Raw genomic sequence first — 121,896 nt, 5'->3', positions numbered from 1 at the left:
GTTTACAGGGCTGGTCCTGGGAGGATAGAACAGTTACATGGTAGTACAGTATTGGACAGTTTCGTCCTGTTGCAACTATTTACAGAGGGTATAGGAAAAAAACAAAATGTTCTTTGAACAGTCCATCTTTGTTTTACATCGACGCCACGAGTCGGTCGGGCGGTCTGGTCGTCCGTGTCGATCGCCTCGGCCCCGGCGGTGGTGGTGGTGCTTCTACCAGTGTTGTCGCCTCCAGGAGCCGTACGGTTTCAGCTGTCGGTGCAAAGGGGAGGGGGACTGATCCTCCTGGGAAGGGGGCGGTCGCGGGGTGCGGCGGTGGCAGGAAGGGGGGCGGTTGGGTTGATGGTGTCGGGGGGGTGTGCGTGGTGCCGGCGGGCGCCAGATCCCGCAGGGAGACCGTGTCCTGTCGGCCGTCGGGGTACTCCACGTAGGCGTACTGGGGGTTTGCGTGGAGGAGGTGAACCCTTTCGACCAACGGGTCCACCTTATGTGCCCGCACATGCTTTCGGAGCAGGATGGGTCCTGGGGCCGCCAGCCAGGTCAGCAGCGATGTTCCAGAGGAGGACCTCCTAGGGAAGACAAGGAGACGCTCGTGGGGCGTTTGATTAGTGCTTGTACATAATAACGACCGGATGGAATGGAGAGCATCCGGGAGGACCTCCTGCCACCGTGAAACTGGGAGATCCCTGGACCGGAGGGCCAGTAGGATGGCCTTCCAGACCGTGCCGTTTTCCCTTTCTACTTGCCCGTTCCCCCGGGGGTTGTAGCTTGTCGTCCTGCTTGAGGCTATGCCCTTGCTGAGCAGGAACTGGCGCAGCTCGTCACTCATGAAAGAGGACCCGCTGTCGCTGTGGATGTATGCGGGGTAACCGAACAGTGTGAAGATGCTGTTCAGGGCTTTAATGACTGTGGGTGCGGTCATGTCGGAGCAGGGAATGGCAAAAGGGAAGCGGGAGTATTCGTCCACTACATTAAGAAAATATGCGTTGCGGTCGGTGGAGGGGAGGGGCCCTTTGAAATCGAGACTGAGGCGTTCAAAGGGGCGGGAAGCCTTAATCAGGTGCGCTCCGTCTGGCCTGAAAAAATGCGGCTTGCATTCCGCGCAGATGTGGCAGTCCCTTGTGACTGTACGGACCTCTTCTGAAGAGTATGGGAGATTGCGGGACTTGATGAAGTGGTAAAACCGAGTGACCCCCGGGTGGCAGAGGTCCTCGTGGAGGGTTTGGAGGCGGTCAATTTGTGCGTTGGCACATGTGCCGCGGGATAGGGCATCGGACGGCTCGTTCAGCTTTCCGGGCCGGTACAAGATCTCATAGTTGAAGGTGAAGAGCTCGATCCTCCACCTTAAGATCTTGTCTTTTTTAATTTTGCCCCGCTGTGCATTATCGAACATGAAAGCTACCGACCGTTGGTCAGTGAGGAGAGTGAATCTCCTGCCGGCCAGGTAATGCCTCCAATGTCGCACAGCTTCCACTATGGCTTGGGCTTCCTTTTCCACTGAGGAGTGGCGGATTTCTGAGGCGTGGAGGGTTCGGGAGAAAAAGGCCACGGGTCTGCCCGCTTGGTTAAGGGTGGCCGCTAGAGCTACGTCGGAGGCGTCGCTCTCGACCTGGAAGGGGAGGGACTCGTCGATGGCGCGCATCGTGGCCTTTGCGATGTCCGCTTTGATGCGGCTGAAGGCCTGGCAAGCCTCTGTCGACAGAGGGAAGGTCGTGGTCTGTATTAGGGGGCGGGCCTTGTCTGCGTACTGGGGGACCCACTGGGCGTAGTACGAAAAGAACCCCAGGCAGCGTTTCAGGGCTTTTGGGCAGTGCGGGAGGGAAAATTCCATGAGTGCGCGCATACGTTCGGGGTCGGGGCCTATTATCCCATTGCGTACTATGTAGCCCAGAATGGCTAGCCGGTCGGTGCTAAAAACGCACTTGTCCTCGTTGTACGTGAGGTTCAAGGCTTTGGCGGTCTGGAAGAATTTTTGGAGGTTGGCGTCGTGGTCCTGCTGATCGTGGCCGCAGATGGTTACATTGTCGAGATACGGGAACGTGGCCCGTAACCCATGTTGATCAACCATCCGGTCCATCTCCCGTTGGAAGACCGAGACCCCGTTTGTGACGCCAAAAGGGACCCGTAGGAAATGGTATAATCGCCCGTCTGCCTCGAAGGCTGTGTACTTGCGGTCACTTGGGCGGATGGGGAGCTGATGGTAGGCGGACTTGAGGTCCACGGTGGAGAAGACTTTATACTGGGCAATCCGATTGACCATGTCGGATATGCGGGGGAGAGGGTACGCGTCTAGTTGTGTGTACCTGTTGATGGTCTGGCTATAGTCAATGACCATCCTTTGTTTCTCCCCTGTCTTCACTACTACCACCTGCGCTCTCCAGGGACTATTGCTGGCCTGGATTATGCCCTCCTTTAGTAGCCGCTGGACTTCGGACCGAATGAAGGTCCGGTCCTGGGCGCTGTACCGTCTGCTCCTAGTGGCGACGGGTTTGCAATCCGGGGTGAGGTTCGCAAACAAGGACGGGGGTTGCACCTTGAGGGTAGCGAGGCCGCAGATAGTGAGTGGGGGTATGGGGCTGCCGAATTTAAACGTAAGGCTCTGTAGATTACATTGGAAATCTAATCCCAGCAAGGTGGGGGCACAGAGTTGGGGAAGGACGTTAAGTTTGTAGTTTTTGAACTCCCTCCCCTGCACCGTTAGGGTAACTATGCAGAATCCCTGGATCTGTACGGAGTGGGATCCTGCAGCTAGGCAAATCTTTTGTGCGCTGGGATAGGTGGTCAAGGAACAGCGTCTTACCGTGTCGGGGTGTATAAAGCTTTCCGTGCTCCCGGAGTCGACTAGGCATGGCGTCTCGTGGCCGTTAATTAGGACCGTTGTCGTCGTCGTCTGGAGTGTCCGGGGCCGAGCCTGATCGAGCGTAACCGAAGCGAGCCGTGGTTGTAGTAGTGGGGTGGGGTCCGTTGTTGCCGTCCAAGATGGCGGCGGGGGTGGACAAAATGGCCGCCCCCATGCGTCGTACAGGTCGGGGGCGGTCCAAGATGGGGGCGCCCCTCCTCCCCTCGTGGTGGTCGGGACCCAAAATGGCGGCGCCTGCGGGTCGCACAACGGCGCCCCTCCTCCCCTCGTGGTGGTTGGGACCCAAAATGGCGGCGTCTGCAGGTCGCACATGGTGTGCTGGGGGTCTGGGGAGCGCTAGGACCGCGAGCGGTAGGACCGCGCGGAGCTCCCTCACCGCGAGCGCTAGGACCGCGAGCGCTAGGACCGCGCGGAGCTCCCTCACCGGGGACAGCGGTGGTCGGGGCCCAAGTCGGTGGCGCCGGCGGGTCAGGCGTGGGGCGCGGGACGGGGGTGAGGGTGGCGTTAGGGACGCGAAAAACCCCCTCCTCTCCGTGGAGAGTGTTGGCCGGGACCCAAAGCGGTAGCGCCGGCGTACATGGGCTGCGGGGAGGGGGGTTGGGGAGCGTAGGTGGCGTGCAGGGCTCCCAGTTCTCCCGGGACCGCGGTGGTCGGGACCCAGAGCGGCTGCGCCTGCGGGTCGCACATGGACTGCGGGGAGGGGGGTTGGGGAGCGTAGGCGGCGTGCAGGGCTCCCAGTTCTCCCGGGACCGCGGTGGTCGGGACCCAGAGCGGCTGCGCCTGCGGGTCGCACATGGCGTGCTGGGGGGGTTGGGACGCATAGACTGCTTGTAGGGCTCCCTGTGGCCCCGGGACGGCGGCGACCTCGCGGGATCGGCACACCACCGCATAATGGCCCTTTTTCCCGCAGCTTTTGCAGATAGCTGCGCGGGCCGGACAGCGCTGTCGGGGGTGTTTCGCCTGGCCGCAGAAATAACAGCGGGCGCCCCCAGTGCGACTCGGCGTTTGGACTGCGCAAGCCCGTGGGGTGTCCGGGGGGGGGGGGGGGTAGGGGGTTTGCCGCGACGGGTACGTACGGGGCCCAATGGCCTGCCGTGCGGTCGGGGCCGTAGGCGCGGGTATTACGCGCGGCTACGTCCAGCGAGGCTGCCAGGGCCCGTGCCTCTGAGAGTCCTAGTGACTCTTTTTCTTGAAGTCTTTGGCGGATTTGGGAGGATTGCATACCTGCAACAAAAGTGTCGCGCATTAACATGTCTGTGTGTTCGTTTGCATTCACCGACGGGCAGCTGCAGGCTCGTCCCAAAATCAGCAGCGCGGCGTAGAACTCGTCCATCGATTCTCCGGGAGCTTGCCGTCTTGTCGCGAGCTGGTAGCGAGCGTAGATTTGGTTAACTGGGCAAACGTAGAGACTTCTGAGTGCTGCGAACGCCGTCTGGAAATCGTGGGTGTCTTCAATGAGGGTGAAAATCTCCGTGCTCACCCTCGAGTGCAGGACCTGCAGTTTTTGTTCATCTGAGACTCGGCCTGTGGTCGTCCTGATGTAGGCCTCGAAGCAAGTCTGCCAGTGTTTGAAGGCTGCTGCCGCATTCACTGCGTGGGGGCTGATCCTCAGGCATTCTGGAATGATCCTGAGCTCCATAGTCCTTTTTAGGCACGCTTAATAAATTGTAGCGCACAAAGACTCCATGAGACGAATATAGTGAAGTCGATGTTGCTTTATTAAGCGTGTCTGTTCCCCAGCAGCCCGATAGTAAACTGGCCTGCGGGGGAAGGCACCGGCTTCTTATACTTCGCCTTCAGGGCGGAGCTTGAGGTCAACGGCCAACCAGGACCCGGGATCTGTCAGCCAATGACATTAGGGCTTCCAGTCCCACATGACCCCCAATACATACTACCACAGTCTGGTGCAGACCTGATGTAAGCTTCGAAACAGGATAGCCAATGTTCAAAGTCCTTTTTGGCGTTGTCTGATTGCGGATCCAGCTGCAGGCGATCCGGCTTGATGCGGAGGTCCATCTTCTGAAAGCTTCAGTGCAATAGATTGATGCACGATCAATTACACAAAGACGAGAGTTGAATGCAACTGAGGCTTTATTACACTGAGATGTGTGGCCTCCGAGAGCAGCTGGTGAAATGGCTGCTGTATGCTGAGCACACATATTTATACTATGCCTACTGTTCCAGCAGGCAGGGACTACCCCCGTACCTGTAGTACAGGGCCTTACCGTAAAGCACCTAATATATACATCAGTGGTGACTACCACAGAGAGACCGAGAAGAAGAGTGAGAGTGAGGAGAGAGAGAGAGGAAGAAAGAGAGAGAGATAGCGAGCGAGAGGGAGAGAGAGAGGGAGATAGAGAGAGGGAGAGAGAGAGTGAAAAAGTGGAGAGGAAGAGAGGAGAGGGGGAGAGTGAGTGAGGCGGAGAGAGAAAGTGAGCGAGAGGGAGAGAGAGAGGAGAGGGAGAAGAGAGAGAGAGAGGGGGAGAAGTGGGGAGGAGAAAGAGAGAGATAGAGAGTAAGGGGAAGAAAGAGAGAGTGCGAGGGGGAGAAAGAGAGAGAGAGAGAGCAAGAAGGAGGGAGTCGGAGGAAGAAAGAGAGAGAGAGTGAGAGGAAGAGAAAGTGAGAGGAAGAAAGAGAGCAAGATGGAGAAAGAGGGAGCAAGAGGGAGAGTGAACGAGAGCAAGAGGGAGAGAGAGAAAAATGGATAGTGGGAGAGAGAGCGCGAGAGAGAGAGACCAAAACGGAGAGAAGGGGATAAAGGGAATGAGATGGAGAGAGAGTGAGAGGGAGAGAGAGAAAGTGAGAGGGAGAGAGAAAGAGAGGGAGAAAGAGAGAGCGAGAGGGAGAGGGAGAGAGGGAGAGAGAGATAAAGAGAGAGAGATAAAGAGAGAGAGAGAGGGAGAGAGAAAGCGAGGGAGAGAGCGATAGAGAGTGAGAGAGGGAGAAAGAGAGACCGAGAGGAAGAAAAAGGGAGAGGTAAAGAGAGGGAGAGAGAGAGCGGGATGAACCAGGAGAGAAAGCGTGAAGGGGAGAGAGAGAAATAGGGAGAGGGAGTCAGAGGAAGAAAGAGAGAGAGGGGAAGAGAGAGAGAGAATGAAAGGGAGAGAGAGCAAGAGGGACAAAGAGAGAGCAAGAGGGAGAAAGAGAGAGAGAGTTAAACAGAGGGAGACAGAACGAGAGATCAAGAGAGGGAGAGAGAAAAGGATAGAGAGGGAGAAAGAGAGAGAGAGCGAGAGAGATAAACAGAGAGAGAATGAGAGAGAGAAAGAGAGGGAGGGAGAGAATGAGAGGGAGAAAAAGAGAGAGAGGGCGGGGGAAAGAGAGAGAGAAAGAGAGAGAGGGACTGACAGGAAGAAAGGGGGAGAGAGAAAACGAGAGGGAGAAAGAGAGAGAGAGAGAGGGACAGCGAAAGAGAGGGAGGGAGATCAAGAGAAAGGGGGAGAGAGATTGGGAGAGTGGAGATAGAGTGAGAGAGGAAGACAGACAAAGAGGGAAAGAGACAGGGAGGGAGAGAGAGAGAGATGGAAGGAGCTAGGGTGAGAGGGAGAGGGGTGAGAGAGAGAGGGAGAGAGTAAGAGAGAAGGAGAAAGAGGGAGAGATGGAGCCAGGGAGAGAGGGATAGAGGGGAGAGAGTGAGGAGTGGGAGGGGGAGAGAGAGGGATAGAGAGAGGGGAGAGGGTGAGTGAGAGAGCGTGATAGAAAGAGAAAGGGGAGAGGAAGATAGAGGGAGAGAGAGGGTGTGAGAGAGGGAGGGAGGAAGTGAGAGAGGAAGGGAGTGAGAGAGGGAGGGAATGAGAGAGGGAGGGAGAGAGAAAGGGAGGGAGGGAGTGAGAGAGGGTGGGAATGAGATAGGGGAATGAGATAGGGAGGGAGTGAGAGAGGGACGGAGTGAGAGGGGGAGGGAGCGAGAGACGGAGGGAGAGGGGGAGTGAGAGAGAAAGGGAGGGAGTGAAAGAGGGAGTAAGAGAGGGAGTGAGTGAGAGATGGAGTGAGTGAGAGAGGGAAGGTGTGAGAGGGAGTGAGTGAGAGAGGGAGGGAGTAAGAAAGGGAGGGAGTGTGAGGAAGAAAGGGGGAGAGAGAAAATGAGTGAGAATGAGAGAGAAAGAGAGAGAGAGGGGTAGAGTGCAAGAGAGGGAGGGAAAGGGGGAAAGAGAGAGATAGGGAGAGTGGAGATTGTCGTGTTAAGCACACTGAGATAACACGGGCTACAACTGGATGCAGCTATAACTGAAAGATATCCAGACCTTGAAATTAGTTCAATTTGATTTATTGAACCTGTCACACAATTAGCTCAGTTCTCTGTGAGTTCGACTCTCTGCTAACCTAAGTGTGGTTACTCTGACTGAACCAGACTAGCTCTTAGCCACGTGCTGTAGGTGTTATGTAATATGTACACCCGACTCACTCTGTAGATGTCCCCAGTGGAAAGAGGCAGAGTGTGAGTGCCTCGTGCCTTTTATAGTGGGAAACCACCCCCAAGTGTTCTACCTGCTGATTGGTTATGTCCTGTTCTCTGTGTTCATTAGCTGTCTGTCTGTATCTCATTATGTGCATGTCTGCATATCATGACATCTCCCCTTTTGAAATGTTTTTCTGCAGCATATGTGAAAGTATTTACATGTGTAGGCCGAAAAACTAACTTATTTACATACAATGGCAGATGGGAACATATGTACATGTTCGAAAATAGAACAAACCAAACAAAACAAATGTTCATAAGTCCAGTCTCTGGGGTTTGCGTCTGATCCTGGTCGACCGCCGGAGAGGTGGTGGTGGGGACGACAGCGCCTTGATGGGCGGGATTGAATCCGGACTGGTGGCCTCGTGGTTTGAGGTATCAGGAGGTGGCACAATAACAGATGGAAACAACTAAGAATGTGGTTGCGGGCGGGCAACTGTGCGCAGTGCCCGTCTGTTTCGCCGCACAACAGAGCCATCAGCCATACGCACAACATACGATCGAGGAGCAGCCTGTCGAACAAGCTGGAGCTGACCAGCCTTCATCAGGTAGCTTGATCCGAACAGCATCCACCAGGGATAGCACAGGCAAATCGGTGGCATGAGCATCATAGCCCTGCCGGTCCCTGAGTTTCTGCACCTTCTGCAGCACCGGGAGGTGATCCAGGTTAGGCTAGTGTATGGCTGGAAGAATCATCTGCAGGTCCCTATTCATCAGGAGCTGAGCCGGTGACATGCCAGTGGACAGAGGGGTTGCCCTGTATGCGAGCAGCTCAAGGTTGACGTCAGAAGGTGAATCCGTAGCCTTGCAGATGAGCTGCTTCACTATATGCAACCCTTTCTCAACCTTCCCGTTGGACTGCGGGTAATGTGGGCTGGAAGTGACGTGATGAAACTGATATAGCTGGGCAAATCTTGACCACTCTTGGCTGCTGAAGTAAGGACCGTTGTCACTCATGACAGTGAGTGGAATACCAAGCCTGGAGGACGTCTCCTTACAGGCCTTGATGACGGTCTTGGATGTGAGGTCCGAGAGCTTCACGACTTCTGGGTAGTTGGAAAAATAATCAATGATTAACACATAATCACGACCATTGGCGTGAAAGAGGTTGATGCCCACCTTGGACCATGGGGAGGTCACAATTTTGTGCCTCCTTGCTCTGTGCTGGCTGGAAGTGCTGACAGGTCGGACAGTTGAGGACTATATTTGAGATGTCCTGATTAATCCCAGGCTAGTGGACAGCTTGCCTGGCTCTGCGCCTGCACTTCTCAACACCCAGATGCCCCTCGTGGATTTGCCGGAGCACCAAGCTCTGGAGACTGAGGGGAATGACAATGCGGTCCAGCTTGAGGAGGATACCATCAACCACTGTCAGGTCATCCTTCACATTGAAGAATTGGGGGCATTGCCCTTTTTGCCAGCCATTGGCGAGGTGGCGCGTGACACGCTGCAGAAGAGGGTCTTTGGCTGTCTCGTCGCGAATACAAATCACCTTTTCATCCGACGCGGGGAGGTTGCTGGCCCACAGCTGCACCTGTGATTCGATATGTTGGATGAATGTCGGCGGGTCAGCAGGCAAGGTTATGGAGCGGGACAAGGCATCCGCAATAATGAGCTCCTTGCCAGGTGTGTACACGAGTTCAAAGTCATATCTTCTGACCTGAGGAGGATGTGCTGCAGCCGGGGCGTCATGTCGTTCAGGTCCTTGTGGATAATGTGGACCAGAGGCCTGTGGTCCGTCTCGATGGTGAACATCGGCAGGCCGTAGACATAATCGTGGAACTTGGGAATTCCAGTGAGAAGGCCCAGGCATTCCTTTTCAATTTGGGTGTACCGCTGCTCGGTGGGTATCATTGCCCGTGATGCGTAGGCAACCGGTGCCCAGGATGAGGTGTCATCGCGCTGGAGCAACACCGCGCCGATTCCGCCCTGACTCGCATCTGTTGAGATTTTCGTTTCCCTGTCAGGGTCAAAAAATGCCAATACAGGTGCAGTGGTGAGCTTGGCTTTCAGCTCCAACCACTCTGCTTGATGAGCTGCCTGCCACTCAAAGGCAGTAGACTTTCTCACCAGGTGTCGGAGGGCCGTGGTGTGTGAGGCCAGGTTTGGGATAAACTTGCCCAAAACTTTTGCCATTCCTAGGAAGCGCAGCACCGCCTTCTTGTCTTCAGGGGTCTTCATGGCTTCGATGGCCTTGACCTTGTCTGTGTCCGGGCGCACGCCCTGCTGAGATATCTGGTCACCTAAGAACTTAAGTGTCGACATGCCAAAGCAACACTTGGTCCTGTTCAGCTTGAGGCCATTGGCATAGACACGGCGGAATACCTGCTGGACTCATCCAGCTGGATTTGCCAGAATCCATGTGACGCATCTAACTTTGTGAAAAACCGGGCGTGTGCCATCTCACTTGTGAGTTCCTCCCACTTCGGAATGGATTAGTGTTCCCGCATTATATTCTGGATGTGATCCTTGGGATCAATGCAGATGCGCAGCTCCCCCAAAGGCTTTTTTGCACATAACCATCAAGCTGACCCAGTCAGTCGGTTCTATAACTTTGGAGATGATGCCCTGGTCCTGAAGATCCTTTAGCTGCACCTTCAGGCGCTCCTTCAGTGGAGCCGGCACCCGGCGTGCTGCGTGGACCACAGGCATGGCATCGGGCTGCAGCAGGATCTTGTACCGATATGGCAGAGTGCCCATCCCGTCAAACACATCCGGATACTGAGCGAGGATGTCGTCAATGCCGGCTTGAAGAGCCACGTTGGGGGAGGTGATTGTGTAGACCCGCTGCATAAGGTTTAGCTGCTTGCATGCCTATGCACCGAGCAGGGAGGCCCTATCTGGCTTGACGATTTCAAACCAAAGCCTTGCGTGAATGCTCCTGTTGGAGACGAGCAGATGGCAGGATCCCAGTGCTGTGATGGCATTGCCGTTATAGTCCAGGAGCTGGCAGGCTGCTGGAAGGAGCTTGGGTGGCTTCTTGATGCGGCTGAAATCTGCCTGTGAAGGAGATTGGCAGAAGCACCTGTGTCCAGCTTGAACTGGATAGAGCATTGATTTATTTGCATCACCACACGCCATTCGTCCGCAGAATCCACAGTGAGGATGGGCAGGCTCCGTGATGATGTCGGTGAGGCATGTTCACGTGTGGTAATAATGCCCACATGATCGGGGGACTCCAGGCAATCGTCCTCCGGATCCGTTATACTGCCAGGATCAGGATCCTGTAACCGTTCTGCACACTCTGAACATGCCTGGAATTGGGAGCGCTGGCCCTTGACTGGTGGTGCAGACCTGCACAAGGCTGCATAGTGTCCAGGCATTCCGCAATTTAAACATCGCCTGCCTCTTGCAGGGCAGTGTTTCTTGAAGTGGGCGGTGCCGCAGTTCAGGCACGTCATGACGTCGTTACGCTCCGTGCGTCATCGCACATGCGCATGCGGTCGGCAGACGTTCGCACCTGCGCAGTGTGGTGATCGGCCGCTTCGTTATCCCATTCGCATCGTGCATGTGTGGGGCTCCGGGAAGAGCGCGCAAAATGGCCGCTTTCATCAATGCTGAAGCGCTGCGTCCGGGAGATGGTCTGCACACTCTCTGCCTCGTGGGAGGCAAGTTTCTCATTTTCAGCCGATTTGTATTGGGAATACTGATTTTTGGCGTGCTCATGCACTGTACACGTTTCAATCGCGACTGACAGGGTCATATGCTTGATTTTTAAAAGCTGCTCTCTCAGAGGATCAGAGCGAACTCCAAAATCGATTTGGTCTCTGATCATGGAATCAGCAATATCAGCAAAGTTGCAGGACAGCGCTAGTAGATGAAGATTAGTTAAGAAGGAGTTGAAAGATTCATCTTTACCTTGTAGGCGTTGTTTAAATATATAGCGATCGAGGATTTCATTGGTGTCCACTTCACAATGACTATCAAACTTGTCCAGGATGGTCTGAAACTTTGTCTTGTCCTGGCCTTCGGTGAAGTTAAACGAGTTGAAGAGTTTGATGGCTTGATCCCCCGCGGTTGAGAGGAGAAGCGCAATCTTTCTTGTATCAGACGCACCCTCGAGGTCTGAGGCTTCGATGTACAGCAGAAACCTTTGCTTGAAAGTCCGCCAGTTGGCACTGAGATTGCCGGAGGTCCTGAGCTGGTGAGGAGCCAGAATCTTCTCCAGGGTGCCGGGATACATTCACTGGTCATCACGGAACAGATTGAGGTAAACCACCTAGGGATAGCAGTCTTCTGGTACCATGTTGTGTTAAGCACACTGAGATAACACGGGCTGCAACTGGATGCAGCTATAACTGAAAGATACTCCAGACCTTGAAGTTAGTTCAATTTGATTTAATGAACCTGTCACACAGTTAGCTCAGTTCTCTGTGAGTTCGACTCTCTGCTAACTTAAGTGTGGTTACTCTGTCAGACTGAACCAGACTAGCTCTTAGCCACGTGCTGTAGGTGTTATGTGATATATACACCTGACTCACTCTGTCGATGTCCCCAGTGGAAAGAGGTGGTAGTGTGAGTGCCTCGTGCCTTTTAGAGTGGGAAACCACCCCCAAGTGTTCTGCCTGCTGATTGGTTATGTCCTGTTCTCTGTGTTCATTAGCTGCCTGTCTGTATGTCATTATGTGCATGAGAGAGAGGTTCGGGGGAAGGAGGGAGAGGGGGAGGGAGGGAGGGAGAGGGGGAGGGAGGGAGGGAGAGAGGGAGGGAGGGAGAGGGAGGGATCGAGGGAGGGGGAGGGAGGGGGAGAGGGAGGGAATGAGAGAAGCAGAGAGAGAGTGAGAGAGGGAGGTAGGGAGTGAAAGAGGGAGGGAGTGAGAGGGAGGGAGGGAGTGAGAGGGAGGGAGAGAGTGGGAGGGAGGGAGTGAGAGGGAGAGAGGGAGGGAGAGGGAGGAAGCGGGAGGGAGGGAGGAAGAGAGAGGGAGGGAGGGAAAGAGAGGGATGGAGGGAGAGGGAGAGAGAGGGAGGGAGAGATAAAGGGAGGGAGGGAGGGAGATAGGGGGGTGAGGGAGTGATAGAAAGGGAAGCAGTGAGAGAGGGAGTAAGAGAGGGAGTGAGAGAGGGAATGAGTGAGAGAAGGAATGAGAGAGGGAGTGAGAAAGGCAGGGAGTGTGTGAGAGAGAGAGAGGGAGGGAGGGAGTGAATGGGAGAGGGACTGAGTGAGGAAGGGAATGAGTGAGCAAGAGGATGAGTGAGGGAGAGGCTTTGGATGATGTCCAGTCGAGGGAGGGTACAATGGTGAAGACCAGCGGACAAGGCTTTGCAATGGGTGTGTGGAGGTCAGGTGGGCGGGGCTGTGGGTGAGCTGGCGGCCAAGCCGGGCAACGCTGGCGGTGGGAGCGCCCGCGCTCCGAGTGATAGTTGGAGCAAGGCTCAGAGGCGCGTGGACTCCGAGGTTATGAACAGTCCGATCCGGGAGGAGAGAGAGGAGCCGTTTGGCAGTGATTGTCTGGCTGCCATCTGATATAGAGGAATGGAACCAGAGCAGGGCTGTCGCACCCTGTCGGAGGAGAGTGCAGAGGACGGAGCAGGTCAGACCGTGTCAAAGACCACCAACAAGGTCGAGGAGGACCAGATGGGAAAGCCTCCCTTCCTCACGGCCACACAGAGTGTCAGCCGAGGGCGGAGGATGGACTTTCTTTCTGATGGATGGGTTGAGGAGAGGACACCTGAAGGACGTCATGGATGAGAGCAGGAAGGAGGAGGCCAGTCAGCCTCTTGAGCCTGCTACTACATATCCCCCAGCCTCACTTCTCCACCGTCTCCCTCAGAGCCGCCAACCATCCGTCAATCCCCCCCAGTCTGGAATATACTCGAGAACGGGGAGACACCAGGTTCTCTGGGCAGGATAATTCCAAAGGTTCACCACCCTCCGAGAGAAGACTTTCCTCTAACCCTAGTCCTGTTATGACACCGTGGACTAGGATGCGGTCAATTCCAGCCCCACAGCCCCTGGAGTCACAACACAAATGAATTTTCCGATAATTCTGAGAAAAATACCCAATGTCTTTGTTCCTTGGCTGCCCAATAATTACAGTCACCAGGTTTGTAAGTTTAAACAGTTTTTATAAATTAATAACAACAACTATAATGAAATAATCAGCAATTATAACTGGCTAGCTATTAGCTAATTCCAAATCCCCACTTTATCCTGCCCCTACCTGGTACACTTACACACAAAACAGACAAACACAGAGGGGTGGAATCGGGTAAAAATCATAAGTGAAAGGCAATAGAGTCTCTGTTTCAGATGATGGTTTACAGCACACCTTCCTTCACAGCATGCTTGCAGGTTAAAGTTTCTGTTTGTAGCCTGTAATGGCCTTCTCTAAATAATTCCTCATTCAGGTCTCTGGAGTTTCAAAAGTACAGCAGTCACAACTTTTCTGGAAAGAGGTAGCAGGTTGTAGTCTTTGCTTGCACAGCCTGTAATGCAAGTTCAGAAATACACCTGCTCACGGCAGCTTTTTTCGAGAGAGATGTAGCATGTTCTTGCCTCTGTGCTGCCAGAATCAAAACTTTAAAACTCCTTGGGACTCTGAAAAGCATCCTCTGGGATAGGATCCAATCACTGCCCGTTACCCGGATGATTGCAGCCTTTTGGGCCAATTCATTGGCCAACAGCCAATCAATCAAACCAAGTTTCACCCTCTCCATCTCTCTCTGGTGCCGATGAGTCCGCAGTCTCCTGTTCAAACCAGCTCAGACCAGCAGAGACATCTCTTCTGTAACTTAAGGATTCTGCTGCTTTCCTTAAAGCCACATGTCCATTAATCATCCATGGATCGAAAGTAGAATCATAGAATTTACAGTGCAGAAGGAGACCATTCGGCCCATTGAGTCTGCACCGGCTCTTGGAAAGAGCACCCTACCCAAGCCCACACCTCCACCCAATCTCCGTAACCCAGCAACCCCATCTAACCTAAGGGCAATTTAGCATGGCCAATCCACCTAATCTGCACATTTTTGGACTGTGGGAGGAAACCGGAGCACCCGGAGGAAACCCAAAATATTAACGACAAAATAAAAGAAAAGGGAAAATAAGGAAATAAACGGGGAGGCCAATTACAGTCCAAAATGGCTGATCCCCCATCCTGTGCCTTCCCCCTCAAGTACAGGGTAAACCTGAAACATCACTTACGAACTTTCTCTAAAGCTGTGTTATATCGTAGAAGATTCGCCCCAGTTGCTGGAATTTCTAACGACTCAAAGAGGATGAGATTTATTTCCACCCCACATCCCCATCAGAAATGCTGACCATTCAACGATAGTCTCTGAAAGGCCCATCATTCCGGATCTCATTGGACCCCAAGAGTGGTCTTGGGAGCAGGAGATTTGTTGTATATTAAACTGTTAGGCAGCCCAGTGGCATAGCGCTTAACACTGCTGCCTCACAGCGCCAAGGACCCGGGTTCAATCCTGGCCCCAGGTCACTGCCCATGTGGAGTTTGCACTTTCTCCCTGTGTCTGCCTGGGTCTCAGCCCCGCAACCCAAAAAGATGTGCAGGGTCGGTGGATTGGCTACTCTTTTAAGGTCCACCCAAAATAGAAGAAGGGAAATAAACTGAGGGACAAAGCAAAATAGGGCCGCACCTGTTAGGGGCACTACCCGAACGCAACAAAGATCAACGGAAACTTAAAACGCCAAATAAGAGTGCAATCAAAGGGGCCGCAACCGCGGCCGTGCCCACCGGGCACGGAAGGACTCGATAGTGCCCGTGGACACTGCACGCTCCTTTTCTAGGGAAACCTGGCCGCGAATGTAGCTGCTGTGGTTTGCATTGGTGGTTCAGTGGTAGAATTCTCGCATGCCACGCGGGAGGCCTGGGTTTGATCCCCCCCCCCCCCCCCCCCCCAACCCCAAACCCCGCCCAGGTGCAAGGCAACTCTTTTCATTCATATCGAGAGGGCTAGAATACAAGACCAGGGATGTACTTCTGAGACCATATTATGCTCTGGTCAGACCCCATTTGGAGTATGGTGAGCAGTTTTGGGCCCCGTATCTTAGGAAGGATGTGCTGGCCTTGGAAAGGGTCCAGAGGAGGTTCACAGGAATGATCCCTGGAATGAAGAACTTGTCATGTGAGGAACGATTGAGGACTCCGGGTCTGTTTAGAAGAATATGGGGGGATCTTATTGAAACTTGCAGGATACTGCGAGGCCTGGATAGAGTGGACTTGGAGAGGATGTTTCCACTTGTAGGAAAAGCCAGAAGCAGTGGGCACATTCTCAGACTAAAAGGATGATACTTTAAAACAAAGATGAGGAGAAATTTCTTCAGCCAGAGGGTGGTGAATCTGTGGAACTCTTTGCCGCAGAAGGCTGTAGAGGCCAAATCACTGAGTGTCTTTAAGGCAGAGATAGATAGGTTCTTGATTAATAAGGGGATCAGGGGTTATGGGGAGAAGGCAGGAGAATGGGGATGAGAAAAATGTCAGCCATGATTGAATGGCGGAGCAGACTCGATGGGCCGAGTGGCCTAATTCTGCTCCTATGTCTGATGGTCTTATGGAAGAGGGGCAGACAGTCTGGCTGGACGCCCCCCTCGGTCGCCCACTTCCTGGACCTATAAATTGCGCGCTTTACCAGGCCCGGAGCAGGTTCACAAGGAGGTTCTCCGCCTTCCCCGCCCCTCTCCACACCGGGTGCAAACAAAACTCCAGCAAAGGTTTGGTTAGAAAACTAAAAAGGGAGTGCAGCCTCTAATACGTAACATAGACATGGCCCACGGACTCCGCAAGGCCTCAAAAATGGCAGGCTTCTTGGGTGCCCGTGAACTGGTTAAATTGGTGATTGTACGGCACTGCTGCATGCAACACCCTCCACCCCAGATCCCCAAGATTGAGGGGGAGGACTCCTTCATAGAGGGACCTCCAGTGGGGACCTCCGCCGCCGGACGGCAACAATGCGTGTCCGGACGACGGGCGAGGGTGAGGAGGTGAAGGGTGTGCAGCAGCAGCCCGTATAGGGAATCCCTCCGCGCAGTGCGAAAAGGCACGGGGGGCATGTCTGCAAGGCGGCTAGCCCCCGAGGGAGATTTCAGGGCCTGGGGGCCAATGTGGAATTCCGTCCGGGCACGGGTTCGCCCAGCCACTGGAAATAGTATTGGTGGAGGTGTGTCAGTGGCCCCCAGGCTGGAGTTCTGGGGTGCAGGGTTCTCTAGGCTGACGGGGTCGGGGTTACCTGGATGCCAATCCCCGGCTTGCCTTCTTTCGGGCCTTGTGGCCCGTGGATGCTCTCCCTCCTCCATGCTGGTAGCCAATTGGCGGCTAGGCGCTGGCGCGGTGTCTCCTGTGGGGTCAGCATGGTAACGTCAATGGAGGGAGAGGGGGCTCACCGCAGCTGCCTAGGTGTCTGGGTGACTTTGGAGGTGGGGCAGTTCTTCCTTACATGCCCCACCTTCTTGCAGGCATGGCACCGCACACAATCCGCAGACCAGAACATGCAAAATGTCTCCCCTAGATGGGAGACCTCGAATCCCCTCTCTATTACATCCTCATGGGCCAGGCGGATCAAAGCCTGGCTCTGGAAGGGGTAGATGTGCCTCACGGGGCGTCCTTCAGGCCGAGAGGGAGCGGCGCCACCTCGGAGCGAACCTCCCCAAGTAGTTGGAGGTGGGGGAGGAGGAGCTCCGAAGGGTGGCCTCAAGAGGGTCCACCGCCATGTAAGTCCTGCCCACCGCGAGCCCTTTTTCAAGGGCGAGGTGGATCGCCCTCTCGGCCCTCAGGAAAAACATGACCTTCTTGTACAGACGAGAGGTGGCCACAAAGGCCTAGGGGCCGACGACCCTGGCCATCGCACAAACGCATGCGCCCGGTGACGATTGGCTGAGCGTAGCACTTTACGCCTGGCTTTCGGGTCAGTAACCGGAAAGGTGACGAGGCTGCGGGAGTAGTGGAGGCTGAAGAGGCCACCACCCCCGCATAGGTGGCTCTAGACGGGCCCGCCACTGGCGTAGGGGGAGCGGCCATCAGGGCAAGTGGCAGGCCCACACCAATGTGGGTTTTGCCGTGTTGCCATTGATGGAGAAATAGACAGGGGGGGCGGGGCGGGTGTTAAGGGAAGAGCGAGGTGGAACAATGTACCCTTCCCCCTGGGAAGGTGTATAGAGGACCGAGGCAAGGAAGGGAAGTGAGAACAAGGGACACAGTGCGAAGAGACTAGCAACACAGGAGGGTAGGGCACCGTAGATTGAAGGATGCCTGAGGTGGGAGACTCCTGGTGAAGCTGGAGGGTGGGAGGATTGGGAAGTCTAGGCAGATCTTCAGCCCAGGAGGAGACCCAGCAACACTCTGTCCTCTCGATCTCCCTATCCTCGAACAAGCACACCGGATTACAGAAGGAAGGCTTTGTCCTTGCTGAATGAGGCACGATCAATTGGACAAAGACGATAGTTGAATCCAACTGAGGCTTTATTGCTATCAGATGTATGGCTTCCCACAGCAGCTGGCGAAATGGCTGCTAGCTGGAGGACATGCATATTTATACAGGCAGGGACTACCGGCGAACCTGTAGTACAGGTCCTACCGTACATCACATAATACAGGTGCAACAGCGGTTTACCACACTGAAGGCAGTTGTTGACAGTTGGGAGAACTAGGCCGGGCAGGGACGGGCCCTCAGCCCGGGAGGGGCCCAGCAAACAAGCGGTCCAAACGGCTCTACTCCCTTTTGATGTCGCAGTCGCCTTCTTGTTGTGCTTCGCACCACTCTCCTTCCTTCCCTCACCTCTTCTTCCTCCAGGCAGCTTAAGAGCAACCAGCACTGGAAACAGGCAGCCAACTGAGCAACACCAACAGCAGCAGCAACAGAGACAGAGAGAGCAGCAACAGCAGCAGCCACACTCCACCACAGCAACAACCTCACAACTCCAAAGTCGACACTGGGAGTTCCGGCTTTGCATTCACCATGCTAAATTGTCCCTCAATTGGAAAAACAGAATTGGTATTCTAAACTTATTTTTAAAAAACTTTCACATATCCAGCGAAGTTGAAGAAGAATCTTCCGCAGAAACGTTTCAAGGGCCGATTGAGGGTATGGTCCCATGCGAGGTCGGAATTCCCTGTTTGAAAATACAATGAGAAATTGTAGCGTAAATAACAAAGGCAGCTGTACCCTACATATTCAAACCCGAGGAGATAGTGTAGAGGGAGCTTTACTCTGTATCTAGCGCCGTGCTGTACCTGTCCTGGGAGTGTTTGATGGGGGCAGTATAGAGGAAGCTTTACTCTGTATCTAACCCTGTGCTGTACCTGTCCTGGGAGTGTTTGGTGGGGGCAGTGTAAAGGGAGCTTTACTCTGTATCTAACCCCATGTTGTACCTGTCCTGGGAGTGTTTGATGGGGACAGTGTAGAGGGAGCTTTACTCTGTATCTAACCCCATGTTGTACCTGTCCTGGGAGTGTTTGATGGGGACAGTGTAGAGGGAACTTCATTCAGTATCTTATCCTAGGCTGTACCTGTCCTGAGAGTGTGTGATGGCAACAGTGCAGAGAGAGCTTTACTCTGTCTCTAACCCCGTGATGCACCTGCCCTGGGAGTGTTTGATATAGACAGTGTAGAGGGAACTTTACTCTGTATCTAAACGCATGCTGTACGTGTCCTGGGGGTGTGATGGGGACAGTTCAGAGGAAACTTTACTCAGTATCTAACCCCATGCTGTACCTGTCCTGGGAGTGTTTGATGGGGACAGTGTAGAGGGAGCTTTACTCAGTATCTAACCCCGTGCTGTATCTGTCCTGGGAGTGTTTGATAGGGACAGTGTAGAGGGAGTTTTACTCTGTATCTAACCCCGTGCTGTACCTGTCCTGGGAGTGTTTGATGGGGACAGTGTCGAGGGAGCTTTACTCTGTATCTAACCCCGTGCTGTACCTGTCCTGGGAGTGTTTGATGGGGACAGTGTAGAGGGAGTTTTACTCTGTATCTAACCCCGTGCTGTACCTGTCCTGGGAGTGTTTGATGGGGACAGTGTAGAGGGAGCTTTACTCAGTATCTAACCCCATGCTGTCCCTGTCCTGGGAGTGTTTGATGGGGACAGTGTAGAGGGAGCTTTACTCTGTATCTAACCCCGTGCTGTACCTGTCCTGGGAATGTTTGATGGGGACAGTGTAGAGGGAGCTTTACCCTGTATCTAAACCGTGCTGTATCTGATGCTCAATCAATAACTCCTGAGTCGAGATTGGAGACAATTGAAGGCTTTATTGGACTAGATGTTTCCCCCAGCAGCGCAGGTACAGAAGGCAGCTGCTGGGGAGACACAGACTCTTATACTCCGCCTTACTGGGCGGAACCCGCAGGCAGGCTTCACCAATGATCTTCCTGTCTCAGGTACGTCCCACACCAATGATCTTACAGCCTCAACCTAGGTACCGTAATACCCCTAATACCGACTTCCACATTCACTCCGTGTTAAAAAAAAGAGTCCGGCGGGGGTGGTGGTCTCGCGTCATACAGTGGTAGAGATTATGGTGATACCCGTCGGTGGTACTGTGTTTTGCCTGATTACATGTCACAACTATTTACAGTATTCATTTTACATATACATATCAGAATGAAGCAATTAGTCTATCGGGGGCCCTGGTCGTCCTCTGTGATCGTCGCAGTTTCGGCGGTGATGCAGGCGCCGGCTTGGGCATCCGTGACTCCGGGAGTGTGACTTTGGCTTCTTCGGTAGCTTCATCACCCCTGGGTGGGACCAGTGGAAGAACCGATCCACCTGGGAAGGGGGCAGCCGTGGGGTGCGCCGGTGGGAGGGAGGGTGGGGTTGGTAGAGGGGGGTGTGGGTGGGGATCCAGCGGGCGCCAGGTCCCGTAGGGAGACCGTATCCTGCCGGCTGTCGGGGTACGCCACGTAGGCGACTGAGGGTTAGCGTGAAGGAGGTGAACCCTCTCTACCAATGGGTCCAACTTGTGCGCCCGCACGTGTTTGCGTGCAGAATGGGTCCAGGAGTTGCCAGCCAGGTTGGGAGCGAGGTCCCGGAGGAGGACTTCCTGGGGAAGACAAGGAGACGTTCATGAGATGTTTCGTTTGTCGTGGTACACAGCAGTGATCGGATGGAGTGGAGTGCATCGGGAAGGACCTCCTGCCAGCGGGAGACTGGGAGATTCCTGGACCGTAGGGTCAGTAGGACAGTCTTCCAGACTGTTCCGTTCTCCCTCTCTACCTGTCCGTTTCCTCGGGGGTTGTAACTGGTCATCCTGCTCGAGGCGATGCCCCTGCTGAGCAGGAATTGACGCAGTTTGTCACTCATAAAGGAGGACCCCCTATTGCTGTGTATGTAGGCGGGGAAACTGAACAGCGTAAAGATACTGTGGAGGGCTTTTATGACGGTGGCTGCGGTCATGTCGGGGCAAGGGATGGCGAATGGGAACCGGGAGTACTCGTCAATCACGTTCAGGAAGTACGTGTTGTGGTCGGTGGTGGGGAGGGGCCCTTTGAAGTCCATACTGAGGCGTTCAAAGAGATGGGAAGCCTTTATCAGGTGCGCTTTCTCTGGCCTGTAGAAGTGCGGCTTGCACTCCGCGCAGATTTGTCAGTTCCTGGTGTTGGTCCTGACCTCCTCGAGGGAGTAGGGCAGGTTGCGGGTCTTGATAAAATGGAAGAATCGAGTGACCCCGGGGTGGCAGAGGTCCTCATGGAGGGCCCGGAGTCGGTCCACTTGTGCGTTGGCACATGTGCCGCGGGATAGGGCATCTGGAGGCTCGTTTAGCTACCTGGGACGATACAAGATCTCATAGTTGTAGGTGGAGAGCTCGATCCTTCACCGTAAGATCTTATCGTTCTATATCTTGCCCCGCTGTGCATTATCGAACGTGAAAGCTACCGACCGTTGGTCAGTGAGGAGCGTGAATCTCCTGCCGGCCAGGTAATGGCTCCAGTGCCGCACAGCTTCTACTATGGCCTGGGCCTCCTTTTCAACGAAGGAATGACGGATTTCTGAAGCATGGAGGGTGCGTGAGAAGGCCACGGGCCTGCCTGCTTGGTTGAGGGTGACTGCCAGAGCTACGTCGGACGCGTCGCTCTCGACTTGGAAGGGAAGTGATTCATCGATTGCGTGCATCATGGCCTTTGCGATGTCCGCCTTTATGCGGCTGAAGGCCTGGCGGGCCTCTGCCGACAGGGGGAAAACCGAAGATTGGATTAGTGGGCGGGCCTTGTCCGCATAATTAGGGACCCACTGGGCGTAATATGAAAAAATCCCAGGCAGGGTTTCAGGACCTTGGAGCAGTGGGGGAGGGGAGACTCCATGAGGGGGCGCATGCGTTCAGGATCTGGGCCTCTGACTCTATCATGCACTACGTAGCCGAGGATGGCTAGACGTTCGGTGCTGAACACGCATTTGTTGTAGGTCAAGTTAAGGGTTTTTGCGGTATGGAGGAATTTGCGGAGGTTGGTGTCGTGGTCCTGCTGGTTGTGGCCGCAGATGGTGACGTTGTCGAGGTCCGGAAACGTGGCCCGAAAACCGTACCGGTCAACCATTCGGTCCATCTCCCATTGGAAGACCGAGACTCCATTTGTGACACCGAAGGGAACCCTTAGCAAGTGGTAGAGCCGCCCATCTGCTTTGAATGCAGTGTACTTGCGGTCGCCCGGGCGGATGGGGAGCTGGTGGTAGGCGGATTTGAGGTCCACCGTGGAAAAGACCTTGTATTGTGCAATCTGATTGACCAGATCAGATATGCGGGGGAGAGGGTACGCATCGAGCTGCGTACACCTGTTGATGGTCTGACTATAATCGATGACCATCCTATGCTTCTCCCCGGTCTTTACAACCACTACTTGAGCTCTCCAGGGGCTGTTGCTAGCCTCAATAATACCTTCCTTCAGTAACCGCTGGACTTCCGACCAAATAAAGGTCACCTGGGCACTGTACCGTCTGCTCCTGGTGGCGATGGGTTTGCAATCCGGGGTAAGGTTCGCAAAAAGGGAAGGTGGGTCGACCTTGAGGGTCGCGAGGCTGCAGACAGTGATGGGGGTATAGGGCCGCCGAATTTAAAGGTTAAGCTCTGGAGGTTGCATTGGAAGTCCAATCCCAGGAGCGTGGCAGCGCAGAGGTGAGGGAGGACGTAGAGTAGGAAATGTTTTAATTCTCTTCCCTGGACCGTGAGGTTCGCGACGCAGAACCCCTTTATCTCTACAGTGTGAGACCCGGAGGCCAGCGAGATTCTTTGGTAAACTGGGTGTATGGGAAGAGAACAGCGCCTTACCGTGTTGGGGTGTATGAAGCTCTCTGTGCTCCCGGGGTCGATCAGGCAGGATGTTTTGCGCCCGTTGATGAGCACGGTCGTCGTCGCGGTCGAGAGCGTTCGGGGCCGAGACTGGTCCAGGGTCACCGAGGCGAGTCGTGGTAAAAGTTGAAGATTTTCCTCGGGCGGTGTGTGGTCAACCGAATCGGGGTCCTGAGACTCCAGCCAAGGTGGCGGCGCCCACGCATCACACGTGGTCCCTGGGGAACAAGATGGCAGTGCCCCGGGCCCACACGTGGCTCGGGTAAATGAAGATGGCGGCGCCCACAGCATGCACGTGGCTCGTGGATAGAGTTGTGGTGGCGGCCCCGGTTCGCCCCCGGAGACAGCGGTGACTGCCTGGGCCTGGCATACCGCCACGAAATGGCCCTTTTTGCCACAACCTTTGCAGGTGGAGGAGCGGGCCGGGCAGCGCTGCCGGGGGTGCTTGGCTTGCCAGCAAAAATAACACCAGGACCCCCCGGGGTTGCCTGGTAGCCACGCGGCACAAGCTTGTGGGGGGGATGCATCGGGGTCGGCCGCGGGTGGGTTCCATGCTGCCCAAGGGGCTGCCGCGCGGTCGGGGAAGTCCGCACGGCGTTTCAGGAGGCCACATCCAGAGAGCTAGCAAGGGCCCGTACCTGCTTGAGGCCTCGTGTCTCTTTCTCCAGCAGCCACTGACGGATTTGGGAGGACAGCATACCTGCAACAAATGCGTCCCGGATTAAACGTTCTGTGTGGTCTCTGGCTGAAACTTGCGGGCAGTTACAGTTCCTACCTAGTACCAGGAGCGCGCGGTAGAATTCATCCAGCAATTCCCCTTGGTTTTGTCGCCTTGTCGCCAGCAAATGTTGGGCGTAAACCTGGTTTACTGGGCGAATGTAGTGTCCATTGCGGCGTCGAAATTGTCCGCATCCTCGATGAGGGTGTAGATCTCTGGGCTCACCCTCGAGTGGAGAACTTGCATCTTCTGGTCCTCCGTGGGTGCAGTCGTGGCCGTCCCGAGGTACCCGTTGAAGCACGCCAGCCAGTGTTTGAAGGTTGCCACGTGGGGGCTGAGTTGCAGACACTCCGGCTTGATTCGGAGCTCCATTCTTTAAAATGTAGTCCAATAAATTGATGCTCGATCAATGACTCCCGAGACGAGATTGGAGACAATTGAAGGCTTTATTGGACTAGATGTTTCCCCCAGCAGCGCAGGTACAGAATGCAGCTGCTAGGGAGACACAGACTCTTATACTCCGCCTTACTGGGCGGAACCCGCAGGCAGGCTTCACCAATGATCTTCCTGTCTCAGGTACGTCCCACACCAATGATCTTACAGCCTCAACCTAGGTACCGTAATACCCCTAATACCGACTTCCACATTCACTCCGTGTTAAAAAAAAGAGTCTGGTGGGGGTGGTGGTCTTGCGTCATATAGTGGTAGAGATTATTGTGATACCCGTCGGTGGTACTGTGTTTTGCCTTATTACATGTCACAACTATTTACAGTATTCATTTTACATATACATATCAGAATGAAGCAATTAGTCTATCGGGGGCCCTGTTCGTCCTCTGTGATCGTCACAGTTTCGGCGGTGATGCAGGCGCCGGCTTGGGCATCCGTGACTCAACTTAGGTACCGTAATACCCCTAATACCGACTACCACACTGTCCTGGAAGTGTTTGATGGGGACAGTGTAGAGGGAGTTTCACTCTATATCTTACCCCATGCTGTACCTGTCCTGGGAGTGTTTGATGGGGACAGTGTAGAGGGAGCTTTACTCTGTATCTAACCCCGTGCTGTGCGTGTCCTGGGAGTGTTTGATGGAGACAGTGTAGAGGGAGCATTACTCTGTATCTAACCCCGTGCTGTGCGTGTCCTGGGAGTGTTTGATGGGGACAGTGTAGAGGGAGCATTACTCTAGATCTAACCCCGTGCTGTACCTGTCCTGGGAGTGTTTGATGGGGACAGTGTAGCGAGAGCTTTACTCTGTATCTAACCTCGTGCTGTACTTGTCCTGTGTGTGTGTGATGGAGACAGTGTAGAGGGAGCTTTACTCTGTATCTTACCCCATGCTGTACCTGTCCTGCGAATATGTGATGGCTGTCATGATATTGAAACACACACATCATGATAGACACACCAACAGACAAATCAGAACACACAACACCACAACCAATCACAGAAAGATATAAAAGCACAAACACGACACCGTGTGGTCAGTATTAGCTGGAGAGGAGGACCAGGACAGACCTGCTATACGACACACTCAGGGAGACAGCACGTGCAGAGTATCCAGAACAAACTATTATAAGAGTTAAAATAAAATAGAGTTGTACCACATACAACTGTGTTGGCTCATCTGTGCACCAGAGCACCCAACACCACATGGTACAGGAGTGGATCGATACCTGCCGGCATACCTCAGTGTACACAGACAACCAGCAGTGCCCAGGCAAAATGATAGAGCTCCCGGTTCCGCAGCCGCTCCAGTGCCACGGCGATCTCCGCGAAAACTGGCGGCGATTCCGGCAAGTGTTCGAATTGTTCCTGGTGGCAGCTGAACTCCAAGACCTGGATGATAGCGAAAAAATTGAATTTCTCCTCACCATCGCCGGTGCAAGGGCAAGAGAAATATTCGCAAGGTTTAGGTTCTTCAGGAGGCAGCAAAGGTACGATTACCAGGCAGTCCTGGACAAATTCTCCAAGTACTGTGAAGAAAACGCAATCCAATCGGCAAGTAAAGGTAAGAAAAGCGGCAGTACTCACCTCGTGGCCGGGATCCCGGAGCCCGAATTCCCAGAGGCCGAAATCCCGGGCCTGAGAGAGGGCTGGGTCGAGGTCGGCGGCCATCTTGCTAAAGGTATCACGCTAGCACAGTTGCGCGAGCAGTGCGCAGAACCGGAAGTTTCGTTTGCGCATGCGCGAGATGCTGCGCATGCGCAGTCAAGAAAACGGCCATCGGTAAAGGAACAGCGATTTGAGCATGCGCAGTCGCTTCCTACGTGCTACATACCGAGCGTCAGGATGTCAGAGGCCCCAGACTGCACCAATTTAAAGGGGAAACGTCCCAAATCCAATTTAAAAGGGAAACGTCCCAAATCAAAAAAACAAAAATCTGTTAAAGCTGTAAAACAACCTTTCCTCACCTGGAATGACAGCACATTGCTGCAAATTGACCCAGGAGATGAATTTGACCTCCGAAGAACCCTCCGACAAGCAGTTACCTACGCACAAGCCGATGATTCCGACCTTGAATACTTCGATGACGATCTTTACAGTGTTTCCGGACCTCGCGAGCCCAATGATAGCTCCGTGGTCCTATACGACTATGACTCGGACGAACCTTTCGTGTTGCACATTGGCGGCCCCCACATTGAATCCGACGCAGATGCGGATTCATTTTTCGGATTTGAAGATCTTCAATCCAGCAGATATGACGTTCCAACTTATCAGTGCCGGATGATGCTGCAGCCTGACATTACCAGACAGGGAGCGGTGCAAGCCCACGGAGAGCGGCCTGCTGCCACACAGAGCATGGTCCACGTCCCGCTCAGCGTTCCCGACTCTATGAAAGAAGACATGCAAGACTCCAGAGTGCAGTCCTCGCATGAACAAGAAGTGACTCCAGTGTCACAAGCTTCCACAGCAAGCTCGTGGACAGACTCCACAATTGCAGAAACGCAAGACTCCAGAGCGCAGTCCTTGCACGAACAAGAAGTGACTCCAGTGTCACAAGCCTCCACAGAGAGCTCGTGGACAGCCTCCACGATAGAAGAAACGCTTGACTCCGATGCGCAGTCCTTGCAGGAACAAGACCATGAGGGTCTAGCAACCTCTCCTGACCAACTAGCGGCAGACGATGCAAGTCTGCCATGCTCACGTAAACAGCAAGAAGGCTATCACAGTCTACCATGCTCCACTGCACAGCAGCATGACCATGACGGTCTCTCATGCTACAATGAAGGGCACAGCGCTGATGAGTGTTCAAGCCCAACTGAAGACAAGCTAAAGGAATCTCCTCTTCCAAGCCTGAAGGAAAAAGGTTCATGTGCTGACCTTCAGAATCATTGTAGCCGAACAGAGATTAATAATGCTGCACGGTCACAGAAGGATACTGAGGATTTGCTAAAGAAATTACCTGTATGTTTAACCACACTAACCCCAGTGATTAAGCAGTTATGTATGGGGAGTATAATGTGGGCAATTGAGAACAGTAAAAGAGAGACTGTGACCATGCCAGTCCCAGCAAAATCAGACCCAGAGACCATGAAGGCATGTACATTAGACAAAGATACATATGAGGTACCTGAGAAGAAAAGTGAAACGGAATGTTCTTTGGAAAATAGTACAATGTCGACAGAAACATTGGATCCTATATTCAAGACCATACATATGGGAGAATTTGGGGGTAATAAACAAGGTTCTGCAATGTCTGGGGGAAGATTTAAAATTCCAAAGAAGAAAAGCCCAAATGAAGGACAATGGCAAGACAATGACAGTCCACCGACATGGTGTGCACCACCAGATGAAAACTCTGACAATTTACCCAACCCTAGTGAACAGCAAGCTGCTAATGAGGATCTATCCACCGGATGTGAGACGAGTGACGACAGCATCCCACGCGAAAGGTGCAAGGTGACAGACCTCACCTAGTGCGTACCGAGGCACTCGACGATCACGGTGGGACCACTGACGACTGCGGTGGCGGCGCACCGCTTCCACCCTCGATGGCTCGACCCTCTCCACTGGTCGGTGCATTTCTGCATGTTCCGACTCCAGAAGTGCAGCTTCAGGGAATCTCGGCTGCCTCCAGTGAACCTGTTGGGACTCCGGACGGGGAGCATCGACGGAAGACAGACCGGACTCCAGATGGGGAGCAGCCAAGCGCCGACTCTGATTCGCGCACGCCAGACCTTGCTCCGGACGGGCGGTGTCGCGGCCTCGGTGATGGCACGCTCAGGGTGACGGCGGATGCCACGGCGACAGGGAATGGATCGCGTGGCAGTCCCACTGGGTCGGCAGTGGCGACCAGCACCGGCGGTCCAAGATGGACACACTAATTCGCGCCATCGCCAGACGTTGATGCGAGCAACAATTCTCTCTCCAAGGCGACATGCTACGACGTTTCTCTGCGGAGTCGCCCTTCCGGCACAGCAGGTGGCCAGAACCAGCGTGCACGGTCTCGGCCAACTTCCACATCTGGCACAGTCATCGCCTTGCATGATATTAGTGATGGTGCTTCTTCGATGGCAACGACCCATCGGCTACAAGATGCCGTCCACCACAAACATAAAAAGAAAAAAGACTCCACCTTGTTCCTGGCATGCAGGGCGGATGGATTGGGGCGTAGGCGCAATCAGCGAGCTTTGCGCCGCCTTCCACGCTCGCAACTGAACCGTACGCACACACCGGATCCTCCACTGGTTCCCAAGGATAACTTCGTGGAGATGCCACGGATCATGCCCCTTCCATCGCCACCCGTGACCAGGCCACAGCAGCTAAAATCCTCCCCATGCAGAAGCTAAGGCTGTTTCTGGGACCTTGCCGCCTGTCAAATCCAGGGCAAACTTTATTGAAGCAGACAAGTATTTTCTTCCTTTTGAGTTGGCATGCCAGTCGAAATGTCCCCGCATAGTCAGCACATCATCTGACTGTTTACAGAAATTAATTGATAGAATTATAGAGACAATATGTGGTTGTTCTCAAGGACCACAAACCGACGAAGGTGTTCAGTTGCAGATAATTAAGGCCTTACTAACTACAGTAACATCTCAGCACATAGAAATACACAAAGGAACTGTGTTACAGGCTGTTAGAACGCGCTACAATATTCACCTGGCCAGCAAAAAAAAAACTTAGTAAACCAAACCACAGCCAAGGCAACACCAACAAAGATGTTGAATGTTATATTTGCACGAATGAAAAACCAAGCACTGCACGAAGTACAACAAATGGAAAAGTAGAGACTTCGGCAACAGCATCACCTCCAACAGTCCAAGGTGAACCAGTGTGAACCCAGATCTCCACAGCTGAACCGGCTTGAGGACCAGCCTATTCTTGAGGCGGTCACCCATTAGACTGGACTTATAACGCTGTTCATACGTTCAAAAAGTCAAACACTTCTGTATTATAACCTGTTGTTGTTTATCGTTCCAGATATTGTCTGACCGGACCACTGTTCAAGTTTTTTTTTTTTCTCGCATTCATGTTTTGTTATGGTACAACCTTGTTAGTGTGACGCACCCGACATCACCCCATGTAAATAGTTATGTCATATACACACGCTGTACACAACACACACACACACACTCTTAGATGCACTCACGACACGATCATATTTATAACCACGTAGGCACATATCTTTGTAAAAAGGGGGGATGTCATGATATTCAAACACACACATCATGATAGACACACCAACAGACAAATCAGAACACACAACACCACAACCAATCACAGAAAGATATAAAAGCACAAACACGACACCGTGTGGTCAGTATTAGCTGGAGAGGAGGACCAGGACAGACCTGCTATACGACACACTCAGGGAGACAGCACGTGCAGAGTATCCAGAACAAACTATTATAAGAGTTAAAATAAAATAGAGTTGTACCACATACAACTGTGTTGGCTCATCTGTGCACCAGAGCACCCAACACCACAATGGCAACAGTGCAGAGGGAGCTTTACTCTGTGAGGTACCCTCAATAATGACGCTTAGAGTGTAAACTGTAAAGAAGGCTTTAATAGACTAAGAACTATGCTAGAGCTGAGACATGTGCTAACTGCTGCACAGCCCACAAGCCCCTTATATATGGCTCACAGATGGGCGGAGCCAGAGGCGGAGTCCCCAGGGTTCCAAGCCCGGTCTTAAAGGGGACATCACCTCACATGATGACAAGGCAGTAACCGTTCATCACATTCACCCCCTGTTTAAAAAAGAGTCCGGCGGGGGTGAAGTGCTATCATAGGTGGCCGGATCGTCCTCATCGACCTCCTCAGTTCGGGCGGTGGTGCGGCGAGCACGGACGTCCCGGTTGAGGGTACATCCGGGTGCACAGCGGTCGGAGTTTCGGTCCGGGTCGGGGCAGGGGGACTAGGCAGGGTCGGGGTAGCGGTACCGGCGCCGGCGGGGTGTGTAAAGGGGGGATGCAAGGGGGGGGCGTGCGGTAGGTGCTCACCAACGTAGGGCCGGAAGGGGGGGTGTTATGGGGGGCGCCGGGTCCTGCAGGGGAGTGGAGCGGGAAGGGGCGTCTGTAGTGGGAGATCCAGCGGGTGCCAGATCCCGGAGGGCGTAACTGGGGTTGGCGTGGAGCAGTCAGATCTTTTCCACCATGTGGTCCGTTTAATGGCTCCTCGTGTGCCTCCGGAGAAGAACAGGTCCCGGAGCCATCAGCCAAGGTGGAAGCGAGACCCCGGAGGTAGACTTCCTGGGGAAGGCAAACAATCGGTTGTGAGGGGTCTCATTAGTGGCCGTGCAGAGGAGTGACCTAATGTAGTGTAGGGCATCGGGTAGAACCTCCTGCCAGCGGGTAGTTGGGAGACTTCTCGACCGTAGGGCCAGAAGGACAGCCTTCCACACTGTCGCGTTCTCCCTCTCCACTTGCCCGTTTCCCCGCGGGTTATAACTGGTCGTTCTGCTCGAGGCGATGCCTTTGCGGAGCAGATACTGACGCAGTTCATCGCTCATGAACAATGTACCCCGGTCGCTGTGGATATAAGCGGGGAAACCGAACAGAGTGAAGATGCTGTGCAGTGCCTTAATCACGGTGGCTGAGGTCATGTCGGGGCAGGGAATGGCGAATGGGAAACGGGAGAACTCATCGATAACGGTGAGGAAATAGGCATAACGATTGGTGGATGGGAGGGGCCCCTTGAAGTCCACGCTCAGTCGCTCAAAGGGACCTGAGACCTTCACGAGCCGAACCTTGTCTGGCCGGTAGAAGTGCGGTTTGCACTCCGCACAGACCTGGCAGGCCCTGACCATGGCCTTGACCTCCTTGGTTGAGTAAGGTAGGTTGCGGGACTTGATAAAGTGGACGAGCCGGGTAACCCCCGGGTGGCAGAGGTCATTGTGGATGGCTTGCAGGCGGTCGTCCTGCGCGTTGGCGCATGTGCCGCGTGACAGGGCATCTGGGGGTTCATTGAGCTCCCCTGGATGATACTTGATATCGTACGAGTAGGTGGAGAGTTCAATCCTCCACCTCAAAATTTTATCGTTTTTTTATTTTGCCCCGTTGCGTGTTATCGAACATATAGGCGACTGACCGTTGGTCGGTGACGAGGGTAAACCTCCTACCGGCTAGGTAGTGTCTCCAGCGCCGCACAGCCTCCACAATGGCTTGTGCCTCCTTTTCAACTGCAGAGTGTCGAATCTCGGAGGCGGTGAGGCTTCGGGAGAAGAACGCTACTGGTCTGCCTCCTTGATTGAGGGTAGCAGCCAGGGCGATGTCTGATGCATCGCTCTCTACCTGGAAAGGGATGGTTTCGTCCACCGCGTGCATAGCGGCCTTGATGATGTCGGCCTTGATGCAGTTGAAGGCCAATTGAGCCTCAGCCGAGAGGGGAAAAGTGGTGGTCTTTAGGAGTGGGCGGGCTTTGTCCGCATACTTGGGGACCCACTGGGCGTAATATGAGAAAAGCCCCAAGCACCGTTTGAGGGCCTTGAGGCTGCGGGGGAGAGGGAGTTCCTTAAGGGGGCGCATGCGGTCGGGGTCGGGACCTAGGACTCCGTCTTCCACGACATAGCCGAGGATGGCTAGCCGGGTGGTGTGGAAAATGCATTTTTCCTCGTTATAGGTCAGGTTAAGGGCTTGGGCGGTCTGGAGGAACTTTTTGAGGTTAGCGTCATGGTCCTGCTGGTCATGGCCGCAGATGGTGACATTGTCCAAGTACGGGTATGTAGCCCGCAAACCGTACTGGTCCACCATTTGGTCCATCGCCCTTTGAAAGACGGAGACCCCATTTGTGACACCAAAGGGGACCCTGAGGAAGTGGAAGAGCCGGCCGGCTGCTTCGAAGGCAGTATAGGGGCGGTCTTTTGGTCGGATGGGGAGCTGGTGGTAGGCAGATTTGAGGTCGACCGTGGAAAAGACTCGGTATTGGGCGATCCGATTTACCATTTCCGCGATGCGAGGAAGGGGATACGCATCAAGCTGCATGAATCGGTTTATGGTCTGGCTATAATCCACGACCATCCGTTTCTTCTCCCCGGACCGGACTACCACCTCTTGCATTCTCCAAGGGCTGTTGCTAGCCTCGATGACCCCCTCTCCCAGTAAACGCTGGACCTCTGACTTGATAAAAGTCATATCTTGGGCACTGTAGCGCTGGCTCCTGGTGGCGACTGGCTTACAGGCGGGAGTGAGGTTCGCGAACAGCGAGGGGGGTGCGACTTTCAGTGTCGCAAGGCAGCATACCGTGAGGGGGGGGCAAGGGTCCGCCGAATTTCAGTGTCAGGCTTCGGTGGCTGCACTGGAAATCCAGTCCGAGCAGCAGGGGGGCACAGAGTTGAGGGAGGATATAAAATTTGAAACGGATGTATTTGTCGCCCTGGATCGAGACATCCGCAATACAGTACCCCTTGATTTGTACCGAGTGGGACCCAGATGCGAGGGCTATGGTTTGGGATGCGGGATGGGTGCGTAGGGAGCAGCGCCTTACCATTTCAGGATGGATAAAGCTCTCCGTGCTCCCGGAGTCGAAGAGGCATGCAGTGTCGCGCCCGTTGACCTGGACCTGCATCATAGAGTTCTGCAGGTGTTTTGGCCGAGTTTGGTCGAGGGTGATCGCTCCCAGTCGTGGGTAGTCCGAGTCCTCAGCTGAGTCGGACTCGTAAAATGGCCGCCGCCGTCGGTCGCACGTGTCGGGTCGAGAAGATGGCCGCCGCCAAGATGGCCGCGCCCATGATTCGCACGAGGCTGATGACGCGTCAGAAGGGGGCGTGTCGGGTCGGTGCGCAGCAGCATTGCGAGGCCTGTGGGCCTGAGAGCCTGATTTTCGGGCCGGCTGTTCTTTGTTTTTCTGGCCAGGCAGACCCTCGCAAAATGCCCCTTCTTCCCGCAGTCGCTGCAGATCGCAGAGCGGGCTGGGCAGCGTGGGCGTGACTGCTGGCCCTGTCCGCAGAAGTAGCACGGTGTGCCCCCATGGTGAGCGGGTCGCCGCGTGGCGCAGGCGTGTAATACGGGCGAGTCTGAGGAAGTCCGGGGGGGGCTGGCAGAGTCCGCGGGGTACGTACCCAAGTTATGTCGGGCCACCTTCAGCGAGGAGGCGGGCGTTAGCGTGTCCTGGAGGTCGTTTGCCTCGTTTTCGAGCAGCAGCTGACGGATGTAGGTCAAGCGGATGCCGGACCCGAAAGCGTCTCTGATGTGCAGGTTCATATGGACTTCCCCTGTCACATCCTGATGGTCACAGTCCCTAGCAAGCGCGGTGCATTTCTCGACGAATTTGTCTAGCGATTGCCCCGAGCGCTGCCAGCAGGTAGAGAGCAGATGCCTGGCGTATACCTCGTTGATGGGTTTGACAAACCGCTTGCGGAGTAACTCGACCGCCTCTTCATAAGTCGTCGCCTTTTCGAGCGTGGCGGAGATTCTGTGACTCACCCGGGCGTGGAGTAGGCTCAGCTTGCGTGGCCCCAGGATGGGAATCTCTGCGGAGTCCAGGTAGGTCTCGAAGCACCTCAGCCAGTATTTAAAAATGTCCTTTGTCACCGGTGTCCGTGCTTCCAGATTGAGCTTCTCTGGTTTTACGCCTGCGTCCATCCTGATCTAGTTTAGTCTATTAAATTGAGGTTCCACTCAATAATGAGAGATTAAACTGTAAAGAAGGCTTTAATAGACTAAGAATTATGCTAGAGCTGAGACATGTGCTAACTGCTGCACAGCCCACAAGGCAGCCCCTTATATATGGCTCACAGATGGGCGGAGCCAGAGGCGGATTCCCCAGGGTTTCAAGCCGGTCTTAAAGGGGACATCACCTTACATGATGACAAGGCAGTAACCGTTCATCACACTCTGTCTCTAACCCGTGCTGTACCTATCCTGGGAGTGTTTGATGGGGTCAGTGTAGAGGGAGCTTTCCTCTGTATCTAAACCTAAATGTATCTGTCCTGAGAGTGTATAATGGGGACAGTGTAATGGGTGCTTTCCTCTGTATCTAAACCGTGCTGTACCTGTCCAGGGAGTGTTTGATGGGGACAGTGTAGAGGGAGCTTTACTCTGTATCTAACCCCGTGCTGTACCTGTCCTGGGAGTGTTTGATGGGGACAGTGTAGAGGGAGCTTTACTCTGTATCTAACCCTGTGCTGTACCTGCCCTGGGAGTGTTTGATGGGGACAATGTAGAGGGAGCTTTACTCTGTATCTAACCCCGTGCTGTACCTGTCCTGGGAGTGTTTGATGGGGACAGTGTAGAGGGAGCTTTACTCTGTATCTAAACTGTGCTGTACCTGTCCTGGGAGTGTTTGATGGAGACAGTGTAGAGGGAGCTTTATTCTGTATCTAAACTGTGCTGTACCTGTCCTGGGAGTGTTTGATGGGGACAGTGTAGAGGGAGCTTTACTCTGTATCTAACCCCGTGCTGTACCTGTCCTGGGAGTGTTTGATGGGGACAGTGTAGAGGGAGCTTTACTCTGTATCTAACCCTGTGCTGTACCTGCCCTGGGAGTGTTTGATGGGGACAATGTAGAGGGAGCTTTACTCTGTATCTAACCCCGTGCTGTACCTGTCCTGGGAGTGTTTGATGGGGACAGTGTAGAGGGAGCTTTACTCTGTATATAAACCGTGCTGTACCTGTCCTGGGAGTGTTTATTCGAGATAGTGGAGAGGGAGCTTTACTCTGTATCTAACCCCGTGCTGTACCTGTCCTGGGAGTGTTTGATGGGGACAGTGTAGAGGGAGCTTTACTCTGTATCTAAACCGTGCTGTACCTGTCCTGGGAGTGTTTATTGGAGACAGTGGAGAGGGAGCTTTACTCTGTATCTAACCCCGTGCTGTACCTGTCCTGTAAGTGTTTGATGGGGACAGTGTAGAGGGAGCTTTACTCTGTATCTAACCCCGTGCGATACCTGTCCTGGGAGTGTTTGATGGGGACAGTGCAGAGGGAGCTTTACTCTGTATCTAACCCCGTGCTATACCTGTCCTGGGAGTATTTGATGGGGACAGTGCAGAGGGAGCTTTACTCTGTATCTAACCTCGTGCTATACCTGTCCTGGGAGTGTTTGATGGGGACAGTGTAGAGGGAGCTTTACTCTATATCTAACCCCGTGCTGTACCTGTCCTGGGAGTGTTTGATGGGGACAGTGTAGAGGGAGTTTTACTCTGTATCTAAACCGTGCTGTACCTGTCCTGGGAGTGTTTGATGGGGACAGTGGAGAGGGAGCTTTACTCTGTATCTAACCCCGTGCTGTACCTGTCCTGGGAGTGTTTGATGGGGACAGTGTAGAGGGAGCTTTACTCTGTATCTAAACCGTGCTGTACCTGTCCTGGGAGTGTTTATTGGAGACAGTGGAGAGGGAGCTTTACTCTGTATCTAACCCCGTGCTGTACCTGTCCTGTAAGTGTTTGATGGGGACAGTGTAGAGGGAGCTTTACTCTGTATCTAACCCCGTGCTATACCTGTCCTGGGAGTGTTTGATGGGGACAGTGCAGAGGGAGCTTTACTCTGTATCTAACCCCGTGCTATACCTGTCCTGGGAGTATTTGATGGGGACAGTGCAGAGGGAGCTTTACTCTGTATCTAACCCCGTGCTATACCTGTCCTGGGAGTGTTTGATGGGGACAGTGTAGAGGGAGCTTTACTCTATATCTAACCCCGTGCTGTACCTGTCATGGGAGTATTTGATTGGGGACAGTGTAGAGGGAGCTTCACTCTGTATCTAACCCCGTGTTGTACCTGCCCTGGGAGTGTTTGATGGGGACAGTGCAGAGGGAGCTTTACTCTGTATCTAACCCCGTGCTGTACCTGTCCTGTAAGTGTTTGATGGGGACAGTGTAGAGGGAGCTTTACTCTGTATCTAACCCCGTGCTATACCTGTCCTGGGAGTGTTTGATGGGGACAGTGCAGAGGGAGCTTTACTCTGTATCTAACCCCGTGCTATACCTGTCCTGGGAGTATTTGATGGGGACAGTGCAGAGGGAGCTTTACTCTGTATCTAACCCCGTGCTATACCTGTCCTGGGAGTGTTTGATGGGGACAGTGTAGAGGGAGCTTTACTCTATATCTAACCCCGTGCTGTACCTGTCCTGGGAGTGTTTGATGGGGACAGTGTAGAGGGAGTTTTACTCTGTATCTAAACCGTGCTGTACCTGTCCTGGGAGTGTTTGATGGGGACAGTGGAGAGGGAGCTTTACTCTGTATCTAACGCCGTGCTGTACCTGTCCTGGGAGTGTTTGATGGGGACAGTGTAGAGGGAGCTTTACTCTGTATCTAAACCGTGCTGTACCTGTCCTGGGAATGTTTATTGGAGACAGTGGAGAGGGAGCTTTACTCTGTATCTAACCCCGTGCTGTACCTGTCCTGTAAGTGTTTGATGGGGACAGTGTAGAGGGAGCTTTACTCTGTATCTAACCCCGTGCTATACCTGTCCTGGGAGTGTTTGATGGGGACAGTGCAGAGGGAGCTTTACTCTGTATCTAACCCCGTGCTATACCTGTCCTGGGAGTATTTGATGGGGACAGTGCAGAGGGAGCTTTACTCTGTATCTAACCCCGTGCTATACCTGTCCTGGGAGTGTTTGATGGGGACAGTGTAGAGGGAGCTTTACTCTATATCTAACCCCGTGCTGTACCTGTCATGGGAGTATTTGATTGGGGACAGTGTAGAGGGAGCTTCACTCTGTATCTAACCCCGTGTTGTACCTGCCCTGGGAGTGTTTGATGGGGACAGTGCAGAGGGAGCTTTACTCTGTATCTAACCCTGTGCTGTACCTGTCCTGGGAGTGTTTGATGGGGACAGTGTAGAGGGAACTTTACTTTGTATCTAACCCCGTGCTGTACCTGTCCTGGGAGTGTTTGATGGGGACAGTGTAGAGGGAGCTTTACTCTGTATCTAACCCCGTGTTGTACCTGTCCTGGGAGTGTTTGATGGGGACAGTGTAGAGGGAGCTTTACTCTGTATCTAACCCTGTGCTGTACCTGTCCTGGGAGTGTTTGATGGGGACAGTGTAGAGGGAGCTTTACTCTGTATCTAACCCTGTGCTGTACCTGTCCTGGGAGTGTTTGATGGAGAAAGTGTAGAGGGAGCTTTACTCTGTATCTAACCCCGTGCTGTACCTGTCCTGGGAGTGTTTGATGGAGAAAGTGTAGAGGGAGCTTTACTCTGTATCTAACCCCGTGCTGTACCTGTCCTGGGAGTGTTTGATGGAGAAAGTGTAGAGGGAGCTTTACTCTGTATCTAACCCCGTGCTGTACCTGTCCTGGGAGTGTTTGATGGAGAAAGTGTAGAGGGAGCTTTACTCTGTATCTAACCCCGTGCTGTACCTGTCCTGGGAGTGTTTGATGGAGAAAGTGAAGAGGGAGCTTTACTCTGTATCTAACCCCGTGCTGTACCTGTCCTGGGAGTGTTTGTTGGAGAAAGTGTAGAGGGAGCTTTACTCAGTATCTAACCCCATGCTGTCCCTGTCCTGGGAGTGTTTGATGGGGACAGTGTAGAGGGAGCTTTACTCTGTATCTAAGCCCGTGCTGTACCTGTCCTGGGAGTGTTTGTTGGAGAAAGTGTAGAGGGAGCTTTACTCGGTATCTAACCCCGTGCTGTACCTGCCCTGGGAGTGTTTATTGGAGGCAGTGGAGAAGGAGCTTTTCTCAGTGTCATAACCCCGTGCTCTTGGGGATGATGCTGTCTATGCTACTGCTGAGTATACTCACACTGCTGATTTCATTCGCTGTCCGTCCTGACCTGAAAGAGTTATTCATACAACATTTTGCCACAATTAGTGCTGATACCAGGAGCAGGCTCAGTCCGGCTATAACGGTCACTGTCGTCGGTCCACTGCTTTTTCCAGATTCTCCTTCACCAATATCTAACAGACAAGGAGAAAGAACAGGGTAAGGTCGGGCTCTGGTCCCTCAGGTAATATGAACCCTTTTCATCAAACTGCCAAATCCTGTCGAGCCCTCTGAAAAAAGCATTCGCTCCCATACCTCGGAGTAACGTATATAACGTATGAAAACCCGTGGTGATGGAAATATAAAATTGGTTTCTCTTAATGATGCTCTATTGCAGGATATCAATAAATACGTTATTTATTATTACATTAATTCAGCAAAGTTCATGATCAGACCATTACTGCTCCAGGATTTACTGCCTGGTGACTGGTTTTGCTTTGACTAAGTCTGACCGTCAGCAGCTAAACAGGAAGCCTCAGTCACTGCTTTGCTGTGAACAGTGACGCTGTCTGCTCCTTCATGGGAAGTGTGAAGATGAATTGGACCTTCTGAATTCTCCCTCTGTGTACACGAACAGGTGCCGGAATGTGGCGACTCGGGGCTTTTCACAATATCTTCATTACAGTGTCAATGTAAGCCTGCTTGTGACAATAAAGATTATTGATATTATAATTATCAGGGGGTGTGGGCCTCGCTGGGTCTGTGGGAGGAAACCGGAGCACCCGGAGGAAAGCCACGCAGAAAGTGAAATCTCCACACAGGCAGTGACCCAAGGCCGGAATTGAGGCAGCAGTGCTAACCACTGTGCTGAGTGTCACCCCCACCCCCCCCAAGGGGGCACAGGTTCCAATGTTCCAGCAATTTGCAGTTCTGATGAAGGCCAGCTTGGCGGCAGACAGCACAGGCTGGTACCTGGAGCTACAGCTACTCTTTACAGGTCAAACGGCAACTGATATATGTGACCCAAACGCTGTATAATTAAAGGGGTTCAGTCTTGTTAAACTGGTTTTGGGTTGTGAAACAAGTCCCCCCTGTAGCGCACAAAGTACCACACCCCCACCTTTGCTCCCCAATACCTCAAAAGGTTGAAAACAAAGTGTGTTGGCACAGATAATGCTCAGGTGACTCGCAACCAACTAGAGACTGGGATTTGGAAGCAGCTGCCTCTGTTCATAGTTGGCTGGGTCAGACATCCAGTCTGTTATGCTCCAGGGCCTTTCTTTGGTTTTGAATTGCACAGAAACCTCCAGAAGTGAAGCATGCAACCAGCTGGAGCCACCTTGTCAGCCCAGCTAATTGTCCATCTTGAATAACAGTGAATAAAACAATTCCCTGAAGTAGCCCGGCTGACAAAGACATATATGGAGTTTTTCTTCCCGTCTGGGTGAGGACAACACCCAGATGGGTGTGGGCGACTTGTTTTGTTTACCCCATTTTAGACAACACATCGGCCATGTGGTGCGATATTCTGTCAACGGCCTTCTCCTGGTCTAGGCTGACGAGATGGATGTCCACCCCGCTACCTCAACTGTCCCGCTCGTAGGCGATCGTATCCCTGAGTAGCGCGATGCTATCGGAGATCTTCCTGCTGGGTACGCCGCGGGTCTGGTCAAGGTGCATCACTGACTTTGGGACAGGCTTGACCAATCTGTTGGACGGAATTCTGCTGCCCACGTTATGGGGTGAGGTTGGTCACTATCTCACTCGTGTCTGTGACTCTATCGACAGTGACACGCGCACACAGGGTTGTAAGGGCTGGGGGAGGTTACAAGATAGGGAGCGTCGTAGGGGCTGGAGGAGGTTATTTTTATAGGGAGGGGTGTAGGGGCTGGAGGAGATTACAGAGATAGGGAAGATTGGAGGAGGCTGGAGGAGGTTGCAGGGATAGGGAGAGTTGTAGGTGGTTGGAGGACGTTATAGAAATACGGAGGGTTGTAGGGGCTGGAGGAGGTAACAGAGATAGGAATGGTTGTATGGGCTTTTTAACCATTAATTTACGGCATGTGGACATCGCTGGTTAGGCCAGCAAGTTTTGCCCATCCCTAATTGTCTTTCAGAATGTGCTGGTGAGTTTTCTTCTTGAACCACTGCAGTCCTTGAGCTGTAGATAAACCCACTGTGCTGTTTGGGAGAGAATGCCAGGATTTTGCCCCAGTGACAGTGAAGGAACAATGATATATTTTGAAGTCAGGATGGTGAGTGACTTAGACGGGAACCTCCAGGTGGTGGGGTTCTCAGGTATTTGCTGCGCCTATCCTTCTAGATGGCAGTGGTCGTGGGTTTGGAAGGTGCTGTCTGAGGAACCTTTGTAAGTTACTGCTATGCATCTTGTCGATGGTACACATGGCTGCTACTACTTGTCTGGAGGGTGTAAGGTTTTCGGGCAATTCGGCCCTTTTTGGACTGCCCAAGAATAAAACCCAGAGACTGTAAACTGGACATTTGTCAGCCAAAAGAACGTAACCAGATTTCCCAGCAGGCTTGGTCCGCTGAGCTGAGTAGGGGCATAGGTATTTACAAACCCCCCCCAGGAGCTACAAGGAAGAAGGAGCCAGACAACTAGATAAGATTAAACACAGAGACAAAGGGGCATGGTAATGCTGTAAGGGGCCTGCCTGCAAGCAGGACAATGGGATGGTCATAGCCCCATGCAGATGTAAATGACTTGGCCTCCACCAGAGCAGAATCCAATCAACACCCCATCAACATAGCAGCGATCTCCAGAGCAGATGGAAGACTTTGAAAATCTTCACAAGGGAGCTCAACCTCGTTATCTCAAAAAGCAGACTGGAGGCGGACCTAGGGGAGGCACCCCTATCTTGACAGGTCTGACCGGCTCAAAGGGGGCAGGACCAGCGGGAACTTTAAACCTTATGGATTCAATGCAAAAGGGGCTGGCCGAACACAGGAAAAAGCCAGGTAAAACGGATATAAAAGGGGCTGTGTTTCGATTGAGGGGCTCTTGGCTTGACCTCTCCACCTTTGACTTGACCTCCAGCAGCCTGTGACTGTAAGTACCCTGCAGCAGCTTGCGAAACTCCCTTGACCTTGATAGTGGTTGAGGCTTTGGGGAAGGGGACTTGATTTGTGTTCTGTGTTATTGCTAAAACTGTGTAACAATAAGATTTTACGTTGTGTCCGTTATAGTACTTTCTGAATAGACTTAGTTTGTGTTAGAGTTTAAGATTTTATTATAATTTCTTCTGTTTGATGATTTTGACCTGGGTTTTGCAATAAACCTTGATTTGCTGATAATTGGAGTCGTTTAAATTCTTCAATCTCTCACCAGCGATCTCTGACCAAGTCATTGTTAAGATATTCCTCACCTTAATTCCGGGTTCGAGAATCTAGGGTCATCTTGAACGATTCACTCAGGACAGGCTGCTGGTTAGGTAATAAACAGCAGTGTCCTATTCTCTCTCTTGGGAAAGCTACTCCAGCGAAGTAGATACCGGGTGGGTGTTGCACCACCGGCAAGAGAGAGAATCACCTGGGCATTGGTGGGGGTCTGGATATCTGTGTGATATAAGCCTCAGGCTTCCGGTTAGGGATAAACGGCAGGCTTGATTCAGTGCTCTCTTCCGTGGAGGTGTCCCAGTGCGGCATCCCCTGGCCTCTGAAGTTTCAGTGCCAGCTGGAGAGAGACACACACAGATACTCAGACCCCAGATATCGGCCCAGTAGTGGAGTAGCAGAGATGGAACCCTCTACAAGGGTTTGAATATTTGTGGAAGGGGGAGCAATCAAGCGGGCTTCTTTGGCCTGGCTGGTGTCGAGCTTTTTGAGTGTTGTTGGAGCTGTATCTGATGAGTACCCAGGCAAGTTGAGAGTATTCCATTACACTCCTGACTTGTGCCATGTAGATGTTTGACAGGCCTTGGGGGCGTCAAGAGTTCCTCACTGCAGGATTCCTAGCCTCTGACCTGCCTTGGTAGTCTCAGGATTAAAATGGTGAGTGCAATTCAGTTTCTGATCAATGGTAACCCCAAGGTTGTTGATGATGTGGAGGATTCAGCGATGATAATGCCTTTGAATGTCAAGGGGTGATGGTTAGACCCTCTCTTGTAGGAGATGGTCATAACCTGGCCACCTGACGTGAATGTAACTTGCCACTTGTCAGCGCAAGCCTGGATATTGTCCAGGTGTTGCTGCATTTGGACATAGACTGCTTCAGTGTCTGAGGAGTCGCAAATGGTGCTGAACATTGTGCAGTCATCTGCAAACATCCCCACTTCTGACCTTATGATGGAATGGAGGTCATTGATGAAGCAGCTGAAGATGGTTGGGCCTCAGGCACTGCCCTGAGGAACTCCTGCAGTGATGTCCTGAGATGATTGATCTCCATCTACCACAACCATCTTCCTTTGTGCCAGGTATGGCTCCAGCAAGTGAAGAGTTTTCCCTCTGATTCCCATTGACTCCTATTTTGCTAGGGCTCCTTGATGCCATTGTTATGGGCCAGGGTTTAGAGAACTCCAAAGTATATAAAGGAGATCACCTGCCCCACAACTTTTACTAGATTGTGGGATGGGGAGCACATGGCCCACTCTACAGGTGTGGTGCAGCAGAAATCTAAAAGTATTTTTTAAAGCAAATCAATGTTTCTTCTATGAACTCAGTTAAACTTTTTAAAACATACAGTGAATATCTTAGCAACGATCAATTCAAATACAACCCCCAAAGAACACAACACTCTAAGTAATCCTTAAACTTTCCTTTTAACATCCATAAGACAAAAACCCTTTTTACAGAAGCAGATCAGGTTTAGATTTTCTACTGAGAGCAGTTATCACTTTGAATTCACCCAAATGATCTAAAGAGTCTTTAGATGGCAGAGAGATCAAATTACACCTTCTTTCACTGGCTGCAGCTCCAACACTAAAACGAAACTAAAAAAACATAAACACACCCAAGCTTTTCCTCAAAGCGAAACTAAAAAGCAGAGCCAGAGCTCAGCTCCACCCACACTCTGACATCACTGCAGCCACTTGAGCAGACAAACATTTCTTAAAGTGATATTCCCATGACACCTCCCCCCAAGAAAAAAAAATAAACCATCAACTTCAAGATGGTTTCATTTTTCACCTTTTCACTATCCTTTAAGAAATGTAGACAGTAAGTATACCTCTCTGTTTCAAAAAACAACACATGCAAACAGGTATTATAACATCGTCCATTTTAGTTCTTCTTCCTCCAACTGGAATCCAGTCTCTTTGGACGAGAAGGCCTCTGCACGATCCATCCATTTCTCTATGCATCGGCATTTCTCTTTAAGGTCAGATACATTAGTTCAATCTGATCACAGAGTCCCTTGTAATTCTCCAACACAGGAGCATTGGTTATCACAGCTTTCAGGCAGTCCGCTGAAATTTTCGACGTTTCTTGAGCAAGTCCGTCAGTGGAGCAACCCCGCTCCAAACATTTGGCACAAATGTTCGACCAAAACCACTCATGCCAAGCAATCGCATTATTTCCCTTCATGTCGAGGGTATTGGAAACTCCTCAATAACTTTTGTTTTTACATCCTGTATGACCATTCGACCCTGTCCGATTGTATGGCCAAGGAAAGTGACATGGGCTTTTCCAAATTCACTTTTGGCTAGGTTTACCACCAAACCCGCCTCCTGAAGTCGATCGAATAACTCCATCAGATGCTTTAAATGTTCTTTCCATGTCTGGCTGAAAATTACCAGATCGTCGATGTATACCGCACAATTGGGTAATCCTGAAACAACTTTGTTAGTTAACCATTGAAATGTGGCTGGGGCGTTTTTCATGCCAAATGGCATAACTTTGAACTGGTATATACCATCTGGAGTTACAGAAGCTGAAATCTTCTTCGCTCTTTTGGATAAAGGTACCTGCCAGTAACCTTTAAGTAAATCCAATTTGGAAATAAAAGCGGATTGTCCCACCTACTCAATGCAATCCTCCAAGCGTGGGATAGAATAAGAGTCCGTTCTTGTAACTGCATTAACCTTTCTATAGACCACACACAATCGTTGGGTACCATCCGGCTTTGGTACCATCATGATGGGTGAGCTCCATTGGCTGCAACCTACTTCAATTATGCCATTTTTAAGCATAGTTTCAATCTCTTTGTTAACCTGCGCCAATTTTAAAGGGTTAAGTCTGTATGGATGTTGTTTAATTGGAACGCCATTTCCCACATCTACATCATGTATAGCCATTTTAGTACTTCCCAATTTATCTCCACAAACCTGCCCATGTGATATCAATAATTCTTTCAGGTCAGTCCGTTTTTCCTCTGGAATGTAACTCAACAATTTATCCCAATTTTTAAGAACATCCTCGTTTTCCAATTTATTTCGAAGTATGTCAAATTCACAGTCATCTGGATTTGGTTTGTTACTTTGAGTTAAAATCATTAAAACCTCCTCCTTTTGCTCTCCTTCCCTTTCAAAGTACCTTTTAAACATATTCACATGACACACGCGGTGAATTTTCCTTCTATCCGGCGTTCTTACACATAATGCACCTCACTTAATTTCCTTTCAATCTGATAAGATCCACAAAACCTAGCTTTTAAAGGTTCACCTACCACTGGTAACAACACTAAAACTTTATCCCCACTGGCAAAACTACGAACTTTGAATTTCTTGTCCGCTACCCATTTCATCACATTTTGTGCACCTTTTAAATGCTGTCTAGCCAATTCACCTGCTCTATTTAATCGTTCCCTAAAATTTGACATGTAATCCAATAATGTAAGTTCTGACTGCTCACTCACCAATTTTTCCTTAATCAATTCAAGTGATCCTCTTACCTCATGACCAAAAATTAGTTCAAAAGGGCTGAATTTGGTTGACTCATTAGGTGCATCCCTAATTGCAAACAGTACGAATGGAATTCCTTTATCCCAATCCTCTGGATAATCTTGATAATAAGCCCTCAACATTGTCTTTAATGTCTGATGCCACCTTTCTAACGCTCCCTGCGATTCTGGATGGTGCGTAGTTGATTTAAATTGTTTTATTCCTAAGCTATCCATAACTATGGATGTCTATCTACAGACGCTGAAAGATGCCCTCGTACAACCGGGATATGGCGCTCGACTCATCAATCGACAGTTCCAACGTGCCACAGCAAAAAGACGCACCGACCTCCTCAGAAGACAAACATGGGACATAACCGACAGAGTAACCTTCATCATCCAGTACTTCCCCGGAGAAGAGAAAATACAACATCTTCTTCGCTGCCTTCAACACGTCATCGATGAAGAGGAACATCGTGCCAAGGTCATCCCCACACCTCCACTACTTGCCTTCAAACAACCGCACAACCTCAAACAAACCATTGTTTGCAGCAAACTACCCAGCCTTTAGAACAGCGTCCACGACACCACACAACCCTGTCATGGCAATCTCTGCGAGACGTGTCAGATCATTGACATGGGTACCACCATTACCCGTGAGAACACCACCCACCAGGTATACGGGGAACCAGAGAGCAGTCAACATGTGAGAAGTTAGAGGTTAATAGGATGGACAGGCAGGGCCAGTCTAATGACTGCGGAGGGATAAGAAAACATGAATAAAATGTGAGGTGACTGGAGGAGGGAAAGCTGGGTATGAGGCTGTGTTATCAGAGATTAATGAAGAAGGTCAGAATGTGTGCAAAGCGTAGTGCACAAGAAAACCCTGCAAGGGAAAGACAAATCAGTAGGACATATTTTTAAAACTTGTACCTAAATGCACGTAGTATTCTGAATGAGGTCAATGAGCTGACGGCACAAATAGAGACAAATGGATATAAATTGGTGGGGATTACTGAAGCACGGTTTGCAGGAGGACTGTGACTGGGAGTTAAACGTCCAAGGCTACTCAGTATTCTGCAAGGATAGACAGGGTGGAACAGGAGGAGGAGTTGCTTTATTTGTTAAAGATGACATCACGGCTGTATTAAGAGGTGATATTGGTGCTGAGGGCCAAAATGTTGAATCGATATGGGTGGAAATAAAAAAACAAGGGAAAAACTCCTTGGTAGGAGTAATTTACAGGCCCCCGAGCAATATGTCCAAAGTGGGGCATAGTATAAACCAAGAAATAATGAGGGCTTGTGAGAAGGGCACACCGGTAATCATGGATGATTTTAATATGCATATTCTCTGGATTAATAAAATTTGCAAGGGTAGCCTTGAGGGAGATTTCATACAGTGCGTGAGGGGTTGTTTCCCAGAGCAATATGTTATGGAGACTACCAGGGAGCACGCTATTTTAGATCTAGTATTATGTAACAAAGGAGGGTTGATCAATAGTCTTGTCGTTAATGATCCTCTTGGAAGGAGTGATCACAGCATGCTAGAATTTCAAATTCAGATTGAGTGAGAGAGGACAGCGTGCCATATTAGAGGTTTAGCATGGGGCCGAGGTAATTATACAGGCCTGGGGAAAGAATTGGCCCAAATAATTGAGGTAGGACAGTTGAGGGACAATGGCGGATGTTCAGGGAGATATTAAACTCCTCTCAATTAAAATATATTCCTGAGAGGAAGAGGAATTGCAAAAGGGAGAAAAACATTCCATGGCTAAACAAGGAAGTCAAGGAGGACATAAAGGCAAAAATTAGAGCATACCATATTGTAAAAATGAGTGGTAAGCTGGAGGGTTGGGAGGTCTTTAGGGGTCAGCAAAAAGCTATAAAAATGGAATCAAAAAAGTTAAGATGAACTACGAAAGTAAACTAGTAGAAAACATCAACAATGATACAAGAGCTTCTATTAAAGAGGAAGAGAATAGTTAAAGTAAATGTGGCCCTTTAGAGGGTGATACTGGTGAGGTAATAATGGGGAACACAGAGTTTTGGAGGCACGGAACCAAAATGTTGCCTGCCTTCACGGTAGAGTACAATAAAAACGTTCCAAGAACTGCGGTTAATGCAGAGGAACGTGGTGCAATAACCATCACTAGGGAGATGGTATTGAATAAACTAATGGGACTAAAGGCAGATAAGCCTCCAGGACCTGATGGCCTGCACCCTAGGATATGAAAGGAGGTGGTAGTGAAGATAGTGGATGCATTGGTTCTGATATTTCAAAATCTCTGGATTCTGGAAAGGTCCTGGTGGATTGGAAACACATTAATGTAACTCTCCTATTGAAAAGGGAGAGAGGCAAAGCATAGGAAACTATAGACCTGTTAGCTTGACCTCTGTGCTGTGGAAGCTGCAGGAACCAAACATTAAGGAGAAGATAACTGAACATTTGGAAAGACAAAGCACAATCAAACATTGTCAGCATGGTTTCATGAAGGGTACAGATGGATATGGATAGGCTAGAAGATGGGGACAAAATTTAGCAGATGGAGTTTAATGTGGATAAGTGTGAGGTCACCCATTTTAGCCCACAAAATAGTAAAGCAAATTATTATCTAAATGGAAAGCAGGTTCAAAGTGCATCTAGACAGAGGTATCTGTGTTTCTTTGTTCATGAATCGCAGAAAGTCAGAATGCAGGTACAAAATGTAATAAGAAAGGCAAATGGAATGTTACCATTTATTGCAAAAGGACTGGAGTATAAAAGTAGAGAAGTATTGTTGCAATTGTCTTGGGTGTCGGTGAGACCACATCTGGAGTATTGCATCCAGTTTTGGTCTCCTTATTTGAGGAAGGATGTGGTGGCATTGGAAGCAGTTCAGAGGAGGTTCACCAGATCGATTCTGGGGATGAAGGGTTGACGTACAGGAGAGATTCAACAGTTTGGATTCAACTTCTAAACACGCTGCAGTTTAGAAGGATAAGAGGGAATTTGATCGAGGTATATAAAATACTAAAAGGAATTGATAAAGTAAATGTAGATCAAATGTTCCCCCCTGTGGGGTAAACTAGAACAAGAGGTCACAGATATAGGTTGAGAGGCGGTAGATTTAAAACTGAGATGAGGAGGCACTACTTCTCGCAAAGGATGGTGAATTTGTGGAACTCGCTGCCCCATAGTGCAGTGGAGTGCGAAACATTAAATGTTTTCAAGAGGGAGATAGATATATATCTGATTTTAAAAACAGGTTAAAGGGATATGGGGAACAGATAAGGAGGTGGCTTTGAAACTAGGAAGAGATCAGCCATGGTCTGATTGAATGGTGGAGCAGCTCAAACCATAATTCCTATGTTCCTATGTAATGCCATTGAATGTTGTGGGTGATGGTTAGATTCTTGCTTTTTGGAGATGGTCAGTGCCTGGCACTTGTGTAGCGCGAATATTACTTGCCACTTGTCAGCCTATGCCTGGATATAGTCCAAGACTTGCTGCATTTGTACACGGACTGCTTCAGTGTCTGAGGAGTTGTGAATGGTGCTGAACATTGTGCGATCATCAGCAAGTACAGAGACTCTGTGCCTGGGTATAGGTTTCCCTTATTGGTTGCCTATGAAGCTTTTGTTCTTCCTTACTAATGTCTGCCCGATAATTCCTCGAGCTGCCACGGTGAGTGAGAGCGAATGGAGTGTTTCTTACCCGGTAGGGTGGTGTTGCGATCAATCATGGTCACGGTGCTGGGATGGGTGGCTTTAGTCATGGTGCCAGTCACGTTCACCAGCCCAGACATTCCGCTGGTTGTTGAACCTGAAAATGGAGAGAGAGAAGCAATTAGACCAAGGCGACTTCATCTCCGCAGAGGAACACTTCAACAGGAGGAGGACATTCTGCCCCTCAAGCACTGCTGCCCCATCCAACACCATCCTGAATTCAACTCCTCTCTCGAACGATTTCTCCACAAAATCTGCCTCTCTAAATCTTTTCAAAATGTCTCTCTGAGCTCCTTGGCTCCACTCAACAATTACCTCATCGCCCCAAGTTGAAAATCAAACCATCTCTGTGGGTTGCAAAGCACATTAACTTCTCAGGGACTTTCCCAGTCAAATCACTGTCCATGAGCCCAGACTTACAAACACATTCTTTTGTCAATTTCACCTTCTGGCTGCTAAAAGCACCCAGGCCCAGCAGAATAGAATTCTTTTTTAAAAACATGACCGGTGCATTGGAACACACTCAAACTCCAGGCTTTTAACCCTTACATTGCCCAATACTTGGAATCCAATATTCCAAAACTCTTTCAGTCATCTCAGTCCCACTTCTTTCCGTTATTGCCTCCTGGGCACCAGCCTCGTCACAGATTGGGAGGAACAGCGAAATGTGGCATTGACATTGCCGAGGGTGGATGACGTCAATGACTGACTACCCCAAAGTCGTTGCTGTAAGCGAGGCTCACCAGGTGCACACAGCTCTTACATAACTGGGATACAGACCATTCTAATTACCCTCTGGTGGGGCGATTGATATGGAGGAGTCTTGGGGTGGTTTGCTGTGGTGCTGCTGGGGCTGGGGGTTTGGTGGGGTGAGCGTGATTTTGGGCAGTTTATCTTTCAATGAACAATGCTGAGATGCGAATGATCGCAAACCTTTTCCCTGCCATGGGTCGACGGCAAACCCCACCCACATCTAACCCTCTCTCATCAAAGTCGGGAGAAGGAATTTCCAAACTAAATGCCTGCCGGTGGGAGAGTGACCTATTGCCATCCGCTCGTCACAATTTCTACCGCTGGCAGGAGCGGTTAATTAGGCCCTGTGAGGTGCCCCTCCGGAGATTGAAGTCCAGAGCGCGAGGGGCGGTTTGGTTTTGTGGGAAATATCCCACTGGGAATGATAACTCTGATAGCTGCACGCAATGAGAATGCAGGCGGTAGGAGTTCTGATGTTCCCCCTTGCGGTGCCCCCCCTTCCCATCAAACACCTCTGGCACCGGACTGGGGGGGTTGAATGTGGCTCTCGTTTTGCCTGTGACTGACTTGACGCCCTTTCGTTGTGGAGCATTCAAACACCGACCAATGGGGAGAAACCGCGTAGCCAAGGGAATGGGGCCTCTGGTCAGGGTGAGCCAGAGTGTGAAAACCTGCACTTTTGAGGTTTTTAAAAATGGGATATGGGCTTCGATGGCTGGGCCAGCAATTGTTGCCCATCCCTATTTGCATCTTGAGAAAGGGGTGGTGAGCTGCCTTCTTGAAACTTTGCAGTCCCGTGTAGTATAGGTACACCCACAGTGCTGTTCGGGAGGGATTACCAGGATTTTGTCCCAGCGATACTGAAGAAAAGACAAAATATTTCCAAGTTGTGATGGTGAGTGATTTGGAGGTGAACCTCCAGGTGGTGGGGTTCCCAGGTATCTGCTGCTCTTGTTCTTTTAGATGGTAGTGGTCGTGGGTTTGGAAGGCGCTGCCTAAGGAGCCTCGGTGAGTTGCTGCAGTGCATCTTGTAGATCAGTGTTTTTCAAGCTTTTTTTCCAGGGACCCACTTTTACCAACCGGCCAACCTTCGGGACCCAACCGTGCCGACCTTCACGACCCACGCCAGCAGACCTTCACGACCCACGCCGGCCGACCTGCGCGACCCACCATTTTTTCTTCCCTTGTTTTCTGCTGACAGAAATGGAGGAAATGGTTTTGGGTCCCTTTGGCCCTCGTACACGCTCCTCCAACAGAACCTGTTGGATGAAGGTGAAGCCTTCCGGTGTCGGAAAGTATGGAGTCTCCATCTGTCCAAAGTAAAGCTTCACAGCACAAGTGTAGCACAGAAGATGCGGAAACAGTCTGTCAGCGAGACTGTCTTTCCCAATCTTAAATGCGACACCCAGGTCATGACCATTCTTGGAATAAGAGACTTCCACTTCATCAGCAACAAAGTTCAGAAAGCAACCAATCACATCATTCGCCCCAAACTTTTTGCAGCCGGCTTTTAACAATGCCGGCTGATGCGGCCTTCAAAAAGGCTGGGAGCATATTAAAAAAAAACAGGCCACACTGCGCATGTGTGCCTGCTCATCGGTGCGCATGCGCAAAACATTGTGCACAAAACATTATATGCTCCCAGCCTTTTTGAAGGCCGCAGCAGCTGGCATTGTTCAAAGCCGGCTGCTGCGGCTGTTGCACGCGAATTTGCGCAATCAGGAGTGCCGCGACCCTCCCGACACGCACCCGCAAACCCACCCGCGGGTCACGCCCCCGACTTTGAAAATGCCTGTTGTAGATGGTACAAACGGCTGCCACTGTGCGTCGGTGGTGGAGGGTATGATGTTTGTGGAAGGTGTGGCAATCAAGAGGGGCTGCTTTGTCTTGGATGGTGTTGAACTTCTTGAGTGTTGTTGGAGCTGCACAAATCCAGGCAAATGGGGAGTATTCCATCACATTCCTTGTTTGTGCCTTGTAGATGGTGGACAGGCTTTGGAGGGTCAGGAGGTGAGTTACACAATGCAGGATTCTTAGCCCCTGACCTGCTCCTGTAGCCACAATATTTTGGTGGCTGCGACCAGTTCAGCTTCTGGCCAATGCTAACCCCCAGAATGATGATTGTTGTGGTGTTGGGTGCTCTGAGGTACCGATGAACCAACACCATAGGGCATCAAATGTTGGATCCAATGTTTCTTTCGTCATTGTACTAGTTTCCAAAGAACAGTCCGTTTCAATTTTCTTCTCAGTTACTTCATATGTATCCTTTTCTAATGTACATGCCTTCATAGTCTCTGGGTCTGATTTTGCTGGGACTGGCATAGTCACAGTCTCTCTTTTACTGTTCTCAATTGCCCACATTCTACTCCCCAGACATAAATGCTTAATCTCTGGAGTTAATGTGGTACAATGGATAATCGGATCGATCTTATCTGCATCTTCACCATCACTGGAAAGCACAATTGGTTCACTTGAAACTGCTGCGGGTTTTAAATTCGTTATCTGGCTACTCGATGTCGGTATCCTCAGGATTCTTGCTCCAATGTTCTGCTCATTTATCAGTGGAGTGTGCATAGGTTCAATGCGATTAATATTCCCATCAGGGTTTGAAGAGTCATTACTGACTAACTGCTGGTCTCTGAAGTTGGGACTTTGCGGTTTCGTGTTGAAGGGAGACAGTTGTCCCTGCTGTAGCTATGATTCAGGTTGTGTTATTTCCATTAAATGAGGATCAATGGCTTGTCCATTTTTTTGATCCGTACTAAAGCAATGGCAATTTTCGGTCTGCTCCTTACAAGTTAGACATACAAGTAATTTCTTTAGTAATTTCTTTCCTCAGCATCCTTCTGTGACTGTGCAGCATTATTAATATCTCTTCGGCTATAATGATCCTGAAGGTCAGCGCATAATCCTTTTTTCTTCAGGCTTGGAAGAGGCGATTCCTTTGGCTTGTCTTCATTTGGGCTTGAACAGTCATCAGCGCTGTGCCCTTCATTGTCGCATGATAGACCGTCATGGTCGTCCTGCTGTGCACTGGAGCGTGGTGGACTGTTATAGCCTTCTTGCTGTTTACGTGAGCATGGCAGACTTGCATCATCTGCCGCTAATTGGTCAGAGGAGGTTGCTAGACTCTCATTGTCTTGTTCCTGCAAGGACTGCGCATTGGAGTCTTGCGTTGCTTCCCTCGTGGGGTCGGGAACCCTGAGCGGGGCGTGGACCACGCTCTGTGTGGCAGCAGGCCGCTCTCTGTGGGCTTGTACCGCTTTCTGTCTCTTAATTTCAGGCTGCAGCATCATCCTGCACTGATGAGTTGGGACGTCGTATCTGCTGGGTTGAAGATCCTCAGATCCGAAAAGTGAATCCGCATCTGCGTCGGATTCAATGCAGGGGTCGCCAATGTGCAACCTGAAAGGTTCGTCCCGGTCGTAGCCGTCTAGGACCATGGAGCTGTTATTGGGCTCGCGAGGTCCGGAAAAAATGTAAAGATCGGTATCGAAGTATTCGAGTTCGGAATCATCGGTTTGTGCGTATGTAACTGCTTGTTGCAGGGTTCTTCGGAGGTTAAATTCATTTCCTGGTTCAATTTGAGGCATTGTGCTGTCATTCCAGGTGAAGGAAGGTTGTTTTACAGCTTTAAAAGATTTTTTCTTTGATTTGGGACGTTTCCCCTTTAAATTGGATTTGGGACGTTTCCCTTTTAAATTGGCGCGGTCTGGGGCCTCTGACGTCATGACGCGCGTGACGTAGCACGTAGGAAGCAATTGCGCATGCGCAGATCGCTGTTCCTTTACCGATGGCCGTTTTCTTGATTGCGCATGCACGTAGTCTCGCGCATGCGCAAACGAACCTTCCGGTTCTGCGCACTTCTCGCGCAACTGCGCTAGTGTAGTCCCTTTAGCAAGATGGCCGCCGACCTCGACCCAACAAATCGCTCTCAGGCCCGGGATTTCGGCCTCGAGGTGAGTACTGCCGCATTTCTTACCTTTCCTTGCCGATTGGAGTGTGTTTTCCTCACAGTATTTGCCGAATTTGACCAGGACTGCCTGGAAGTTGTACCTGTTTTGCCCCTTGGAGAACTTGAATTTTTAAAAGATTTCTTCTGCTCTTGCACCGGCGATGGTGAGGAGAAACTCTATTTTTTCATCATCGGCCAGATCTTTAAGTTCGGCTGTCACCATGAAGAGTTCAAACGTTTGCCGGAATCGCTGCCAGTTCTCGCGGAGATCGCCGTGGCACTGGATCGGCTGCGGAATCGGGAGCCCGTACATCTTGCCTGGGTATTGCTGGTTGTCTCTGTACGCTGAGGTATGGCGGCAGGTATCGATCCACTCACTGGTATAATGTGGTGTTGGGTGCTCTGAGGTACAGATGAACCAACACGGTTGCGATTGGTACAACGCAGTTTTATTCCAACTTGTTATTTACAGATCTGTCTTGGTACTCAGCACGTGGTGATACTCTGAGTGTCTTGTTAATCAGGTCATAGAATCATAGAATCATAGAAGTTTACAGCATGGAAACAGGCCCTTCGGCCCAACCAGTCCATGCCGCCCAGTTTTTACCATTAAGCTAGTCCCAGTTGCCCGCACTTGGCCCATAGCCCTCTGTACCCATCTTACCCATGTAACTATCTAAATGCTTTTTAAAAGACACAATTGTACCCGCCTCTACTACTACCTCTGGCAGCACATTCCAGACACTCACTACCCTCTGAGTGAAGAAATTGCCCCTCTGGGCCCTTCTGAATCTCTCCCCTCTCATCTTAAACCTATGCCCTCTAGTTTTAGACTCCCCTACCTTTGGGAAAAGATGTTGACTATCTACCTTATCTATGCCCCTCATTATTTTATAGACCTCTATAAGATCACCCCTAAGCCTCCAACGCTCCAGGGAAAAAAGTCCCAGTCTATCCAGCCTCTCCTTATAACTCAAACCATCAAGTCCCGGCAACATCCTAGTAAATCTTTTCTGCACTCTTTCTAGTTTAATAATATCCTTTCTATAATAGGGTGACCTGAACTGCACACAGTATTCCAAGTGTGGCCGTACCAATGTCTTGTACAACTTCAACTTCGTCCTGTCCTTGTACTTGTCTCCAGACGGACTGTCCACCAGAAGTCGTGTTTCTTGTCTTATACTGTGTCTGCCCTTGTCTGTGATTGGCTGTCGTGTTATGTGTGCTAATTGGTCTGTTGGTCTGTCTATCATGATGTGTGTGTTTGAATATCATGACAATTGTGAGGTTCTAGGCGATGGTATTGCCATTGAATATGAAGGAGTGATGGTTTAAATTTCTCTTACTGGAGATGGTAAGTGCTTGGCATTTGAGTGGCTCGCATGTTACTTGCCACTTGTCAGCCCAAGCCTGGGTATAGGCCGGTCTTGTTGCATTTGGACCCGGGCTGCTTCAGTATCTGAGGAGTCGCGAATGGTGCTGAACATTGTGCAATCATCAAGTATGGAGTATGGAGACTCTGTGCTTGGGTATGAGTTTCCCTTGTTAGTTTCCAATGAAGCTTTTGTTCTTCCTTACTAATGTCTGCCCAGTATTGCCTTGAGCCACCTCAGTGTGTGAGAACGAATGGGGTGTTCCTTACCCGGCAGGATGGTGTTGTGATCAGTTGTGGTCACGGTGCTGAAATGGGTGGCATTAGCCATGGTGCCAGTCAGGTTCATTGACCCAGACATTCCGCTGGTTGGTGAATCTGAAAATAGAGAGAGAGAAGCAATTAGACCAAAGTGACTTCACCTCCGCATAAGAACGCTTCAACAGGAGGAGAGCATTCTGCCCCTCAAGCACTGCTGCCCTATCAAACACCATCCTGAATTCAGCTCCTCTCTCTGAGGTTTCTCCCAAAACTGCCTCCCTGCTCCTTTGAAAATGTGTCCTATCAAAATCGGGAGAAGCAATTTCCTGGTCTTTGACCTGCTCTGGTAGCCAGAGGATTTGTATGGCGAGTCCAGTTCAGTCTCTGGCCAATGCTAACCCCCGTGATTTTGATATTGGGAGATTAAGCATTGGTCATGCCATTGAATATGAAGATGTGATGGTTTGACTCTCTCTTATTGGAAATGGTTAGTGCCTGGCACTTGTGTGGCACAAATGGTACTTGCCACTTGTCATCCTAAGACTGGGCATTGTCCAGGTCTCACTACATTTGGACACAGACATGTTTCTGTGTCTGAGGAGTCGGAAATGGTGCTGAATATTGTGTAATCTTAATGTGGAGATTCGCATTCAAAGTATCGAATTGCATTTTGACTTTCTCTGTATATCTGCTTCTGGAACCCAACTCTTCATTCACCCGAGGAAGGAGCAGTGCTCCGAAAGCTAGTGATTCGAAATAAACCTGTTAGACTTTAACCTGGTGTTGTAAGACTTCTTACTATTGTGTAATCATCAGAGATATAGAGACTCTGTGCCTGGGTTCACGTTTCCCTTGTTAGTTTCCAATGAAGTTTTTGTTCTTCCTTACCCCGTAGTGCCTCGTTCCGCCACGTGTGTAATAATGAATGCGCCGTTCCTTACCCGGCAGTGTGGTGTGATCAATTGTGGGCATGGTGCTGGGATGGATGGCATTAGCCATGGTGCCAGTCAGGTTCACTGAACGAGACATTCCGCTGGTTGTTGAACCTGAAAATAGAGAGCGAGAAGCAATTAGACCAAGGCGACTTCACCTCTGCATAGAAACGCTTCAACAGGAGGAGGACATTCTGCCCATCAAGCACTGCTGCCTTATCCAAAACCACCCGGAATTCAACTCCTCTCTCGAACGATTTCTCCTCAAAATCTGCCTCTCTAAATCTTTTCAAAATGTCTCTCTGAGCTCCTTGGCTCCACTCAACAATGACCTCAACTCCCAACGTTGAAAATCAAACCATCTCTGTGGGTTGCAAAGCACATTAACTTCTCAGGACCTTTCCCAGTCAAATCACTGTCCCTGAGCCCAGATATACTTATCACAAGGCTAAATCGCTGCCTTTGAAAGCAGACCAATGCAGGCCAGCAGCACGGTTCAATTCCCGTAACAGCCTCCCTGAACAGGTACCGGAATGTGGCGACTAGGGGCTTTTCACAGAAACTTCATTGAAGCCTACTTGTGACAATAAGCGATTTTCATTTCATTTCATTTTATTTTGTCAATTTCACCTTCTGGCTGCTGAAAGCACACAGGCCCAGCAAAATAGAATTATTTTGAAAACAAACATGGCCACTGCAGTCAAACACACTATAACCCCAGGCCTTTAACCCTTACATTGCTCAATGCTTAGAATCCAGTATTCCTAATGTCTTCCAGTTGTCACCCTTCCCTTCCCTCCGCTGTTGCCTTTCGGTCACCAGCCTCAGCACAGATTCAGAGGAACAGGGAAATATGGCAGCGGCAGTGCCGACAGCAATGATTGCCTACTGCAAAGTCGTTGATGTAAGCGAGGTTTGCCAGGCGCACACAGCTCTTACATATCCGAGACACAGACCGTTCTAATTGCCTTCTGGTGGGCAATTGGTTTGCGGGAGCCTGGGGAGAGTTGATGTGTGCAGGGGCGCAGGGGGGAGGGGTTTGGTGGGGATGGGGGTGGTTGGGGCTGAGCGTGCTCCTGGCCAGTTTGCCTTTCATTGAACAAAGGTGAGATGTGAATGATCGCAAACGTTTTCCTGTCACGGATCAGCGGAAACCCCATCGCCATTAATCCCCTTCCATCAACGTCGGGAGAAGGAATTTTTGAACTGATTTCCTGCCAGGGGGACAGTGACCTTTTGCCATCCGGTCGCCATGACTCCCACTGCTGGCAGGAGCGGATAACTTGCCATGTGTAGCGGCCCCTTGGAAATTGAAGTCCAGGTGGCGAATGATGGTTTGGTTTTGTGGGAAATATCCAACTGGGACGGATAACGCTGCGAGCTGCACGCAATGGGATGGCAGGCACAGGAAGTTAAATCAAGCCCCCTCCTCCTGCGCACCCCCCACCCACCCCGCCCCACCCCAAACCCCTTCTGGCACCGGACTGGGGGGTGAGTGTGATGACCCTCATTGTCCATGCGACTGACTTGGTGCCCATCGTGCTAGAGCGGTGAGCACCGACCAATGGAGAGAAACCGGAGGGCCCGGGAGTGGTGCCCCTGGTCAGCCGGGAGCCAGAGTGCTAAGACCTGTATTTTTTTGTTATTTAATTTGAAGGTGGGCGTGAGCTGCCTTGTTGAACCCCTGCATTCCCATGTGGTGTCGGTACACGCACCGTGCTGTTAGGGAGGGAGTTTAAAGGACTTTGACCAATCAACAGTGACGAAACGGACGATATATTTCCAAGTCAGGATGGTGAGTATCTTGGAGGGGAACCTGCAGGTTCTGGTGTTCCCAGGTATATGTTGTCCTTGTCCTCCTAGATGGGAGTGGCCGTGGGTTTGGAAGGTGCTGCCTAAGGAACCTTGGTGAATTGCTGCAGTGCATCTTGTAAATGGTACACACGGCTGCCACGTTGCGTTGGTGGTGGATGGTGTGAATGTTTGTGGGTGGGGTGCCAATCTGACAGGGCTGCTTTGTTCTGGATGCTGTCAAGCTTCTTGAGTGTTATTGGAGCAGCATTCATCCAGGCAAGTGGAGAGCATTCCATCACACTCCTGACTTGTGCCTTGTAGATGGTGGACATGTTTGGGGAGTCAGGAGGTGAGTTACTCGCTGCAGGATTCCTAGTCTCTGACCTGCTCTGGTAGCCACAGTATTTGTACGGTGAGTCCAGTTTAGTTTCTGACCAATGCTAAGCCCCAGGATGTTGATTGTGGGGTAATAGGCAATGGCATTGCTATTGAATGTCCAGGATTGATGGTTTAAATCTCTCTTTTTGGAGTTGGTAAGTGTCTGGCACTTGTGCGCCGCGAATGTTACTTGCAGCTTGTCAGCCCAAGCCTGGATATAGGCCAGATGTGCTGCATTTGTACACTGACTGCTTCAGTGTCGGAGGAGTCACGTGTGATGCAGAACATTATGCAATCATCAGCGAGAATAGAGACTCTGTGCCTGGGTATAAGTTTCCCTTGTTAGTTTTCCAATTGTGGTGAATGTATTCACCTGAATATGAAGTGTCTGTATAGTACTGTGACCTATGACCAGGAAATGATAATACGCTCTACTTCCAGGTATTGTGCTGGAACCCCGGTGGGCACCGCCTCTGGCTCCGCCCTCCCCGGGGCAATATATAGACCGGCCACCTGTGGGCGGCACTCATTTGTACAGCAGACACTGGCAGGCATGTTCCTGGATAATAAAGCCCTATGTTCACTCGTTCTCACAGTCTCACAGTGAATTGATGGTATATCACTAATGAAACTTTTGTTCTTCCTTAGTAATGTCTGCCCGGCCTGAGGAACTTTGGTGAGATGCTGCAGTGCATCTTGTCGATGGTGCACACGGCTGCCACTGTTTGTCGGTGGTGGAGGATGTGAATATTTGTGGATGGGGTGCCGATCAAGCGGGGCTTCTTTGTTCTGGATGATGTTGAGCTTCTTGAGTGTTGTTGGAGCTGCTCTCATCCAGGCAAATGGAGAGCATTCCATCACACTCCTGATCTGTGCCTTGTAGATGGTGGACAGGCTTTGTGGAGTCAGGAGGTATGTTGTGTGCTGCAGGTTTCCTAGTCTCTGACCTGCTCTGGTCACCACAGTATTATCTCTCTTACTGGAGATGGTAAGTGCCTGCTACTTGTGTGGCGCGAATATTTCTTGCCACTTGTCAGCCCAAGCCTGGATATCGGCTGGTCTTTCTGCATTTGGACCCAGATTGCTTCAGTGTCCGAGGAGTCGCGAATGGTGCTGAACATAGAACATAGAACATTACAGCGCAGTACAGGCCCTTCGGCCCTCGATGTTGCGCCGACCTGTGAAACCACTCTAAACCCCATCTACACTATTCCCTTATCGTCCATATGTCTATCCAATGACCATTTGAATCATCAGTGAGTCTGGAGACTTTATGGCTGGGTATGAGTTTCCCTTGGTAGTTACCAACAATGCTTTTGCACTGCCTTCGGGGCTGGTTTAGCACAGTGGGCTAAGCAGTAGGCTTGTAATGCAGAACAAGACCAGCAGCGCGGGTTCAATACCCGTACCGGCCTCCCCAAACAGGCGCCGGAATGTGGGACTCGGGGCTTTTCACAGTACCTTCATTGAAGCCGACTTGTGACAAGTTATTATTGTCCGATATTGCCTCGATGGGCTGCCACGATGAGAGAGAACGAATGGGGTATTCCTTATCCAACAGGGTGGTGGTGCGAACAATTGTGGTCACGGTGGTGGGTTGGGCGAATTTAGCCGTGATGCCAGTCACGCTCCTTGACCCAGACATTCCGCTGGTTGGTGAATCTGAAAATAGAGAGAGAGAAGCAATTAGACCAAAGTGACTTCACCTCCGCAGAGGAACGCTTCAACAGGAGGAGAGCATTCTGCCCCTCAAACACTGCTGCCCTATTCAACACCATCCTGAATTCAGCTCCTCTCTCTGAAGTTTCTCCCAAAACTGCCTCCCTGCTCCTTTGAAAATGTGTCCTATCAACCTCGGGAGAAGCAATTTCCTGGTCTTTGACCTGCTCTGGTAGCCAGAGGATTTGTATGGCGAGTCCAGTTCAGTTTCTGGCCAATGCTAATCCCCGTGATTTTGATATTGGGAGATTAAGCATTGGTCATGCCATTGAATATGAAGATGTGATGGTTTGACTCGCTCTTATTGGAAATGGTTAGTGCCTGGCACTTGTGTGGCGCAAATGGTATTTGCCACTTGTCATCCTAAGACTGGGCATTGTCTATGTCTCACTACATTTGGACACAGATGTGTTTCTGTGCCTGAGGAGTCCGAAATGGTGCTGAATATTGTGTAATCTTAATGTGGAGATTCGCATTCAAAGTATCGAATTGCATTTTGACTTTCTCTGTATATCTGCTTCTGGAACCCAACTCTTCATTCACCCGAGGAAGGAGCAGTGCTCCGAAAGCTAGTGATTCGCAATAAACCTGTTGGACTTTAACCTGGTGTTGTAAGACTTCGTACTATTGTGTAATCATCAGAGATATAGAGACTCTGTGCCTGGGTTCACGTTTCCCTTGTTAGTTTCCAATGAAGTTTTTGTTCTTCCTTACTAATGTCTACCTGGTAGTGCCTCGTTCCGCCACGTGTGTAATAATGAATGCGCTGTTCCTTACCCGGCAGTGTGGTGTGATCAATTGTGGGCATGGTGCTGGGATGGATGGCATTAGCCATGGTGCCAGTCAGGTTCACTGAACGAGACATTCCGCTGGTTGTTGAACCTGAAAATAGAGAGCGAGAAGCAATTAGACCAAGGCGACTTCACCTCTGCATAGAAACGCTTCAACAGGAGGAGGACATTCTGCCCCTCAAGCACTGCTGCCCCATCCAAAACCACCCGGAATTCAACTCCTCTCTCGAACAATTTCTCCACAAAATCTGCCTCTCTAAATCTTTTCAAAATGTCTCTCTGAGCTCATTGGCTCCACCCAACAATGACCTCATCTCCCCAAGTTGAAAATCAAACCATTTCTGCAAAGCAGATGAACTTCTCAGGGACTTTCCCAGTCAAATCACTGTCCATGAGCCCAGATTTACAAACACATTCTTCTGTCAATTTCACCTTCTGGCTGCTAAAAGCACTCAGGCCCAGCAAAATAGAATTATTTTGAAAGCAAACATGGCCACTGCAGTCAAACACACTATAACCCAAGCCTTTAACCCTTACATTGCTCAATGCTTAGAATCCAGTATTCCGAATGTCTTCCAGTTGTCACCCTTCCCTTCCCTCCGCTGTTGCCTTTCGGTCACCAGCCTCAGCACAGATTCAGAGGAACAGTGAAATATGGCAGCGGCAGTGCCGGCAGCAATGATTGCCTACTGCAAAGTCGTTGATGTAAGCGAGGTTTGCCAGGTGCACACAGCTATTACACATCCGAGACACAGACCGTTCTAATTGCCTTCTGGTGGGCAATTGGTTTGCGGGAGCCTGGGGAGAGTTGATGTGTGCAGGGGCGCAGGGGGGAGGAGTTTGGTGGGGATGGGGGCGGTTGGGGGCGGTTGGGGCTGAGCGTGATCCTGGCCAGTTTGCCTTTCATTGAACAAAGGTGAGATGTGAATGATCGCAAACGTTTTCCAGTCACGGATCAGCGGAAACCCCATCGCCATTAATCCTCTTCCATCAACTTCGGGAGGAGAAATTTCTGAACTGATTTCCTGCCAGGGGGACAGTGACCTTTTGCCATCCGGTCGCCATGACTCCCACTGCTGGCAGGAGCGGATATCTTGCCATGTGTAGCGGCCCCTTGGAAATTGAAGTCCAGGTGGCGAATGACGGTTTGGCTTTGTGGGAAATATCCGACTGGCCCAATAACACTGTGAGCTGCACGCAATGGGGCGGCAGGCACAGGAAGTTAAACCAAGCCCTCTCGTCCTGCACCCCCCTCCCCCCCCCATGCCTCCCCCCCCCCCCCCCCCCCCCACCCCACCCCAAACTCCCTCTGGCACCGGACTGGGGGGTGAGTGTGATGACCCTCATTGTCTATGCGACTGACTTGGTGCCCATCGTGCTAGAGCGGTGAGCACCGACCAATGGAGAGAAACCGGAGGGCCCGGGAGTGGTGCCCCTGGTCAGCCGGGAGCCAGAGTGCTAAGACCTGTATTTTTTTGTTATTTAATTTGAAGGTGGGCGTGAGCTGCCTTGTTGAACCCCTGCATTCCCATGTGGTGTCGGTACACGCACCGTGCTGTTAGGGAGGGAGTTTAAAGGGCTTTGACCAATCAACAGTGACGAAACGGACGATATATTTCCAAGTCAGGATGGTGAGTACCTTGGAGGGGAACCTGCAGGTTCTGGTGTTCCCAGGTATATGTTGTCCTTGTCCTATTAGATGGGTGTGGCCGTGGGTTTGGAAGGTGCTGCCTAAGGAACCTTGGTGAATTGCTGCAGTGCATCTTGTAAATGGTACACACGGCTGCCACGTTGCGTTGGTGGTGGATGGTGTGAATGTTTGTGGGTGGGGTGCCAATCTGACAGGGCTGCTTTGTTCTGGATGCTGTCAAGCTTCTTGAGTGTTATTGGAGCAGCATTCATCCAGGCAAGTGAAGAGCATTCCATCACACTCCTGACTTGTGCCTTGTAGATGGTGGACATGTTTGGGGAGTCAGGAGGTGAGTTACTCGCTGCAGGATTCCTAGTCTCTGACCTGCTCTGGTAGCCACAGTATTTGTACGGTGAGTCCAGTTTAGTTTCTGACCAATGCTAAGCCCCAGGATGTTGATTGTGGGGTAATAGGCAATGGCATTGCTATTGAATGTCCAGGATTGATGGTTTAAATCTCTCTTTTTGGAGTTGGTAAGTGTCTGGCACTTGTGCGCCGCGAATGTTACTTGCAGCTTGTCAGCCCAAGCCTGGATATAGGCCAGATGTGCTGCATTTGTACACTGACTGCTTCAATGTCGGAGGAGTCACGTGTGATGCAGAACATTATGCAATCATCAGCGAGAATAGAGACTCTGTGCCTGGGTATAAGTTTCCCTTGTTAGTTTTCCAATTGTGGTGAATGTATTCACCTGAATATGAAGTGTCTGTATAGTACTGTGACCTATGACCAGGAAATGATAATACGCTCTACTTCCAGGTATTGTGCTGGAACCCCGGTGGGCACCGCCTCTGGCTCCGCCCTCCCCGGGGCAATATATAGACCGGCCACCTGTGGGCGGCACTCATTTGTACAGCAGACATTGGCAGGCATGTTCCTGGATAATAAAGCCCTATGTTCACTCGTTCTCACAGTCTCACAGTGAATTGATGGTATATCACCAATGAAACTTTTGTTCTTCCTTAGTAATGTCTGCCCGGCCTGAGGAACTTTGGTGAGATGCTGCAGTGCATCTTGTCGATGGTGCACACGGCTGCCACTGTTTGTCGGTGGTGGAGGATGTGAATATTTGTGGATGGGGTGCCGATCAAGCGGGGCTTCTTTGTTCTGGATGATGTTGAGCTTCTTGAGTGTTGTTGGAGCTGCTCTCATCCAGGCAAATGGAGAGCATTCCATCACACTCCTGATCTGTGCCTTGTAGATGGTGGACAGGCTTTGTGGAGTCAGGAGGTATGTTGTGTGCTGCAGGTTTCCTAGTCTCTGACCTGCTCTGGTCACCACAGTATTATCTCTCTTACTGGAGATGGTAAGTGCCTGCTACTTGTGTGGCGCGAATATTTCTTGCCACTTGTCAGCCCAAGCCTGGATATCGGCTGGTCTTTCTGCATTTGGACCCAGATTGCTTCAGTGTCCGAGGAGTCGCGAATGGTGCTGAACATAGAACATAGAACATTACAGCGCAGTAAAGGCCCTTCGGCCCTCGATGTTGCGCCGACCTGTGAAACCACTCTAAAGCCCATCTACACTATTCCCTTATCGTCCATATGTCTATCCAATGACCATTTGAATCATCAGTGAGTCTGGAGACTTTATGGCTGGGTATGAGTTTCCCTTGGTAGTTACCAACAATGCTTTTGCACTGCCTTCGGGGCTGGTTTAGCACAGTGGGCTAAGCAGTAGGCTTGTAATGCAGAACAAGGCCAGCAGCGCGGGTTCAATACCCGTACCGGCCTCCCCAAACAGGCGCCGGAATGTGGGACTCGGGGCTTTTCACAGTACCTTCATTGAAGCCGACTTGTGACAAGTTATTATTGTCCGATATTGCCTCGGGCTGCCACGATGAGAGAGAACGAATGGGGTATTCCTTATCCAACAGGGTGGTGGTGCGAACAATTGTGGTCACGGTGGTGGGTTGGGCGAATTTAGCCGTGATGCCAGTCACGCTCCTTGACCCAGACATTCCGCTGGTTGGTGAATCTGAAAATAGAGAGAGAGAAGCAATTAGACCAAAGTGACTTCACCTCCGCAGAGGAACGCTTCAACAGGAGGAGAGCATTCTGCCCCTCAAACACTGCTGCCCTATTCAACACCATCCTGAATTCAGCTCCTCTCTCTGAAGTTTCTCCCAAAACTGCCTCCCTGCTCCTTTAAAAATGTGTCCTATCAACCTCGGGAGAAGCAATTTCCTGGTCTTTGACCTGCTCTGGCAGCCAGAGGATTTGTATGGCGAGTCCAGTTCAGTTTCTGGCCAATGCTAATCCCCGTGATTTTGATATTGGGAGATTAAGCATTGGTCATGCCATTGAATATGAAGATGTGATGGTTTGACTCTCTCTTATTGGAAATGGTTAGTGCCTGGCACTTGTGTGGCGCAAATGGTATTTGCCACTTGTCATCCTAAGACTGGGCATTGTCCAGGTCTCACTACATTTGGACACAGACGTGTTTCTGTGCCTGAGGAGTCCGAAATGGTGCTGAATATTGTGTAATCTTAATGTGGAGATTCGCATTCAAAGTATCGAATTGCATTTTGACTTTCTCTGTATATCTGCTTCTGGAACCCAACTCTTCATTCACCCGAGGAAGGAGCAGTGCTCCGAAAGCTAGTGATTCGCAATAAACCTGTTAGACTTTAACCTGGTGTTGTAAGACTTCGTACTATTGTGTAATCATCAGAGATATAGAGACTCTGTGCCTGGGTTCACGTTTCCCTTGTTAGTTTCCAATGAAGTTTTTGTTCTTCCTTACTAATGTCTACCTGGTAGTGCCTCGTTCCGCCACGTGTGTAATAATGAATGCGCTGTTCCTTACCCGGCAGTGTGGTGTGATCAATTGTGGGCATGGTGCTGGGATGGATGGCATTAGCCATGGTGCCAGTCAGGTTCACTGAACGAGACATTCCGCTGGTTGTTGAACCTGAAAATAGAGAGCGAGAAGCAATTAGACCAAGGCGACTTCACCTCTGCATAGAAACGCTTCAACAGGAGGAGGACATTCTGCCCCTCAAGCACTGCTGCCCCATCCAAAACCACCCGGAATTCAACTCCTCTCTCGAACAATTTCTCCACAAAATCTGCCTCTCTAAATCTTTTCAAAATGTCTCTCTGAGCTCATTGGCTCCACCCAACAATGACCTCATCTCCCCAAGTTGAAAATCAAACCATTTCTGCAAAGCAGATGAACTTCTCAGGGACTTTCCCAGTCAAATCACTGTCCATGAGCCCAGATTTACAAACACATTCTTCTGTCAATTTCACCTTCTGGCTGCTAAAAGCACTCAGGCCCAGCAAAATAGAATTATTTTGAAAGCAAACATGGCCACTGCAGTCAAACACACTATAACCCCAGAATACTGCTTAGAATCCAGTATTCCTAATGTCTTCCAGTTGTCACCCTTCCCTTCCCTCCGCTGTTGCCTTTCGGTCACCAGCCTCAGCACAGATTCAGAGGAACAGGGAAATATGGCAGCGGCAGTGCCGACAGCAATGATTGCCTACCGCAAATTCGTTGATGTAAGCGAGGTTTGCCAGGCGCACACAGCTCTTACATATCCGAGACACAGACCGTTCTAATTGCCTTCTGGTGGGCAATTGGTTTGCGGGAGCCTGGGGAGAGTTGATGTGTGCAGGGGCGCAGGGGGGAGGAGTTTGGTGGGGATGGGGGCGGTTGGGGGCGGTTGGGGCTGAGCGTGATCCTGGCCAGTTTGCCTTTCATTGAACAAAGGTGAGATGTGAATGGTCGCAAACGTTTTCCAGTCACGGATCAGCGGAAACCCCATCGCCATTAATCCTCTTCCATCAACTTCGGGAGGAGAAATTTCTGAACTGATTTCCTGCCAGGGGGACAGTGACCTTTTGCCATCCGGTCGCTATGACTCCCACTGCTGGCAGGAGCGGATATCTTGCCATGTGCAGCGGCCCCTTGGAAATTGAAGTCCAGGTGGCTTTGTGGGAAATATCCGACTGGCCCAATAACACTGCGAGCTGCACGCAATGGGGCGGCAGGCACAGGAAGTTAAACCAAGCCCTCTCGTCCTGCACCCCCCTCCCCCCCCCATGCCTCCCCCCCCCCCCCCCCCCCCCCCCACCCCACCCCAAACTCCCTCTGGCACCGGACTGGGGGGTGAGTGTGATGACCCTCATTGTCTATGCGACTGACTTGGTGCCCATCGTGCTAGAGCGGTGAGCACCGACCAATGGAGAGAAACCGGAGGGCCCGGGAGTGGTGCCCCTGGTCAGCCGGGAGCCAGAGTGCTAAGACCTGTATTTTTTTGTTATTTAATTTGAAGGTGGGCGTGAGCTGCCTTGTTGAACCCCTGCATTCCCATGTGGTGTCGGTACACGCACCGTGCTGTTAGGGAGGGAGTTTAAAGGGCTTTGACCAATCAACAGTGACGAAACGGACGATATATTTCCAAGTCAGGATGGTGAGTACCTTGGAGGGGAACCTGCAGGTTCTGGTGTTCCCAGGTATATGTTGTCCTTGTCCTATTAGATGGGTGTGGCCGTGGGTTTGGAAGGTGCTGCCTAAGGAACCTTGGTGAATTGCTGCAGTGCATCTTGTAAATGGTACACACGGCTGCCACGTTGCGTTGGTGGTGGATGGTGTGAATGTTTGTGGGTGGGGTGCCAATCTGACAGGGCTGCTTTGTTCTGGATGCTGTCAAGCTTCTTGAGTGTTATTGGAGCAGCATTCATCCAGGCAAGTGAAGAGCATTCCATCACACTCCTGACTTGTGCCTTGTAGATGGTGGACATGTTTGGGGAGTCAGGAGGTGAGTTACTCGCTGCAGGATTCCTAGTCTCTGACCTGCTCTGGTAGCCACAGTATTTGTACGGTGAGTCCAGTTTAGTTTCTGACCAATGCTAAGCCCCAGGATGTTGATTGTGGGGTAATAGGCAATGGCATTGCTATTGAATGTCCAGGATTGATGGTTTAAATCTCTCTTTTTGGAGTTGGTAAGTGTCTGGCACTTGTGCGCCGCGAATGTTACTTGCAGCTTGTCAGCCCAAGCCTGGATATAGGCCAGATGTGCTGCATTTGTACACTGACTGCTTCAATGTCGGAGGAGTCACGTGTGATGCAGAACATTATGCAATCATCAGCGAGAATAGAGACTCTGTGCCTGGGTATAAGTTTCCCTTGTTAGTTTTCCAATTGTGGTGAATGTATTCACCTGAATATGAAGTGTCTGTATAGTACTGTGACCTATGACCAGGAAATGATAATACGCTCTACTTCCAGGTATTGTGCTGGAACCCCGGTGGGCACCGCCTCTGGCTCCGCCCTCCCCGGGGCAATATATAGACCGGCCACCTGTGGGCGGCACTCATTTGTACAGCAGACATTGGCAGGCATGTTCCTGGATAATAAAGCCCTATGTTCACTCGTTCTCACAGTCTCACAGTGAATTGATGGTATATCACCAATGAAACTTTTGTTCTTCCTTAGTAATGTCTGCCCGGCCTGAGGAACTTTGGTGAGATGCTGCAGTGCATCTTGTCGATGGTGCACACGGCTGCCACTGTTTGTCGGTGGTGGAGGATGTGAATATTTGTGGATGGGGTGCCGATCAAGCGGGGCTTCTTTGTTCTGGATGATGTTGAGCTTCTTGAGTGTTGTTGGAGCTGCTCTCATCCAGGCAAATGGAGAGCATTCCATCACACTCCTGATCTGTGCCTTGTAGATGGTGGACAGGCTTTGTGGAGTCAGGAGGTATGTTGTGTGCTGCAGGTTTCCTAGTCTCTGACCTGCTCTGGTCACCACAGTATTATCTCTCTTACTGGAGATGGTAAGTGCCTGCTACTTGTGTGGCGCGAATATTTCTTGCCACTTGTCAGCCCAAGCCTGGATATCGGCTGGTCTTTCTGCATTTGGACCCAGATTGCTTCAGTGTCCGAGGAGTCGCGAATGGTGCTGAACATAGAACATAGAACATTACAGCGCAGTAAAGGCCCTTCGGCCCTCGATGTTGCGCCGACCTGTGAAACCACTCTAAAGCCCATCTACACTATTCCCTTATCGTCCATATGTCTATCCAATGACCATTTGAATCATCAGTGAGTCTGGAGACTTTATGGCTGGGTATGAGTTTCCCTTGGTAGTTACCAACAATGCTTTTGCACTGCCTTCGGGGCTGGTTTAGCACAGTGGGCTAAGCAGTAGGCTTGTAATGCAGAACAAGGCCAGCAGCGCGGGTTCAATACCCGTACCGGCCTCCCCAAACAGGCGCCGGAATGTGGGACTCGGGGCTTTTCACAGTACCTTCATTGAAGCCGACTTGTGACAAGTTATTATTGTCCGATATTGCCTCGGGCTGCCACGATGAGAGAGAACGAATGGGGTATTCCTTATCCAACAGGGTGGTGGTGCGAACAATTGTGGTCACGGTGGTGGGTTGGGCGAATTTAGCCGTGATGCCAGTCACGCTCCTTGACCCAGACATTCCGCTGGTTGGTGAATCTGAAAATAGAGAGAGAGAAGCAATTAGACCAAAGTGACTTCACCTCCGCAGAGGAACGCTTCAACAGGAGGAGAGCATTCTGCCCCTCAAACACTGCTGCCCTATTCAACACCATCCTGAATTCAGCTCCTCTCTCTGAAGTTTCTCCCAAAACTGCCTCCCTGCTCCTTTAAAAATGTGTCCTATCAACCTCGGGAGAAGCAATTTCCTGGTCTTTGACCTGCTCTGGCAGCCAGAGGATTTGTATGGCGAGTCCAGTTCAGTTTCTGGCCAATGCTAATCCCCGTGATTTTGATATTGGGAGATTAAGCATTGGTCATGCCATTGAATATGAAGATGTGATGGTTTGACTCTCTCTTATTGGAAATGGTTAGTGCCTGGCACTTGTGTGGCGCAAATGGTATTTGCCACTTGTCATCCTAAGACTGGGCATTGTCCAGGTCTCACTACATTTGGACACAGACGTGTTTCTGTGCCTGAGGAGTCCGAAATGGTGCTGAATATTGTGTAATCTTAATGTGGAGATTCGCATTCAAAGTATCGAATTGCATTTTGACTTTCTCTGTATATCTGCTTCTGGAACCCAACTCTTCATTCACCCGAGGAAGGAGCAGTGCTCCGAAAGCTAGTGATTCGCAATAAACCTGTTAGACTTTAACCTGGTGTTGTAAGACTTCGTACTATTGTGTAATCATCAGAGATATAGAGACTCTGTGCCTGGGTTCACGTTTCCCTTGTTAGTTTCCAATGAAGTTTTTGTTCTTCCTTACTAATGTCTACCTGGTAGTGCCTCGTTCCGCCACGTGTGTAATAATGAATGCGCTGTTCCTTACCCGGCAGTGTGGTGTGATCAATTGTGGGCATGGTGCTGGGATGGATGGCATTAGCCATGGTGCCAGTCAGGTTCACTGAACGAGACATTCCGCTGGTTGTTGAACCTGAAAATAGAGAGCGAGAAGCAATTAGACCAAGGCGACTTCACCTCTGCATAGAAACGCTTCAACAGGAGGAGGACATTCTGCCCCTCAAGCACTGCTGCCCCATCCAAAACCACCCGGAATTCAACTCCTCTCTCGAACAATTTCTCCACAAAATCTGCCTCTCTAAATCTTTTCAAAATGTCTCTCTGAGCTCATTGGCTCCACCCAACAATGACCTCATCTCCCCAAGTTGAAAATCAAACCATTTCTGCAAAGCAGATGAACTTCTCAGGGACTTTCCCAGTCAAATCACTGTCCATGAGCCCAGATTTACAAACACATTCTTCTGTCAATTTCACCTTCTGGCTGCTAAAAGCACTCAGGCCCAGCAAAATAGAATTATTTTGAAAGCAAACATGGCCACTGCAGTCAAACACACTATAACCCCAGAATACTGCTTAGAATCCAGTATTCCTAATGTCTTCCAGTTGTCACCCTTCCCTTCCCTCCGCTGTTGCCTTTCGGTCACCAGCCTCAGCACAGATTCAGAGGAACAGGGAAATATGGCAGCGGCAGTGCCGACAGCAATGATTGCCTACCGCAAATTCGTTGATGTAAGCGAGGTTTGCCAGGCGCACACAGCTCTTACATATCCGAGACACAGACCGTTCTAATTGCCTTCTGGTGGGCAATTGGTTTGCGGGAGCCTGGGGAGAGTTGATGTGTGCAGGGGCGCAGGGGGGAGGAGTTTGGTGGGGATGGGGGCGGTTGGGGGCGGTTGGGGCTGAGCGTGATCCTGGCCAGTTTGCCTTTCATTGAACAAAGGTGAGATGTGAATGGTCGCAAACGTTTTCCAGTCACGGATCAGCGGAAACCCCATCGCCATTAATCCTCTTCCATCAACTTCGGGAGGAGAAATTTCTGAACTGATTTCCTGCCAGGGGGACAGTGACCTTTTGCCATCCGGTCGCTATGACTCCCACTGCTGGCAGGAGCGGATATCTTGCCATGTGCAGCGGCCCCTTGGAAATTGAAGTCCAGGTGGCTTTGTGGGAAATATCCGACTGGCCCAATAACACTGCGAGCTGCACGCAATGGGGCGGCAGGCACAGGAAGTTAAACCAAGCCCTCTCGTCCTGCACCCCCCTCCCCCCCCCATGCCTCCCCCCCCCCCCCCCCCCCCCCCCACCCCACCCCAAACTCCCTCTGGCACCGGACTGGGGGGTGAGTGTGATGACCCTCATTGTCTATGCGACTGACTTGGTGCCCATCGTGCTAGAGCGGTGAGCACCGACCAATGGAGAGAAACCGGAGGGCCCGGGAGTGGTGCCCCTGGTCAGCCGGGAGCCAGAGTGCTAAGACCTGTATTTTTTTGTTATTTAATTTGAAGGTGGGCGTGAGCTGCCTTGTTGAACCCCTGCATTCCCATGTGGTGTCGGTACACGCACCGTGCTGTTAGGGAGGGAGTTTAAAGGGCTTTGACCAATCAACAGTGACGAAACGGACGATATATTTCCAAGTCAGGATGGTGAGTACCTTGGAGGGGAACCTGCAGGTTCTGGTGTTCCCAGGTATATGTTGTCCTTGTCCTATTAGATGGGTGTGGCCGTGGGTTTGGAAGGTGCTGCCTAAGGAACCTTGGTGAATTGCTGCAGTGCATCTTGTAAATGGTACACACGGCTGCCACGTTGCGTTGGTGGTGGATGGTGTGAATGTTTGTGGGTGGGGTGCCAATCTGACAGGGCTGCTTTGTTCTGGATGCTGTCAAGCTTCTTGAGTGTTATTGGAGCAGCATTCATCCAGGCAAGTGAAGAGCATTCCATCACACTCCTGACTTGTGCCTTGTAGATGGTGGACATGTTTGGGGAGTCAGGAGGTGAGTTACTCGCTGCAGGATTCCTAGTCTCTGACCTGCTCTGGTAGCCACAGTATTTGTACGGTGAGTCCAGTTTAGTTTCTGACCAATGCTAAGCCCCAGGATGTTGATTGTGGGGTAATAGGCAATGGCATTGCTATTGAATGTCCAGGATTGATGGTTTAAATCTCTCTTTTTGGAGTTGGTAAGTGTCTGGCACTTGTGCGCCGCGAATGTTACTTGCAGCTTGTCAGCCCAAGCCTGGATATAGGCCAGATGTGCTGCATTTGTACACTGACTGCTTCAATGTCGGAGGAGTCACGTGTGATGCAGAACATTATGCAATCATCAGCGAGAATAGAGACTCTGTGCCTGGGTATAAGTTTCCCTTGTTAGTTTTCCAATTGTGGTGAATGTATTCACCTGAATATGAAGTGTCTGTATAGTACTGTGACCTATGACCAGGAAATGATAATACGCTCTACTTCCAGGTATTGTGCTGGAACCCCGGTGGGCACCGCCTCTGGCTCCGCCCTCCCCGGGGCAATATATAGACCGGCCACCTGTGGGCGGCACTCATTTGTACAGCAGACATTGGCAGGCATGTTCCTGGATAATAAAGCCCTATGTTCACTCGTTCTCACAGTCTCACAGTGAATTGATGGTATATCACCAATGAAACTTTTGTTCTTCCTTAGTAATGTCTGCCCGGCCTGAGGAACTTTGGTGAGATGCTGCAGTGCATCTTGTCGATGGTGCACACGGCTGCCACTGTTTGTCGGTGGTGGAGGATGTGAATATTTGTGGATGGGGTGCCGATCAAGCGGGGCTTCTTTGTTCTGGATGATGTTGAGCTTCTTGAGTGTTGTTGGAGCTGCTCTCATCCAGGCAAATGGAGAGCATTCCATCACACTCCTGATCTGTGCCTTGTAGATGGTGGACAGGCTTTGTGGAGTCAGGAGGTATGTTGTGTGCTGCAGGTTTCCTAGTCTCTGACCTGCTCTGGTCACCACAGTATTATCTCTCTTACTGGAGATGGTAAGTGCCTGCTACTTGTGTGGCGCGAATATTTCTTGCCACTTGTCAGCCCAAGCCTGGATATCGGCTGGTCTTTCTGCATTTGGACCCAGATTGCTTCAGTGTCCGAGGAGTCGCGAATGGTGCTGAACATAGAACATAGAACATTACAGCGCAGTAAAGGCCCTTCGGCCCTCGATGTTGCGCCGACCTGTGAAACCACTCTAAAGCCCATCTACACTATTCCCTTATCGTCCATATGTCTATCCAATGACCATTTGAATCATCAGTGAGTCTGGAGACTTTATGGCTGGGTATGAGTTTCCCTTGGTAGTTACCAACAATGCTTTTGCACTGCCTTCGGGGCTGGTTTAGCACAGTGGGCTAAGCAGTAGGCTTGTAATGCAGAACAAGGCCAGCAGCGCGGGTTCAATACCCGTACCGGCCTCCCCAAACAGGCGCCGGAATGTGGGACTCGGGGCTTTTCACAGTACCTTCATTGAAGCCGACTTGTGACAAGTTATTATTGTCCGATATTGCCTCGGGCTGCCACGATGAGAGAGAACGAATGGGGTATTCCTTATCCAACAGGGTGGTGGTGCGAACAATTGTGGTCACGGTGGTGGGTTGGGCGAATTTAGCCGTGATGCCAGTCACGCTCCTTGACCCAGACATTCCGCTGGTTGGTGAATCTGAAAATAGAGAGAGAGAAGCAATTAGACCAAAGTGACTTCACCTCCGCAGAGGAACGCTTCAACAGGAGGAGAGCATTCTGCCCCTCAAACACTGCTGCCCTATTCAACACCATCCTGAATTCAGCTCCTCTCTCTGAAGTTTCTCCCAAAACTGCCTCCCTGCTCCTTTAAAAATGTGTCCTATCAACCTCGGGAGAAGCAATTTCCTGGTCTTTGACCTGCTCTGGCAGCCAGAGGATTTGTATGGCGAGTCCAGTTCAGTTTCTGGCCAATGCTAATCCCCGTGATTTTGATATTGGGAGATTAAGCATTGGTCATGCCATTGAATATGAAGATGTGATGGTTTGACTCTCTCTTATTGGAAATGGTTAGTGCCTGGCACTTGTGTGGCGCAAATGGTATTTGCCACTTGTCATCCTAAGACTGGGCATTGTCCAGGTCTCACTACATTTGGACACAGACGTGTTTCTGTGCCTGAGGAGTCCGAAATGGTGCTGAATATTGTGTAATCTTAATGTGGAGATTCGCATTCAAAGTATCGAATTGCATTTTGACTTTCTCTGTATATCTGCTTCTGGAACCCAACTCTTCATTCACCCGAGGAAGGAGCAGTGCTCCGAAAGCTAGTGATTCGCAATAAACCTGTTAGACTTTAACCTGGTGTTGTAAGACTTCGTACTATTGTGTAATCATCAGAGATATAGAGACTCTGTGCCTGGGTTCACGTTTCCCTTGTTAGTTTCCAATGAAGTTTTTGTTCTTCCTTACTAATGTCTACCTGGTAGTGCCTCGTTCCGCCACGTGTGTAATAATGAATGCGCTGTTCCTTACCCGGCAGTGTGGTGTGATCAATTGTGGGCATGGTGCTGGGATGGATGGCATTAGCCATGGTGCCAGTCAGGTTCACTGAACGAGACATTCCGCTGGTTGTTGAACCTGAAAATAGAGAGCGAGAAGCAATTAGACCAAGGCGACTTCACCTCTGCATAGAAACGCTTCAACAGGAGGAGGACATTCTGCCCCTCAAGCACTGCTGCCCCATCCAAAACCACCCGGAATTCAACTCCTCTCTCGAACAATTTCTCCACAAAATCTGCCTCTCTAAATCTTTTCAAAATGTCTCTCTGAGCTCATTGGCTCCACCCAACAATGACCTCATCTCCCCAAGTTGAAAATCAAACCATTTCTGCAAAGCAGATGAACTTCTCAGGGACTTTCCCAGTCAAATCACTGTCCATGAGCCCAGATTTACAAACACATTCTTCTGTCAATTTCACCTTCTGGCTGCTAAAAGCACTCAGGCCCAGCAAAATAGAATTATTTTGAAAGCAAACATGGCCACTGCAGTCAAACACACTATAACCCCAGAATACTGCTTAGAATCCAGTATTCCTAATGTCTTCCAGTTGTCACCCTTCCCTTCCCTCCGCTGTTGCCTTTCGGTCACCAGCCTCAGCACAGATTCAGAGGAACAGGGAAATATGGCAGCGGCAGTGCCGACAGCAATGATTGCCTACCGCAAATTCGTTGATGTAAGCGAGGTTTGCCAGGCGCACACAGCTCTTACATATCCGAGACACAGACCGTTCTAATTGCCTTCTGGTGGGCAATTGGTTTGCGGGAGCCTGGGGAGAGTTGATGTGTGCAGGGGCGCAGGGGGGAGGAGTTTGGTGGGGATGGGGGCGGTTGGGGGCGGTTGGGGCTGAGCGTGATCCTGGCCAGTTTGCCTTTCATTGAACAAAGGTGAGATGTGAATGGTCGCAAACGTTTTCCAGTCACGGATCAGCGGAAACCCCATCGCCATTAATCCTCTTCCATCAACTTCGGGAGGAGAAATTTCTGAACTGATTTCCTGCCAGGGGGACAGTGACCTTTTGCCATCCGGTCGCTATGACTCCCACTGCTGGCAGGAGCGGATATCTTGCCATGTGCAGCGGCCCCTTGGAAATTGAAGTCCAGGTGGCTTTGTGGGAAATATCCAACTGGGACGGATAACGCTGCGAGCTGCACGCAATGGGATGGCAGGCACAGGAAGTTAACCAAGCCCTCTCGTCCTGCACCCCCCCCCCCCCCCCCCTGCCTCCCCCACCCCCCCCCCCGCCCCACCCCAAACTCCCTCTGGCACCGGACTGGGGGGTGAGTGTGATGACCCTCATTGTCCATGCGAGTGACTTGGTGCCCATCGTGCTAGAGCGGTGAGCACCGACCAATGGAGAGAAACCGGAGGGCCCGGGAGTGGTGCCCCTGGTCAGCCGGGAGCCAGAGTGCTAAGACCTGTATTTTTTTGTTATTTAATTTGAAGGTGGGCGTGAGCTGCCTTGTTGAACCCCTGCATTCCCATGTGGTGTCGGTACACGCACCGTGCTGTTAGGGAGGGAGTTTAAAGGACTTTGACCAATCAACAGTGACGAAACGGACGATATATTTCCAAGTCAGGATGGTGAGTATCTTGGAGGGGAACCTGCAGGTTCTGGTGTTCCCAGGTATATGTTGTCCTTGTCCTATTAGATGGGAACGGCCATGGGTTTGGAAGGTGCTGCCTCAGGAACCTTGGTGAATTGCTGCAGTGCATCTTGTAAATGGTGCACACGGCTGCCACGTTGCGTTGGTGGTGGATGGTGTGAATGTTTGTGGGTGGGGTGCCAATCTGACAGGGCTGCTTTGTTCTGGATGCTGTCAAGCTTCTTGAGTGTTATTGGAGCAGCATTCATCCAGGCAAGTGAAGAGCATTCCATCACACTCCTGACTTGTGCCTTGTAGATGGTGGACAAGTTTTGGGGAGTCAAGAGGTGAGTTACTCGCTGCAGGATTCCTAGTCTCTGACCTGCTCTGGTAGCCACAGTATTTGTACGGTGAGTCCAGTTTAGTTTCTGACCAATGCTAACCCCCAGGATGTTGATTGTGGGGTAATAGGCAATGATATTGCCATTAAATGTCAAGGAGCGGTGATTTAAATCTCTCTTCTGAGATGTTAAGTGCGTGCTACTTGTGTGGCGCGAATATTTCTTGCCACTTGTCAGCCCAAGCCTGGATATCGGCTGGTCTTTCTGCATTTGGACCCAGATTGCTTCAGTGTCCGAGGAGTCGCGAATGGTGCTGAACATAGAACATAGAACATTACAGCGCAGTACAGGCCCTTCGGCCCTCGATGTTGCGCCGACCTGTGAAACCACTCTAAAGCCCATCTACACTATTCCCTTATCGTCCATATGTCTATCCAATGACCATTTGAATCATCAGCGAGTATGGAGACTTTGTGGCTGGGTATGAGTTTCCCTTGTTCGTTACCAACAATGCTTTTGCACTGCCTTCGGGGCTGGTTTAGCACAGTGGGCTAAGCAGTAGGCTTGTAATGCAGAACAAGGCCAGCAGCGCGGGTTCAATACCCGTACCGGCCTCCCCAAACAGGCGCCGGAATGTGGGACTCGGGGCTTTTCACAGTACCTTCATTGAAGCCGACTTGTGACAAGTTATTATTGTCCGATATTGCCTCGGGCTGCCACGGTGAGCGAGAACGAATGGGGTATTCCTTATCCAACAGGGTGGCGTTGCGAACAATTGTGGTCACGGTGGTGGGTTGGGCGAATTTAGCCGTGATGCCAGTCACGCTCCTTGACCCAGACATTCCGCTGGTTGTTGAACCTGAAAATAGAGAGAGAAGCAATTGGACCAAATCTATACCTCCGTATAGGAACGCTTCAACAGGAGGAGGACATTCTGCCCCTCAAGCATTGCTGCTCCATCCAACACCATCCTGAATTCAACTCCTCTCTTGAACGATTTCTCCACAAAATCTGCCTCTCTAAACCTTTTCAAAATGTCTCTCTGAGCTGTAGGGTGCAAAGCAAATACTCCCCAGGGACTTTCCCAGTCAAACCACTGTCCATTAGCCCAGACTGACAAACACATTCCTTTGTCAATTTCACCTTCTGGCTGCTAGAAGCACCCAGGCCCAGCAGAATAGAATTCTTTTTTTAAAAACATTGTGGGTGTCTGGAATTCACTGCCCGAGTTGGTGGTGGAGGCAGAGACCATAAACTCTTTTAAAAAGTACCTGGATCTGCATCTTAAGTGCTGTAAGATACAGGGCTATGGACAGGGTGCAGGAAGATGGGATTAGGAAGGGCACCTGGGTGTCCTCGGGTTGGCATGGACAAGATGGGCCGAATGGCCTCCTTTTGTGATGTAACCTTTCTATGATTCCATGGTAGCGGTCGCGGATTTGGAAGGAGCTGCCTAAGGAGCCTTGGTGAGTTGCTGCAGCGCATCTTGTAGATGGTACACACGGCTGCTACTGTGCGGCGGTGGTGGAGGGTGTGAATGTTTGTGGAAGGGGGAGCAATCAAGCGGGGCTGCTTTGTCCTGGATGGTGTCGAGCATCTTGAGTTGGAGTTGGAGTTGCACTCATCCAGGCAAGTGGAGAGTATTCCATTACACTCCTGACTTGTGCCTTGTAGATGGTGGACAGGCTTTGGGGAGTCAAGAGGTGAGTTACTCACTGTAGGATTCCCAACCCCTGACCTATTCCTGTAGGCACAGTATTTATATGGCTAGGTGCAATTCAGTTTCTGGTCAATGGGAACCCACCAGGATGTTGATAGAGAGGGAATTAATCAATGGTAATGACACTGACTGTCGTGGGCCGATGGTTTGATTCTCTCTTGTTGGAGATGGTCATTGTCTGGCCTACCACTTATCAGCCCAAGCTTGGATATTGCTGCATTTGCATGTGGACTGCTTCAGCGTCTAAGGAGTCGCGAATGATGCTGAACATTGTGCAATGTATAGAGACTCTGTGCCTGGGTATAAGTTTCCCTTGTTAGTTACCAATGAAGATTTTGTTCTTCCTTACTAATGTCTACCCAGGATTGCTTGGAGCCACCACGGTGAGTGTGGTAGTACCAGGTATTGCGGTACCTAAGAGGCTGATGACCATTGGTTAGAACCAGGAGTCTACCATTGGCTATTGTTGTTACGTAGCTCCGCCCTGACAGGCGGAGTATAAGAAACGGTGCCGTCCCAGCAGCCTTCACTTTCTGTACCGAAGCTGCTGGGGAACAAGTTCTAGTAGATTAAAGCCTTCAGTTATGAAATCACTTCGTCTTGAGTGTAATTGATCGCGCATCAGTGAGTAAGAACAAATGGCTTATTCCTTACCCAGCAGGGTGGTGGTGTGATCAATTGTGGTCACGGTGCTGGGATGAGTGGCAATAGACATGGTGCCAGTTACGCTCACTGACCCAGATATTCCGCTTGTTGTGGAGTCTGAAAATAGACAGAGAGAGTCAAGCAATTAGCCCAAGACAACGTCACTGCTGCATGAGAACGCTTCAACAGGTTAGGACATTCTGCCTCTCAAGCCCTGCTGGGACATCCAACATCATCCTGGCTAATCTTGCTAATTAGCCAGCTAATGCTGGCGAAGCGTAATCCTGGAGGCTCCATCACATGATTTGCCCCCAACTCTCCAGCTATTAGTCAGCCAACACATCCGACCTTGTGACGCACAGTCTTCCTGTGCTCATCATAAAGCAATAGGACTCGTTTCCTGATTGTATGATGCTTTACAGTTAGCCAAGTGGCCATTTGTTCCTCCTATTTTCAATATTTAGAGATCTGAGAAAGAGGGATGTTCAAAGTAAATGACAGAATAAATCTCCAATCTTCATTAATTTCACAATGGCTTTTCTCCAGGTTTGGCGCACAGTTGCGTCCTGGAGATCCATCTCCAATTCCTGGATTACGCTCACCAAGTGAGACGCAGTGTGCAGGACACATTCACTCACCTCCTGACTCCCCCACAAAACCTGTCCACCATCTCCAAGGTCACAGGTCAGGAGTGTGATGGAATACTTCCCATTTGCCTGGATGAACGCAGCTCCAACAACACTCAAGCAGAACAAAGCAGTCCTACTTGATTGACACCCCACCATAAACACTTGGAATGCTGTGAATGGATTTGATCCCCTTACCGAAGGACGATATAGTGACATTGAAGGTAGTCCAGAGAAGGTTCACTGGGTCGAACCCAGGTGTGGGGGGATTTTCTTATGAGGAGAGGCTGAGAAGGTTGGGCCTGCACTCATTGGAGTTATTGAGACATATAGGCCGGGATTCTCCCTTTTGGGGACTAAGTCCCCACACCCGCCGGAAAACGGGCGAGAATCACTCCGGACTTTTTCCTCGAAAGTCCGGCGTGATTCTCCATTTTCCAGGGGGCTAGCAGGGCTCGGGCATGCGTCCCGCAGCTCTGGCTGCCGGCGGGGCACTGCTACCCAGACGGCTGCAAGCAGGTCCGCGCATGTGCGCGGCAGCCCACTTCGGAGCGGGCGCCGCCGACGTGGAGGACCCGCGCGGAGGACGGTAGGTCCGCCGCAGATCCAGATGGCCCGCGAATCGGAGGCCCGCGATCGCAGGCCTGGCCACCGCTGAGGCCCCCGCCCCGGAGTCAGATTCCCTCTGCCCCCCCACCAGGACTGCCACCGCGGGCGTGGGTCCGAGCTCCCGCCGGAAGGTACCGGATGTAAACCACGCCAGTGGGGACTGGGCCAGTTGCCGCCGGAGAATCGCCGCGGGGCCTCTTCCAACTTCCCCCGACCGGCGCTGCGCCGACCGCGCGCGCGGCTGGCGGGTCCGCGAAGAATCGCGGCAACGCCGTCGCGCTGGATTTCCGGCATGAACAGCAATTCTCCGCCCCCGTGCCAGCCGCAATTCCAGAGCGGAGGGTCGGAGAATCCTACCCATAGGATTCTCAGGGAGTTTGACAGGGTCGATGCTGAGAGGAAATTTCCTCTTGTGGGAGAGTCTAGGACCAGTGGACATAATCTCAGAGTAAGGGGCCACCCATTTAAAACTGAGATGAGGAGGATTTTTTTCTTTCAAAGGGTAGTGAATCTATGTATTTCGTACTGCAGAGAGCTGCAGATGCTGGCTCATTAAGTATGTTCAATGCTCTGATCGACAAATTTCTAACCAGTGAGGGAATCGAGGATTACTGGGATAAGATGGGAAAGTGGAGTTGAGGATTATTGGATCAATCATGACCTCATTGAATGGGGGAGCAGGCTCGATGGGCTGAATGGCCCCCTTCTGCTCCTACGCCTTATGGACTTATGGACTCCTGACAAACACTGATTAGGGGATCAGTATTAAGATTGTTCCGCCCTTTACATGTATAAGATTAGTTTAAAAATATGAGTACTGCAGTCTCACACACTCGAACACAGGCTTTTAACACTTAAATGGCCAAATGTTTATAATCCGATATATCTACAATCCTCTATTCGTCATACTTGCAATTGATCAGTATCGTTAACCTCTGTCAAACCTCTACACCTGTGGCTGCTGCTCAATACCTGCTTCAAGAAGACCACCATCATACCGGTACCAAAGAAGAACCAGGCAACGTGCCTCAATGACTACCGACCAGTGGCCCTGACTTCAGTCGTAATGAAGTGCTTCGAGAGGTTGATCATGAAGCGCATCACCTCCATGCTCCCAGAACGCCTTGATTCACTGCAATTCGCATACCGCTGCAACCGGTCCACATCAGACACCATTTCCCTGGCCCTACACTCATCCCTTGAGGATCTCAAAAACAAGGACTCCTACATTAGACTCCTATTTATTGACTACAGCTCCGCCTTCAACACCATAATCCCAGCCAAGCTCATATCAAAGATCCAAAACCTAGGACTTGGCTCCCCACTCTGCAACTGGATCCTCGATTTTCTGACCAACAGACCACAATCAGTAAGAATGAACAACAACACCTCCTCCACAATAGTCCTCAACACCGGCGCCCCGCAAGGCTGCGTACTTAGCCCCCTACTCTACTCCCTGTACACACACGACTGCGTGGCAAAACTTGGTTCCAACTCCATCTACAAAGAACAAAGAACAAAGAAATGTACAGCACAGGAACAGGCCCTTCGGCCCTCCAAGCCCGTGCCGACCATGCTGCCCGACTAAACTACAATCTTCTACACTTCCTGGGTCCGTATCCCTCTATTCCCATCCTATTCATGTATTTGTCAAGATGCCCCTTAAATGTCACTATCGTCCCTGCTTCCACCACTTCCTCCGGTAGCGAGTTCCAGGCACCCACTACCCTCTGCGTAAAAAACTTGCCTCGTACATCTACTCTAAACCTTGCCCCTCTCACCTTAAACCTATGCCCCCTAGTAATTGACCCCTCTACCCTGGGGAAAAGCCTCTGACTATCCACTCTGTCTATGCCCCTCATAATTTTGTAGACCTCTATCAGGTCTCCCCTCAACCTCCTTCGTTCCAGTGAGAACAAACCGAGTTTATTCAACCGCTCCTCATAGCTAATGCCCTCCATACCAGGCAACATTCTGGTAAATCTCTTCTGCACCCTCTCTAAAGCCTCCACATCCTTCTGGTAGTGTGGCGACCAGAATTGAACACTATACTCCAAGTGTGGCCTAACTAAGGTTCTATACAGCTGCAACATGACTTGCCAATTCTTATACTCAATGCCCCGGCCAATGAAGGCAAGCATGCCGTATGCCTTCTTGACTACCTTCTCCACCTGTGTTGCCCCTTTCAATGACCTGTGGACCTGTACTCCTAGATCTCTTTGACTTTCAATACTCTTGAGGGTTCTACCATTCACTGTATATTCCCTACCTGCATTAGACCTTCCAAAATGCATTACCTCACATTTGTCCGGATTAAACTCCATCTGCCATCTCTCCGCCCAAGTCTCCAAATAATCTAAATCCTGCTGTATCCTCCGACAGTCCTCATCGCTATCCGCAATTCCACCAACCTTTGTGTCGGCTGCAAACTTACTAATCAGACCAGTTACATTTTCCTCCAAATCATTTATATATACTACAAAGAGCAAAGGTCCCAGCACTGATCCCTGTGGAACACCACTGGTCACAGCCCTCCAATTAGAAAAGCATCCTTCCATTGCTACTCTCTGCCTTCTATGGCCTAGCCAGTTCTGTATCCACCTTGCCAGCTCACCCCTGATCCCGTGTGACTTCACCTTTTGTACTAGTCTACCATGAGAGACCTTGTCAAAGGCCTTACTGAAGTCCATATAGACAACATCCACTGCCCTACCTGCATCAATCATCTGAGTGACCTCCTCGAAAAACTCTATCAAGTTAGTGAGACACGACCTTCCCTTCACAAAACCGTGCTGCCTCTCACTAATACGTCCATTTGCTTCCAAATGGGAGTAGATCCTGTCTCGAAGAATTCTCTCCAGTAATTTCCCTACCACTGAAGTAAGGCTCACCAGCCTGTAGTTCCCGGGATTATCCTTGCTACCCTTCTTAAACAGAGGAACAACATTGGCTATTCTCCAGTCCTCCGGGACATTCCGTGAAGACAGCGAGGATCCAAAGATTTCAGTCAAGGCCTCAGCAATTTCCTCTCCAGCCTCCTTCAGTATTCTGGGGTAGATCCCATCAGGCCCTGGGGACTTATCTACCTTAATATTTTTTAAGACACCCATCACCTCGTCTTTTTGGATCTCAATGTGACCCAGGCTATCTACACACCCTTCTCCAGACTCAACATCTACCAATTTCTTCTCTTTGGTGAATACTGATGCAAAGTATTCATTTAGTACCTCGCCCATTTCCTCTGGCTCCACACATAGATTCCCTTGCCTATCCTTCAGTGGGCCAACCCTTTCCCTGGCTACCCTCTTGCTTTTTATGTACGTGTAAAAAGCCTTGGGATTTTCCTTAACCCTATTTGCCAAGGACTTTTCGTGACCCCTTCTAGCCCTCCAGACTCCTTGCTTAAGTTCTTTCCTACTTTCCTTATATTCCACGCAGGCTTCGTCTGTTCCCAGCCTTTTAGCCCTGACAAATGCCTCCATTTTCTTTTTGACGAGGCCTACAATATCTCTCGTCATCCAAGGTTCCCGAAAATTGCCGTATTTATCCTTCTTCCTCACAGGAACATGCCGGTCCTGAATTCCTTTCAACTGCCACTTGAAAGCCTCCCACATGTCAGATGTTGATTTGCCCTCAAACATCCGCCCCCAATCTATGTTCTTCAGTTCCCGCCTAATATTGTTATAATTAGCCTTCCCCCAATTTAGCACATTCATCCTAGGACCACTCTTATCCTTGTCCACCAGTACTTTAAAACTTACTGAATTGTGGTCACTGTTACCGAAATGCTCCCCTACTGAAACATCTACCACCTGGCCGGGCTCATTCCCCAATACCAGGTCCAGTACCGCCCCTTCCCTAGTTGGACTGTCTACATATTGTTTTAAGAAGCCCTCCTGGATGCTCCTTACAATCTCTGCCCCGTCTAAGCCCCTGGCACTAAGTGAATCCCAGTCAATATTGGGGAAGTTGAAGTCTCCCATCACCACAACCCTGTTGTTTTTACTCTTTTCCAAAATCTGTCTACCTATCTGCTCCTCTATCTCCCGCTGGCTGTTGGGAGGCCTGTAGTAAACCCCCAACATTGTGACTGCACCCTTCTTATTCCTGATCTCTACCCATATAGCCTCACTGCCCTCTGAGGTGTCCTCCCGCAGTACAGCTGTGATATTCTCCCGAACCAGTAGCGCAACTCCGCCTCCCCTTTTACATCCCCCTCTATCCCGCCTGAAACATCTAAATCCTGGAACGTTTAGCTGCCAATCCTGCCCTTCCCTCAACCAGGTCTCTGTAATGGCAACAACATCATAGTTCCAAGTACTAATCCAAGCTCTAAGTTCATCTGCCTTACCCGTAATACTTCTTGCATTAAAACATATGCACTTCAGGCCACCAGACCCGCTGTGTTCAGCAACTTCTCCCTGTCTGCTCTGTCTTAGAAACACACTGTCCCTATTCCCTAGTTCTCCCTCAATGCTCTCACCTTCTGACCTATTGCTCCCGTGCCCACCCCCCTGCCATACTAGTTTAAACCCTCCCGTGTGACACTAGCAAACCTCGCGGCCAGGATATTTATACATCTCCGGTTTAGATGCAACCCGTCCTTCTTATACAGGTCACACCTGCCCCGGAAGAGCTCCCAGTGGTCCAGGTAACGGAAACCCTCCCTCCTACACCAGCTGTTTAGCCACGTGTTTAAGCTGCTCTATATTCCTATTTCTAGCCTCACTGGCACGTGGCACAGGGAGTAATCCCGAGATTGCAACCCTCGAGGTCCTGTCTTTTAACTTTCTGCCTAGCTCCCTGAACTCCTGCTGCAGGACCTCATGCCCCTTCCTGCCTATGTCGTTAGTACCAATATGTACAACGACTTCTGCCTGTTTGCCCTCCCCCTTCAGGATGCCCTCTACCCGTTCGGAGACATCCTGGACCCTGGCACCAGGGAGGCAACATACCATCCTGGAGTCTCTTTCACGTCCACAGAAGCGCCTATCTGTGCCCCTGACTATAGAGTCCCCTATTACTATTACTCTTCTGCACTTTGACCCTCCCTTCTGAACATCAGAGCCAGCCGTGGTGCCACTGCTCTGGCTGCTGCTGTTTTCCCCTGATAGGCTATCCCCCCCGACAGTATCCAAAGGGGTATACCTGTTCAAAAGGGGGACAACCACAGGGGATTCCTGCACTGACTGCCTGCCCTTTCTGGTGGTCACCCATTTCTCTGCCTGCACCTTGGGTGTGACCACATTTACATAACTGCGATCTATGACGCTTTCCGCCACCTGCATGCTCCTAAGTGCATCCAATTGCTGCTCCAACCAAACCATGCGGTCTGTGAGGAGCTCCAGTTGGGTGCACTTTCTGCAGATGAAGCCATCCGGGACGCTGGAAGCCTCCCGGACCTGCCACATCTCACAGTCACAAGTTTGCTGACGATACGACCATAGTGGGCCGGATCTTGAATAACGATGAGTCAGAATACAGGAGGGAGATAGAGAACCTAGTGGAGTGGTGCAGCGACAACAATCTCTCCCTCAATGCCAGCAAAACTAAAGAGCTGGTCATTGACTTCAGGAAGCAAAGTACTGTACACACCCGTGTCTGCATCAACGGGGCCGAGGTGGAGATGGTTAGCAGTTTCAAATTCCTAGGGGTGCACATCTCCAAAAATCTGTCCTGGTCCATCCACGTTGACACTACCACCAAGAAAGCACACCAGCACCTATACTACCTCAGGAAACTAAGGAAATTCGGCATGTCCACATTAACCCTTACAAACTTTTACAGATGCACCATAGAAAGCATCCTATCGGGCTGCATCACAGCCTGGTATGGCAACTGCCCCGCAAGAAACTTCAGAGAGTCGTGAACACTGCCCAGTCCATCTCACGAATCTGCCTCCCATCCATTGACTCCATCTACACCTCCCGCTGCCTGGGGAAAGCGAGCAGCATAATCAAAGATCCCTCCCACCCGGCTTACTCACTCTTCCAACGTCTTCCATCGGGCAGGAGATACAGAAGTCTGAGAACACGCACGAACAGAATCAAAAACAGCTTCTTCCCCACTGTCACCAGACTCCTAAATGACCCTCTTATGGACTGACCTCATTAACACTACACCCTGTATGCTTCATCCGATGCCAGTGCTTATGTAGTTACATTGTATATGTTGTGTTGCCCTATTATGTATTTTCTTCAATTCCCTTTTCTTCTCATGTACTTAATGATCTGTTGAGCTGCTCGCAGAAAAATACTTTTCACTGCACCTCGGTACACGTGACAATAAACAAATCCAATCCAATCCAATCCAATATCTGGTTATGATGGTTCACCATGAGTTAACTATCTTTCTTCAGGAACGGCAAACAGAACTCCGACAACCATCTCCCTGACCATGCAATCACTCCTGGAGTGAAATATTCTTTCACAGAGTCTTACAAAATAAGCTATTTGGGTTTTGATCCAGTCTCCTGGCCACTGTTGGGGTCTGTCTGGGATTGTAACACAAGGGGATATAGAGAGGCTAACGGAATAGAACATAGAACATAGAACGATACAGCGCAGGACAGGCCCTTCGGCCCACGATGTTGCACCGAAACAAAAGCCATCTAACCTACACTATGCCATTATCATCCATATGCTTATCCAATAAACTTTTAAATGCCCTCAATGTTGGCGAGTTCACTACTGTTGCAGGTAGGGCATTCCACGGCCTCACCACTCTTTGCGTAAAGAACCTACCTCTGACCTCTGTCCTATATCTATTACCCCTCAGTTTAAAGCTATGTCCCCTCGTGCTAGCCATTTCCATCCGCGGGAGAAGGCTCTCACTGTCCACCCTATCTAACCCCCTGATCATTTTGTATGCCTCTATTAAGTCTCCTCTAAACCTTCTTCTCTCTCACGAAACAACCTCAAGTCCATCAGCCTTTCCTCATAAGATTTTCCCTCCATACCAGGCAACATCCTGGTAAATCTCCTCTGCACCCGCTCCAAAGCTTCCACGTCCTTCCTATAATGCGGTGACCAGAACTGTACGCAACACTCCAAATGCGGCCGTACCAGAGTTTTGTACAGCTGCAACATGACCTCATGACCCCGGAACTCAATCCCTCTACCAATAAAGGCCAACACTCCATGGGCCTTCTTCACAACCCTATCAACCTGGGTGGCAACTTTCAGGGATCTATGCACCTGGACTCCCTCTGCTCATCCACACTTCCATGTACTTTACCATTAGCCAAATATTCGCATTCCTGTTATTCCTTCCAAAGTGAATCACCTCACACTTCTCTACATTAAACTCCATTTGCCACCTCTCAGCCCAGCTCTGCAGCTTATCTATGTCCCTCTGTAACCTGCTACATCCTTCCGCACTGTCGACAACACCACCGACTTTAGTGTCGTCTGCAAATTTACTCACCCATCCTTCTGCGCCCTCCTCTAGGTCATTGATAAAAATGACAAACAGCAACGGCCCCAGAACAGATCCTTGTGGTACGCCACTTGTAACTGAACTCCATTCTGAACATTTCCCATCAACCACCGCCCTCTGTCTTCTTTCAGCTAGCCAATTTCTGATCCACATCTCTAAATCACCCTCAATCCCCAGCCTCTGTATTTTCTGCAATAGACTACCATGGGGAACCTTATCAAACGCTTTACTGAAATCCATATACACCACATCAACTGCTCTACCTGTTCAGTCACCTTCTCAAAGAACTCGATAAGGTTTGTGAGGCATGACCTACCCTTCACAAAGCCATGCTGACTATCCCTAATCATATTATTCCTATCTAGATGATTATAAATCTTGTCTCTTATAATCCCCTCCAAGACTTTACCCACAACAGACGTGAGGCTCACCGGTCTATAGTTGCCGGGGTTGTCTCTACTCCCCTTCTTGAACAAAGGGACCACATTTGCTATCCTCCAGTCCTCTGGCACTATTCCTGTAGCCAATGATGACATAAAAATCAAAGCCAAAGGCCCAGCAATCTCTTCCCTGGCTTCCCAGAGAATCCTAGGATAAATCCCATCAGGCCCCGGGGACTTATCTATTTTCAGCCTGTCCAGAATTGCCAACACCTCTTCCCTACGTACCTCAATGCCATCTATTCTAATAGCTTGGGTCTCAGCATTCTCCTCCACAACATTATCTTTTTCCTGAGTGAACACTGACAAAAAATAATCATTTAGTATCTCGCCTATCTCTTCAGACTCCACACACAACTTACCACCCCTGTCCTTGACTGGCCCTACTCATACCTTAGTCATTCTTTTATTCCTGACATACCTATAGAAAGCTTTTGGGTTTTCCTTGATCCTACCTTCCAAATACTTCTCATGTCCCCTCCTTGCTCGTCTTAGCTCTCTCTTTAGATCCTTCCTCGCTACCTTGTAACTATCAAGCGCCCCAACTGAAATTTCACTCCTCATCTTCATATAGGCCTCCTTCTTCCTCTTAACAAGAGATTCCACTTCTTTGGTAAACCACGGTTCCCTCGCTCGACGCCTTCCTCTCTGCCTGACCGGTACGTACTTATCAAGAACACGCAGTAGCTGCTCCTTAAACAAGCTCCACATATCCAGTGTGCCCAACACTTGCAGCCTACTTCTCCAACCTATCCCCCCCAAGTCATGTCTAATGGCATCATAATTGCCCTTCCCCCAGCTATAACTCTTGCCCTGCGGGGTATACTTATCCCTTTCCATCACTAACGTAAACGTCACCGAATTGTGGTCACTGTCCCCAAAGTGCTCACCTACCTCCAAATCTAACACCTGGCCTGGTTCATTACCCAAAACCAAATCCAATGTGGCCTCTCCTCTTGTTGGCCTGTCAACATATTGTATCAGGAAACCCTCCTGCACACACTGTACAAAAAACGACCCATCTAATGTACTCGAACTATATCTTTTCCAGTCAATATTTGGAAAGTTAAAGTCTCCCATAATAACTACCCTGTTACTTTCGCTCTTATCCAGAATCATCTTCGCCATCCTTTCCTCTACATCCCTAGAACTATTTGGAGGCCTATAGAAAACTCCCAACAGGGTGACCTCTCCTTTCCTGTTTCTAACCTCAGCCCATTCTACCTCGGAAGAAGAGTCCCCATCTAGCATCCTCTCTCTGCCACCGTAATACTGTTTTTGACTAGCAGCGCCACACCTCCCCTCTTTTGCCTCCTTCTCTGAGCTTACTAAAACACCTAAACCTCAGAACCTGCAACAACCATTCCTGTCCCTGCTCTATCCATGTCTCCGAAATGGCCACAACATCGAAGTCCCAGGTACCAACCCATGCTGCCAGTTCCCCTACCTTATTTCGTATACTCCTGGCATTGAAGTAGACACACTTCAAACCACCTACCTGAACCCTGGCCCCCTCCTGCGAAGTCAAATCTGTGCTCCTGACCTCTATACTCTCAATCTCTCGTACCCTAAAACTACAATCCAGGTTCCCATGCCCCTGCTGCATTAGTTTAAACCCCCCCAAAGAGCACTAGCAAATCTCCCCCCCAGGATATTTGTGCCCCTCTGGTTCAGATGTAGACCATCTTGTCTGTAGAGGTCCCACCTTCCCCAGAAAGAGCCCCAGTTATCCAGAAATCTGAATCCCTCCCGCCTGCACCATCCCTGTAGCCACGTGTTTAATTGCTCTCTCTCCCTATTCCTCATCTCATTATCACGTGGCACGGGCAACAACCCAGAGATAACAACTCTGTTTGTTCTCCTTCTGAGCTTCCATCCTAGCTCCCTGAAAGCCTGCCTGACATCCTTCTCCCCTTTACTACCTATGTCGTTAGTGCCAATGTGGACCACGACTTGGGGCTGCTCCCCCTCCCCCTTAAGGACCCGGAAAACACGATCCGAGACATCACGTACCCTTGCACCTGGGAGGCAACATACCAAACGTGAGTCTCTCTCGCTCCCACAAAATCTCTTATCTGTGCCCCTGACTATCGAGTCCCCAATTACTAATGCTCTGCTCCTCTCCCCCCTTCCCTTCTGAGCAACAGGGACAGACTCCGTGCCAGAGGCCCGTACCCCATGGCTTACCCCTGGTAAGTCCCCCCTCCCAAAGTATCCAAAGCGGTATACTTGTTACTCAGGGGAACGACCGCAGGGGATCCCTGCACTGACTGCTTCTTCCCAGTCCCTCTTACAGTTACCCATCTATCTCCAATCTTTGGTGTAACTAATTCCCTGAAGCTGCTATCTATGACCCCCTCTGCCTCCCGAATGATCCGAAGTTCATCCAACTCCAGCTCCAGTTCCCTAGCTCGGTCTTGGAGGAGCTGGAGATGGCTGCACTTCCTGCAGGTAAAATCAGCAGGGACACTAACGGCATCCCTCACCTCAAACATCCTGCAGGAGGAACATAGCACTCCCTTCCCTGCCATCCCTCTAACCTCCAACCAAGATCTGGTTAATAAATAAATAATTTAAAAAAATATATATATATATAATATAATAATAATATAATATGGCACTTACCTCACACCAATGGGTCTTATTATTAGGTTAGTGGAGGAGGGTGGGTGGGAGACACTACACGTGTAGTGTCTCGGGTTTCCTCACCACCAGAATTTATTGGTTGGAGGGGTGGGGGGGGATGGGCCTTCCCAGAAGTCCGCGGGTCGAACTTCCGGTTCCCGCCTTATCTTAAAAAAAAAACAGAAAAGAAGAACAGAAACGGGACCAGGTAAGTGTTTTTAAAGTAAAAACTTACCTCCCAGAAGGCCCTTGCGCACCGCTCCCGCCGAAATCCAAAGTGGGGAGACAAATATCAGCGGGAAGCTAAAACAGAGGGTTGTGGTGTGATGCATTTGGGCAGAAGGGCAAGAGGCAACATCGGCTAAATGTCTCTGAAGGGGCCTGGGGACGGGGGGGACGGGACGGGGGGGGGCGGTGGTCACTGGGCACATATCTTCTGGAGGTGGCCAGACACATTGAGAGAGCGGCCAGCAAAGCTAATCATGGCCTTCACTCACAGAGGGGGTTGAATAACGGCTAAGCCTCTACACAGCTCTGGTGAGGGCCCAACTGGAGGATCCCATCCAGTTCTGGCTTTCCAGGAATGATGTGAGGGGCCCTCGAGAGGGCCGCGGAGGGAGATTTACCAGAGTAGTTGCAGCGGTGAGTGGACTCCAGCTCCCGAGGTTAGAGTTGGAGCAGCTGGGGTTGTTCTCCTTGGGGCAAAGGAGATTGAGGGGAGATGTTTGATCGAGAAGATTATTGGATGATTCGACCAGATAGACAAAGAAAGGGTGTTGGTGCAAGGACTGGCCCGGGGCGGGGGGGGGGGGTGGGGGGGGGGGGGGGTTCTAACGTGAACAAAGTCATATCCAGAAAGCAAATATTACCCCATGTCATTGGGCTGTAGGATGGATTGAGAGCTGTCTGTTTTTCCTTCCTTTCTTGTTGTTTAGTTGGGAATAGTAATTAAGGGTATTGTATTTACTGTGTTCAGTAGTGCTGTTTTAGGGGTCATTGTAAGCTGTTTTCGGGTGTGTTGTTAAAGAATTTAATATTGTATTAATAATAAAGTTTTGTTTTAAAGTCCCAAATCCCTATTTCTAAGTTCAAAAGGGGAAAATTATTTCCGCACAGTCTTTTAAAAATATATTTTTATTGTGGCACTTTGTACATACGTGAAACACAACCAAAACCAGAATAAGAACAAACAGCAAACCTCATAACAAATAAACAACACTCAACTGGCCCACACACCCTGCCATTCCTCTCGACCCATCCTGCGTCCCCATTTTAACCCCTTTGTTTCCCCTCCCCCCCCCCATTCCTACCACCTCCCCCGCCTCCCCTCATCCTCTGCTGACATCTTAACTGACATTCGCCTGAGGAAGGTGCAGTGCTCCGAAAGCTAGTGTTTGAAACAAACCCTAGTTTGGTGTTGTAAGACTTCTTACTGTGCTTACCCCAGTCCAACGCCGGCATCCCCACACCATGGCTACCATCGACACCACAAACTGCCGGCTCAAAGTTGAGAGGATCTCCAGGAAGATCGCGCATATAGACACTGACGTTAAGTTTCTACAAAGATGCAAGAAAGCAGACAAGATCCCGAAAGGGCTACAGATCACAAACCCACTCAAGTCGACCGACAACACAGACTACGCTGAGAGACTCTGCCGTCGCACCTCTCTCACACTCCTCATTCACCTCGTACGCCAGCTCTACAGCAGACAACGCAACCTGGAAACCAAGATAAAGGCCATATTCTCAACTTGCGCTCAGGACGCAGCAGACCAGCTGCGGGACACCGCCAAACAGATGAGACAACGATACTATGCCGCCCATATGCACACCAAGAACAGGAAGTTTGAGAAACTCTGCATCACCACCAGCAGCAACCAAACCTCCCCGGTACCACAGTAGAAAACAATACAGGGAAATGTATTGTCAACTTGTCAGACTACACCCTTCAACCAGACAAAATCGAAGTCCTCAGCAGAGGGCTCAATTTCTGCACCACCACCAAAATGGACCCCATCAGTCTCGCGGCAGACACGGAGGAATTCATCAGGAGAATGAGGCTCCGGGAATTCTTCCACAAACCCCAAGAGGCCGACAGCAAACACAAGGAACAATGAACCGGAACAGCAGACCGAGAGATCTGCGGTGCGGCAACCGAAGAGGAAAGAGTCGAATTGGACCCCTCCGGAAGGCCGCTGCCTTAGACTCGACATGTATGCTCAAGCCGTCAGGAGTTGCGTCAATGCCAGATTCATCAGTCGCATTCACAAGACAGCCCCAAACGTCACCCAAGCACAACGCAATGCCATCCGCGCTCTCAAGACCAACCGCAACATTGTCATCAAACCAGCAGACAAAGGAGGGGCCACCGTCATACTGAACAGAACGGACTACTGCAAAGAAGTGTACCGACAACTCAACAACCAGGAACACTACAGACAGTTACTCGCAGATCCGACCAAGGAACACATCCACCAACTCAACAGACTTATCAAGACCTTGGATCCAGACCTTCAGAGCACCCTACGTGCTATCATCCCACGTACTCCCCGCATTGGAGATCTCTATTGCCTCCCGGAAATACACAAGGCCAACATACCAGGCCGTCCTATTGTTTCAGGCAATGGGACTCTGTGTGAGAACCTCTCTGGCTACATCGAGGGCATCTTGAAATCCATCGTACAAGGTACGTCCAGCTTCTGTCGCGACACGACGGACTTCCTACAGAAACTCAGCACCCATGGGCCAGTTAGAACATAGAACATAGAACAATACAGCGCAGTACAGGCCCTTCGGCCCACGATGTTGCACCAAAACAAAAGCCATCTAACCTACACTATGCCATTATCATCCATATGTTTATCCAATAAACTTTTAAATGCCCTCAATGTTGGCGGGTTCACTACTGTAGCAGGTAGGGCATTTCACGGCCTCACTACTCTTTGCGTAAAGAACCTACCTCTGACCTCTGTCCTATATCTATTACCCCTCAGTTTAAAGTTATGTCCCCTCGTGCCAGCCATATCCATCCGCGGGAGAAGGCTCTCACTGTCCACCCTATCCAACCCCCTGATCATTTTGTATGCCTCTATTAAGTCTCCTCTTAACCTTCTTCTCTCCAACGAAAACAACCTCAAGTCCATCAGCCTTTCCTCATAAGATTTTCCCTCCATACCAGGCAACATCCTGGTAAATCTCCTCTGCACCCGCTCCAAAGCCTCCACGTCCTTCCTATAATGAGGTGACCAGAACTGAACGCAATACTCCAAATGCGGCCGTACCAGAGTTCTGTACAGCTGCAACATGACCTCCCGACTCCGGAACTCAATCCCTCTACCAATAAAGGCCAACACTCCATAGGCCTTCTTCACAACCCTATCAACCTGGGTGGCAACTTTCAGGGATCTATGTACATGGACACCTAGATCCCTCTGCTCATCCACACTTTCAAGAACTTTACCATTAGCCAAATATTCCGCATTCCTGTTATTCCTTCCAAAGTGAATCACCTCACACTTCTCTACATTAAACTCCATTTGCCACCTCTCAGCCCAGCTCTGCAGCTTATCTATATCCCTCTGTAACCTGCTACATCCTTCCACACTATCGACAACACCACCGACTTTAGTATCGTCTGCAAATTTACTCACCCACCCTTCTGCGCCTTCCTCTAGGTCATTGATAAAAATGACAAACAGCAACGGCCCCAGAACAGATCCTTGTGGTACTCCACTTGTGACTGTACTCCATTCTGAACATTTCCCATCAACCACCACCCTCTGTCTTCTTTCAGCTAGCCAATTTCTGATCCACATCTCTAAATCACCCTCAATCCCCAGCCTCCGTATTTTTTGCAATAGCCTACCGTGGGGAACCTTATCAAACGCTTTGCTGAAATCCATATACACCACATCAACTGCTCTACCCTTGTCTACCTGTTCAGTCACCTTCTCAAAGAACTCAATAAGGTTTGTGAGGCATGACCTACCCTTCACAAAGCCATGCTGACTATCCCTGATCATATTATTCCTATCTAGATGATTATAAATCTTGGGCGTCATTCTCCGACCCCCCGCCGGGTCGGAGAATGGCCGTTGGCCGCCGTGAATCCCGCCCCCGCCCCCGCCGAAGTCTCCGAAGGGAGAAAAGTCGGCGGGGCGTTAATGGCGCCGCTGCGGCGGAGAATGTCACGGGTCTGCGCAAGGCAGCCGATTTTCGGCCTGCCGATATTCTCCCTTCCGGATGGGCCGAAGTCCCGTCGACGTGATGACCGTTCACGTCGACGTGAATCAAACCTCCTTTTCATCGGCGTGACCCGGTGCTCCAGGCTCACGCCGACCAGCGAGGAGGTGAGTGACGGCCTGGGGGGTTGGCTCTGGGCAGGAAATGGCGTGGCCGCAGACTGATTGCCTGAGGAGAGGTGTGTCTCGGCTTGTGTGTGTGTGCGGCGGGGGGGGGGGGGGGGTGGTTAGAGTAGGCTGGGCTCCGGGGGAGTGCCGGGAGGGGGTCCGTGCCGGGGTGGAGGTTGGGGGTTGTGGAGGGGGTCCGTGCCGGGGTGGAGGTTGGGGGGGGGGGTCCGTGCTGGGGTGGAGGTTGGGGGTTGGGGAGGGGGTCCGTGCCGAGGTGGAGGTTGGGGAGGGGGTCCGTGCCGGGGTGGAGGTTGGGGAGGGGGTCCGTGCCGGGGTGGAGGTTGGGGGGGGGGTCCGTGCTGGGGTGGAGGTTGGGGGGGGGTCCGTGCCGGGGTGGAGGTTGGGGGTTGGGGAGGGGGTCCGTGCCGGGGTGGAGGTTGGGGGGGGGTCCGTGCTGGGGTGGGTGTTGGGGAGGGGGTCCGTGCCGGGGTGGAGGTTGGGGGGGGGGGGGTCCGTGCCGGGGTGGGTGATGGGAGGGCAAATGAGTTGGTCCACCTGGCCAGGTGCCAGCCTCCAACAGTTGGACCCATGCGGTCCATGCCACCTGGCTGGGGGGAGGAGGGGATATGGGCAATGATGACATGTCGTCGTTCCCCTCCCCCCCACCAGGCCGTCATGTTTTCAGACCAACCAGCGATGTTGGCCGCCGTGGTGGCAGCCGCTCATGTCTATGTTGCCCTGGATGAGGAGGAGGAGGAGGAGGAGGAGGAGGAGCGTGCCAGAGAGGCGGCGCAGGCTGCCGCAGAGGGGCAGGCGGCAGCCGCCGAGGCTGGAGGGACACCTGACCGACAGGACGAGGAGGGGGAGGAGGACGTCGCGGCCCCACGGCAACGGAGGCACCCGAGGGCGCCCCGTGTGTACCGGCCCCGGCAGTCATACCAGGACCTCACGGACCAGGAATGCAGGAGGAGACTCCGGATGAGCCAGGAAACCGTGGCACACATCTGCCACCTGCTGGCACACCTGTCACCGCGTGGCACTGGCGGGGGGACACCCTCTCCCCGTGTCCGTCAAGGTTACGGTGGCCCTGAACTTTTATGCAACGGGGTCATTCCAGGCACCGAGTGGGGACCTGTCCGGCATATCGCAGACATCGGTGCATCGGTGCATCCGGGCAGTGACAGATGCCCTTTATGCCATGGCGCACCGCTACATCCGCTTCCCCGTGGACCGGGCCAGCCAAGATGCCCGGGCCGTGGGCTTCTCTGCCGTTGCCGGGTTCCCCATGGTCAAGGGCGCGATCGATGGGATGCACGTCGCCGTGCGGCCACCTGCAGATAACAGGGCCGTGTTCACTAATAGGAAGGGGACCTATTCGATGAACGTACAGGTGGTCTGCGACCACCGCATGATGATCCTGCACGTCTGCGCCCGTCACCCAGGCAGTGTACACGACTCATTCGTGTTGTCGCGGTCATCCATCCCCGGCATGTACGAGGGACGCCATCCCCGGCTGAGGGGCTGGTTGCTGGGCGACAGGGGCTACCCATTGCGATCGTGGCTGATGACGCCTATACGGAGGCCACGCAATGAGGCGGAGAACCGCTACAATGATGCCCATGTAGCGACAAGGGGAGTGATCGAGAGGTGCTTTGGCGTGCTGAAGATGCGTTTCAGGTGCCTGGACCTCTCTGGGGGCGCCCTCCAGTATCGGTCAGATAGGGTCGGCCGCATCATTGTGGTGTGCTGCGTCCTGCACAACATAGCCCAGCAGAGGGGCGATGTGCCGCAGGCAGAGGAGGGCGGAGTGGAGGAGCAGCAGGAAGAGGCCCAGTCCTCCCCAGATGAGGGAGATGGGGGAAATGGTCAGGGCAGACGGGGTAGACACAGACGGGTGGCTGTCCACCGTTACCGGCTGGCCCAGCGGGCACGGGACAGACTGATAGACGCCCGCTTCACTGACTAGATGGGCGTGGGAATCGGGTAGTATGGCCACAGACCACACACCATGACAACAGCCGACCACCCACACCCCCCACCCATCCACCCACCCGCAGTAGTGCTGCCCCGGGTAGTGCTGCCCCGGGTAGTGCTGTCCCGGGTAGTGGTGTCCCGGGTAGGGGTGTCCTGGGTAGTGGTGTCCCGGGTAGGGGTGTCCTGGATAGTGGTGTCCTGGGTAGTGGTGTCCTGGCTCGGATGTGACGGGGGCCTGTGGCTGCCCCCCTCATCGCTGGGTGGTCGCTCCCGCACGTGACGGGGGTGTCGTCTCCCTGTTGCTCCAGGTCTCTCCGTCTCCCGTGGTCTCCGAGGGGCATCCTGCGGGCGTCGCATGCTGGAGGGTTCGGGTCTCTCCGTCTCCCGTGGTCTCCGAGGGGCATCCTGCGGGCGTCGCATGCTGGAGGGTTCGGGTCTCTCCGTCTCCCGTGGTCTCCGAGGGGCATCCTGCGGGCGTCGCATGCTGGAGGGTTCGGGTCTCTCCGTCTCCCGTGGTCTCCGAGGGGCATCCTGCGGGCGGTCTGCATCTGCGGGGATGGGTGCCTGGACGTTTGGTCCTGCGATACACAATGAAGCATGCATGGTTAGACATCAGGCAGTGATCAGGTGATACGGGAGAGGGGGATATAGGGTAGGGGGGATATGGGGACGGGCTGTTGGTGGCTCACTTGCTCGTGGGGCCCCGACCTCTGCATCAGCAACCTCCCGGTCCTCAGGTCCGCCAGCCAGTTCCAGGGCCCTTTCCTCGTGTACGGTCAGTGGCCTCTCATCAGCGGGCCCTCCTCCAGTCCTCACATGCTCCCTATTGTTGTGTGCGCGCTTCTCCTGGGGGGGGGGGGGGTGGCAGGGGTAAAAGGCAACAGTGTTAGGCAGGTATATGAATGCACGCCATCGGTTGCGCGTGCATTGCAGAGGTTAAGGTTAGGGCTGGATTCACTTGGGGATATGGGGGAGGGGGGATATGGGGGATATGGGGAGGGGGGATATGGGGGATATGGGGGAGGGGGGAATATGGGGGATATGGTGGAGGGGGGATATGGGGGATATGGGGGAGGGGGGATATGGGGAGGGGGGATATGAGGGAGGGGGGATATGGGGGAGGGGGGATATGGGGGAGGGGGGATATGGGGAGGGGGGATATGGGGAGGGGGGAATATGGGGGAGGGGGGATATGGGGGATATGGGGGAGGGGGATATGGGGGAGAGGGATATGGGGGATGGGGGATATGGGGGAGGGGGGATATGGGGGAGGGGGGAATATGGGGGATATGGGGGAGGGGGGATATGGGGGAGGGGGGGATATGGGGGAGGGGGGGATATGGGGGAGGGGGGGATTTGGGGGAGAGGGGATATGGGGGATATGGGGGACGCTCACCCTGCCTGCTCTGACGAGGTCGTTCACCTTCTTGTGGCACTGGGTGCCTGTCCGTGGTGTTAGGGCCACAGCGGTGACGGCTTCTGCCACCTCCCTCCACAGACGCCGGCTGTGGCGTGGGGCAACTCTGCGGCCGTGCCCGGGATACAGGGCGTCCCTCCTCTGCTCCACCGCATCCAGGAGCGCCTCCACATCGCGTGACTCGAACCTCGGGGGTGAGCGACGGCCAGCCATCAAGTCCGGTGTTGCGGTCGGCTGTTCCGGTCGGGTGGGGGGGAGCTGCGCGGCCTTATGAGCCGTCACTCCGTGCAGCGCGTATGACGCTGCACGGCGTGAACCACTGCGCAAGCGCGGATCCCGTTACGTCGCTGCTAGCCCATTTCGGGCCGCAGACTATCGGCCCATTTTTATGACGTGACGCAAGTGGGATTTGCGCCGTTTTTTGCGCCGATCGGCGGAGTTTCCGCCGATAACGGAGAATTTCGCCCCTTGTCTCTTATAATCCCCTCCAAGACTTTACCCACAACAGACGTGAGGCTCACCGGTCTATAGTTGCCGGGGTTGTCTCTGCTCCCCTTTTTGAACAAAGGGACCACATTTGCTGTCCTCCAGTCCTCTGGCACTATTCCTGTAAAACCAGGAACATTCCTCGTCACAATGGACGTCTCGGCACTCTACACCAGCATCCCCCATGACGACGGCATTGCTGCAACAGCCTCAGTACTCAACACCGACAACTGCCAATCTCCAGACACAATTCTGCAACTCATCCGCTTCATTCTGGATCACAACGTCTTCACCTTCGACAACAAGTTCTTCATCCAGACGCACGGAACAGCCACGGGGACCAAATTTGTACCTCAATATGCCAACATCTTCATGCACAGGCTTGAACAAGACCTCCTCACTGCACGGGCTCTTCAACCGACGTTATACACCAGATATATCAATGGCATTTTTTTCCTTTGGAAAGAAATCTTACAACACCAGGTTAAAGTCCAACAGGTTTGTTTCAAACACTAGCTTTCGGAGAGCTGCTCCTTCCTCAGATGAATGAAGAGGTAGGTTCCAGAAATATATATATAGACAAATTCCAAGATGCAAGACAATGCTTAGAATGCGAGCATTTGCAGTTAATTAAGTTTTTACAGATCCAGAGATGGGGTAATCCCAAGTTAAAGAGGTGTGAATTGTCTCAAGCCAGGACAGTTGGTAGGATTTCGCAAGCCCAGGCCAGATGGTGAGGGATGAATCCCAGGTCCCGGTTGAGGCCGCACTCATGTGTGCCGAACTCCACATGGAATGGGGAGAATGAGGGACTCGCTCCAACGGTGAGTGGGGAGAATGAGGGGCGGGATTCTCCCCTACCCGGTGGGGTGGGGGGGGTTCCGGCGTAATGGAGTGGCGGGAACCACTCCGGCGTCACGCCGCCCCAAAGGTGACCACGCCAGCCGGCGCCAAAAGGACTTTGGCGGGCGACGCATGCGCGGGAGCGTCAGCGGACATTCACGGCATCCCCGCGCATGCGCAGTGGAGGGGGTCTCTTCCGCCTCTGCCATAGTGGAGACCATGGCAAAGGCGGAAGAAAAAGAGTGCCCCCACAGCACAGGCCCGTCCACCGATCGGTGGGCCCCGATCACGGGCCAGGCCACCGTGGGGGGCCAGGTAGCCCCGCGACCCCCCCAGGACCCCGGAGCCCGCCTGCGCCGTCTGCTCACGCCAGTATGGTAGGTGGTTCAATCCACGCCGGCTGGCGAGGGTTGGCAGCAGCGGGACTTCGGCCCATCGCGGGCCGGAGAATCGCCGGGGGGAGCCTGCCGACCAGCGCGGCGCGATTCCCACCCCCGCCGACCCGCCCCCGCCGATTCTCTGGTGGCGGCGAATTCGGGACACGGTGGGGGCGGGATTCATGCCAGCCACCGGCGGGGGGGTCGGAGAATCGCGCCCCATAGACTCAATCCCACAGGGAGTGGGGAGAATGAGGGACTCTCCCACGGCGAGTGGGGAGAATGAGGGACTCTCCCATGACGAGTGGGGAGAATGTGGGACTCGCACCCACAGGGAGTGGGGAGAATGTGGGACTCGCACCCACAGGGAGTGGGGAGAATGTGGGACGCTCCCATGACGAGTGGGGAGAATGTGGGACTCGCACCCACAGGGAGTGGGGAGAATGTGGGACTCGCACCCACAGGGAGTGGGGAGAATGTGGGACGCTCCCATGACGAGTGGGGAGAATGTGGGACTCGCACCCACAGGGAGTGGGGAGAATGAGGGACTCTCCCATGACGAGTGGGGAGAATGAGTGACTCGCTCCAACGGTGAGTGGGGAGAATGTGGGACTCAATCCCACAGGGAGTGGGGAGAATGAGGAACTCTCCCAAGGCGAGTGGGGAGAATGTGGGACTCAATCCCACAGGGAGTGGGGAGAATGTGGGACTCAATCCCACAGGGAGTGGGGAGAATGAGGGACTCAATCCCACAGGGAGTGGGGAGAATGTGGGACTCAATCCCACAGGGAGTGGGGAGAATGAGGGACTCAATCCCACAGGGAGTGGGGAGAATGAGGAACTCTCCCAAGGCGAGTGGGGAGAATGTGGGACTCAATCCCACAGGGAGTGGGGAGAATGTGGGACTCAATCCCACAGGGAGTGGGGAGAATGAGGGACTCAATCCCACAGGGAGTGGGGAGAATGAGGAACTCTCCCAAGGCGAGTGGGGAGAATGTGGGACTCAATCCCACAGGGAGTGGGGAGAATGAGGGACTCGTCCTGCACATGGAGTGGTTGACGTGAATAGTGTTGATGTGTTTCAGGGGAGAAGATGGATAAATACATGAGGGAGAGAGGAATAGGATAATTGTGATGTGAATTCCCTGTACATGCACGCTGCAGAACCTGTGATTATTCTGTGAAAATTGCAACATGTAAAAAATGTCATCCAAAACCCAAGAGTTTCCTTATCACTGACTGCCAGGTGGTGAACTGGGTGGGACAAACCCTCTTACGCACAAACCACAGAGCGTGGGGGACATTTTCAATGCCTTTGGCATCAATACTAGCATCAGGAGGAGGTTAAAACTGGAACACAGCCTGCAGTATAATCTGATCGGCGTTACCCCAGGTATCGTCACTCCCCATTGCAGCCATGATTAGATATGTCCCTGAGTTAGGGCTTATTAACGGGACTGAGCTATTGATACATAAGTTTCCAGGAGATGCTAAGTTGGTGGGGTAAAGAGGGGGCTGAGTGACTGGGATAACATCAGAACTGATGCCAGCAACATGTCCCCAGTCTAATCTTCGAGGGTTCAGGAACAGCGATTGCACCAATTTATATTTATATGGCACCTCCCACCAGCCCCAAGTGCCTGACAAGAGTGTGACACACAATAAAAGTTGAATAGATTACCAAAAGCTCGGTCAAAGAGGCCCGCCTTAAAGTAGAGACAGAAAAAGAGAGAGGGGGAGAAGTTTAGCGAGGGTCTTAAAGAGCTCAGAGCCCACAAGGCAGCTGATGGCACGGCCACCAATGGAATCAGCAGGGATGCTCGAGAGGCCGGAATTCAAGGAGTGCAGAGATATCGGATGGTTGTAGGGGGCTGGAGGAGGTGACAGAGATCAGGAGGGTTATAGGGGTTTGGAGGAGGTTACAGAGATAGGGAGGGTTGTAGGGTGCTGGAGGAGGTTAAAAGGATAGGGAGGATTGTATGGTATGGAGTAGGGCACAGAGGGAGGCATGGTGGCACAGTAGTTAGCACTGCTGCCCTCACAGCGCATGGGCCCGAGGTCGATTGTCATCTCGGGTGACTGTCGGTGTGGAGTTTGCACGGTCTCCCCGTATCTGTGTGGGTTTCCTCCGGGTGCTCCGGTTTCCTCCCACAGTCCAAGGTGAAAATATGAACTCCTAGCTATGTAGGGTGCTCAAGCATCAACGTGGACATCGAGCGGGTGGCCCAGCGCTGTGTCCAGTGTCAGACACGCCAGACATTGCCTCCTGCAGCCCCGCTCCAACCGTGGGAATGGCCATGTCGGCCGTGGTCTCACCTCCATATAGATTTAGCGGGCCCTTCCAGGGGGCAATGTTCCTCGTCCTCGTCCATGCCCACTTCAAGTGGGTGGAGCTCCTCAAGGTACAGGCGACGATGGCCCGGGCCACCATAGAGAAACTCAGGCACATTTCAGCGCACATGGCATTCCCGAAGTGCTGGTATCAGTCAATGGTATGGTGTTTACGAGTGCAAAGTTTGCGACATGAGTGGATGCCAATGGGATCGGTCACGTGAGGAATGCCCATACCACCCAGCTTCGAATGGGTTGGCCAAGTGGGCAGTATGACGACCCTGCATGCCACGACGGGCATCGTGCCAGCCGTGATGCCGATGGGTCGCCTCCTCCGCACCTATTTGAGTCTCGTCTTTCAGGATATTGGCGGGAAAGTCCGCCATGCTCAGGACCAAACAGAGGCAAGACGCTGGCCGCCACAAGCCACTGCATGAGTTCACCCCAGGAAAGGCAGTACATGCCTGGAAATCTGGTGACAGGGCATGTGGATCCCGGGCATCGAATTGGTGAAAACAGGTCGGGTAGCTTACCAAATAGGGACACAGGGGCATGAGTCTAATCGCCACATGGACCATCTCTGAATCCGCACGCCGGATACTCCAGCCATACTGGCCACTGATTCTGACCTGCCAGCGCTGCCACCTTCACTAATGCCCCGGCCACCCCTGTGGCCGCCACCGCCCCGGTTCCGCCAGTTGCCGAGGTTCCGGAGGGCATTTCTGAGGACACTGAGATGCCGCACAAACAACCAACTTTGCAACTGAGATGGACATTCTGACACCGCTGGAGTCGCCCGTGCCAGTAACACCGCCGCCACCCAGATGCTTGTCACGCAAAAGCCGCTTACCAGCCTGACATACGTCTTCCTGACCCGGCACGCTCAGCGCCTGAACGCCGTCCATAGGCGAAACAGTCAAAAGGCCCGGCGAACTTGCCCAAGGAAGAGGACATTGCTCTGGACTTGGGGGGAGGAGTGATATAACCCCAATAGAGGTCCCGGTATTAGGAGCATACAGCATCCCCTGACCGCCTCGGAATATGAACTTCCCCTTTAAGGAGGCAGAGCTTCCACTTCGGGCCAGTTTATCTCAGTGGGCTAGACAGCTGGGGCGAAATTCTCCATTATCGGCGCGATGTCCGCCGACCGGCACCACAAACGCCGCAAATCAGTCGGGCATCGCGCCGGCCTAAAGGTGTGGAATCCTCCGCACCTTGGGGGGCCGAGCCCTAACCTTGAGGGGCTAGGCCCGCGCCGGACTGATTTCCGCCCCGCCAGCTGGCGGAAAAGGCCTTTGGTGCCCCACCAGCTGGCGCGGAAATGACATTGCCGTGTGGCGCATGCGCGGGAGCGTTAGCGGCCGCTTACGGCACCCCCGCGCATGCGCTGTGGAGGGGGTCTCTTGCGCCTCCGCCATGGTGGAGACCGCGGCGAAGGCGGAAGGAAAAGAGTGCCCCCACGGCACAGGCCCGCCCGCGGATCGGTGGGCCCTGATCGCGGGCCAGGCCACCGTGGAGGCACCCCCCGGGGCCAGATCGCCCCGCATCCCCCCCAGGACCCCGGAGCCCGCCCGCGCCGCCTTGTCCCGCCGGTAAGAGAGGTGGTTTAATCCACGCCGGCGGGGCAGGCATTCTAGCAGCGGGACTTTGGCCCATCCGGGCCGGAGAATCGCGGAGGGGGGGCCCGCCAACCGGCACGTCGCGATTCCCGCTCCCGCCGAATCTCCGGTGCCGGAGAATTCGGCAACCGGCGGGGCGGGATTCACGCCAGCCCCCGGCGATTCTCCGACCCGGCGGGGGGTCGGAGAATCTCGCCCCTGGTTTGTCATGCAGAACAAGGCCAGCAGCTTGGGTTCAATTCCCGTACCGGCTTACCCGAACAGGCGCCGGACTGTGGCGACTGAGGACTTTTCACAGTAACTTCATACTTGTGACAATAAAAGATTATTATTAACAAGGACAGCTCCAACTGGGATAAAAACCCTGGGCTGGGTGACGGTTGGGGAAGGAGACCCTCAGGCAAGTGGAGAGGTTTTGACATTGTTTTTAATAATTGTTTTTAATAAACCTTGTTCATTAATTTCTACTGTTGTCTATGCACCCTGCTTACATGAAATGAAAATCGCTTATTGTCACGAGTAGGCTTCAATGAAGTTACTGTGAAAAGCCCCTAGTCGCTACATTCCGGCGCCTGTTCAGGGAGGCTGGTACGGGAATCGAACCGTGCTGCTGGCTTGCATTGGTCTGCTTTCAAAGCCAACTATTTAGCCTAGTGTGCTAAACCAGCCCCTGCATGGATTCAACACGGGGTTAGCTACAGAGTAAAGCTACCAGCTCCCTCTACACTGTCCCCATCAAACACTCACAGGACAGGTACAGCACGGGGTTAGATACAGAGTAAAACTCCCTCTACACTGTCCCCATCAAACACTCCCAGGACAGGTACAGCACAGTGTTAGATACAGAATAAATATCCTTCCACACTGTCTCCATCAAACACTCCCAGAACAGGAACAGCACGGGGTTAGATACAGAGTAAAGCTTCCGCTGCACTGTTCCCATCAAACACTCCCAGGGCAGGTACAGCACGGGGTTAGATACAGAGAAAATCTCCCTCTACACGGTGCCCATCAAACAGTCCCAGGACAGGTACAGCACAGTGTTAGATACAGAATAAATATCCTTCCACACTGTCTCCATCAAACACTCCCAGAACAGGAACAGCACGGGGTTAGATACAGAGTAAAGCTCCCTCTACACGGTGCCCATCAAAAACTCCCAGGACAGGTACAGCACGGAGTTAGCTACAGGGTAAAGCTCCCTCGACACTGTCCCCATCAAACACTCCCAGGACGGGTACAGCACATGGTTAGATACAGAGTAAAGCTCCCTCTACACTGTTGTAAGGTTTTCGGGCAATTCGGCCCTTTTGGAGAAACTCAGAGACTGTAAACTGACTTTCCAGGCAAGGGAACAGAACCAGTTTTCCCAGCAGGCTTGGCCCGCTGAGCTGAGTGGGAACATAAGCACATAAATATTTACAAACACCCCCCTAGGAGCTACAAGGAAGAAGGAGCCAGACAACAAGATAACATCAAGACACAGACAAAGGGGCACGGGAATACACAGGAGGCTTGCATGCAAGCAGGACAATGGGATGGTCATAGCCCCATGCAAATGTAAATGACCTGGCCTCCACCAGAGCAGAATCCAATCAACACCCCATCAACATAGCAGCATCTCCGGAGCAGATGGAAGTCTTTGAAAATCTTCAAGGGAGCTCAACCTCGTTATCTCAAAAAAACAGACTGGAGGCGGACCTAGGGGAGGTACTCCCATCTCGACAGGTCTGACCGGCTCAAAGGGGGCGGGACCAGCGGGAACTTTAAAACTTACCTTTTCAATGCAAAAGGGGCTGGCCGATCACAGAACAAAGCCAGGTATAACTATATAAAAGGGGCTGTGTTTTCGAGTAGGGGCTCTTCGTTCGTGACTCGACCTCTGCACCCCTGACTTGACCTCTGCAGCCTGTGACCGTAAGTACTCCACAGCAGCTTACGAAACTCCCTTGACTTTAATAGTGGTTGAGGCTTTGGGGAAGGGAACTTGTTTTTGTGCCTTGTGATATTGCTAAAAGCTATGTAAGCATAAGAATTTTCGTTGTGTCCGCTAGATTACTTTTGAATAGACATAGTGTATATTAGAGCATAAGATTGTATTGTGTTTCTTCTGTTTGATGATTTTGACCTGGGTTTTACAATAAACCTTGATTTGATGACAATTGGAGTCGTTTAAATTCTTCAATCTTTCACCAGCGACCTCTGACCAAGTCATTGTTAAAATACTCCTCACCTTAATTCCGGGTTCAGGAATCGAGGGTCATCTTGAGCGATTCACTCAGGACAGACTGCTGGTTAGGGAATAAACAGCAGTGTCCTATTCTCTCTCTTGGGAAAGCTACTCTAGTGGAGTAGGAACCGGGTGGCTGTTGCACCACCGGCAAGAGAGAGAATCACCTGGGTATTGGTAGGGGTCTGGAGATCTGTGTGATATAAGTCTCAGGCTGTCGGTCAGGAATAAACGGCAGGCTTGAATCAGTGCTCTCTTCAGTGGAAGTGTCCCAGTGCGACATCCCCTGGCCTCTGAAGTTTCAGTGCCAGCTGGAGAGAGACACACACAGATATTCAAACCCCAGATATCGGCCCAGTAGTGGAGTAGCGGAGATGGCACCCTCTACAATGGCGACCGGGGCAGGAGCCCGGTGGTTTGGAGTATGTGACTTGGCAGAGGGGGTGAGGCAACGAAGCAAAATGGAGGAGAGAATATCCTCGTATTTGTGGCAAAAGGTCAACCTCACCAAACCTTGGGTTTCAGAATTAATCAATGCGGAGCAACCGGTAATGGCAGCGGCTGCATGGACAGACAGTAAGGCGCACAAAAGGCACTTGGAGAAGGCAGTTTGGCTGGTTTGCCTGTCCGAGCAGGTAGTCAAAACAGAGGATAGGGTCGAAGAGTTAGAGCAGGAGTTGAGAGAAGTGAGGGCCAGCGCAGGGGACAGCGCTAGCGCAGCGGAACTACTGCGGGAAGAAATGGCAGAAATGAAACAGGAAAGCGAGTCTAACCGGTGTGAGAAGGACTATCTCCACTGCCAGATAGTGGAGGGTAAAGAAAAGGAACGGAGGCTCCAGGAACTCTATGCTCGGAGTACAGAGCAGTGTAGGAAGCTGGAGGGGAAGTTCCGGGACATCCAGGCAGCGTACCGAGTGGCTCGCGAGGAAGTAGGGGACTGTGCCCATGGGCCGTGCCAGGCACGAATAACGGAGTTGGAGGAGGCCTTGTCCAAGGTCAGGGGACAGATACACCTGGTAGGTCCAGGGGGGTCCCCAAGGGGCAAGGTGCTCCTCGCAGCGGATGATTCCCCACAGGCCAAGGGGAAGAGACCGCCTCCTGAGGCACCGGGATCGTGCTCGGGTCGGCAGGCGGGGAACGGACTGCACGTTCAGGGGCAAGTCCAAGGGGGGTCGGCAGGGTACCCCCAGCTGGCGGCGTGTCCGCCTGGTTTCGTATGTGGGTCCCCATGGGATGGGGACAGACCGCTGCCTGGGATGCCGGTGATGGGGCCGGGTCAGCAGGTAGGGTTTGGACCGCCCGGTCAGGGGCAGGTCCAAGGGGGGTCAGTGGTGTATCCCCAGATAGCGGCGTCTCCTATATGGGTAGCTAGCCCGGGGACAGGGGGGCTACCCAACGAGGCAGGAGAGCTGGACAGTGGGGAGGAGGAGCAGGAACCCCAGGTAGGGCAGATGTGCCCTGTCAGGCAAAGGAGGTATGGTCCCCCGGCGGGGATGGCAAATAGGGGACCGGTTGAGGGCGACATTATCGTTCCTCATGGGGCATCCGCGCTCAGGGGGATGGTGGCCCACGTTCCCAGACTAACTCCAAAGGGGGATCCGTCGCTGCATTTTATGGAGGTGGAACAGGCTGCCAACATCAATGACTGCGACGAAGGGGAGCAAATAAAGATGCTCCTGATAACCCTAGATGCCCAGCTATGCAGGACAGTGACCTCTGGGAATGGGGGAAGACCTGACACCTGGGCGGCAGCACAGACTGCTGTTCTGGAGGCAATGGGCTTGAATCTGGGGAGCCCTTTCATGAGGGTGGGGGAAACCAAGCAGCAACCAGGGGAATCTCCCACCATGTTCGCAGACAGACTGTGGACTGTCTATATGGAGGCATGCGGGATTCAAGCGGATAGACGGAATTTAGGGGAAAGAACCGCCCACTGGCTGAAGACCCTAGTTGCCAATTGTCTCCCTAACGTTAGGGCAAAAGCCGAACACTGGTTCGACCCGCAGACCCCGGCCCTTAACGAGGAAGAGGTCCTCAGGAAACTTACCCTCGCATATCGTAATGGGGAGAGGGGTGAGGACAAGCCCCTTAAGGGTAGGTTGCATGAAATCGCGCCAGCAGCCCCTAAGAGAGAGTGGAAGCATGAGGGCACCCGGACCTCCGACGAGAAACCGGTATGCTACGGGTGTGGGAAGGCCGGGCATTTCAAGAGGGAATGTAAAAACCCTAGCAAGCAGGAGAGGGCTCCCGCAGTAGAGAGTCAGACCCCGGCGGCAGGAGCAGCTGCCCCGGAAACCTTCGAGGTAAAGAAACTTTTAGCCTTTTTGCAGAGCCTAGCAGCTGGGTCGGGACAGGTGGCAATGGCAACGGGCCAGGGCCTGCCCGCACCCACACCACAAGAACCCGTATGACTACCCAGGGAGCAGCCTCAGGAAAAAGGGAGCGCAGGGGTAGTTCTAGCCCCAGACCCTGGTCCGGTCCAGGTGCAGGGTCCCATTCTGGAGGCTGCCTCAGGGGCTATTTGCAGTTTAAATCCCTTAAGGTGGGACCCATGCGAACGCCACATCAGTCAATTTAAATTGTTCCACCCCATAAGGACAAAAAAGAGCAAGGTGGGGGGAAGACGGGGGGTGGTAGTGGAGAAACCCCCCGTAGAATTAACGACGGTGGGGGAGGTCCCTGACTCCACGGTCACACAACCGGTGACAAGGTGCTGTCCCGAAGGGGCAGTCCCAAAGAAACCGACCGTGCTGCAAGCACCCAGCCCAGGGACAGTAAGGATTCCCAAGCCCTTACCTGTGGGTCAGGTAGCCTGCCTTAGTATAGAGGCTAAGGAGGCGGAGGAAGTGAAGGTATCACCTTGGGCTTGGGAACCAGTCGGGGGACGAGGGAGCAATCGGGTCTCCAAGCCCCCGGTAAGATGGTCCCCATCACACCTCCCTGTCACCCGGTCCCGCAGTAAGGGGGCCCGAGTGGAAGGGAGCGATGAGGGATCACCGAACCCTGTTGGGAAAGGAGAGGCAAGGGGCAGCCCGAACCCCCGGGAGGGGACGGTCTGGCCCGAGCCATTGGACCAAACAGGTGAACTGCCCCAGTTTAGCGGGGCACAGTTTTAATTTGGCCACCCGGAGACGGGTGGCATTGTATATAGCATTCCCCCCCTGTTAGTTCTAATTAGTGTGTAGTTGTGTGTGAAGTATTTAGGATCGTGGGAACACAGAAGCGCCTGGTGCAAGGGTAAAATGACGAAGCACCAGGCACTAGGACCCTGGTGCAGCCGGGCTGTAAAACACAGAACCCCAGACAGGCTGCGGCAACTTCAAAGCAGGAGCTGCTGCTGCCACCGGATAGCGGCAGGCACTAGGACCCTGGGGAGCCGGGCTGTAAACACAGAACCCCAGACAGGCTGCGGCAACTTCAAAGCAGGAGCTGCTGCCGCCACCGGATAGCACCCATGCACTTCAAGGTAGGTAGGGCTGTAGAGGCAAGAATGTGTTTTGTTTTTACAGATGGGGCACCCGACGATGTGGAGTTTGCTGATCTCGGCGATGGTGGGACCGGGAGAACTCCGCAGAGGCGAGACAGAAGAGTCCTTCGACTGACCGGGTTAGGGTGACTGAGGGCAGGCGGGTGTGTTCAACCTGTGAGGGGGACGTTCCTTTGGGGAGACGGTGGTGGCCCAGGAAGCTGAGGCTGGACATGAGGGATCGGTCCTCGGACTGGGAACGGACTGGACAACACCTAACGGACCATCACGGGGTCACCGGGTAGGATCACCGTTTGCGGGGATAAGGGGCGGGCTTCTGACCAGGGCATTTATTTGTGTTCATGGGGATCTACCAAGGCATGTCCACAAGGGGCATTAATCACTTTGTAAGGTGGTGGCAGAACCCAGGGAACGGGATAAATTGACCGCAGTGGGGAGGGATGTGTAACGCCCAGGGAAGGGATGACTGTAGAAGCGACCGAACTGCTGGTTCAGGTAAAGCGACCCCTGCCCACAGCCCAACCGATCGACCCTCACAACTGTCCGATCACCACCAGGGGGGAGCCTGAGAATGGTTTAGTGTTTGCCCCCACAAAGGAAATGTTGTACAGGGGGTACATTATGCTGCCGCCTCAGTTGGACTAAACCTTTCAGCTGCAGGTATCGACGATGGAGGATAAATGAAGAGCCCTCAACGGGAAGAAGCGAAGTGCAGCCAAGAAAGGAGGATCCTTGATGAAATAAACAGATGCAATTGTAAATAGTTGTATGGATTCGCGGGTCCCAGTTACTTGACTGGGATATATGTACAGGGACCCTTACGTTTGGGGTTCCGGTGAAATGTGTACTTGAGTGTGATATATGTACAGGGACCCTTACGTTTGGGGTTCCGGTGAAATGTGTATATGTTACTGTCTGCTTGAATTAAGTATGGTCTTGTCTTTCCCTTTCATTGAAATCAGGGGTAGCCTAGATTAAGGGAACTGTCTTGGGACTTGTAGTTTCGCATGTTGTTGGGGGGGGGGACCTACGGTCCACACAAAAGGAAATAATTGCCCTTCACCTGTGTCGATACGGTCCAAGCAGGTAGGGACGTATCGAAGGGGCATCTGTAAGGTTTTCGGGCAATTCGGCCCTTTTGGAGAAACTCAGAGACTGTAAACTGACTTTCCAGGCAAGGGAACAGAACCAGTTTTCCCAGCACGCTTGGCCCGCTGAGCTGAGTGGGAACATAAGCACATAAATATTTACAAACACCCCCCTAGGAGCTACAAGGAAGAAGGAGCCAGACAACAAGATAACATCAAGACACAGACAAAGGGGCACGGGAATACACAGGAGGCTTGCATGCAAGCAGGACAATGGGATGGTCATAGCCCCATGCAAATGTAAATGACCTGGCCTCCACCAGAGCAGAATCCAATCAACACCCCATCAACATAGCAGCATCTCCGGAGCAGATGGAAGTCTTTGAAAATCTTCAAGGGAGCTCAACCTCGTTATCTCAAAAAAACAGACTGGAGGCGGACCTAGGGGAGGTACTCCCATCTCGACAGGTCTGACCGGCTCAAAGGGGGCGGGACCAGCGGGAACTTTAAAACTTACCTTTTCAATGCAAAAGGGGCTGGCCGATCACAGAACAAAGCCAGGTATAACTATATAAAAGGGGCTGTGTTTTCGAGTAGGGGCTCTTCGTTCGTGACTCGACCTCTGCACCCCTGACTTGACCTCTGCAGCCTGTGACCGTAAGTACTCCACAGCAGCTTACGAAACTCCCTTGACTTTAATAGTGGTTGAGGCTTTGGGGAAGGGAACTTGTTTTTGTGCCTTGTGATATTGCTAAAAGCTGTGTAAGCATAAGAATTTTCGTTGTGTCCGCTAGATTACTTTTGAATAGACATAGTGTATATTAGAGCATAAGATTGTATTGTGTTTCTTCTGTTTGATGATTTTGACCTGGGTTTTACAATAAACCTTGATTTGATGACAATTGGAGTCGTTTAAATTCTTCAATCTTTCACCAGCGACCTCTGACCAAGTCATTGTTAAAATACTCCTCACCTTAATTCCGGGTTCAGGAATCGAGGGTCATCTTGAGCGATTCACTCAGGACAGACTGCTGGTTAGGGAATAAACAGCAGTGTCCTATTCTCTCTCTTGGGAAAGCTACTCTAGTGGAGTAGGAACCGGGTGGCTGTTGCACCACCGGCAAGAGAGAGAATCACCTGGGTATTGGTAGGGGTCTGGAGATCTGTGTGATATAAGTCTCAGGCTGTCGGTCAGGAATAAACGGCAGGCTTGAATCAGTGCTCTCTTCAGTGGAAGTGTCCCAGTGCGACATCCCCTGGCCTCTGAAGTTTCAGTGCCAGCTGGAGAGAGACACACACAGATATTCAAACCCCAGATATCGGCCCAGTAGTGGAGTAGCGGAGATGGCACCCTCTACACTGTCCCCATCAAAAACTCCCAGGACGGGTACAGCACATGGTTAGATACAGAGTAAAGCTCCCTCTGCACTGTCCCCATCAAACACTCCCAGGACAGGTACAGCACGGGGCTAGATACAGAGTAAAGCTCCCTCTACACTGTCCCCCATCAAACACGCCCAGAACAGGTACAGCATGGGGTTAGATACAGAGTAAAGCTCCCTCTACACTGTCCCCATCAAACACTCCCAGGCCTGTTACAGCACAGGGTTAGATGCAGAGTAAATCTCCCTCTACACTGTCCCCATCAAACACTCCCAGGACAGGTACAGCACGGGGTTAGATACTGTGGTAGTATGTATTGGGGGTCATGTGGGACTGGAAGCCCTAATGTCATTGGCTGACAGATCCCTGGTTCTGGTTGGCCGTTGACCTCTAGCTCCGCCCTGGAGGCGGAGTATAAGAAGCCGGAGTCTTCCCCCGCAGGCCAGTTTACTATCGAGCTGCGGGGGAACAGACACGCTTAATAAAGCCTCATCGACTTCACTCTATTCGTCTCACGGAGTCTTTGTGCGCTACAATTTATTAAGCGTGCCTAGAAAGGACTATGGAGCTCAGGATCATTCCGGAATGCCTGAGGATCAGCCCCCACGCAGTGAACGCGGCAGCAGCCTTCAAGCACTGGCAGACTTGCTTCGAGGCCTACCTCAGAACGACCACCGGCCGGGTCTCAGAAGACCAAAAACTGCAGGTCCTGCACTCGAGGGTGAGCACGGAGATTTTCTCCCTCATCGAAGACTCGGAGGATTTCCAGACGGCGTTCGCAGCACTAAAAAGTCTCTATGTCCGCCCAGTTAACCAAGTCTACGCTCGCTACCAGCTCGTGACGAGACGGCAAGCTCCCAGAGAATCGATGGACGAATTCTACGCCGCGCTGCTGATTTTGGGACGAGCCTGCAGCTGCCCGTCGGTGAACGCAAACGAACACACGGACATGTTAATGCGCGATGCTTTTGTGGCAGGTATGCAATCCTCCCAAATCCGCCAAAGACTTCTAGAAAAAGAGTCGCTAGGACTCTCAGAGGCACGGGCCCTAGCAGCCTCCCTAGACGTGGCCGCGCGTAATACCCGCGCCTACTGCCCCGACCGCGCGGCAACCCATTGGGCCCCGTACGTACCAGTCGCGGCAAACCCCCTACCCACCCCCCCCCGGACACCCCACAGGCTTGCGCGGTCCAAACGCCGAGTCGCACCGGGGGCGCCCGCTGTTATTTCTGCGGCCAGGCGAAACACCCCCGGCAGCGCTGCCCGGCCCGCACAGCTATCTGCAAATGCTGCGGGAAAAAGGGCCGTGATGCGGTTGTGTGCCGGTCCCGCGAGGTCGCCGCTGTCCCGGGAGCACAGGGAGCCCTGCAAGCAGTTTACGCGCCCCAACCCCCCCAGCACGCCATGTACGACCCGCAGGCGCAGCCGCTCTGGGTCCCGACCACCGCGGTCCCGGGAGAACTGGGAGCCCTGCACGCCGCTTACGCTCCCCAACCCCCCTCCCCGCAGCCCATGTATGACCCGCCGCCGGCGCTACCGCTTTGGGTCCCGGCCAACACTCTCCACGGAGAGGAGGGAGTTTTGCGCGAGTAAAGCTCCCTCGACACTGTCCCCATCAAACATTCCCAGGGCAGGTACAGCACGGGGTTAGATACAGAGTAAAGCTCCTTCTACACTGTCCCCATCAAACATTCCCAGGACAGGTACAGCACAGGGTTAGATACAGAGTAAAGCTCCCTCTACACTGTCCCCATCAAACACTCCCAGGACAGGTACAGCACGGGGTTAGATACAGAGTAAAGCTCCCTCTGCACTGTCCCCATCAAACACTCCCAGGCCAGATACAGGAGGGGCTAGATACAGAGTAAAGCTAAAGGAGGATTTGGTGAAATCTCCCTGCCATATGTTAAGTGATATTTTAAAAGTGAAAGTGACATTTTAAAATTAATCCTTTTTCCAAGAACATGGGAAGAAATTGAAAGATAAGGTAGAAGAAATAATTACATTGTAATTTTTAGTAAGATATTTGCAGCAAATACATTTTTTAACCTGAACCTTTTTTGGACTTGAACACTGCACCATGAAACCTGCCCTGAGCAATGTGACGAGCTTACCACTTCGAGACAGAGTGACACAGAAGATGATCCCAAGCAGCGTCCTCAACCCAGCCATCGTGTCAGACTTTCAACTGAAGTGATCTAGAACCGTCTCCCTCCTCTCCTGGGCGCAGTTGTGTCCCTGCTCTCGTGGATCCTGTTCAGCCGCTGCGTCAGTTGGCACAGTTTGCAAACCGGTCCCTTTATCAGCTTGAGGCACTATCCAACATTTCAAGTTGTGGGCGTAACCAGGCACTATCCAACATTTCCAGTTGTGGGCGTAACCCACGCAGACACGGGGAGAACGTGAAGACTCCGCACAGACAGTGACCCAGCGGGGAATCGACTTTGGGACCCTGGCACTGTGAAGCCACAGTGCTAGCCACTTGTGCTACCTATAGACAGGCTCAGGAAATGGACAAAGGTGGAAGAATTGTGAAGTAGAGTGCAGTTATCCCCAAAAAAACCAGAATGGCTTTTCCTAACCAGTCAGAGATTGAAAAGTGTTGACACTTTGAGGCTGCTTCCTGTTTAGTCGACCCGCGGACGTCTGGGAAGACCCTCACCAATAAATTCTGGTGGAGAGGAAACCCGAGACACTACACGTGTAGTGTCTCCCACCCGCCCTCCTCCTCTAACCTAATAATAAAACCCATTGGTCTGAGGTAAGTACCATATTTTTATTATATTATTATTTTTTATAAAAATTTAATTTAGTTGTTAGCCAGATCTTGGTAGAAAGTTAGAGGAATGGCAGGGAAGGGAGTGCAATGTTCCTCCTGCAGGATGTTTGAGGTGAGGGATGCAGTTAGTGTCCCTGCTGATTTTACCTGCAGGAAGTGCTGCCATCTCCAGCTCCTCCAAGACCGAGTTAGGGAACTGGAGCTGGAGTTGGAAGAACTTCGGATCATTCGGGAGGCAGAAGGGGTCATAGATAACAGCTTCAGGGAATTAGTTACACCAAAGATTGGAGATAGGTGGGTAACTGTAAGAGGGACTGGGAAAAAACAGTCAGTGCAGGGATCCCCTGCGGTCGTTCCCCTGAGAAACAAGTATACCGCTTTGGATACTTGTGGGGGGGACGACTTACCAGGGGTAAGCCATGGGGTACGGGCCTCTGGCACGGAGTCTGTCCCTGTTGCTCAGAAGGGAAGGGGGGAGAGGAGCAGAGCATTAGTAATTGGGGACTCTATAGTCAGGGGCACAGATAGGAGATTTTGTGGGAGCGTGAGAGACTCACGTTTGGTATGTTGCCTCCCAGGTGCAAGGGTACGTGATGTCTCGGATCGTGTTTTCCGGGTCCTTAGGGGGAGGGGGAGCAGCCCCAAGTCGTGGTCCACATTGGCACCAACGACATAGGTAGGAAAGGGGACAAGGATGTCAGGCAGGCTTTCAGGGAGCTAGGATGGAAGCTCAGAACTAGAACAAACAGAGTTGTTATCTCTGGGTTGTTGCCCGTGCCACGTGATAGTGAGATGAGGAATAGGGAGAGAGAGCATTTAAACACGTGGCTACAGGGATGGTGCAGGCGGGAGGGTTTCAGATTTTTGGATAACTGGGGCTCTTTCTGGGGAAGGTGGGACCTCTACAGACAGGATGGTCTACATCTGAACCTGAGGGGCACAAATATCCTGGGGGGGATATTTGTTAGTGCTCTTTGGGGGGGTTTAAACTAATGCAGCAGGGGCATGGGAACCTGGATTGTAGTTTTAGGGTAAGGGAGAATGAGAGTATAGAGGTCAGGAGCACAGATTTGACGTCGCAGGAGGGGGCCAGCGTTCAGGTAGGTGGTTTGAACTGTGTCTACTTCAATGCCAGGAGTATACGAAACAAGGTAGGGGAACTGGCAGCGTGGGTTGGTACCTGGGACTTCGATGTTGTGGCCATTTCGGAGACATGGATAGAGCAGGGACAGGAATGGATGTTGCAGGTTCCGGGGTTTAGGTGTTTTAGTAAGCTCAGAGAAGGAGGCAAAAGAGGGGGAGGTGTGGCGCTGCTAGTCAAGAGCAGTATTACGGTGGCGGAGAGGATGCTAGATGGGGACTCTTCTTCCGAGGTAGTATTGGCTGAAGTTAGAAACAGGAAAGGAGAGGTCACCCTGTTGGGAGTTTTTTATAGGCCTCCTAATAGTTCTAGGGATGTAGAGGAAAGGATGGCGAAGATGATTCTGGATATGAGCGAAAGTAACAGGGTAGTTATTATGGGAGACTTTAACTTTCCAAATATTGACTGGAAAAGGTATAGTTCGAGTACAATAGATGGGTCGTTTTTTGTACAGTGTGTGCAGGAGGGTTTCCTGAAACAATATGTTGACAGGCCAACAAGAGGCGAGGCCACGTTGGATTTGGTTTTGGGTAATGAACCAGGCCAGGTGTTGGATTTGGAGGTAGGAGAGCACTTTGGGGACAGTGACCACAATTCGGTGACGTTTACGTTAATGATGGAAAGGGATAAGTATACACCGCAGGGCAAGAGTTATAGCTGGGGGAAGGGCAATTATGATGCCATTAGACGTGACTTGGGGGGGATAAGGTGGAGAAGTAGGCTGCAAGTGTTGGGCACACTGGATAATTGGGGCTTGTTCAAGGATCAGCTACTGCGTGTTCTTGATAAGTATGTACCGGTCAGACAGGGAGGAAGGCGTCGAGCGAGGGAACCGTGGTTTACCAAGGAAGTGGAATCTCTTGTTAAGAGGAAGAAGAAGGCCTATGTGAAGATGAAGTGTGAAGTTTCGGTTGGGGCGATGGATAGTTACAAGGTAGCGAGGAAGGATCTAAAGAGAGAGCTAAGACGAGCAAGGAGGGGACATGAGAAGTATTTGGCAGGAAGGATCAAGGAAAACCCAAAAGCTTTCTATAGGTATGTCAGGAATAAGCGAATGACTAGGGAAAGAGTAGGACCAGTCAAGGACAGGGATGGGAAATTGTGTGTGGAGTCTGAAGACATAGGCGAGATACTAAATGAATATTTTTCGTCAGTATTCACTCAGGAAAAAGATAATGTTGTGGAGGAGAATGCTGAGCCCCAGGCTAATAGAATAGATGGCATTGAGGTACGTAGGGAAGAGGTGTTGGCAATTCTGGACAGGCTGAAAATAGATAAGTCCCCGGGACCTGATGGGATTTATCCTAGGATTCTATGGGAGGCCAGGGAAGAGATTGCTGGACCTTTGGCTTTGATTTTTATGTCATCATTGGCTACAGGAATAGTGCCAGAGGACTGGAGGACAGCAAATGTGGTCCCTTTGTTCAAAAAGGGGAGCAGAGACAACCCCGGCAACTATAGGCCGGTGAGCCTCACGTCTGTAGTGAGTAAAGTCTTGGAGGGGATTATAAGGGACAAGATTTATAATCATCTAGATAGGAATAATATGATCAGGGATAGTCAGCATGGCTTTGTGAAGGGTAGGTCATGCCTCACAAACCTTATTGAGTTCTTTGAGAAGGTGACTGAACAGGTAGACGAGGGTAGAGCAGTTGATGTGGTGTATATGGATTTCAGCAAAGCGTTTGATAAGGTTCCCCACGGTAGGCTATTGCAAAAAATACGGAGGCTGGGGATTGAGGGTGATTTAGAGATGTGGATCAGAAATTGGCTAGCTGAAAGAAGACAGAGGGTGGTGGTTGATGGGAAATGTTCAGAATGGAGTACAGTCACAAGTGGAGTACCACAAGGATCTGTTCTGGGGCCGTTGCTGTTTGTCATTTTTATCAATGACCTAGAGGAAGGCGCAGAAGGGTGGGTGAGTAAATTTGCAGACGATACTAAAGTCGGTGGTGTTGTCGATAGTGTGGAAGGATGTAGCAGGTTACAGAGGGATATAGATAAGCTGCAGAGCTGGGCTGAGAGGTGGCAAATGGAGTTTAATGTAGAGAAGTGTGAGGTGATTCACTTTGGAAGGAATAACAGGAATGCGGAATATTTGGCTAATGGTAAAGTTCTTGAAAGTGTGGCTGAGCAGAGGGATCTAGGTGTCCATGTACATAGATCCCTGAAAGTTGCCACCCAGGTTGATAGGGTTGTGAAGAAGGCCTATGGAGTGTTGGCCTTTATTGGTAGAGGGATTGAGTTCCGGAGTCGGGAGGTCATGTTGCAGCTGTACAGAACTCTGGTCCGGCCGCATTTGGAGTATTGCGTACAGTTCTGGTCACCGCATTATAGGAAGGACGTGGAGGCTTTGGAGCGGGTGCAGAGGAGATTTACCAGGATGTTGCCTGGTATGGAGGGAAAATCTTATGAGGAAAGGCTGACGGACTTGAGGTTGTTTTCGTTGGAGAGAAGAAGGTTACGAGGAGACTTAATAGAGGCATACAAAATGATCAGGGGGTTGGATAGGGTGGACAGTGAGAGCCTTCTCCCGCGGATGGATATGGCTGGCACGAGGGGACATAACTTTAAACTGAGGGGTAATAGATATAGGACAGAGGTCAGAGGTAGGTTCTTTACGCAAAGAGTAGTGAGGCCGTGGAATGCCCTACCTGCTACAGTAGTGAACTCGCCAACATTGAGGGCATTTAAAAGTTTATTGGATAAACATATGGATGATAATGGCATAGTGTAGGTTAGATGGCTTTTGTTTCGGTGCAACATCGTGGGCCGAAGGGCCTGTACTGCGCTGTATTGTTCTATGTTCTATGTTCTATATTTCCTTTTTCCCCCTTTTAAAAATTTTTGCCCTTACATTTTTGATTTCATGGATGGATAATGGACCTGCCACTTAATAATAATAATCTTTATTGTCACAAGTGTTGTGTTATGCTGCTTTCACAGTAGCTTCATTGAAGCCTACTTGTGACAATAAGTGATTTTCATTCATTCATTTCATTCATTCCTTGAAGAATGCTTTGACAAAGGAAGCTCCAGACTATAAAATGAGTTCAACTTGTTTATTGAACTATTAAAACAGTTCTTAAATGAGTTTGACTCTCTGCTAATCTAACTGTAGTAACTCAGTCTATCTTTACCAGCCTGCTCTAAGCCACGTGCTGGGTGTGGTGCTGTTGATCAACCCTGACGTACTCTCTAGATGTCTGTCTGTGGAAAGAGGCAGAATGTGGTAAACCACGTGACTGTATTGTCTGGTCTGTATTGTTTCCATACATGCCTTAGTTAACTTTATCAACTCATCGTCTATTATTGATGGTGTATCAATTTAATATACTAAACTTCTAAGATGCATGCTTCACTCAAGGTGAACTCCTCACTCAAGCCCAATCGCCTGGAACTGGACCCACTGGACGCTACAGAGACTTTTGAACACTGGCTAAGCTGTTTCGAGGCCTACCTCGCGTCCTTCAACGAGGACTTCACGGACCTCCAGAAGAAGCAGGTCCTCCATGCACGAGTGAGCCCAGGCGTCTTTAACCTCATTAGGGATGCCCCATCATACGTGGAGGCAATAACGCTGCTCAAAGGACACTATGTGAAATCCGTCAACCAGGTATATGCCAGGCACCTCCTCGCCACGAGACGCCAACACCCTGGGAATCACCCGCGGAATTCCTGTGCGCCTTGCACATCCTCTGACAAAACTGTGACTGCCGGGCGATATCGGCTACCCAACACGCGGAGCTATTAATCAGGGACGCCTATGTCGCAGGCATGCACTCGAACTACATCCGCCAGCATTTATTAGAAGGGGGGACACTCGTCCTCCCAGAGACAGTCCAGCTCTCGAACTCCCTGGAGGTGGCCTCCCAGAACATGGGGGCCAACACCTCCGACCGCGCGGCACCCTCGTGGACCTTGTGGGCGCAGCCATCAGCCGATCTGGGCACGACGCAAGCCAGCGGCACGCACCGGCCCACCAACGCTGGAGGCCCGCGGTGCTACTTTTGCTTCTGGTAGCAATGACCACCCTTGACAACGCTGCCCAGCACGGAACGCGGCTTGTAACGGATGTGGGAAGAAGGGGCACTTCGCAAAAGCCTGCCAGGCCTGAACCCCCCCCTAAACCTTCTAGGTCCAGCAGCGCTGCCTGCTGCCTATCGGGGCCACCCCCAGCTGCCACGCCACCCGCCATGTGTGACCCGTTGGTGCAGCCATCTTTAATCTCAGCCGACACGTGCGACCCACGGGGGCCGCCATCTTGGATGCCATCCTGCACCTTGCCCGCCACGTGCGACTCATGGGGGCCGCCATCTTGGGACCCCTCCGCTACCGCCCGGGAACCCAGCTCGCCTGACCGTACACTGGCCGCCGCTACCGCTGACCGGTCCGCCAAAAACTCGCCTCCGTCACACTGGACCAGTCCCGGTCGCACCACCTCGCGAAGTCAACGATGGCCGTCCGGATCAACGGGCACGAGACGGCCTTCCTTTTCGACTCCGGGAGCACAGACAGCTTCATACGCCCAGATACGGTAAGGCGCTGCTCCCTCCCCATCCTACCCGGGACCCAGAGAATCTCCCTGGCTTCTGGAGCCCAGCTGTGGAAATCCAGGGGTACTGTGTCGCAACCCTCACTGTGCAAGGCGTAAAGTACACCAACTTTAGGCTCTGCGTCCTCCCCCACCTCTGCGCTGTCCTATTACTGGGGCTTGACTTCCAATGCCACCTGCAGAATCTTACCTTGAATTTTAACGGACCCCTGTCCCCCCCCCTCACCGTCTGTAGCCTCGCGACCCTTAAGGTCGCTCCTCCCTCCCTCTTCGCAACCTCACCCCGGACTGTAAGCCCGTCGCTACCAGAAGCAGACACTACAGTGCCCAGGACAGGGCCTTTATCAGGTCAGAGGTCCAGCGACTCCTGCGAGAGGGGATTATTGAGGCTAGTAACAGCCCCTGGAGAGCCCAAGTGGTGGTCGTCAAGACTGGGGAGAAGCACCGGATGGTCATCGATTACAGCCAGACCATCAACCGGTGCACGCAGCTCGATGCGTGCCCCCCTCCCCCGCATATCTGACATGGTCAATCAGATTGCGCAGTATCGAGTCTTCTCTACAGTCGACTTGAAGTCCGCGTACCACCAGCTCCCTATCTGCCCGTAGGACCGTCAATACACTGCCTTTGAGGCAGATGGCCGCCTCTATCACTTCCTCAGGGTCCCCTTCGGCATCACTAATGGGGTCTCGATCTTCCAAAGGGAAATGGACCGAATGGTTGACCAGTACAGGCTGCGGGCCACGTTCCCGTACCTGGATAACGTCACCATCTGCGGCCGTGACTAGCAGGACCATGACGAGAACCTCCGGCGCTTCCTCCACACCTCAAAACTCCTGAACCTCACTTATAATAGAGAGAAATGCGTCTTTGGCAAAACCCGCCGAGCCATCCTTGGTTACGTCGTGGAACACAAAGTCCTAGGGCCCAACCCCGACCGCATGCGCCCCCTCCTGAACTCCCCCTTCCTCACTGCCCCAAGGCCCTGAAGAGATGCCTGGGGTTCTTCTCTTACTATGCCCAGTGGGTCCCTAACTATGCGGACAAGGCTCGTCCACTGATCAAATCTACCACTTTTCTCCTGACGGCTGAGGCCTGACTGGCCTTCAACCGCATTAAAGCAGACATTGCCAAAGTCGCGATGCACACTGTGGATGAGTCCATCCCGTTTTCAAGTGGAAAGCGATGCGTGGCCTTTGCTCTGGCCGCCACGCTCAACCAGGCGGGCAGGCCCGTGGCCTTCTCCCGTACCCTCCATGCTCCGTAATTCGACACTCCTCCGTCGAAAAGGAAGCCCAAGCCATGGTAGAAGCTGTGCGACATTGGAGGCATTACCTGGCCGGCAGGCGATTCACTCTCCTCACTGACCAACGGTCGGTTGCCTTCATGTTCAATAACACACAGTGGGGCAAGATCAAGAACGACAAGATTCTGAGGTGGAGGATCGAGCTCTCCACCTACAACTACGATGTCAATGAGCCACCAGATGCCCCCTCCCGCTGCACATGCGCCAGCGCACAAGTAGACCGACTCCGGGCCCTGCACAACGACCTCTGTCACCTGGGGGTCACCCGCTTTTTCCATTTCATCAAAGCTCACAACCTGCCTTACTCCATCGAGGAGGTCAGGTTCGTGACTGCCAGGTCTGCGCGGAGTGCAAACCACACTTCTATCGGCCAGACAGAGCCCACCTGGTAAAGGCCTCTCGCCCCTTTGAGCGCCTCAGCATGGACTTCAAAGGGCCCCTCCCCTCCCTTGATCATAATGAGTACTTCCTCAACATCGTTGACGAGTACTCTAGGTTCTCCTTCGCCATCCCCTGCTCCGACATGACCTCTGCCACCGTCATCAAGGCCCTGCACAGCCTTTTCACCCTGTTCGGATTTCCCGCCTATATCCACAGCGATCGGGGTTCCTCCTTTATGAGCGACGAGTTGCGTCAGTTCCTGCTCAGCAAAGGCATCGCCTCCAGCAGGAAGACCAGCTACAACCCCCGGGGAAACAGACAGGTGGGGAGGGAGAACGCAACGGTCTGGAAGGCCGTCCTTCTGACCCTATGATCAAAGAATCTCCCAGTCTCCCGCTGGCAGGAGGTCCTCTCCAATGCGCTCCACTCCATCCGGTCGCTCCTATGTACAGCTACTAACGTGACCCCTCATGAACGCCTGTTTGCCATCCCCAGGAAGTCCACCTCCGGGGTCTCGCTCCCGTCCTGGCTGACAGTCCCAGGGCCCGTCCTTCTCTGCAAGCATGCGAGGATCCATAAAACCGACCCCTTCGTCAAGAAGGTCCAGCTGCTTCATGCGAACCCCCAATATGCCTACGTGATACACCAGGACGGGCTGCAGGACACAGTCTCCCTCCGGGATTTGGCTCCCGCAGGCTCCCCGGAGACCATCACCACCACCACCACCCCCCACTCTACACCGTCTTCCACCACCCCTGCCCACCTCCCTCACGAA

At 51.8% G+C, this 121,896-nt stretch overlaps 1 protein-coding gene across 2 annotated transcripts; it reads right to left on the bottom strand.

Annotated features, from left to right (window-relative positions):
* Nucleotides 1-17,713: 17,713 nt before the first annotated feature.
* LOC140386483 (uncharacterized) lies at nt 17,714-113,207 on the bottom strand. Of its 2 annotated transcripts, XM_072468869.1 has the most exons (16): nt 113,074-113,207; nt 77,648-77,755; nt 75,935-76,132; nt 73,322-73,426; nt 72,290-72,487; nt 68,837-68,941; nt 67,805-68,002; nt 64,352-64,456; nt 63,320-63,517; nt 59,837-59,941; nt 58,802-59,002; nt 55,178-55,282; nt 54,246-54,353; nt 47,885-47,992; nt 37,393-37,547; nt 17,714-18,381 (listed from the first exon to the last, which is right to left on the bottom strand). In XM_072468869.1, exons 1-16 carry the CDS (start codon nt 113,129-113,131, stop codon nt 18,337-18,339), a joined length of 2,100 nt encoding a protein of 699 aa, XP_072324970.1. In that variant the 5' UTR covers nt 113,132-113,207; the 3' UTR covers nt 17,714-18,336. The 2 variants fall into 2 exon arrangements, with proteins under 2 accessions (XP_072324970.1, XP_072324971.1); XM_072468870.1 differs by lacking the exon at nt 37,393-37,547.
* Between the last annotated feature and the right edge of the window lie 8,689 nt (nt 113,208-121,896).

The sequence above is a fragment of the Scyliorhinus torazame genome, chromosome 12 (genome assembly GCF_047496885.1).
Source record: "Scyliorhinus torazame isolate Kashiwa2021f chromosome 12, sScyTor2.1, whole genome shotgun sequence".
Lineage (NCBI taxonomy): Eukaryota > Metazoa > Chordata > Chondrichthyes > Carcharhiniformes > Scyliorhinidae > Scyliorhinus > Scyliorhinus torazame.
The sequence above is the reverse complement of the archived record's forward strand: the minus strand, read 5'-3'. Positions and strand labels throughout refer to the sequence as shown.

Excerpts from the sequence above, each read along its gene's own strand:
- LOC140386483 (XM_072468869.1), bottom strand. The coding sequence starts at position 113,131 with ATGGCTGGGTTGAGGACGCTGCTTGGGATCATCTTCTGTGTCACTCTG. Across the intron at positions 77,756-113,073 it reads TGTCACTCTGTCTCGAAGTG|ACTCCACAACAAGCGGAATA; the intron begins GTAAGCTCGTCA and ends GTCTATTTTCAG. Across the intron at positions 73,427-75,934 it reads ACAAGTCGGCTTCAATGAAG|GTTCAACAACCAGCGGAATG; the intron begins GTACTGTGAAAA and ends CTCTATTTTCAG.